Here is a 121,609-nt window from a genome sequence, read left to right on the forward strand (position 1 = left end):
TTACTCATTGACCAGGAAGTTTAGATGGAGCAATGCAGCAAGTAACAAACATCCTGGTGTGTAATCACTATCGTGTGCTGCTGATACATGTGATGGTCACTAGACCTGTCTTCCTGTTGACAACAGGTAGGTTGAAGAAAATGTCTCCTTGGGGATTTTCTTGAGTCTTTAAATTGTATCAGAATGAACTTACTTAGAGTTCAGGAAGCTTGAAGCACAGGTTGAATTTTAGTCTTTGGCAGATCTAGGTTAGAGTAACGGGCCTATCCTTTGTCCTTGTAGCCTCAGGTCACCCTTGGGAAAACATCATGATGCCACTACTGATTTTGAACTTGATGGAGAGTGGGTTGCTAACCCCTGTGTCTAGGGAGAAAAAGAGACATTAATGCCAAGAGTTATGAAATGAGTGGGACTGACATCTGCTTATTATGGGAGGTAGGGGTTTAAGATATAAGAACTTAGGACTTGACAGCCATATTCGTTCATGGGGCTTGAAAAAACCCTGTCCAGTGACCTTTAGGCAATGTGAAAACTGATGAACGCAAATTTGAAACCAGTGTTATTTCACGATCATCCAGATCGATTGGTAGAGCTCTCTTACTTGTAAATGAAATATCACACCTCAGAGGTATTGTAATAATCCAACACAGCACAATTCAGCTCATGTCTATTCTTCCAGAAGTGCCTGAAATACCCAAAATCCTACAAATTAATATTGCATATGGCGAGAGTGCTTGTCTTTTTTAAGCTATAGATTTCATGTTTATAAGAGCTACGGGTAGGGCCAGTTTTATGGGGTTTTAAAAATTTATTTATTTTTGGCTGCGTTGGGTCTTCACTGTTGCACGGGGGCTTTCTCTAGTTGTGACGAGCGGGGGCTACTCTTCGTTGTAGTGCGCAGGCTTCTCATTGTGGTGGTTTCTCTTGTTTTGGAGCCCGGGCTCTAGGTGCACGGGCTTCAGTAGCTGTGACACGCGGGCTCAGTAGTTGTGGCTCGCGGGCTCTAGAGCACAGGCTCAGTAGTTGTGGCGCATGGGCTTAGTTGCTCCGTGGCATGTGGGATCTTCCTGGACCAGGGCTCGAACCCGTGTCCTCTGCCTTGGCAGGCAGATTCTTAACCACTGCGCCACCAGGGAAGTCCAGGGCCAGTTTTAACACAGATCATGGCAAGTTTATTTTTCAAAATGCAATTTTGATATTTTACTATTACTGTTGGGTAGTGGAGGCATTATTGATGTATAGGGCTTTACAAACTGTTTGCACCATCCCATAAAAAGCCCACTCGCTCTTAATGGACAAGGTGTTTCAAATGTTGGAATAAAGTCTTTTAAAACTTGCTGAATAAGTATTTGAATGTGAACTGCTTCTACCCATCCTGAAAAGATACTAGAGCATATATCTATAAGGATAACATTTTATTTACTAGAACATATATCTATAAGGATAGCATTTTATTTGAATAGATTGTCTGAATAGTTACAAATATCCTTCCAGGAGAAGGATGAGCTGCCTTCTTTGTCTTTAAGGTTTTTCTCTTACTGTGAGCTTGAAAAATAGGGCAGTTCTGACGGTCCCGGTGAGCTCCACCGGCAAAACTGTAGAGCATGTTACTCACACCTAATTATTCACAGCGTCCCTTCTTTGTTCCTGTGTGCCAAGCTGTGAGTTAAATGAGTGGGAGATGGAAGTAATTTTTTGGCAGTACCAAGTGGCCATCGAGGGAGTGCCAAAGATAATTTGGGTACAAAGTCCCCCTAACAGATTCCTAAGTATTTTCCCCCACTGAATTTAGTGTTGTCAGAGAAGACTGGTCATTTTTTTAAAATCCAGGGTCCAATCTGGGGACAAGGAATAGCAATGACTTGTGTTAGCGACCTAGCAATGTAATCATCACAGAGGTGGTCATAGAAGGGCCATTTGGACATCTCACCTCCTGTGCAAGGGAGACACCCTTATGGTTTTATAACCATCATTACCTCAAAGCATAGCCAGTGCCCTTGAAAATGTTAACAGGTTTTTTTTTTTTTTTAAGAGGAAACAGTACTCACTTGAGGAAGAAGAGGTTCTGCTGCCTGGGTGCCCTTGGTGTTCAGCTGGGTGTAGAGCGAGGTTGTTTCCTGTCGTGTGGGCTTGAGCGGGCTGGTTATTGTCTAAAAGTTTTCTGTCTTCCTAGGCTGCCCCTCTCTTTGGAAGCTTTTTTTTTCTGGTTTGCACCCACTGCCCTTTCTGTGTTGCCAGCTTCTCTGTTCTTCAATCCAGGCTGCATGAGACAATAAGAAACTCAGGGAACTCACTGCCACATCACCCCCTGGGTTCTGAGGTCACTTCCCCGTCTTCCTCCTCCTCTCCCCTTTCAGAGTTTTCTATATTTGCTTTATAACATCCAGGCTTTCTAGCAGAAGGAATAAGAAGAGTGAATTGACTCCACCTTGGTCTCTACAGTATTTTTATATCAGTTAAATAGGAATTCCGTTGGAATTGAGACACAGCATAAATTTCAGAGGTCCCTAGGGATACACGGGGTGATCTTCATCAGAGTTTTCTCCAGTAGGAACCCTGCACCTGGGTCACTTTTTAAAAATCAACTTTTGGGAATTCCCTGGTGGTCCAGTGGTTAAGATTCCTCACTTTCACTGCTGAAGGAGCAGGTTTGATCCCTGGTCAGGGATCTAAGATCCCACAAGCTGCATGGCGCAGCCAAAAAAAAAAAAAAAATCAACTTTTGGTTGGTTTAATATTTATATAATAATGAATATTTTATATACAACTGAGTGCACTTAAGACTGCACTTTGATGTGTTTTGACAAATACATACACCCACGTAGGCATCACCACCATCAAGATATCGAATATTCCCATTACCTCCTAAAATCTTCCTTCTGCCCTTTTGCAGTTTCTAGAGTCCTAATCTGTTCCCCAGGCAAGCACTAATATGATTTTTCTCACTGAGAGCTTGGTTTTTTGCCGGTTCTCATCCCTTATTTAAATGGAATCTTATAGTATGTACTCTTGTCTGGCTTCTTTCACTCAGCAAGATGCCTCTAAGATTCAACCATGTTGTGTATATTGGTAGTTTGTTACTTTTTTACTGGTGATGACTATTCCATGCTACAACTATACCTCAGTTTGTGTATGCATTCACCTCTTGATGGACATTTGTGTTGTTTCCATTTTGGGCCCTTATGAATAAAGGTGCTATGAACATTCACATACAAGTCTTTTGGTGGACACGCATCTCTATTTCTCTTGAATAAACACCTAGAAGTAGAATGAGCGGCTCATATAATAAGTGTATATTTAACTTTTAAGAAAGTGCCAAACTGATTTCACAAGTGGCTGTCCAAGTTTGCATTACCAACAGCGGAGTATGAGAATCTGATTACTTCACATCACATCCTTGGGCTCTGGCCGGGGTCCCCGCCTCCAACATTGATGAGGGTCCCTCCAAAGCCAGTATGGTTTCGGTGCAACGCTCAGCCGATGGCACTTCTTAGTAAAGCTAGTCCGTGCCCTCTCCCCACGGCCCCCCATCTTGGCTCTTTCAATTCCCTTCACTGGAGTGCTGGGTTAGGACAGATTCTGGGATCTTCTCTTGCACAGACCCAGAACCACTCTTCCCATTTGACTTTGGACTCCGAGAGGTCTTTCTCAAATCTAACCCCACATTTTTTTCAGCACAGGGGAATCCTTTCTTTTTTTTAAAAAAACATCTTTATTGGAGTATAATTGCTTTACAGTGGTGTGTTAGTTTCTGCTTTATAACAAAGTGAATCAGCTATACGTATACATGTATCCCCATATCTCCTCCCTCTTGCGTCTCCCTCCCACCCTCCCTATCCCACCCGGGGAATCCTTCTTTAAGGGAAAACTAATACTGCCAGGTGTTGTTAAGAAGCTCAGCCTGCAAGAGATGTAAAAATCTTTTGGAGGGGTACTAGAGACTGGTAAACCAATCAGGTTTCAGTGATCTGGATAGGAGGTAATGAACAAGATAACTTTGTAGCTGTTTTAATCCCAATAGACCTGGAGCCTACTAATATTAATACAAAATTTTTTTCATTGAAAATGAGGGAAAAAAGACTTTATGCAAAAGAAATATTCCTCAATTAATTCCAATAATTCAGTTTCAATTAATTTGAAAATAACTTTTACCATCTCTTTCTCTTTATAGTGGTAGTCATCAGGACATTAAATTTTATTTGGAAAATCTGGCTAGTATTTTTTCCATTTTCTGGTGGTCACCTACTCATTAGACCACCTACTAGGAATCCTACTCAATTGGTACGTCTCTCCTTAAACAGCAGGGACATTTTGGTCATGACATCACTGCAAGAGGCCCAGAGCAGGGGGCCAGGTGAATTTAGTCCTGTATGGGACTCAGTTTCCCCATATTTAGATTGAGAGTATTTTAAAAAGTAGATCTCAGGCCACGTGACCTGAATTCTTGTGAACGTACATTACAGCCTCAAGAAGTCTGCAGAACAGAATGGAAGGTGCCTGAGATGGTACGAGATGCTTCCTCCAGGGTAAAACATTTCCCAAAAGGACAATTTTCTTTCAGGGTGCGGTATCCGGAAATTTTTTGCTGTAATTCTGTAGAATACGTTAATCTAGCAAGAAGAAAAATCACCTGGTGAACTTCCAGCTGAATCGAAGCTGATTCATAAGTTGTCTACCAAGTGTTACTCACCTCCGTGCTCAGCCCTCAGCCCTCACTTGGAGCTGGGCATGACCAGGCAGGCACAGTGGGTAGAATTCTCAGATGCCCCCCCAATTCCTGCCCCCTGGTGTCCATGCCCTGTAAGATTCTCGCCCCTTGAGTGCAGGCAAGACCTGGGAATATGGTGGGATTTCACTCCTGTCATAGGTTAGGTTACGGGGCAGAAGTGAAGGGAGTTTGCAGAGGTAACTGTCTCCAACTGGTTGCCTGTGAATAATCAGAAGGGAGGTGATCCTGGCGGAGCCTGACCTGAGCAAGTGAACACCTCAAAAGGGGGCCTGGGCCTTCTCTGGAGGGAGGAAATATTTGAAGTGAGAGATCCTCCTGCTGGCCTAAAAGCAAACAGCATGTCAGGAACCGCCTGTAAAGGGGCCCTCGAGGCGAGGACCCAAGGGTGGCTCGTCGTTGCTGAGGGTGATGTCCGGCTGCCAGTCAGCAAGAAAACAGCCATAGGGAACTGAGTTCTACCAATAACTTTAATGAGCCTGGAAATGGTTTCTTCCTGAGTCAAACCTCCAGATGAGAACACAGCCCACTGGCACCTTGATTTCAGCTTGGTTGGCCCCTGACCTGAGAACCTAGCTCCACTGCGCCTGGACTCCAGACAACAGAAACTGTGCAAGAATAAACGTGTTGTTTTAAGATGCTGAGTGTGTGTAAGTGGTTTTGCATCAGTAGAAAATGAAAGCAGCAGAGACCAATCCATATTCACATTCTTGCAGCTTTCTGCAGAAGCTGCTTGCACCTCAAATTCACAACACTAGCACAGCTGCCTTGCACGTACATACGTGCAGTGAATCCAACCTATTATGAGCTCTAGGAATCCGAGGGAAGCTGTGGACGATCCCTTAGGAAATACATGAGCCTTGATGTAGGACAGAACTGATTGCTTGTGAAGTCCTAAGCTCTGAGCTTTATATGCATCCTCTCTAATCTTCCCAACCACACTGCAGGGATGATGTTATGGTTGTAATTATTTTATGAATAAGAAAACTGAGGTTCACGGAGGTGAACGAAAATGCCCAAGGTCATGTAGTAAACGAGCAGACATCAGCCTTCATGACTGGATCCTGCTGATCCCAAAGCCGGTGAACTTTCAATGTCACAACGCTCCTTCCTGTTTCTCACCTCCACTTTCTTTTTGAGTTCCTAAAAGCCACATCATCATTTGGCTTCCCAATTGCCCAACTCTGTGGCACGCTCACGCAGTTACTCCTTGCTTGGAGCGATGCTTGGAGCCCAAACTCTCCTTGTTGGTCTTCTTGCTCATGTATGTTTGCTGCTACCCACACACAACACCATGGACAGATGCTCCCGACTTCATTCCGTCAGCTATAGGAGCTGCTGCTGCTTTGCTTTCTGGATCCTAAGGTAACAGATGGGTGAAAGAAGAATGGAGTTGCATAGAAAATCGAAAAGGAAAGTAAAAAAGAAAATTATGGTGTTTTAAATGCATTGCCAAGAGACTTCGAAATTTTTTAGTTAAGAAAACCAGTGTGTACATCACAGGATAGGGGTCTGCCCATCTGCAACCAAATTTGACTCCAACTCTGTAGTGTTCCAGCTCTATCCTGAGGCTTGTTTACCCTCCTTTAAGGTGGCTTCTTTAAGTGATGCACTAAAGTATAGTTGTGGGTCATCTTGAGGGCAGGTTCTGGAAAGGTGAGTCTCTGCCATTTGTTCACATTGTTTATAACCATCTGGGAGCTTGTACTCTTCTGCTCTCTCCTCCAGCTACTCCCCCCACCCCCCAACCAAGAAAAGATCCTTTCTGATCGTCTATCACTTTGACCAACTCTCCATACACGTGCTGATGCAGTATCTCACAAGGACAAAGCTCTAAGGATCAGGTGTGAGGTGTTTTCCCAATCTGTTGTGCAGACACACGCTGTCTTCTAGATTCCAGGTGCATGCTTTGGCTTGTGTTTTTCATTTGGTGTCCGTTAAAGAAGTGAGTAATCGGGGGATTGTAGAAAGAGCAAGGGCTTGGGAAGCAGAAGTACCTGGATTCCTGTTCAGGCACCACCAACCACAGGCTGTGTGACCTTAGGCCAGTCGTTTAACCTCTGAGCTTTCAATTCCAAAATTTCAACCTCAGTTAGCAAATTGAGATGATAATGCTACTTCCTAAGATTCTTGTGAGAATTATGGGAGATAACTGTTTGTGAAGAGCTTGGCACAGAGAAATTGCGTAAGGGTAGCTGCTGTCATAAGCACATGTGGCAAAATCTGCATCCTCACGTCCTTTCACCCTGTCACAACCTCCCGTTCCCGCACTGTCGATTTGGCTGTGAGACACAAGGCCTTCATGGCCCCAAGGAGACTTGTCGCATTAAGCTCTTGTGTTTTGATGTTTAACAGCTGAAGGCTAGGTGTGACACAGACAGAGAAGGCTGATCTGCCTCTCCCCTCTCTGTCCTCCCACCACCAGGTGAAAATCCTCCAAGCTGGGGAAGGGAGGAGACCTGGTGAGGCAAGAGCCGGGGTGAGTCAATGCCGAGGGCCTCACAGAAGGAGCCCTGCTGTGCAGCCCCTTAGATTTGGGGTTCTGCAACTTAGAACAGACTAGCACCCCATTTCCTGCTTGGATCCCTGAAGGAGAAGCTCCCGCCGTGCCCGCCCCATCATGGTAGCTGTAGAACAAGGCATAAGCTGTAGAAAGGGCTTAAGTAGGTGGGCTGGGGGCAGCCTCCCAGACACCCTGCTTGTCCCGCCAGGCCTCAAGAAACAGCTCAGTGACCTTCCCCTGTGGTCTGAGATGCAGCTGACTTTGATGGGTGAAGGACAGCAACAGAATGTGCCGCCCTAAAAAATACCTTTGGCACAGGATTCGTTTGAGGAACTACAGACACACGAGAAGCTCTGAAAACAAAGGAGAAGTTACCCTTTTGCAAGAGAAATGTACATTTACAAAGGAAATTTCCACTTGTGGGGTTATCTCCCTCTCCGTACCAGGAAGATAAGGAAAACCCTTAATCACAAGGGACCTATCAACTACCAGGAAGGGAAGGAAAACCCTTAATCACAAGGGACCTATCAACAGAGGAGGTACACACTGAAATCTGTGTAACAAGCCTTACCCTTGTTTACCTTGCTCTTCCTGGTAACAGTCCCCATAACTGAGCTCCCCTCTCTTTTCTTTCGTCTTTAGTGAAGAGGTTACTCAAGCCAGTGGCTTAGGTCATGTTGGGGAGTTTCTCAGTTTTGCTGGGTGTCTTCCATGTACACACAGGTTCATGAACTTCTGTTCGTTTATTGTCTTGTGAATCTGTCTCTTATTACAGGGACCTCAGCCAAGAACTCAGAAGGGTAGAGGGAAAATTATTTTTCCTCCCCAACAAGGGCCTCGTGACTGGGAATGAGAGGACGCAGAGTAGCCGCAGAGTACACGGTGAGAGCGGAAACCCCATGGGCACGCAGGTGTCCTGATGGATGCCGGGGGGGGGGGAGGGGAGGAGGACAGCCAAGCAGAATGACATTCATCTCAGCAGGACCCACGGGGCACCTGTGACAGTGGAAGACCAGATACCTCCAACCTCCTCCTCCCTGCATGTCATGATGCTTCACAAACTCCCAGGCAGGGAGTGAGCCCCAAGTTGGATGGTTTTAACTCTGAGTGGATTGGGTTTGCCCTAAACCGATGAGTTCTCCACTACCAAGCAGAATTGAGGTTCAAGTAACTTGACATATTAACAGAGTGATAAAGACAGTTCGGGGCTTCCCTGGTGGCGCAGTGGTTGGGAGTCCGCCTGCTGATGCAGGGGACGCGGGTTCGTGCCCCGGTCCGGGAGGATCCCACGTGCCGCGGAGCGGCTGGGCCCGTGAGCTATGGCCGCTGGGCCTGCGCGTCCGGAGCCTGTGCTCCGCAGCAGAAGAGGCCGCGACAGTGAGGCCCGCGTACTAAAAAAAAAAAAAAAAAAAAGACTTCGTGTATCCAGTGACCCCACCCATGTCACAGATCTAAGCCTAAATCAGCCTGCTTTTACCAGAAACTCCTGCCAAGGAAACCTGACATACACCACTCACAATCCTCCAACTCAGCTTTAGCTAGTTTACCTTACCCTAGAAAACAGGACCTGCTAGTTTTGTAAGGAAATCCCCACCCTCCTACCCAGTCGCGCTGTTTCCACGTGGCCTCTTCTCTCTGTAAACCTCCTTCTTGCCCGAAATCCCTCCGGAAGTGGGTTCCACTGCTTGTGAGACGCTGTGCTCCCCAAATCCTTGAATAAGGGACTTCAAACTCATTACTAACTCATTTTCGTTTTGTCATTAAATGAGAAAATTGTGAGGGGAAACAGAATATGCCACCCCAAAATAGCCATTTTGACATGTGGATGTTTTGACCTTAAGGCATGAAGACCCAGCAGTTTCTGGAAAAGCTTTTTGCCTCTCCCTTAACTGCCTAAAGGAATTTAGATAAAGGGCTTGTTGCAGGAAAAGAGCTATTACTAGAGATAGCTTTTACATCAGAAAGACTTATCTGCAAGGCAAGGCAAACATTTGTTTACCAGACATCTTTTTCTTCTCCTCTCCCTGTGATTTGTCTACCCCCTTCTTGGCTCAGGGTGGTATGTAAGCCTCACTTAGAATAGAAGGGGCACAAAGTTGAGAGCTATAAGTACAGATAAGTCAAGAAGGTCGTTTCCCTAGTTCTACTGGCATTTCCAACAACAGCAAACTGATGGATACGTAGAATAACCTGCCATGGTTCTCTAGAGCTTTAATCTGTCAAGACAACTTTTCCATCGTTATCTTTTAAAAAATTCTCATGTCACTACTACTGGAAGGAAGATATTATTGCCCCCATTTTAGAGAAAGAGAAACTGGAGTTCAGACTGGGGAAGAAGCAGCTAGTGAGCGGATTCCAGAGCTGGTACTACCCAAACTACACGAAACCAACCCAGTGCAGGAAGTGGGCACGTGGGAGGTGAAGCAGGGCGGGGGGAATTCTGAGCTGAAATGAACTGTGACTGTATTTCGTGAAAAACATTTCTTAGTCATAGTTTACCTGTAAGCTTCACATGCCGAAAAAAATGGGTTGCCCCAAAACATAAGACCTTCAAAGACAGTGCAGGTGTCAACTGGGAATTTCCCAGAATTTACTTGATGTGATTCAAAATTATGCTCCCGTCTAACGAAGCAAGTTGATAGCAGTGCAGTGGTTGGAAGGGACTTTTACATCAGGGCTTGAACACAGAGTAGATGCCCTTAAGGCTCATAGATAAACTTTCACAATAAGCTTCCATCGGTGACTTGATGACTTTCAAGAAGAAAACTGTAAAGAGAATCCCTAACACTTTTAGTGGTTAGCTTTAAGGATGTGAATGTATTATAGTGGCTCTGAGGCTAGCCTATCTTTTTTATGTTTTCCTTGGGTAAACCAAACCACTGTTTTGGTTCAACTATTTCAATCTATTAATTCTGCTTTATGCTTGAGGGCATGTGAGGAGATGAGGAGAGAACACGGGGGTAAATCAGGTTCTAATTTTGTCCCATTTTGTACTTACATGAGAAATTCAAATGAAATATAAAGGATATTTGATTGCTTTGAATATCAGAGAGATATACCCAGAAAGTTCAAATTAAATTTCTCACATTAAAGGTTTTTTGAAAAAAACTTGTTTAGAAGGTGGTACCAAGGGTACCTTCAACAGCGATTAACTGAAACGAAAATAGCCAAATGGAATCTGTCCTTAATGGACAGACTTTTAATATTTAGATCATTTCATCTTGTATCAGCCTGGGTTGGGTCAAGGTTGTGATGATAAATCAGACCAGAGTTGATACACACAAGCCAGACAAATCTGATTTGTTTGTCAGTGCAAGGTCCAAGCTCATAGCTGGGGACGGAGAGCCACGAGGAGGGCAAGCAGGAGATGGGGAGAGAAGGGTGAGGCGTGGGTGCAGAACAAGATTTTGGTACCCAGGCTGCCTCCATCACTTACCCCCGCAGGAGTTCAACTCATTCTCACAGATTTACAAATGATTGAAACTCTCAACAGACACCACTTGCAAATTTTGTTGCTCAGTCTCTTACCTCTGAATTTGCATCAGCAACAGTAGCTCTGGAAGCAAATGTTCAAAACAGAGACCCAGCAGCATTGGCTGGAAACAGGCAACTACGATTTCTACCTGGTGCTTTTCTCTATTTTATGTTCCAATTACAAATTGGAAACAAAAATATATATATTTTAAAGTTTTGAGCAGAATTATCGGTTATTTTTTCTAAGCTTTAAAAATGAGCAGGGACCTTGGAAAATGTGAGATTATGTCCCTCCTTATTTTGGGAGTGAGGAGGAAATGAAGGAGGTGGGAGTTAAAATGCCCTTTCTTTTATGAATGGTGATAACAGGTGGTAGTTTTAAACAGTGTTAATTGGCAGAAACAGAAGGTGTTTTTTTAAAAGTTCCCTAAAAGCAAAGGTTTATAAACAAAACTACATTTTATCACATTATCTTATACTATACTCCTGCACATGGAATCTCATTTCAGCAAATCAGTGCCCATAGGGAGGAGGACACATCCAGCATTCTCACCCCTTAGTTCCATGACCTCAGCTCCAAAATGGTCTTTCATACTACTTCACTCTTCAATTTCATCAGTCACATCTTTTTCATGATTGAATTTGCCCCACCTCCCATCCATTCTCTGACTACAATCTGCAATCCTTTTAGTCTTATTGTTCCACTACTTGTACAATGAGGGTTCTTCAAATTCATCAGGACCATCAGGCCACGGACCACTCTTCTTATTCCCTAAAATTACCCCCCTTCCGTGTTCATTGCCGTCTCTCCAGCTTAGCTTCCATGGTCCATCAGTTAGTTGAGTAGTAACTCATTTTGCAGTCTCCTGAAGTCCATGGCTCCTCTTTTTTTTTTTTTTTTTTTTACAAATGTGGGCAAATACCCAAAGTTGGATGAAGCCAATACATACCAAGCAGCTGAATGTTCCTAGATAAAACCCGACAGCAGGGCAGGCTGGTACCCCTGTGATTCACCATCGCTGGTTTCAACTGGGTCCTAAACACTGCCCAGCGATCTCACTAAACTTCTCCAGTCAACTCACTCTCCAGCTCTTGACAGTGATGGTTTCAAAGCTTCCTTATTCTTCTAACCCTTTGAACAGTTAACTTTGAGCAGAGTCATCGTCTTCTACTTCTTAAAAAATACAGAGTGTTATAACCTCCTGCTACAAAAGTTACAAGCCTAGCTTTATTCACACCCAGCTTCTCATATTTCCTCCCATTAAAAACACACAAAACCACCTCCTTTCTGCATCCTCACAATCAGCTCAGATTTAACCCCTTCTCATTTCTGAGGAACCCTACACTGTCAGTTACTTTTCCCTCCAGTATTTTCAGTCTTTTTCCTGACTGGATTCTCGCCATCAGCATTTAAACATGCTCAAATCTCTCACACAACACAACATTTCAACTCACTTCCCCCTCTAGCTACTTCTTCCCCCCCAATCCCGCCCTTCCTTCGAAGCCAATTTCTCAAGTTTTCTATACTTTCAATTTCCGTTTCCTCACTTGGCACTCATTTAGCAGTCCTCTCTAAGCTGGCTTCTGCCTCAATGTTTGCACAGAATCCCCTTTGTCAAGATCACCTATAACCTCCTGTCACAAATCCAATGCATATTTCAAATGTTCATTTTCTCTGAATTTTCAGTAGATTGTCCCAGCAGACCACTTCCTTGGGAAGCAGTTTCTTCCCTCGGCTTTCTCACCCTATACTCTCCTGTTTTCCCACCTTCAGCCCTGGCCGTCCTTTTCGGTCTCCTTTCCTGGGTCCCTAGATGTCGGAGCCTCTTCCTGTTGCACTAGTACTCTGTCCCGAGGTGGGATCTGTAGGTAGAGCATCCTCAAGGCCCCGCTCTGCAGCATCCCCCCATCAGCCTCACCTGCTCTCCTTCTGCTGACTCCCCTCCACCCACAGTGGCCTCCTCAATGCTCCTTAAACCTGCCAGGCAGAAATGAGTCTTTGGAAATATTTCAGTAAGATCAGTGAATTAGCTTTCAATACATTGGCCAAACATGCTTGCCTCTTGGGAAACTGTATATGAGGCTGTTAGGTCCCTGAGCTGACATTTAAGTCACCTAAAACCAAAGCATAAGGTGTAGATCAGACATTGGCCTCTTAGCTCAAACATGCTACTTAATTGCTTTTGCACCAACTTTAAATCTGGAAAAACATTTTCCTGAAAGGGAGATGCTTGCTTTTTCTGAACATCCCTATGCATGTCAGTTCCTCAGTTCTTTCAATTATCAACGTAGCAGACGGTAGAGATTCTGTGCACAAAAATTCTTTGATGGATATTTCTTGGTCTGCCTCATGATGTGATAATTTATTACAATCATATTGCAAAGGATAAGGATGGAACAACTAGAGAGTGAATTAAGAAACAAATGTGAATAGTCTAGTTTGCTCCTTGAGCTATAAAAAGCTGATGCTGAGTATTACTTTAGGCTCAAGTTCTAATATCAAGCATGTTACGATTTCTCAACTAATACCTACAGAGGTTGAAGCAAAGAGGAAAATAAACAAGCTAAACAAAATCCTGCAACATGGCTATGGACAGCTGTGGCATCCCTTCCAGCCCTACCCCCGTATGGATCCACGTTCTCATTCCTGAAAGTTTTGTGCCATCCCTATCCCCCCTTGATTTGATTCCATTTTTGAAGCCAGGTAATACACTGACACGGTTCCAAAAAGTCAAAACGATATAGAAAAGTCAACACAAAAGAAATTTCACTTCCATCCCTGTCCCCATCCACCATCTACATTTGTATTAGTGTCCTTTATCCTCCTGGTGTTACTTTATGCATATTCTTATACTCTCCCCGCCGCCTAGTCCTTTTTTACACAAATTACAGCATACTGTCTATAGCATTCTGTGTTTCATCCTTTCCCACCTGATCATACACACTGGAGATCTTATCAGTTAAAGAGGGTCCTCCTCATTTGTTTTACAGCAAGTTGTGTTCCACTGTGTGGATGTATCAGTGTATCTAACCTATCTTTTTTATAGCTGCGTTGCTGTATTAAAAAACAATGCTGAGGTGAATAATTGCATATATACTTTTGTACATGTACGGGTGTTTGCGCTCCAAGACCTGAGATTGCTACTTCAAGAGTAAATAATTGGATAGGTATTGCCGGATTCTCCTCCACACGCCGTTGTGCGGTCCCACCAACGGGGGATACATTTCCCCACAGCTTAGCCAACAGAATGTTGTCAAACGAGGTCTTTTGTCCGTCTGCTAGATGACAGATGATACCTTAGTTTAATCTGCATTTCTCTTGTGATGATTAAGATTTTCATCTGAGGTGTAAGGGACATTTGGTGTTTTTCTGTGAACTGTCTGTTCATGGCCCTTAGTCCATTTTTCTATTGGGTTCTTGGCCTTGGTATTTTTCTTTTTAATATTGAAGACTTCTTTATTTAGCAGAGATTAGAATGGCCTCTACTGTCAACGTACTACAGAACTATAGCTTTAAAAGAGTCTTAAAGGAGTTATTCATGTCACCCTGTACTCCTTGGAAACAGGAATCCCCTAGTCCCAATTAGAGAATTTTATTAGTTTTCTGACTTAAAATGTACATTCACTATAGAAATACTGGAAGAAATGTAAACCACTCATGTTTGCACTTTCTCATATTTCTTTTCTAAGTACATAAAACACAAAGGGGACTTCTTCCCCTGTCACAGCTCCTCTCCCAGAGCTGACCATCTGGGGACATCACAGGTTTTTTCCCATCCCCCCCCCCCCAGTTCTTCCCCCCACCCTCTATTCGCCCTACTAAAAATTTATGGGTTGAAATGATTCATTTCAGTAATATCCTTTACACTCTGCTACTCCCCATTTCTCAAAGCAAGGAAACAAACAAAAATATGGTCATATTTAGGGGCTGTGATCTCTGCAAACTTAGTATCCTTCCTGGCATCATGGTAACTTTAGAAATGGCCTTCTGGGAGGGACCTGGGAGAAAAGGAAGGCGGTTTATCCTATTCGGTAATTTGCCACTATCTCAAAGTATTTGATTAAAGCGTCCTGTTGCATCTTCTCTGGCCCTTCCAAATCAAGCACTTGGTTAAAAATATTTTAATTTCAGTGAGTAGCACGTCAGAAACAACAACAACAAAAACTCGAATGTGATGGTAATTTTAAGTTAAAATTTATATTTGGAAATAAAAATTCATAATAACAAATTTTTTATAAAATTGTCACACAGGGGCTTCCCTGGTGGCGCAGTGGTTGAGAGTCCGCCTGCTGATGCAGGGGACACGGGTTTGTGCCCCAGTCCGGAGGATCCCACATGCTGCGGAGCGGCTGGGCCCGTGAGCCATGGCAGCTGAGCCTGCGCGTCCGGAGCCTGTGCTCCGCAACGGGAGAGGCCACAGCAGTGAGAGGCCCACGTACCGCGAAAAAAAAAAAAAATTGTCACACAGGAACACACTTTAAGATATTTCATTGACTTAGAAAAAGTTACAGACATAGCCAAAACAAATAGCTTTCATTTATAAACATGAGTTCCTTTCTTTTAGCAAAAGAAGGCTCACAGGAAATGTCAGACTGAAAACCAGCGGGATACAGCGATGCAGGGACAGCTCAACATCCCCTGAGCTAGGAGGCTCCTAGCCTGCTCTCCCCGGCTCGGGGCCATGCTGCTTCTCCTCTCTGGCCTTCAGTTTCCCTGGGCACCAAAGGAGGGAAGACTGAATAACTGCTAACATCCTGCATGCCACGGTCCTTTCATTTCAGAGAACCGTATATGATCATAACAGTATCATTCTCCTTTGATTATAAATGTCAACAAAATACAACTTAACATGCTCAAAAATTTTACTACAAAGAGTGCTATGATTTTTCCCATCCTTGGTAAAGGATGGTTAAGGGCCCACATTATTAGGCCACACTCACCGCTTATATTGGAAAATGAGGAAATGCTAATGAAATTGCTTTTATGGGCTGACATTCATGGGTGGCAGAAAGGGACATTTCAGAAGGAGTGCAGGATTTGCCCTTCGGGAGTACTTCAGCTCCCAAAGCTTGGTGGCCAAGTGCACACGTGGCCACACCCATGTCTGCGTGCAGTCTGTCAAGGTCGCTGAGCACTTGTTATCGGTGAAGCGGAATGAGAGACCTCAGGCTTTTCCCCCAACAACACTCCGAGCGTCTTGTAAATCATATTCATATTCATACACTTAAGCATTAATTTACATACTTGATTTCTGACAGGCCTCCCCCTCGGTGTAAAGTGAGAAGTGAATTGTTATTCAGTGTATCCAGTACAGTGGTAATGGTGCTAGCTGTATTTTATATAATGTGCTATCTGCAGAAAGGCAGATAAGAATTTAACATCCAATTAAAAGCTGTCATTGAAAAAACTGAAAAAAAAAAGTGCCACCATTTTTATTATGACTCTCACCATCTTTTGAAAATTTCCATTTCAGAAGTTTGATTTGTTTCACTTTCTTGGAGCTTCTTGCCTTGGGTGCATCCTCCACATACACCAGTACCTATGAAGAAACTAGCCAGCATTCCTTTTCCTGAAGCCCTAGCCTATGGCTCTGCTTTCATCCCATAGGCTGCGCTGTGTCCCTGTTCAGGCTCAAGCCATCTTCTAATTACAAGTGCCCAGCTGATTGATTTACTGTTTCTTCCTCACACCTCACTGTGATTCTGTAAGTTGTATTTTAGTATGTTCCTATAGAATTTCTTCAATTCATGCTGCTATCAGTGTGATCAAAGTTTGAGGTTTTGCATAAGAGCCCTTCAGGTATTCTGTGGGAATGCGAGGCCCAGCAGCTGGTGGGAAGAGTTGCATTTCAGCACCTTATAGTCCTAACTGTCTCCCTCTATTAATGTTGTATTTAACCTGAGAGTCAACTTAGTTTTCTTGCATATTCTCAAGTAAAACATTTAGTTCCTTTTTCAATACTAAACATGATTTTTTCTTTTTTTTTTTAAACAACAAGGACATGCTCGGGACAGACATCACAACACCGTGTGCTCAGATGAGTGATGTAAAAATACCATTGTCTTGTCTCCAAATGCTAATTCTAAGATCAAGGTCTTCAAGCATTTGACCATGCACATGGACCACCAAGTTCGAGGATACATTATTCCACATCGTCATGTCTATAGTTTGACAAAAACCAGAACATGTTCTCTGAAACAAGAGCATTGTCAATATCACTGAAACACATTACAGCAATGTTAAATTCTTCCATAATTCCTTGAAAATCTGTAGCATAGCATAATCACTAAAACTTGCTAATTATGAGAGCTGTTAATTTACAGTCATTTCCTCTCATAATGACTGTACCATTATCCATTTTTATTTATTCTTCATTAAGTTCAATTTCAGCTACCTGATTATGTTTGAGGTAGCTTCACAGTAGTTTTATTGCTATGAAAGTGGCATGTTTCCATGTATTACCTGGGGGATTAGATTAGATTTAAATGAGAGAGGAAAATATAGTTTATCAGTCACACCATTTCCTCACTTGGCATACAGATTAAAAAAAAATCATCCATTTCTTCAGTGATTAAAAATACAGTTCTTTTGTGAGCATAGACACAATACAAGGAATCTGTTTCTTTGCATGAAAAGTAGAATCAGTGGAAAAGGACTCGAATTCTATTGCTACCTTTCGGTTAACCCGAGTGAGGATGTGCATAAGCTCAAGCTTGTGAGCATACTGTTTCATCATTGCACAAAGTGACTGGATGAACCAGGATCCGTCCTTTGAATTTCGCCAGGAATAGTAACCTACAAGGCAAAATGTAACCAAAATATCATGGATATCCAATGTTAGCTGATGTAATAAATTACGACATAATCATGAAGGTAAAAACAAGCATAAACATCCATAGGTATTATTAGCCATAAAAATAAATAAATAAATGACACCTTTGATTCCAGGGGAAAACAAAACAAAAACCAAATGGGTGCTTTATGTATACCTCTGCTTTGACAAGGAAAACAGTTGTGGACTAACTTCACCACTGAGTTACTGAGAATTTTACTTCCTGGGCTTCCCTTCCAATAGGCAAGAACAGGGTAATGCGCAGAAGATGCAAAAGCAAAGAAATAAAAAGGATCATTATAAGTAGCATCGTGTTGCAGTCAGATTATTGGCTTATCCAAGAAATAACCTGCTTTACATATGCACACACATTTCAGTGTCCTAAATTTGTCTAGAGGGCATCTGAATAGAGTATAATAAACACATTATAGTATATTCAAAAGTCCAAAAAGGGTAAATAGTGTATTTATTGTTCTTTTCCCAGATTAACTATTGGATCCATTCCTTTTTTTCAGCTGTGCTGCACGGCTTGTGGGACCTTAGTTCCCCGACCAGGGATAGTACCCGGGCCCGTGGCAGTGAAAGCACTGAGTCCTAACCACTGGACCACCGGGGAATTCCCTGGATCCATTGCTTCTAATTTGAAAGTACTTTATCTGGAAAGATGCCTGGAGGTTAAAAGAAATCACATTGACTATATTTAAAAACGTAATACTGTTTAAAAATACATTTGCCCTATATTTCCAAACTTTGTGACACCCTTAGTTATATAAGTAAACAACTGTATGATCAATAAATATTTATTTATATGATGACACGTATAATACAACCACAAAAAAATGGAGGTTGATAACCTATTCATAAATCCTTTTTAACTTTGTTTTCCCTCATTCCATTTCTACCTGCGCATATGCTATTCAGGCTTATCCTTTCAATTTCCTATCTTCCAAAGGATTCCTAGAAAACACAGTTCTCTCCTATTCCAGGAAGTGGGCAAAGCTCTGACTTGTCCTATGTTTTAATACAGTTTCCATGTGGTATCAAGTTCATGAATGACACTATGTAAGTATGCTTTCTTATAGATGCATATTTTCTAGCCCAACTTTGCTAAAGACAACTTTTTGAGACTTGTCTGTGGTTAAGGTACCCTAAAATACAGACAAGTTGGCTTTTTTTTTTTTTTTTTAAATGTATTTATTTTGGCTGAGTTGGGTCTTCGTTGCTACGTGCAGGCTTTCTCTAGTTGCAGTGAGCAGGGGCCACTCTTCGCCGCGGTGTGCAGGCTTCTCACTTTGGTGGCCTCTCCTGCCGCAGCGCACAGGCTCTAGGCATGTGGGCTTCAATAGTTGTGGCACGTGGGCTCAGTAGTTATGGCTCGCGGGCTCTAGAGCGCAGGCTCAGCAGTTGTCGTGCACAGGCCTAGTTGCTCCGTGGCATGTGGGATCTTCCCGGACCAGGGCTTGAACCCGTGTCCCCTGCATTGGCAGGCGGACTCCCAACCACTGCGCCACCAGGGAAGCCCCAAGTTGGCTTTTTATGGATATCAAAATCATGACAGCCTTTGGAACACACTCTTCATTGTTTAAAATCTACACATAACATTCAGTATTAGTAAGTTTCTTACCAGGTGCTGTAGAATATGCATACAAGAAGTCCGCCTCAACCGGTATTTTCTGACAGGCCATGTCATCCTCAACACCACTGTCTGTCTCGATACCACAGTCCAGTTCTGTGCCTCGGCAAGCCTAGAGGTTAGAAAATAAACATTTATTTAAAAAGTTAAAAAAAAAAGAAAAAGAAACTAAACATTTATTTTAAAAAATATGTGTGTACATGTACAACTGTTGTTTCTAAGAAATGCAAAGGCTCTGTAAAAATTGATGTAAATTATGCAGAATCCTTTTGCTAGAAGTCTAAAATTAAAATTTATTTTCTATCTCCTAAGTGGTAGTTTAAATAAACAAAAAACTAACAATAGTTCAGTAGCTTCAGGGAAAAAAATAAATTTTTTTGATAATCCACAATTAAGTAAATTAATCCCTAATGAATCCTCAATAACCAAGTTGCTCAGTTATATATTACCTGAATAATGAAAAGTTTAGGTTTTCCAGTCAGACTTATACAACAATCCCCTCTGAAGAAACCTGTTAATTTTTTCAGATCGACAGGTCCATTTGTTCCAAAAATTTTTCCTTCCTCGCCATGGCTTAGAAGCACACAAATAAAACTGCTCCTTTTGCTATGATCTTCTTTAGAAACTGGGAAAACATTTACAAACAAGAAAAACAAACAGAAAACCAATGCAATTTTATTCAACCATTTCATAGGCACTGTATGGGAATAAGATGAAGAAACCTGAGAACAGAACTAAGAGATCGTGTAAACCCAACTTGGGGCAGAGCCACACACCTCAAAGCACTCTAGTGAGTTGGTATGAATAACTTGTTTTACTTACATACAATATATAGAGTAGGATCGTGTACAGTTTAGTTCCACAGTTCTCATGCTTTACTTTTATATGTGTATAATTACAGCTAGATTGTAACATAAATTGGACGACGAAGGTCATTCTTTTCATTATTTCTTACCACTGTACATTAATTCCAAAATTTCTTCACATGTAAGATCATTTTTATTCCTAACTTCATATTTCAAGTTCGTGAAGGTTTCCCAGAGGTTTGCTGCATCTACATCTGTACCAGACCGACATGCCATCCCTTGAACAGAAAAAGTTACTTTTAGTTGCATTAAAAAAAAAAAAATTTGACTTAACCTGGTGGCGCAGTGGTTAAGAATCCGCCTACCAATGCAGGGGATATGGGTTCGAGCCCTGGTCCGGGAAGATCCCACATGCCATGGAGCAACTAAGTCTGTGCACCATAACTACTGAGCCTGCGTTCTAGAGACTGCGAGCCACAACTACTGAGCCCACATGCTGCAACTACTGAAGTCCGCGCGCCTAGAGCCCGTGCTCCTCAACATGAGAAGCCACCGCAATGAGAAGCCTGCGCACCACAACTAGAGTAAGCTCGTGTGCAGCAACGAAGACCCAGCGCAGCCAAAAATAAAAAATATATAAAAATAAATTTTAAAAAGACCCATAAACTGCTTTGAAATGAACTATTCAGTGATTCACACAATCTACAGTAAACTCTTCCTTGCAAATGCTAAGAAAATTCAATATTCTGATCGTGGTGACACAAAGTCTCTTTCATTTCTTAGCATATAAGACATTTCATAACATAAGCTGTTATAGTGTTACAGTCACAAAGACGTCTTTCACAGCTGCTTAGATAGTGAAAAACAAAAATGCCTAACAAGAGAGGTTTGGTTAAATAAATTAGAAGTCATTTATATAATGGGATACTATATTGCCACTGAAATTTTGTAGACAAAATTTTGCCATGGGAAAATGGTCACTTAAAAAAAAAGAATAGGATCCTACTTTAAAGAAAAAATTATAAGTATATATATATATGTATATAAACATACACACCCACATACATATTGTACATACACAAACACACACATACCACCACACACACATATGTATCAATATACACCTCACAAACTCAGAGGAACTACTTCTTTGATTTCAAGTTCCCAACAATTCTAAGATACATTAGTACTTTCATAACACCTTTTCAGGAAAAACCCCACAAACCACTAGCCACTTTAGCACTGTTCATCAGGCATTCTGCTCTGTGTGGTTTCCATTAAGCCTTCTAACCACCATGAGACCGTTATCATCGCTGGCTTCATTTGCACAGATGTGGGAGCACAGAGGAGTCCAGGAACTTGGACAAAGTACTGAAGCTGGTGTGCGGCCTGTACCCAGGAGTCCTGGGCTTTCCTCATGCCTTTACAAGCCTTCCACATACACGTACGGATTGACTGAACAGTGAATTCAGATTTAAAAATGCTAAAGTGCTGCTGGGGGAGGGCACACATTGAGTAAACTTAACACATATGCATAGAAAAAAGACTAGGTGTTTCTAGCTCCAAATTATTGTTGATTATCTGAGTAGTGTGATTAGGAGTGATTTCAATTTTTCTTTTGCTAATCTGTAATTTCTGAAATGTATATTATGGCCATGTATTATTTTTATAAAATTAAAGTAAGCTCATCAAGGTTTTGACATTGGAAAGGCTGAGGACACCATGCAGCTGTGTGACAAGGTGACTGAATTCTGGTCCTGGTTTGTGAGCCACTTAGTAGTTGAACAAAAAATACCAGGCTGTCAGAGGCGGTTGTAAAACCTGACCTTCAAATTTCAAAGCAGAAAAGGGGCTCACTCTAAGGCTAAAGCCAGACTACAGGCCTAAGTATTTTTTGGGGGAGAGTAGAACAATTTTCCCCCTCCCCCTTTAAAGATAAGTAAGTGGGCTTCCCTGGTGGCGCAGTGGTTGAGAGTCTGCCTACCGATGCAGGGGACGTGGGTTCGTGCCCCGGTCCGGGAAGATCCCACGTGCCACGGAGTGGCTGGGCCCATGAGCCGTGGCCGCTGAGCCTGCACGTCCAGAGCCTGTGCTCCGCAACGAGAGAAGCTACAACAGTGAGAGGCCCACGTACCGCAAAAAAAAAAAAAAAAAAAAAAAAAAAAAAAAAAAAAAAAAAGTAAGTACTCGGGATGTACTAGAGATACAACATACAATGTGATAAACATAGTTAACACTGTTGTATGTTATATATGAAAGTTTAAGAGAGGAAATCCTAAGAGTTCTCATCACAAGGAAAAAAGCTTTTTTCTAGTTTTTTAATGTTGTATCTATTGGAGTTGATGGACGTTCACTAAACTTATTGTGATAATCATTTCATGATCTATGGAATCGAATCATTAAGCTGTACACCTTAAACTTATAAGTGCTCTGTGAAATTATATCTCAATAAAACTGGAAGGAAAAAAACCGTACAGTAAGTTCAACAATGGAAAATTCTATGGGACAAGGGCATTATAACTAGTAACGTGAGGCAGAATACCTAATGGTTGAAGGTGGTATCTCAACTTAGAGCCGAAAGCAATACAAATGGTGCCATTCCGGTTGAGACACTCATTTTCAACTACTTTTTCCTCACTCCTTATTATGAATCTAACATCAAATCTGGCTTATCTTTCCAGTGTAATCTGGCTTCTTTCCCTTTTCACCAGCACTCTGGTAGATAGCCTCCTAAACTGAATCAGCAGATTCTAGTTTCTTTAACTAAAATTAATTCTAATACGATTAATATGCAAATTCAAAGAATTATCACAGCACCAATTTAAAAATGAAAAATGAAGAAACAGCCAAAGTGTTCATTCATATGGTAAATTATGCAAGTCAAGTGAACACTAAATTTAGGGAATGGGATATTATATAATCATTAAAATAACAGATATGAAAATTATACAGCAACACAAAAAATGCTTATATTACATTAAATGGAACAAGCAAAATACAATATTGCTTACTATTATGGATAAAATTAAGCTTTGAAAGATACTGTCAAGGAAAAAATATCAAGTAATACAGTAAGATGTTAAATAGCTTTTTAGGATCGTGAGGGATTTTATTTTTTACATTCTCTTAAAAAAAACCTCTGGGGCTTCCCTGGTGGCGCAGTGGTTGAGAGTCCGCCTACTGATGCAGGGGACATGGGTTCGTGCCCCGGTCCGGGAAGATCCCACATGCTGCGGAGCGGCTGGGCCCGTGAGCCATGGCCGCTGAGCCTGCACGTCCGGAGCCTGTGTTCCGCCACGGGAGAGGCCACAACAGTGAGAGGCCCGCGTACCGCAAAAAAAACAAAACAAAACAAAACAAACCCTCTGAAAGTATTATTCAATTCAAGCCATACATAGTATAGAGACTGAGAACGGGATCTGGTGATCAGGCTATGGTGAACCTAACAGCAACTTCTACAGAGCGGTTGAGGTAGAAACAGAGAAAACAGGATCAAAGGGATGGAAGGAAGTGAAGATGGCAAGTTTCAAGTACGTGTTTTTAAGATTTAGGGAAGGAGACAAAAATCAGATCAAAGCTTAAGAGGCATCAGGGTAAAAGAAAGGTCTCTTTAAGGGTGGGGAGTCTGCTTTTCAGGGGAAGAAGAGAAAGTCAACAGAATGAATGAAGGCACAGGTGAAGTGGCACAGAAAGTGGATTCAGAGCACCAACGCTGAGTCCCAGTTCTGCTACTAAATCATCTGTGGGACTCTGTGCAAGGATTTTTAACCTTTCGGCACCTAATGGTGGTTAGTTTTCAGGGTTGCTCTAAGAATTAAATAAGACAATTTCTGTGAGGTGCCTTGCACAGTTCCTGGAATGGAAAAATACTTCTACTTACTATTTGTTGAGATCCTTCCATTAACATGAAAGAGGGAGCAGGAAGATAAAGAAGCAAGGGTTACACAGAAGTCAGGGCAGAAGAGATAAACATACAGATAGAAGAGGGAGAGATTTTGATGATGGGTAGAAGATTAAGAGTTCATGTTGAATTGTAGGATCCATAGGGTCCTGCTGTATCTCTACTTCATGGCTATTCTGTGTCGTTAGATAAACTAATAACATCAATTCTGTTTTTTATACTACACCAAATATAAATGGTACAAATATTTGTAAAGGATTAAAAACTATCTTATGATACATACCAGTACTTTCATGAAAGTTCTTATTATTAATTATTATACATAAACCCATTTCAGGATAATCCATTTTGTAACTATAGTCCAAGGATATTCCAGAGTCCATTGATTTGCTTCCATGTAAGATCTTTCTGTTTGGAAATCAAACAACAGTTTACAAAGAGAGAAATGACCAATGCTGCTGTTCACATTGACACAACTTCTCTAACACATAGGAACAGTTAACATTTATTGAATATAATATGCCAGGTTGTGTGCAACAGGCTTTCCCTCACTAAAATTTCACAAAAACCCATTTCACAAATGAGGAAGTGACCACTATGAGGCTGATGGTTATGCAGATACAGTGTCAGACCCAAGGCTGAAAGCATCTGTTGAACTTCAGAGTTCAGACTTTTAATCTCTATATTTTGCTTTCCTCTAAATTTTATTAAAATTTCATCAAATTCATTTTATTCTTAAATTTTTTTAAACTTTCTAAAATATTTTATCCTTTAAGGTAAGAGTGAAATCATAAGAATTACCCTGAAATGATAGGGAAATCAAAAAAGGCAACTATGACTCAAAACACAATATTTATCACAATTCCTAAATTGTTCCTTAAACCCTGTGCGCTGAACAAACTAATAATTTATTGCTACATAGAATCACTGTTGTAAATAATTGAAAATACTTGTCTAAAGGTCACTTATTCAAAAACCTCTGTTATCTAGACCAGGGTCAATAAACTTTTTCTCAAAGCGCCAAATATTAAGTATTTTAGGCTGGCTGGCTGCCTGTACAGACTCTGCTGCAGCCCACTCCATCCAACTGGTGGAAGTCGCCCAGGACAATATTTAAACGAATGGGTGTGGCTATGCTTCAATAAAACTTGACCAAAACAGTCTGCAAACCTGACCCTTGAGCTGGACCAGGAATCAGGAAACAACAGCCAAACACTGATACCTAACGTCCATGTACCCACACACTCAACCTGGGGGTATTTCACGTTATATGCAATTCTAAAAATATTGTTGGAAAAGGATAGTAAATTACTATCTTTTAAATTAGTAAATTATGTTCTGTATGATAGGAAAAGGTAGGAAAATGTGTAAATCAGTTTAAAAGGGTTTAAAAAAAGGCAAGAAACCTCTAAAATGAGACTGCCTTTCAAAAGGTTAATTTCTAGGCAAATTCCTTTGCTTAACAAATACTGCAAAAATCTTTATCGGTAACCTGTTAATAGCTCTGCTGTAACAGTATTGTTTAGTACTAAAATTAGTTTATAATTCCCTGGGTGGTCCAGAATAATAATACTGGACCCCAGAAATAAACTTTTAGAATTAAATGTACCACAAGAGATCCCAAATGGATAATAACAGACATGAATCAAGAGTGTTTGAGCTCTATCTTTTCCCTTTCTCCATTTGCTGGTTATTGGAAGCATTAATGAGCAGAATATTCCAAAAAGGAAGACTGAGACAAAGAGTAAAAGATAATCTATAACCAGGCAATTCTTCCCCAGACTGAGAACTGGCATTTTATTTTAGCCTTAAAACTCACAAATAAACAGGAGGCCAGGGGCTTCCCTGGTGGCGCAGTGGTTGAGAGTCCGCCTGCTGATGCAGGGGACACGGGTTCATGCCCCGGTCCGGGAAGAACCCACATGCCGCGGAGCGGCTGGGCCCGTGAGCCGTGGCCGCTGAACCTGTGCGTCCGGAGCCTGTGCTCCACAACGGGAGAGGCCGCAACAGTAAGAGGCCCGCGTAACGCAAAACAAAACAAAAAAAAAAACAGAAAAAAAAAAAACAGGAGGCCAAAAAACTCCCCCAAACACAAAACCTCTCATCCTGCACAGAGATTCGGAGGGTGCATCTGCTTCTCCTGGGTCATCCTTCTGCTACTAGGGTAGGGTTTCTGACTACACGTCAGGCACCCTCCAACCTCCCCGCAGTTCCGTGAAAGTTTTATTTTAAGGAGGAGATTCAGAGAGGATAATGTATAGCCATGCAAATGTCACACAAGGTAGGAAGTCGCCTGGGCCTCTCTGGCTTGAAAGCCCATATTCTTTCTGCTTCCTCAAAATTTGCTGTATTACATACACCCATCTTTCTCTGCTTGTATGAGATTCCATTTAAATACTCACGTCTGTGAAGTTTTAATGGATTTCGAATCCACTGAATTTTCATTGTTCTCCATGGATACTTTTATTAACTAGAATATAAAGAAAACAGATGTTAATCAAAATCAGTCATTATAAGATCACTGCATTAATTATTCCAATGATTATTTCTCTAAATAAACACAGTATATGGATATTTTCATATTAGCAGTACCATCACTCTCCCAGCTTCACCTCTACTGTTCAAGGCTTCTGTGAGTCAAACCTGAGAACAATCCTTTGTAAAGGTATGTGTAAGGTCACCCATTTCTGTCTCTTTCGTTTTTAATTGAGCTATGAAGTACACAGTGCACAGACAGGAAGTGTGCAGCCTGATATATTTTTACATTTGGATACCCCACCAGATCAAGATACATACTGCAACTTGTTTCTATTACAACAGATCTGGTCATTGGTAAGAACTCTGCCTTCCAACTCAACACAGTTAAAACAAAAACCAAAAACGGTCTACCTCACATAACACTATTCTACAATGCTTAGATTCCCAAGAGATTCAGCACCAGGAAGTTCCAAACCTCCACATAATCTTTACTCTTAAACTAGACGTGAAAATCCCACTTTCTCATTTAAGGTGGTGGACCGGCTTTAGGAAACCTGAAAGTAAAAACTAAAGTTCCTGCTTTCATTCTTCTGTCAGACAATTCTGTTTACCGCCCACAGTGAGTGAGTCCTTCTAATCAAAGCAGCTCTCACTTACGGAGCATTTATTATACAGCGGGTACTGTGCTAGGCATCTTATCTTTTATTTTCCCAACAACCTGAAAAGTCAGGAAACCCAGCTCCTAGTGATTACGTGACTTTGTCCACAGATGCAAAGCTCCGTGATGGAGGCCCTCTTCTCCCAACTCTCCTCCACTGCCTCCTAAGAAGCCAGTTCCTTACTACCTGTCTGGAGTTCCACCACGTCTTCTCTAGCTTCCCCAAAGCAAAGGTACGTCTATGGCAATCTGCCTCCCTAAATAAAGAGTACAGAAAAACAAGGACAAGACATTTTCCTCCAGCCTCTAGAAGTCCTACCTATCTCAAAAATTCCAATCAAAATAGAACTTTTAACCTAACTCCCATGCTAAAATCAGAAATCTTAAAAGAATACACACCCCAGGGCCTCCCTGGTGGCGCAAGTGGTTGAGAGTCCGCCTGCCGATGCAGGGGATACGGGTTCGTGCCCCGGTCTGGGAGGATCCCATATGCCGCGGAGCGGCTGGGCCCGTGAGCCATGGCCGCTGAGCCTGCGCGTCCGGAGCCTGTGCTCCGCAACGGGAGAGGCCACAACAGTAAGAGGCCCGCATACCACAAAAAAAAAAAAAAAAAAAAAAAAAGAATACACACCCCATCAACAGGACTCACTCAACCACAAAAGCCTTTACAGAAAGTCCTAGGCTCCCTCCCCCTTTTTAAATTTAAATTTTTAAAATTATGATAAAATATACAAAAAATCTATCATTTTTTTTTTTTTTTTGCGGTATGCGGGCCTCTCACTGTTGGGGCCTCTCCCGTTGCGGAGCACAGGCTCCGGACGCGCAGGCTCAGCGGCCATGGCTCACGGGCCCAGCCGCTCCGCGGCATGTGGGATCTTCCCGGACCGGGGCACGAACCCATGTCCCCTGCATTGGCAGGCAGACACTCAACCACTGCGCCACCAGGGAAGCCCAGAAATCTGAATTTTTTAAGACTAGTATTTAAAACAGTTTCTATCTGATAAGGATTTCTCAGGAACAAATACTATGACATATTTTGTTCCCTTTGTTTTTTTTTAAAACCAATGATGACGGCTTTATGAAGTCATGTGGCAGGGTCAACAAACAAACTCACACTTTTACATAAACAAGAAATAAACCCCTTCCTTTAAAGTCTTTCACAGAATCGTACCTGATCCACCATACCAGAATTAATCTCTTCCACCTATATATTTACTTAGCACGTAATTAGAACCCTTCTTGTATTTTCATTTTATCCTGTTTTGGATTTTTTTAATTAATTAATTTTTGGCTGCACTGGGTCTTCGTTGCTGTGCACGGGCTTTCTCTAGTTGCAGTGAGCAGGGACTACTCTTCATTGCAGTGCATGGGCTTCTCATTGTGGTGGCTTCTCTTCTTGCGGAGCACGGGCTCTAGGCCCTTGGACTTCAGTAGTTGTGGAGCACGGGCCTAGTTGCTCCGTGACATGTGGGATCTTCCTGGACCAGGGCTCGAATCCATGTCCCTTGCACTGGCAGGCGGGTTCTTAACCACTGTGCCACCAGGGAAGTTCTGGATTGCTTTTTATGTGTGTGTATTTGTTACTCTCATAACACCATGACATAGTGATGGTTTTTCCTCTCTCAATTCCACCAATAAGCAACAAGCATGCTATATGCTGGTCCCACTGGATTCTTTGAACGGTTTAAAAATAATTTTCTCTCAGGGTCTTCACACTTGCTATTCCCACTACCTGGAATACTAGTCTCACTGATATATTATGTTATATAATATTATATAAGATAATATGACTTATTTTGCTCAGGTCTCTATTGAAAGGTCACCTCTCCCAGATGTCTTCCCTCATCCTATTTCACTTTCTTTCTTTTTCTTTTTTTTTTTTTTTTTGCAGTGCGCAGGCCTCTCACTGTTGTGGCCTCTCCCGTTGTGGAGCCCAGGCTCCGGACGCGCAGTCTCAGCGGCCATGGCTCACGGGGCCAGCCGCTCCATGGCACGTGGGATCTTCCCGGACTGGGGCATGAACCCATGTCCCCTGTATTGGCAGGCGGACTCCCAACCACTGCGCCACCAGGGAAGCCCTATTTCACTTTCTTTACTCTGCTGATATGCAATCAACAAGGATCCTGGAACAGAAATCTTGAGGAATTGCTGAGACAGAAAGTAGGAAATATCAGGGAAAGATTCCTGAGGTGATGGGAATGATTTTGGGAAATTGAGCTGAGAGAACATTAGAAGTGGAACAGAAGTGGGTAGAAGTGGAAGGAAGGAGAATTTTAGGGTCATCTCTTGGTGAGCTGCCTTTGGAGCAGTTGAGGGATTGTCCCTTTCTTTTCTTATGGTTGGCTGAATAGTGAGTAGTCAGAGTATTTCCCCGCAGGTTTTAAGGAATAAAAGTGTACATTGAAACCTGGTAAACAGAGTACCCACATTAGGAAATAACACAAACTGGAGTTTGGCACCCAACTTGTTTGCCAAACCCAACTGATTTGGCACAACTCCGAATATAAGTCCAGCCATCCCAGTGTCCCATCACAAGCAACAGAGGCAGACAGAAAAAGGGAATAACCAAGAAATCACTGACTATTCAAGAAAAACTGGCACCATGAAAGAGACACCAAACTCAACAAAAATATTAAAACAAACAGAAAAAGAAGTAATTATGAGTTTTTCTGAGCCTACTGTGTGTAATTTAAAAACTAGAAACACCGGAAATCAGCGAGAAGGCAGATAATGACTAGAACAAAAAAGTCATTGCTCAATTTTGGGTTTCAAAAGAGATTTAAATTCCAAGACAGACAATAGTTTGAAAGCCAAACATATTTGACTTTAGTTGAAAGAAAAGGTTGTCTGCTGCCAGTGTCCTTGTCCTCACAGTGAGACACAGCCGCCCCCGGCCCCACCCCGCCTCTGCAGGAGACCCTCCACCACTAGCAGGTAGGTCTGGCTCAGTCTTCTATGGGGTCACTGCTCCTTCCCCTGGGTCCCGATGCGCACACTACTTTGTGTGTGCCCTTCAAGAGTGGAGTCTCTGTTTCACCCAGTCCTGTCAGCTGACCTTTATATACTACTGAAAATTTATATGATGATAAATAAAATCCTCACTGCATCAGACTTGCGCACATTTGCTTTCTGCTTGTCACCATCTGCTTTTCCCACGTGAAAGCACCAAATCCACACGCTTGGGCGCAGAGCTTTGGTTCCTGCAGAACTTACTTAAGAGTTAACTCAGCATTACCTCACCTCCATTAGCTAATGCCTGGCTGAATATAAGTTATTCTGGACACGGTGATCTCATCTCAGAGGATAAAAAAAACTGTCCCCCAAGGGGAAAAAATGCCCTATATGATGACGAGAGTTTAAGGTCTTAGAACACTTTCATTTGACAAAACACAAATAGGAAAATATACAATAGGGCTTAAAAATATATATATATATTGTGTGTGTGTGTATATATATACTACTCAGCCAGAAAAGAGAATGAAATTTTGAATAAATCCATAAACAGAAAATAAATTAGTGGTTGCCTAAGTTTAGGGGTTTGGATAGAAATTGGGGATGACTGCTGATGGTTATGAGGTTTCTTTTGGGGTGATAAAAATGTTCTAAAATTGACTGTAGTGATGGATACATTACTCTGTGAATATACTAAAAACCACTGAATTCTATAGTTTAAATTGATAAACTGTATAGTATGTGAATTATGTCTCAATAAAGCTATTTAGAAAGTAAAAAAAAAATAATAAAAATAACAAATATATTGTAGCACAGCAGTGGACTGAACACTAATTGCTTCTTAGTGTACTGAGTATGTAATTCTTTCCATCAGTTCAGGATGCTGATGATAATAAATTTCTAAACATATATTGGGTCCCAGAGAAGTTCTAAGTAGATCAATTGACATTAGATGGCAACCTGGAACCTGGGTCTTAGAATCAGGTCTCTGAGTTCCTAGATCCCTTTAATACTCGCCACTGAAGCTACGACAGTCAGATTTTTCAAAAGTTAAAAAATGTTGTCAGTAGAAATTTACTGTCACTCTAAAATACATAAGCCTTTCAGGCTGTGTTTTCCTGAAGTGAAAAGTTGCAATGATTTCCCAATTTTTTATTGTGGTTAGCCAACTAAAGGGACCGTTGCATAATGCCACAATGAAGTTAAGCAGAATAAATTATCTACAGAGTTCAAAGAGAGAAATAAAAATTGATTTCTAAAACTGAAATTTCTATATGAAGTTACAAAGTATCAACATTTTAGGAAAAATAACCAACAACAACCTGTTATTAAAAATGGCTTGAGGGGGGCTTCCCTGGTGGCGCAGTGGTTGAGAGTCCGCCTGCCGATGCGGGGGACACGGGTTCGTGCCCCGGTCTGGGAAGATCCCACGTGCCGTGGAGCGGCTGGGCCCGTGAGCCATGGCCGCTGAGACTGCGCGTCCGGAGCCTGTGCTCCGCAACGGGAGAGGCCACAGTAGTGAGAAGCCCACGTACTGCACAAAAAAAAAAGGGCGGGCGGGCGACGCAAGAGGGAAGAGATATGGGAACATATATATATATATGTATAACTGATTCACTTTCTTATAAAGCAGACACACCATCGTAAAGCAATTATACTCCAATAAAGATGTTTAAAAAAAAAAAAAAAAAAGGCTTGAGGACTTCCCTGATGGTGCAGTGGTTAAGTCTGCCTGCCAATGCAGGGGACAGAGAGAGGTTCGAGCCCTGGTCTGGGAAGATCCCACATGCCGCGGAGCAACTAAGCCCACGAGCCACAACTACTGAAGCCCGCACACCTAGAGCCTGTGCTCCACAACAAGAGAAGCCACCGCAGTGAGAAGCCCGCGCACCGCAATGAAGAGTAGCCCCACTCGCCGCAACTAGGGAAAGCCTGTACGCAGCAACAAAGACCCAATGCGGCCACAAATAAATAAATACATAAATTTATTTTTTTTAAAAAATGGCTTGAAAGTTGTGCCTATGGTAGAGATTTCAAAATGAGATATTACGTTAGGATAACCAGTTTAAGTTATTCCTACTTAGTTAACCTGTCACCCATCAGTGGGTTTTTCTTGGTGCCTGTCCTATGAGGAAACTGCAGTAAGGTCTAAAACCTGGCCTTTGCCCTACCAAACGAGTTTTAAATCTCAAGATGAGACATAAGAACCAACATCACTTACTTCTGAATCATCTCCACAAATACGAGTATCTTCAAAAAAAATTATAAGTAAAAATTTACCAAAACAGGTAGCCAAAGAAAAGCCCAAAGAATCGTAACACAATATGTGATTTGAGTGTTGTGTAATAACAGGTCCTCTTACTGTTGGCTAATAGGGGCTAGACTCTGAGCTAAAAGGTACATTTATCTATGCATGTGTTCATTATTTATGTATTTCTAGTTAGTCCTTCCAACGATGCTTTGAGGCATAATGAGATTTCCATTTTATAGTTCAGTTGACTGAGGCTGAAAGCAGTTAAGTAACTTTTAAGTGGCAGAGCCTGGATTCAAACTCAGATCTGTCAGCTTCCCACACTTCTACATGGCTTAGTTCTACAAAGGAGGGGTAATGCTATCAATAATTTCAAGCAAGGAAACAAAAATCCACAACCTAGAAACACTAAGATGAGAGAGGAAGCATACATAAACATGATAGAAACTGACTGCAAGGACAGTGAAATAGGATAAAGTGCACTCATTCCAACGCACGAAGAAACCAGGAATGATGTTTATGGTGTTTTGGGTGCCCCTGGGTAACTTACTTCTAAAAGTAAGATTACTCTATTAAGCATTTAGGATGTCATTCAGACACTTTTTCTATGTCTCTATTTGCCTCTAAAGGAGAGGTGAAGCCTTTTCACCATGACTTGTGGGGAGATTAGTCAGTCCTCTCTCAGTATCCATAGAAGATTGGTTCTAGGACACACCCCCTTCCTCCTCCTTCCAGGGATACCAAAATCTGCAGATGCTCAAGTCCTTTATGTACAATGGTGTAGGAGAAGTGGCCCTCCAGATCTGGTTAAGAACCTACAGACAAGGAGGGTGGCCCATCCTTTGGCCAAAGAACTTGAAAAACATCGGGATTCTATTTATTACCAATTAGAGTGGACAAAGTCTCAAAAGCAGTCATGTTTCCAGATTTGGTAAGTGAAACAGAAAGAAGAAAATACTTTTTACACAACAGTTTGGATAAGAGGAGATTTCTGCTGTGACGTACTAGAGGTTTTATTGAAATCGTTTCCCATCTGGTCCCTGCATTTCTTTGGGAAGAGTCACCAAACCGGATATTGTCATTGGGCCTGGTAAAAGTCAGACTTTTAATATTTATTTTGTAATAAAGGAGGAATCTCACACATGGCAAGTAAAATTAAATACAGGAGAAACTTAAATAAGCTCAGTTGTGCCACACAAACAAAACCATTCTTTCTTTTTCTCTGGCAAGGACCACACCACCAGGAAGACACAGACAGGAGGGCTTCCCCACCACTCAAAAGCCACAAGCCAGAAAGGACACAATGCTTACTAAGTGCAAGGGGCCTGTTTCCCTCACCTGAAGTCTTGTCCTAAGATGGTATCTCTGGAGGGGCAGGAGAAATGGGAAAGTCCTTGCAGACCTAAACATTGTGTTAGGAAATAAATGTAGAATGAAGGATCTTGGATGCCCTTTATAAAAATTATAGATAACCCGTAAGGCCTCCTCCCTCCCACTGAGAATCACTCCTCTGTAGAAGAGATTCAGTTTTACAACCACCTGCCAGAGAAGGTCTGAACTGCGAAAAGCCAGGGTCAGTAGTATTTATTTATTGGTCACTTGTACCATAACAATTGACTGAACACCAACTGTGTGCAGAGTCGTAAACCCTGACTGTTTGAAGTAGTGGAGACCAAGATCCAACCCCTATGTGTGACTCGCACCAGAGCTCACTGTATTCAAAAGTGGCTCAACAAGACAGGTGCCAGTGTTCAGGACAAAACAGATAACTTTATTTTACTCTTCCCTAATGCAGAAACTGTAAGCAACTTGAAGATCAAAATAGGGAGAGAATTAACATTACTTAGAGATTTACAAGGCACTGTCACAGACATTATCTCATTTTATCCCTATAATAACCCTGCGAGGTATGTATATTACTCCTGCCTAATTGATGGATGAAATAGGAAGTGTTGCCCTTGGGATGTGGCCTCGGGTCCTATGACAGCATAACTATCCCATTACATTTGTATTTGTTAAATGTGTACACGACAGGGCTTCCCTGGTGGCGCAGTGGTTGAGAGTCCGCCTGCCGATGCAGGGGACGCGGGTTCGTGCCCCGGTCCGGGAGGGTCCCGCGTGCCGCGGAGCGGCTGGGCCCGTGAGCCGGGGCCCTGGGCCTGCGCGTTCGGAGCCTGTGCTCCGCGATGGGAGAGGCCACAGCAGTGAGAGGCCCGTGTACCGCAAAAAAAAAAAAAAAAATGTGTACACGACAGTATCTAACAGTCTAAGGATTCCACATCTTTTTTTAGATCCAACACCAGCGCTTCCCATCTTCGAGGCAGAGACTAAAGAACTATCTGATACCAGGCACCAGAACTGACCTAACACCATTCATGAAACTGAAGACTGCTTTCCAGCATCAGAAGGGGGATGAACCAATAGGAGATGGTGTTAAATTGGATTTGAAAGCAAAACAGAAAAGAAGCATTATAATTGCCTCTATCAGATGTCAGTCTCTTAAAATCACAGGAGGTAAGACTTTTTTTTTTCAGGATAGCAAAAGCAAATCTGATGTAATTGGATACAATGTTTCACTTCTTTCTTACTGGGAACAGGTTTTATTGCTACACTCCAATAAACTGTTCATTCCTTCATTCATTAAAACACATTCTAACTTTCAAAAGCCTTCATTGCAAAAGAGCAAAGCAAAACCATCAGGTTGGGATAGGGATGATTTAAGCTTTGTATTTCATTCTTAGAGATCACGTAACTACCATACATTCAAAGTGGCTGAGCGCATTTTGACACAGGCTGGTCTACGCAGCTTGCTGAGCACCTCCTAATACGAACCTGCATAAACACATTGTTACAGCAACTCTGCATTTCAACTCTACCATTCCTTTCTAGTCCGCATCATTTAATTATAATTTGCTAAGCAACCTTAAAATAGGATTTTTTTTCTACATAGGGCATAATTATTAAAAAGCATAATACTGTAGTATTGGCATTCATTTGTGCCAGGCCCCAAATATGGGGAAAGACAATACGGAACAAGATAACAAGAAAAACACAGTTCCTTGTGGAATTTGCTTAGGAGCTAATAGGGGAGAGTGTAAAAATAAGCAACTGCAAAGGATATGACACTTTCCTCTTAGGATGAGACAGATGCCAAAGGAACACATAATAGCTAGACTTAACCTTGAAATGTTTAATGAGAACAGAAACATAAATAGGAGTTCCTCAAGCAAGCGTGTGGTGATGGGAAGAGAGAGAGAATGCAAGACTGTTCCAGGCAGAGAACAGTTAGTGTTAAGATCAGCATGGCTCTGCAGAAAGTGAAACGGTGCCATATGAAAGATTAGGCAGGGGAAGGGGACCAAGGAGCCAACCTATGCTTGGCTTTGTTAACCGTGTTAAGGGACTAGGTTATCCTATGACCAAAGGAACAGCTTTCTGGATTTTTATTCTGTAAAGATCCCTCAGCCTGTGCTACAAAGAATGGACTGGAGAGGGGCCAGAGGGGCCTCCTGTAGCCAGGTGAGAGCTTAGGGTGGCTTAAATCTGAGATGGAGAGAAGGGGCCAGATCCAGTGGATATTTAGGAGGGCCGGGAGGCTTGGCGGCTAACTGGAGGAGCCGGGAGAGGAAGCTGATAAGGTTGGTTCCCAGTTTCTTGGCTTGGGAGCCACTTATTGAGAACTGGGAAAGAGGCAGCTGCCTTGGGAAGTAAGGCTTGAGAGCACACCCACTGAAAACAAGAGTGACTAAGGCACTCTTATTCAGCATGGGCTGAGGGGATTTCAAAGCCTAAGGGATTTGGGCTATGGATACACAGTCACCCGCAGGAGCTAGAAGGATGCATGGAGGCCTTCAGTGAATAGGAGTTTAATACTTGAAACTACCTCTTTGGAAAGCGGAGTCACCCGTCAACCTGATAATACCTAGACAAAGAAGGCAGCAGAGACCAAATCCTCACCAGCAATGGGAGGATAAGCCCTGAGGGCCAGAGCCCTTAGGACAGCACCAGCCCGCCTCCTGCCCTCAGGTCATCTTTTCTCCACGCTCAGCCTCCTCACCACCTTCCCGATTAAAATTTCAGCCTTCGATCCCCTCTGCCTCCCGCTCCCGGGTCCGACCTCCTACCCCCCGGCCTCAGCGCCTCCGCCTGGGCCTCCCGCGCCTCTCCTCCCCAGGTTCAGCGACCCGTGTCAAGCCTCCTGCTACCAGGCTTCAGCGACCCGACCCGGGTCTCCCGACACCCCCCATTCTCGGCCCGGCCACCTGTCCCCCGGGCTCGGCGTCTCCGGCTGGGTCTCCGCTCCCCAGCCTCCCGCTATCCGCCCTCCACATCCCACGCGGATCTCCCACCACCCCCGGCCCAGCCTCTCGATCCTCGGTCCGGCCTCCCGTCCCCCAGGCTCGGCATCTCCAGCTGGATCTCCGCTTCGCAGCTCAGCCTCCCGTCCCCGGGCCGGGTCTCTCGATCTGCGGGCTTCAGGGCTCGTCCTCGCCCCCGTGGTCGCGCCAAAACAAAGGATCCGCCGCCCGGACCAGGCACGTCTCCTCCGTCTCCCCGGGGCAGTTGCAGGCCGGTGCAGGCCCCCGGGGCAGGCGCTGAGCTTGGGAGAGTGGAAGGAACCAGCCCAGGGCCTATGGCGCCAAAGCGAGAAGCGTCGAGGGCATATCTCACCTCTCAGCCCCCACGCCACAGGAACCAACTCGCTCTGCTGGGCTCGGTTCCTGCTCTGCTTCCGCCGCAGCCGCGCTCAGAGGTAGGAGCCCGAGCAGCCCCGCCCCCCTCTGGCCCCACCCCGGTCCCGCCCCTCAGCTCCGCGAGCTCCGCGCCGCGCCGACACGTCCTTCGGCCCCGGCTCCCTCCGCCCGAGAACACCGCCCCCTCACAGGCCCCGCCCCGCCCGAGAACACCGCTCCGCCCGAGAACACCGCCCCTTCACGGGTCCCGCCCCGCTTGAGAACGCCGCTCAGCACGAGAACACAGCCCGAGAACACAGCTCACTCACGGGTCCCGGCTTCCAGGCACGCTTCCAGGCCATTTTAGGCCCTTCCCGGCCTCCGCTCCCTTTCAGTCCCCGTCCTGCCCCAGAACGCTGTCGTCTCTCGGGCCCGCGCTCTCCCCACTTCCCGCCCCAGCCCCGCCCCCGCGCCAGGTTTGAAGACTCGGTCCCGCCACAGAGGGCGGGTCGCGTGTCCTGCCAGCTGCAGAGGACCCACGGCTTCCCGCCCACAGGGAGCGTCTCTGGAGGTAAACGGAGGGAAACCCGAAGGCCTCGCCGGGCCCCGGGGGCAGGGAGAAGGGAGTCACGGGCGGGCCCTGCGGGAGGACGGTGAGCGGGTCGCGGCCTGCCGGTAGTCCCCGCTTCCCCTCGGGCGACCGGAGGCCTTCCCTTACGTCACCCCGAATTCCCTGTCCCGAAACCAAAAGCTTTAACCGCCCTGCTGGGCCTCCTCCTGTCTTGGGTCACGAACCCTTTTCAGACTCGAGTCATTTTCGCAAAAGAATGTACCAACCCAATTGAGCACGAAATTCTCCATCAAATTTCAAGAGGTTCAGGACATTCTGACAAGTCAGGGGCCCCAGGTGAAGAACTCGCCCACTTCCAGCACTTTTGTTTACTTGGGTATAAGTGAGGGCGCTGGTTTGTTCACAGATACACATCGTTCTGAGTATGGCTACCGTTCCTTGAGTGCTTATGTGTGTTCTCACATTGTGGCAATGCATTTTCTTTTTCTTTCAGCAACCCCTGCAGGTAGTAATTCCAGTTTCCACCCGGGCTTAATTAAAAATGCTAAGGAGTTTGCTCTTGTTAAGGGCTACACGAGTGAAACTCAGATCCTAGGAATAAAACCTAGGCCTTTATCCCTGCCACGTTGAGAGAGGACCAGTGTTTGGTAGTCCTTTTTCTGCTGCAGTAAAACTGAAGAATAGGACCCACTCCCAACCTGCACGGTGGTTGGCATGCAGTTATTTGTAAGGCAGGCACTAGTGTACTAGTTTTTTTAAACTAGTCCTATTACCCCGTAGTGATGCTCAAATCCCTTCCTGTGCTAAACTTTCTTACCAAAATTATGCTCTAGTTAAAGCAGCGGCAGCAGCAGCGGTTTTCTGGTTTTTGTGTAAATTACACTTATTAGCTTGGAGAAACTTTAATTATAGTAAAGTAGCTGGCTAGAAGCAATGTGGGAAGTTTCTTTCTACAGAGGTGTCTCAGAGACACCTGAACCTGATCTGGGCCTGGGAGGGGAAGACTTCTGGAACGGTGAGCGGGGCATTCCAGGGGAGGGAAACATGCAGGAGGGCTCTTGGAGTGGGCCAGGTGCAGGCAATGGTCATCATCATTCATTTGGTGAGCAGGCTGAACAAGAAGAAGTCGAATGGGTAAGTGGTTGAGGGCCAGATTCTGGAGAGTTTGGACTTCTTGAGGTAAGCTTTAGCGTGCCTTAAGTGATGCTCTGAATCATTAATGAGTGTCCCTAGGAAAAACTATGAAAATGGTCTTTTTAAAATTTATTGGCGTATAGTTGGTTTACAGTGTTAATGAGCTCGTTTCAGGTGTAGAGCAGTGATTCAGTTACGCATATATTCATTCGTTTTCAGATTCTCATATAGGTTATCACAGAGTATTGAGTAGGGGTCCCTGTGCTGTACGGTAGGCCCTTGTTGGTTATCCGTCTCGCAGATAGTAGTGTGTGTGTGTTCATCCCAAGCTCCTGATTTACAACACCCCCCCCGCCCCCCGTTTCCTCTTTGGTAACCATGAGTTTGTTTTCAATATCTGGAAGTCTGTTTCTGTTTTGTAAATAAGTTCATTTGTATCATTTTTAAAAGAAATTAGATTCCACATATGAGTGATATCATATGATATGTCTTTCTCTGCCTTTAGGTAGTATGATAATCTCTAGGTCCAGCCATGTTGCTGCAAATGGAATTATTTTCTTTTTTATGGCTGAGTAATATTCCACTGTATATGTGTACCACATGTCTTCATCCATTCCTCTGTCGATGGACATTTAGGTTGCTTCCATGTCTTCGCTGTTGAAAATGGTCTTAAGGGTGATTAGTCTGGCAGAATTAGGCTCTTTGGATGGGAGATCCTGTGGGGATGGTAGAAAGGTGGAACTGGATAAAACAGTGTACCACTGGATGTTTTCTTCCTTATAGGAGACTTCTGGGAAATTTAAATATGAGTTACTCTGTTCGAGCATAGACAGGCAAGGTGACTGAAGTAGGAAAAAAAGAAAAAGTCAATTAGTATATTTAATAATTTTGTAAGGTGTTATTCATCTGGGAAGTAAACTATTATTGCTGTAAATGAAGTTTAATCACATACTTCATTGTGAATACTTTAGCAGTGGGAGAAATAGTATAAATGTATTACAAGAGGCCATAAAGGTGGGCTTCCCTGGTGGCACAGTGGTTGAGAGTCCGCCTGCCGATGCGGGGAACGCAGGTTCGTGCCCCGGTCCGGGAAGATCCCACATGCCGTGGAGCGGCTGGGCCCGTGAGCCATGGCCGCTGAGCCTGCGCGTCCGGAGCCTGTGCTCCGCAACGGGAGAGGCCACAGCAGTGAGAGGCCTGCGCACCGCAAAAAAAAAAAAAAAAAAAAGAGGCCATAAAGGGAATTATATTAAGAAAACATTGCCAGATACCAGAACATTACTAAATATTAGAACTGGAACATATATGCAGAAAACACAAGATACTGCTCAATCTATTCTCAGGGCAGAGGGAGAAGTTCGAGTTGGGGAATAGGAACTGACTTGTGATTAGACAAGAAAAGAAACTAGGAGAACTGGGCTGGAGAGAGCCATGTGAGGCAGGCTTCAGCTGTCCCTAGAAACCAGTAGTCGTGAACCATGGGCCTCATGGTCCAGCTGCTCCTGGGGACCAGGCCGTCAAGTGTCACCGATGAAAAAGTCTAGGCATAAACCTCTGGAAACCAGGGCTGCTTAGGTCGGCTGAGTCATCGCTTCACCCTCACTCTCACTGTCCCTTCTCCCACTATAGTTACTCTAGAAAGACTAAGCCAACCTTTTTTCTAGCCTGACCACCTTTAGTTGTGAAACTGGTATCAAAAATGGTTAAACAGTCATTCCCGTGCGATGCTAAGAAATAAATAATAAAGCTCTTAAGCCTGCTATTTTAAAATACAACAAATATTTTTCTTTGGGTCTTGGAAACTGTTACAAACGTAGTTATGGTCCCTGTGTGAAAAGGGGTTTTCATGTGTAATTATATGTATATAAAAAAAGACAGCACTATTTCCCCACCAGCATTTCTGAAATGGTGATATGTTCTCCCAGGGGGTAGGGCTGAGGAATATGATAGTCCAAAACCAGAATGCCAAATGCCTTCCTGTTCTCCATTTCCTTTGCTTTTAATATTCAAGCCTGCTGCTTGAATAGTCTAAGCCCCAGTTGTCTTTCAGCCCAGCTGTTAAAATTTTAAAACTGTGCAAAGAACAGGGGGGCATAACATATTTTGAGCTTCTCTCTTTTTTTCTGTTGACATGCGTGGTTTCTTCAGTCCAGTAAGTGTTAAACTGGTTTTCCATTGTGACTGTGACTTTCATATATGATATACTCCCATGGTCATACCAATATTTTTACAAAACCAGAAAAAATTTTCCCGATGTCATTGTAACTAAGTGTGAACATCCACATGGTTATTTCTAGTCAGTTATTTGCTAGATACTCGAGTCATAATTCACCTCTGATCACATTATGTGTTTATTTTCTTCGTTAAGTAATTGGTGGGCTTTATTAAAAGTTAGTTTCTTAGAAGAAAGTTTCTCAGTTAGGTTGTCTAAATGGAGGGAATTTTTATCTGTGTGTGAAGCAGATTAAATAAACTAATACTCAGAGTCTATCTAGCAATAAGGAGCCCTGTCACATATATTGAAAAATTAACACAGTTGTATTAAAAATTGCCCCATCTCTTCAGTCCAAAGAAATTGTATTCCTTTCCTAGACATATCTGTTATGAAATTTATGTTGATAGCTTTAGAATTTTATTTCTGTTTCTTGGTTTATAATTTATAATATCCATGTGGATTAAGTGTAATTCTGAGAGTATAATCTTAAGTCTGTTATGGTTGAAGTCAGATTTGAAATCTATGGATAATATGCCTTTTTTTCTAACAATGCATGAGGATATTCCTACCCTCTTAATCTTTTTATCTTTTTGGGTGACTCTATTTTTCTTTCCAGGGAATATTTCATTTGCCAGGGAGTTTATGTTGCAAAGTTTTCTGCTAAAATTCAAGAGCATATTTATCAATGCAAGTACTAGATAGGCATTGACAAAGGTAAATAGGGATTTTACCTTCAAATGCTTTAGTGTATGATATTATGTCACTTAAAACCGAATATATCTGTTTTCTACATACATAAATTACAACATAGATGATATTAGTGAAGAAGGGAACTTAGTTATTTCTATTTCTGTGTAAAACCCAGGCCAAAACTTGCTGGCTTTAAAAACAACAAATTAATTTTTTCTTAGAGTTCTGTGGGTTGCTTGGGCAGTTTGCTGGATCTCTCACCTGAACTCACTCAGGCTTACTCAAGCATTGAATTCAGATGATGGCTGGATGATCCAAAATGGCTTAACTCACGTATCTGGTAGTTGGTGCTTGCTATCAGCTGGGGTATCTTGGTTCTTCTCCAGGTGGCCTTTTATCCTCTGTGAGGCTAGAGTTATAGCATGATGATCTCAGAGCAGGACTCCATGATAGCCAAATCTAATGCAAAAGCACTTATTAAACCTCTGCTTGCTTCACATTTGTCGATGTGACATTGGCAAGTCACATGGCCAAGAGTCTGTAGGGGAGTGGGCTTAGATGGCATCTCTTGATGGCAGGAATGCCGGAGAATTTGTCCCCATTTGTTCTCTATACTGGAAGCTTTTCCCCCCTCTTCTAAAAACCTTTTTCCTTTGTAAGTAAACCGGAATCCCAAATTGGAAAGGTATTGCCTGGTCCCCTTACTTTGGCATGGCTAACATGGAAGCATTATATGCAAACAAAAACATATCATTAGGAAACAAGGGTTAAAATGTAAACATTTCAATTGACTAATCACAAAAGTAGTCATTAAGTTAACAGATTAACATTTATTCTTTTTTTTAACTCATGCTTATGATTACCATACATCCCAAACCCAAACTAGCCAGTATCGTAATTCCCACTCATACACTGGTTATCCTCCCAACTAATAGTTGTTTGAGTAGAAAAGAAGAGCAGTGGGCAGGAAAAAGAGGAAAAGAGCTAAGAACTAGACAGTGGTGCCTAGAAATGAATTCTACACTAAGAAATAATAGCACTGGAATGATGCCCACCATCTGGGTGAGGTACATGGCACTTGATGCAACAAAATGATTATAATGAAAACCATAGTGATGCAAAAAACTCTTATATTTACACGAGGCATTGGAACTTGCAAAACATTTTCATGTCTTATGACATGTATCCTCAAGATAACTACATAAAGATGTTGATTCCTATTTTGCAGCTGATTACAATTTAGGGAGCTTCATTAACCTGTTAAAACTGTAGCACTATTAGATGGAAGAGCCAGGATCTAAAGATTTCTGATAACCAGCCCTGTCCTTGTTTCACAACAAAACTTCACGCAAAACATAAACTATAAAGCAAAGAAATAAGCAGAAATGAGCTTTGAAGTTTTACCAAACAAAATACATTTTAAACAAAGAAACTGACGTCCATGTTTGTTTGTTTTAGTAGTAATTGACAAGAGATCCTACCTGGGATAGGATTTAGTCTCCCCATACTTCTGAACCAATGAAGAGAAAATGGGAAGCAAGACTGAAGCAAATTGAAGAACGAGCATCCCATTATGAGAAGGAACCATTGCCCTTGGAGTACAGACCAAGGTTGTCTAAGCCAGAAGAACCACCATCCATTTGGAAACTATTTCATCGGCAAACTCAAGCTTTTAACTTTGTTAAAAGTTGTAAAGAGGTAATTTTTCTCATCTTTTTTTTAGGGCTACTATACCTTAAGATTTCCAAAAAAAAATCTGTTGTTTGTCTTCATTTCAGTCCACATATTTTACCAGAAGAATTTAATTGCTATCTTTTTGTACTATTTAGGAAAGATATCCATGAATCATTAACCATTTACTTTATATTAATAATGAAAAAAATGACATATCTAGTGCCAAGTTTAAAAAATTTGTAATGACATAGAAATGAAGCTATGCTTAGAGGAGAAGTGACTGTATTCATGGACTGAAAAATAATAGAATGAATGTAAGAGTTAAACTAAAATAATACCCACAGAAATATCAGGAAATAAGTAGAGTGTGAGATTTTTTTTTTTTTTGGTCTGCGTTGGGTGTTTGTTGCTGCGCATGGGCTTTCTCTAGTTGTGGCGAGCGGGGGCTCCTCTTCATTGTGGTGCGAGGGCTTCTTATTGCGGAGCACAGGCTCTAGGCGTGCGGGCTTCAGTAGTTGTGGCTCTCAGGCTCTAGAGCACAGGCTCAATAGTTGTGGCGCACGGGCTTAGTTGCTCTGCGGCATGTGGGATCTTCCTGGACCAGGGCTTGAACCTGTGTCCCCTGCATTGGCAGGCAGATTCTTAACCACTGCGCCACCAGGGAAGCCCAGAGTGTGAGATTTTAAGGGTGAAATTAGGGATTGGAGATTTGAATTTAAATAGTTGCAAATGAAAATGTCTCAGATGTCATAGCTTAGAGTTAATAAGCCCTAAAACTTAAATCATAGTACCAAAGCACACATGTTTTTTATCTTTCTACTGTCCCTTTTGTGCTTTGGAGTAGTAGAGTGGATTTATCATAGTTTCCAACACATTAGGAAAATGGGAGGAAGGAAGTGCTTGCTACATGCTAGCCTCACAAAGGGAATGGTTCTCAAAAATAAACAAGCAGGTGTGTATTGCACATCTTTTTTTGTTGGGCACTGTGGGGAATATAAAGAAATATAACGAAAAGATACATCTTTCCAACATAAATCCATAAATATATTGTGATTCTGAAAATTGATTATATATAAAAACTCAAAATGCTAAAAGTTTTTAAGGAGGAGGACCTTCTTTCCCTGGTAAACAGAAGCTCACTCATATCTCATCAGAATAGTTTAGGAAATAGAAGAAAAGCCTTTTGTGTGCATTTTGTGTAACCCTAATTCAGGTATCAGAAATTAAAATACAGATTCGCTTAATCTTGACTTAAAAAAAAATAGCTGTATGATTGCTGGATTTACCAATCATCAGTTTATAAAATTTATCTCAAGAAGATTTTTAATAGGGTCGGGTAACTTAGTCTTTTTATGATTTCTCTCATGAAAATGGAAGTTTAGTTCCTTTATAGGCTCAACAGCTACCTTTAGCTAAGTGGAAACAAAAGAACTTGTGTATTCCTTTTCTATGAGAAAGAATAATTCTGCATTTTAGAATGTTCTGCATTTTAAAACTTTCCTTAAGCTTTTAAGATTTACATACAAATATATTTTTTAAAATGGTTCTTATGTATTTTTATATACTCTAGGAAATTTATTAACTTTAGTCCAAATTATTTACAGTAATGTTCAGGTAGTTTTAAAAAATAAGTTCTTTTTCATAAACGGGCAGATAAAACTGTAATAGGAAGTCAAACGAGTGACTAAAAAATGATTTTTCTTTCTTTTTTTAGTTTTAGTCTGGATGTTCTAATTGTTTCTGCCTTGAACATGTATTATTACCTGAGTGACTAAATATAAATAAATACAAATAACTAGATTTTGATTGGCATAGATTTAGTGATTAATTTTCTTGTTTTCAATAATACAAATGTTCCAGTTTTTGAAAATTTGAATGATAAAATCTTTATGAACATTTAATAGCTACAGTTGATTTTAAATTTGCATTTTACTAATTTTTTGAATATTATTTTTGGTTGTATAAAGGACGTTCATGTATTTGCTTTGGAATACAAAGTGGGCGATGGACAACGTATTTACCTCGTAACAACGTATGCTCAACTTTGGTTTTACTATGAATCCCGGTAAGTAGCTTTTAAAGCACAACACATTAAATTACATTTCCTTCATCTGGAAATGCTTGTGAAATTAAATTAGGCTGCCTTGGCTTTCATAGTTCTCAGTCACGCAGTTAGTTACTACTTTACTATTAGAATTGAATTCTGGAGTTTCCTTGTGATAGCAACACTGAATTATCTCACCAGGTGCTAGGAGAGAGAAATTGCGTGTGTTTTGGACTCTTGTACCATGTGATGACACAATTCCCACCATCACTTTTCTTTGTTCAAATTACTGTAAACCTTTTATTTGTATATGATGCCACTAAGCAGTTTATCATTTACTAATCAAGTCAGCATTTCTTCTTAATAACCCACCTTAAAGTCATACCTCTTGATTCCAGTGAGAATGAAACTGCACATGTGAGCATTGAAAGCTCATAGAAGTCAGGTGATTCAGAATGTATGTAACCAGTTTTTAAAATATTCCTAATGAAAATATGGAACTTAAAAATTCTCATTAGGGCCTCCCTGGTGGCGCAAGTGGTTGAGAGTCCGCCTGCCGATGCAGGGGATACGGGTTCGTGCCCCGGTCTGGGAGGATCCCATATGCCGCGGAGCGGCTGGGCCCGTGAGCCATGGCCGCTGAGCCTGCGCGTCCGGAGCCTGTGCTCCGCAACGGGGGAGGCCACAACAGTGAGAGGCCCGCATACCGCAAAAAAAAAAAAAAAAAAAAAAAAAAAAAAAAAAAATTCTCATTAAAAAATTCATGGAATCCCAAGAATATGTGATTGTGGGATCGCAGTTTGAGAAAGTTCTTAAACAAAATTTGCTTCATGGTGATACCAAAAACATGTAGAAGTGTTACCTGATATCAAAATTATCTGAATAAATAACAGTATGAAGTTGACTATATTTTCCAGTTAAATAATGTTACAGAAAATGATTGTTAGATCTTGTTTGATGGAAACTCTTGATACTGTGTTCCGTCAACCTGTGGTAAGCAGTTGTTCACTTTATCTTGTCTTCATTGTGTCATAGTTATCTGTCATTACATCACAGTTAATATACTATCTTGAGATACAAGAGCAACTTCTGTGATTTAAAAGGTATGAGATATAAACCTAACAATCTTGAATTATTCAATTCAGAAGAAATCTCTTACACTGCTATGAAGTTATTCCTGAAAATGCTGTGTGCAAGCTTTATTTTGATTTGGAATTTAACAGACTCGCCAATCCAGGAGCTGATGGGAAAAAGATGGTTGCATTACTCATTGAGGTAAATTACAGACTCAGGTTTTTCTCCTTATATCTACCTGTGTATCTTTTCATTCACTCATTCATTCGTTAAATGAATCCAACCTATGTAATATATAGGTTCTGTGTTTCTCCTTTTTCTTGTTACTCTTCCTTTTGACCTCGTTTCTTAATGCCACTTCTCTGAGTAAACTTCTGAAAAGGAGGAAGGTTCAGTTTAAGTCCATATATTTCGTAATATTGCTGTATCAAAAAAAACTGAGAGGACTTCCTGGTGGCGAAGTGGTTAAGAATCCGCCTGCTAATGCAGGGGACATGGGTTCAATCCCTGGTCCGGGAAGATCCCACATGCCGCAGAGCAACTAAGCCTGTGCGCCACAGCTACTGAGCCTGTGCTCTAGAGCCCATGCGCTGCAAGTACTGAAGCCCGTGTGCCTAGAGCCCGTGCTCCGCAACAAGAGAAGCCACTGCCGTGAGAAGCCCGTGCACTGCAACAAAGAGTAGCCCCGCTCGCCGCAACTAGAGAAAGCCCACGCACAGCAACGTAGACCCAATGCAGCCAAAAATAAATACATTAAAAAAAACCCCAAAAAACTGAGAAAGGTGGCAGTTTGGGAATTTTCTGTTTCTTAATTATATATTCTTTTGCATTACAAATAGTTGACTCTGGTGAAGATTAGGTGAAGTAATTTTTACTGAAAAATTGAGTACTAAGATAAACTTCAAGAAAATTTTGATAAAAATAGTATCAGAAGTTTCGAGCTGGCAGAAATTTTGGAAACTATTCTGTCTTACATCATCATAAATGAGGAAGCTAAAGCCTAGAGAGACTTAATTCCAACTCCAGGTCCAACAACTAGTTACTGGCAAAACCTGGTCTAGAACTACAATTATCATTTCTCTTTGTTTTTCACAAAGAGAAAAAGTATAGTTCTAGTATATATTTTTGATTTAGCAGTGTCAACCAGGAAGTTAGTAATAAAAGGAATATGGGCTTGTGCAACTAAGCTCTATTAGGTTCGTTTATAAAATCTTTTAAGATTGTATTAAGGTGTACTAAAATTATATTGACTATTATTTGGACTCAGTAGGTATTAACATTAACTATTTTTTATTCTAGACGTTAACTGTAGATGACTCATTTTATAATGTTAAAAATACATCCAAATTAAAATGTTTTTGATTAAAAATATCTGTTGATTTTGTCGGATCTCTACATGTTTTATTTTAAATTTATTTGAAAAATGTATGCAAATACTGTTTTTTAAAAAAATCATAATGTCAGCTTTCTCCTGACTTTGAAGCAAAAGAAATATACATAAGTTCCCCCCAGCCCTCCCAAAAAACAACAGAAAAGTTATGTTTTTCTTAAGATAGCCATTGGACCCTAAAAAATAAATTTAAATGTTTTATTTCATTATAGTTGGTAAGTTGTATTTAATTTTTAACCTTAATTACATTTTTAATAATCCATAGATATTGACTCTTTTCTAGTGTATGACACAATTCTACAGTCTAGGGTAGGATTTGTTATGTGGGCTCTGTGTGGCCAACAAGGAATTAAGATTCAGAGATTTTCACTGTCACTTTAATACGGTGATACTGTTAAAAAAGAAGTATTAGTACTTCATTGTATTAGAAACTGGAAACTTATCCCTAATGGAATCAACACTAGTGCAAATCCCATTTATAACAAGAATAAACACTGGTATGGGAAAGATCATGTAGGTGTTTAAATTTTTTTCCTCCTAATTCTTTATACAATCTTATCCAAATTAGTCTTGAACAACTAATCTTTAACATCAACAAAAGTTGGAAAAAGTAGAAGTCTGAGTTTAAAATTATACAGCATTTTTATTTAACATGATCATGTTGGTAGAAAAGTTATTAGGATTATTTTACTTAATATAACCTTTACAAATGATTATATTGAAATTAATTTCATTTACTGGTTACTTTGTATGTTAACAAGTGTATAATACAATAAGTACTTTTCCTTTAGCGTCTCTGTGTGAGGAGGCATAGGTTAGCTGTTATCATAACAGATGGTTAATAAATAACTGGCTAATAGTAACTAGTGATAATATGTAATGCCCTTTGATACTGACAATTTTTTTTTTTACATCTTTATTGGAGTATAATTGCTTAACAGTGGTGTGTTAGTTTCTGCTTTATAACAAAATTAATCAGTTATACATATACATATGTTCCCATATCCCCTCCCTCTTGCGTCTCCCTCCCACCCTCCCTATCCCACCCCTTCAGGCGGTCACAAAGCACTGAGCTGATCTCCCTGTGCTCTGCGGCTGCTTCCCACTATCTATCTACCTTACATTTGGTAGTGTATATATGTCCATGCCTCTCTTTCGCTTTGTCACAGCTTACCCTTCCCCCTCCCCATATCCTCAAGTCCATTCTCTAGTAGGTCTGTGTCTTTATTCCCGTCTTACCCCTAGGTTCTTCATGACATTTTTTTTCTTCCTAAATTACATATATATGTGTTAGCATACGGTATTTGTCTTTCTCTTTCTGACTTACTTCACTCTGTATGACAGACTCTAGGTCTATCCACCTCATTACAAATAGCTCAATTTCGTTTCTTTTTATGGCTGAGTAATATTCCATTGTGATACTGACAATTTTTAACTGACAGTTCCAGTAAGCCACTTCTGCCAGATGGAATGACTTCTGGTGCTAACGCATTTTATAAAACTATGTTGACAGGTAACATTGCTCAAATAATCATATATTTTTAACTTCTGGATTTTACAACTTAAATACTTAAATAAAAAACTTTTAAAGTTGAGGTATAATTGATTTACGATATATTAGTTTCAGGTGTACAACAGTGATTCAAAATTTTTACAGACTACATTTATAGTTATTATAAAATATTGGCTATATTCCCTGTAACTTAAATTTTTATTTAAAATTTAACTTGGGAAAAGGAACTTAAGGGGACTATGATTACTTTTATTATCTACAGTTTTTACATTTACTCTGTATAGCTCCAAAGTACATAACTAGACTTTATTCATTTATCAAAATTTTTTCAGCCTCTTAGTGTCAGTGTGCCTAGGCATTAACAATACAATGGCTAGCCCAAAGAGACATGATTTCTGCCTTCACAGAATTTATCATGTAATGGAGGATAATAAGTTAGGATAGATTTAGCTGCCATAATAAAGACCTAAAATTAAAGGGGCATAAACAAGATAGAAAGTTATTTCTCTCATGTAACATCTGGATGTGACTCCATTGTATTAGGGGACTAGGCCTGTTGCTTTGCTCTTCCTAAGATGCCATTATTTACATTGTCCAAGATGGCTCAGCACCGCTGTGTCTACATTTTAGACAGTAGAAAATGGGGAAGGGGTGAGCATGCCCCTTTCCTTTAAGATTATAATGTAGAAATGGAATATTTTCCTTCTGCTCACATCCTCTTGGCCAGAACTTAATCACATGGCCACACCTTACTGCAAGGGAGTCTGGGGAACATGGTCTTTATTCTCGATGACCTCATATCTACCTAATAATCAGGGTTCTATTTCTACAGAAGCAGGAGAGAACAGATCCTGAGGGATATTCTCTATGATATAGAGGAAACCTATCAAAATAATCACAAAAATTGCAGCTGTTATAAGTACTACAAATAGAGGTAGAATATATATGGGGCAATTTGATGTAGATAACGAAATTGAGGAAGGCTTCTCTGAGAAAGAATTTACTGAGGAAGAGTAGGATCAGAGAGCATGATGGGAGGTGGTATGCTATAATACCAAAATAACATTAATAAACACAATTTACTGCATAACTATTTGGTATCTAAGTGTTTGGCAGTTTACAGACATTTTTGCTAATCCCAAGATAACCCTGTGTGGTGTTTATTTATTTATTTATTTTTTCAACATCTTTATTGGAGTATAATTGCTTTACAATGGTGTGTTAGTTTCTGCTTTATAACAGAGTGAATCAGTTATACATATACATATGTCCCCATATGTTTTCCTTCTTGCATCTCCCTCCCTCCCACCCTCCCTATCCCACCCCTCTAGGTGGTCATAAAGCACCGAGCTGATTTTCCTGTGCTATGTGGCTGCTTCCCACTAGCTATCTATTTTACATTTGGTAGTGTATATATGTCCATGCCACTCTCTCACTTTGTCCCAGCTTACCCTTCCCACTCCCCATATCCTCAAGTCCATTCTCTAGTAGGTCTGCATCTTTATTGCCATCTTGCCCCTAGGTTCTTCATCACCTTTTTTTTTTTAATATTCCATATATATGTGTTAGCATACGGTATTTATTTTTCTCTTTCTGACTTACTTCACTCTGTATGACAGACTCTAGGTCCACCCACCTCACTGCAAATAACTCAATTTCGTTTCTTTTTATGGCTGAGTAATATCCCGCTGTATGTATGTGCCACATCTTTTTTATCCATTCATCTGTCGATGGACATTTAGGTTGCTTCCATGTCCTGGCTATTGTAAATAGAGCTTCAGTGAACATTGTGGTACATGACTCTTTGAATTATGGTTTTCTCAGGGTATATGCCCAGTAGTGGGATTGCTGGGTGGTATGGTAGTTCTATTTTTAGTTTTTTAAGGAACCTCCATACTGTTCTCCATAGTGGCTGTATCAGTTTACATTCCCACCAACAGTGCAAGAGGGTTCCCTTTTCTCCACACCCTCTCCAGCGTTTATTGTTAGTAGATTTTTTGATGATGGCCATTCTGACCGGTGTGAGATGATATCTCATTGTAGTTTTGATTTACGTTTCTCTAATGATTAATGATGTTGAGCATTCTTTCATGTGTTTGTTGGCAATCTGTAAATCTTCTTTGGAGAAATGTCTGTTTAAGTCTTCTGCCCGCTTTTGGACTGGGTGGTTTGTTTTTTTGATATTGAGCTGCATGAGCTGCTTGTAAATTTTGGAGATGAATCCTTTGCCAGTTGCTTCATTTGCAAATATTTTCTCTCATTCTGAGGGTTGTTTTTTCGTCTTGTTTATGGTTTCCTTTGCTGTGCAAAAGCTTTTAAGTTTCATTAGGTTCCTTTTGCTTATTTTTGTTTTTATTTCCATTTCTCTAGGAGGTGGGTCAAAAGGGATCTTGCTGTGATTTATGTCATAGAGTTTTCTGCCTATGTTTTCTTCTAAGAGTTCGATAGTGGCTGGCCTTACATTTAGGTCTTTAATCCATTTGGAGTTTATTTTTGTGTATGGTGTTAGGGAGTGTTCTAATTTCATTCTTTTACATGTACCTGTGCAGTTTTCCCAGCACCACTTACTGAAGAGGCTGTCTTTTCCCCACTGTATATTCTTGCCTCCTTTATCAAAGATAAGGTGACCATATGTGCGTGGGTTTATCTCTGGGCTTTCTGTCCTGTTCCATTGATCTATATTTCTGTTTTTGTGCCAGTACCATACGTGTGTGGTGTTTCTTAGTACCTTCGTTTTGCAAAAGAGAAGACTGAGGCTTCAGAAGTGACTCGTCTTGTGGCTGCACGGCTGATGCTTTTAAGCAGTTAACGTGTGCCAGCATTGGGCCATCTCTTTTTTTTTTTTTTTCTTTTTGCGGTATGCGGGCCTCTCACTGTTGTGGCCTCCCCCGTTGCGGAGCACAGGCTCCGGATGCGCAGGCCCAGCGGCCATGGCTCACGGGCCCAGCCGCTCCGCGGCATATGGGATCCTCCCAGACCGGGGCACGAACCCGTATCCCCTGCATCGGCAGGCGGACTCTCAACCACTGCGCCACCAGGGAGGCCCTGGGCCATCTCTTTACTCCCATTTTCTCTTTGCTCCCTACAACAACCTGAAATGTTAGGTTCTATTATTATCCCATTTTGCAGTTGAGGAATGTTAGGTTTGGACTTGACTAAAGCGACAGAGCTGGTAAGTGGCAAAGCCAGAACTCAAACCTTTCTGACTCCTAATCGTGTGCTCCTAACCCTGCGCTCGCTACCTTCCTATAACGCGTAACTGCTTTCATTACTAGCATCACCTACCCCTGGAGGCCACATTTTAACTCATAGATAATATTTAAAGAGATGCTTAGGACTTCCCTGGTGGCACAGTGGAGAAGACTCTGTTGCTCCCAATGAAGCGGGCCTGGATTCGATCCCTGCTCAGGGAACTAGATGCCACATGCATGCCGCAGCTAAGGAGCCCACCTCCTGCAACTAAGACCTGGTGCAACTAAACAACAAATAAACAAATAAATAAATACATACATTAAATTTATAAAAAGAAGTGCTTAAAAAATATTTTTATTGTGATTTTAGAGATAAATGTATAAGATAAATTGAATTCTGAGAGGACTTTAACCCTGAGAGCCTATGCATTTTTAACATAAACTGTATAATAATTTAAATATGTATATTTCAGTAAAATTGTTATGTAATAATCTGATATCAAAATAAAAAACAGATTAGACTTGTACCAAGATATTTGAATTTTGCTCATGGAAAAATTTTAAAACAAAAAACACTAATTATTGATGTTTTACTTGTGTTTTCAGCATGTTTGTAAAGCACTTCAACAGTTTTACAGGGTTAGTTGTTCAGCTGAAGATGTTCTCAACTTGGATTCTAGCACCAATGAAAAATTTAGCCGCCATTTAATATTTCAACTCCACGATGTGGCATTTAAAGATAATATTCATGTTGGTAAGTGTACTGTTTTTTTAAAAAAGTCACAATTATATTAAAAACTTATGTTTTCCTTTCCTCTTAAAGTTTTGTATTTGTCAGGTTTTATGGTCATTAACCTGTCCTAAAAAAATGAATCATGATTTTTCATGTTTTCAGGATTGGCCTTTAGTTCTAGATCTCTTACTATTCTAGATACATTTTAGTCACATTAATGTACTCAGGATATCCTTGGCATTCGTGCCTCTTGCTGTAGATACTGGGATGGCCATGCATGCCCTGGTCCTGGTTTCTGTTCCAACAGGAGTCATTTCAGAAGTTTTCTGGGTAATGCAGGAGAGGCCTAGTTCAAGTCTTATCTGTGATGCCTCAGATCTGGATTTCTGACCTTCACTTTAGCCTTGCCTTAGCTTTTAGTACATGAGAACTGGGCTTGGGTTCCAGGCCACACTCACAAAACCTTGTTTATTGTTCCAGGCCAAACCTTAGGGTTGGAGAGAAGTGTAGATGTGTAAGCCTGAAAGTGTAACCAGAGGATTAATTCCAGAACTGGCCATTTAGAGATATAGGCCCAGGTATAAAATGAAGTCGGTCCAAAGGGGAACAAATAGGCAGAAAGGGAACACTGAAAACCAAGATCTGAATAAAAGCCAAAATCCTGAGTGTATATCAGAGCAGGGGTAGGACAAGCAGATGATTGACTGAAGTTCACGTAACAGGTAATCCATTTCAGGGCAAGTGTCTGACAGTTTCCAGGGTACCAAGGGCAAAAGGCATGAACATAGTCACTAAAAGACTGGCATAAAAGTCAACGTCTAATTGCTAGATTGGGGTAACACTAGGTCACAGGGGCCTAGTGTGCCGTATACCTAGGACTCCTTATTATCTCCCCATTTTCTGTTAGCTTAGTTGGACATTTCTTCTTTGTCTCTTTCTTTCATCCCTTGGATGTTAGTAATTGTTGAATCTGTCCTTGTCTCTTTGTTCACTCCGTCTGTAACCTTAATGATCATCCACTGTCATGGCTTCAGTTCCCATCTGTGTGTTGATGACTCTCAAGTCTTTATCTGCAGCCAAGACAGTTCTCCCATTAAACATCCCCACACAGACACTTGATACTCATCTTTTCTCCCAAACTTGCTCTTTCTCCTGTGAGGTGTATATCCGAGTGGTATGACCTTTCACCCAGTTACCCAAGTGGAAATGCTGTGTCTTGCTTACTTCTTTAGTCAGCTAGCTAGATTGATCTGATCATACTACTGTGTGCCTCAAACCCTTCCAGGATTATTCCTTGCCTTCAGGGAAGAGTCCAGGTGTCTTAGTTTGCATGATGAGGCCTGTTGTGCATCTCTCACCACTTGGCACTTCTAACTCTGTCCTTCACTTAGCTCCCACGGGGGCCACATTTTCTGTAGTCCTTAGGCCTCTGAACTTTTTTTTTTTTTTTTTTCCTGGTACGCGGGCCTGTCACTATTGTGGTCTCTCCCGTTGAGGAGCACAGGCTCCGGACGTGCAGGCCCAGTGGCCATGGCTCACGGGCCCAGCCACTCCGCGGCATGTGGGATCTTCCCGGACCGAGGCACGAACCCGTGTCCCCTGCATCAGCAGGCAGACTCCCAACCACTGCGCCACCAGGGAAGCCCCAACCTCTGCGCTTTTTGACGCTGCTGTCTGGCCATATCACCTGGTCTGTTAAGACTCAGTGTAGGTATTGTCATCTGAGAAGGCTTTTCTGTCACATCCCAAACCCTAAGACTTAGGTTCGTGTTCCCTCTGGGTTGCAGAGCGTGCCCAGTGCCTATCATGTCAAAGCGTTCACCACTTCCTGGGGTAATTTCTTGTTTTGTCTTCTCTATTCTACTTAATGTTTCTTTAGGGCATGGATTGTTTCTTATTCACTATTGTATTTCCAGAGCTTATCAGATAGTAATGTCTTTATCAGTAATAATAATATAACAGTAGCAGCAGCAGCTACCATAAATACAAGAAGTCACTTAATAATTGCTGAATGAATGACTGAACGTTAGGTGGCTCTGCTGTCTGGTGAGGGGGGTAGAGTCCTAAGCAGGTATTTCTTTGATTCCTATTTACTCCTCGTGGTCTGCTCTGGCTCCTAGCCACGAGGCTAAGCACGGAGATTTGCTGCTAGTCGGAAGAGGAGAGTGGAAATTTGACCGGTAATTAGCAGTGTCTCCAACAGATAGCTTCTGAGGGCAGCTGACGTTGAAGCTGGGCTTTAAATCAAATTCCATCAGGCAAAGATAAGAAAGGCTTTACTGTCAGAACAGTGTAGGCAAAAGTATAGAGGTAAGAGTTCGTGACTAATTTGGGGAGCAGTGGGAGTCTAGTGTGGCTGGAGTGAGAGGCACGGTCAGACCTGGTAAACGGGATGCCATCTGCGGCTTCGATCCCCCAGAATTATGAACTGTCAGAACCAGAGATGCAGAGATTATGAAGTAGTCCAGATTCACCACTTTGGTTCCCCCTCCCTCAATGTATCTCTTGGTGACATTCCTACGTCCTTTTGTCAGCCTTTCAGAAAGAGGAATTAGGAAGTGTAAGATCATAGGATGTTAGCAAGATGTACAAATTTGATCTCCTTGAAATACTTTCCTACCAGCCTGCCATAGAACCTGAAATTTCTATGATCGATACGTTCTTTTGAGTTATTCCCAGCCAATAAAATTGTCCCTGTATTAATGATGAGGGAGGGTGATACTATTGAGGAAGAGCAGCAGAAAGCAGCGTCGTTTGCTGGAGCCGGTGTTAGTATTAAGGTGGTTGCGCCGTCCGTCGTTCTAGCCCGGCCTCCTAAGCGTGGTCTTGGCAACTGGTTCGGCAGCCACGCCTTCTTGGTGCCAAGTAGGTGTAATTTTACATTTCCAGGAAAATTTACTTTATCAATTTGTGTTTGGGCCGCTTTATTGTCCTTTGATATATCATGATTTCTTTTTGCTCAGTATTTACCTTATTTCCCTCATTCCAGAGATAATCATGTCTGTATATGATTGCAAGGATCAAATTCTTTTGCCTTCATTTTGATTTTTAGTTTTAGAAGATAGTGGATTTGTTTCTTTGAGGAGGGAAGTAATTAAGACTAATTTGGAGAAAGAGAATTTTGAACTTAGAGCATGTGTATCTTATGATTTAAGGGTTCAGGCTGTCTGGTAAATAAAGTGACAAACCCAGACTATACCAATTTTAAAGACTAAAATTAAGTTTTTCTTATAGTAGTGCATTTCTCCGGTATTGTTCTGTGTGAAGCAACTTAACCAGATTATTATTTGATTTTATGATACAAATGATGAGAGTTTAAAGAAGCTCTGGATTGTCATACCATCTTTTCTATGTAAAGATAGTGCTACTCATCTTTAGAGCTCTTCGAATAAATGTTGAAATACAATAGATGTATTTACTTGCTTTAGTTCTGGACTTTAGTTATTGAGCCACAACCCCGCTCATGACCAGTTATCGGGAGAGGCAGGAGGAGCAAGAACCTTAAACTGATGGCTGTGAATGTCCAGGTTCTTGGGGCGTGTCATGCGAGTGAAGGAGAGAAGATACGTCCTGAGACATTTGCTGATGTCCTGACATAGGGGGAGTGTGGCAGCGCTGTCTGCTTGTGTAAACCTTGCATTCTCTAATCATTGATTGTGAATGTAAATTCTACTCCATTTGTATTCGTTAAAGTGGCGCTTTGTGTGGTGACAGAGCATGTGGCCCAGGCCCAGACGAGCAACACGGACAAACGGTCTCACGTTAACCTTCCCTTCTAAGATGATTTGTTTACAAGTGACACCAAACTCCCCTGTCAAAGGGAATTTAAAGAGTAAAAGATTACACAAGAGGAAGGAAGTATAGGAGAGGTGTGTTACAGTTTATATTAACAACTCAGTTGGGTTTTTTTTTTTTTTTTTTTTGTGGTACGCGGGCCTCTCGCTGCTGTGGCCTCTCCCGTTGCGGAGCACAGGCTCTGGACGTGCAGGCTCAGGGGCCATGGCTCACGGCCTAGCCGCTCTGTGGCATGTAGGATCTTCCCAGACCGGGGCATGAACCCGTGTCCTCTGCATTGGCAGGCAGACTCTCAACCACTGCGCCACCAGGGGAGCCCAACAACTCAGTTTTAAAACCAGAAATCGAAAGTAGAAGCCTTACTGTGTAAAATTGTCCTGTGTAGATTTGTGCCTAGATCTTATTATAGTTTGCAGAAAAGAATTAGATTAACCTTTTTATTTTTCCTTTAGGTAATTTTGTGAGAAAAATTTTAGAGCCTGTTTTTCACTTAATTGCTACTGAAGATAATGATATGACTCCAGAGACAGTGGGCCATGAATTTTCCCATTTTTCTGAAACACCAGTTAAACAAGGAATTTCCTTTAGCAAAAAGTCCACAGATAAGGATATAGGAGAGAGCTGGACAACGAATTCAAAGAAACTGGAGATGCTGGGGTCAGCTAAGCAAAGCAGTCCTGATCTTTCATTTTTAATTGTGAAGAATAACATAGGAGAAAAGCATCTTTTTGTAGATATAGGTAAGTAGAATTGACAGCTGTCTGTTGGACTGTCCTTGTGTACTTCTGTGAGAGACCAGTCAGTGCCCACTTGTCACTTGGCTTAGGATTCTTACTGCCACCACTGCTCCACAGCGACTGGGGTCACTAGCAGAATGTGATCAGTGAGCTCAGGTGCAGGAAATCTAGTAGGTTTCTGTTAGGAGATCTTAAAGGGGTCCTGTGGGACATAAGTAGCAGGCTGGCCTGAGCTCCAGAAGAGAATGGTTGTGGCTGGCTCCTGCTCTGAAATGTTCACAGGATTCATGACAGGGGACAGTTGGATAGCAGTCTCCAATGCTGCTGACAGGTTTAATTAGATGAAATAAATTGTAAAAATAGGTACACTGTAAAAATGGAGCTATTAGGTGGCAAAGTAAGCCTGGCGTTTTCTGCACTGAAGAGCTTTGCAGGGGTTATTTCATCAACTTCCTACCATGATAAAACTGGTGGCTTCTTCAGCTGTTCTCTCTTCTGCCCTGCTTGCTTCTGGTCTCTGAATCTGAGGATATATGAAGCACTGGCACAAGACCTCAGCCTGTTGAGGTAACAGGCCAATCAGGACCCCTAATTCAGCTGAGCTCCAATTTGGTGAACTAAACCTCATTTTTATGTTGAGTTCTAGCTTGTGATTTGAAAAGCCATAAGAGCAGCATTTTTGCCATTGATGGTTAGAGCAACTCAGAGAGCTTCAGTGTCTACAAGTTGAAGAAAAGTAGGTTTAAGCTATAAGCAAGATTACCAGGCCAATCAGGCTGAGAATAGGAAGTGTTCCTGCTGTATTGCATATCTTTCTAGCACCCCTGACAACCAAGTATAAGAATTTGGAAATAAAACAGGCATTCCTTGTTTTATGACACTTTACAGATATTGTGTTTTTTACAAATTAAAGGTTTGTGACAGCCCTGAGTCAACCACTGATATCGCAGTTTTTCCAACAGCATTTGCTCACTTTGTATCTCTGTTTCACATTTGGTAATTCTTGCAATATTTTATACTTTTTCATTATTATTTGTTTTGATGATCTATGATTAGTGATCTTTGATGTTACTACGATGACTCGCTGAAGGCTCAGATGGTGGTTAGCATTTTTTTAGTTATAAAATTTCTTAAGGTATGTATATTTTTAAAGACTGCTGTTACACCCTTAATAGACTATAATGTAATATAAACATAACTTTTATAAGCACTGGGAAGCGAAAAAATTCGTGTGACTTTATTCTGATACTTGCTTTTATTGTGGTGGTCTGGAACTGAACCCACAGTAGCTCTGAAGTATGCCTGTAGCTTTCAGTGTACAGGTCTTTCACCTCTTTGGTTAAATTTATTCCTAGATACTTTATTCTTTTTGATGCAATTGTAAGTGGGATTGTTTTCTTATTTTCTCTTTTGATAGTTTGTTATTAGTGTATAGAAACACCACAGATTTCTGTATATTGATTTTGTATCCTGCAGCTTTACTGAATTCATTTATTCTAACATTTTTTTGGTAGAGTCTTTAGGGTTTTCTACATATAGATGATCCCTGACTTAATGATGGTTTGACCTACCACTTTTTTTTTTCCCACTTAAAATTTTTTGACTTTACAGTGGTGTAAAAGTAATGTATTCAGTGGGAACCGTACTTTGAATTTTCAGTTTTGATCTCTTCCTGGTCTAGTGATATGTGGTATAATACCCTCTTGTGATGATGGGCAGTGACAGTGAGCTGCAGCTCACAGTCAGCCATGCAGTCAGGAGATAGATCAGTCACAATCATTTTGTATCCAGACAACCATTCTGTTCTTTTTACTTTCAATATACTATTCAATAAATTACATGAGGTATTCAGTGCTTTATTACAGAATAGGCTTTGTGTTAGATGATTTTGCCCAACTGTAGGCTAATGTAAGTGTTCTGAGCACATTTAATGTTGGCTAGGCTAAGCTATGATATGCAGTAGGTTAGGTGTATTAAATGCGTTTTCAACTTATTGGGATGTAACCAGCTGTTAGTTGAGGCAGACCTGTATAATATCAGGTATACAAGTATACAATATATCTGCAAACAATGACAGTTTTACTTCTTCCTTTACAATTTGGATGCCTTTTTTCTTTCTTTTCTTGCCTAAGTGCTGTGGCTAGGACTTCCAATACTACATTGAATAAAAATGACGAGAGTGTACATCCTTGTCTTGTTCCTGATCTTAGAGGAAAAGCTTTCAGTTTTTCACTGCTGAGTATTTCTAATTGTGGACTTGTCATATGTGGCCTTTATGTTGAGGTGTGTTTCCTCTGTATCCACTTTATTGAAAGTTTTTATCATAAGCAGATGTCGAATTTTGTCAAATACTTTTTCTGCATCTGTCGAGATGATCATATGATTTTTATCCTTCATTTGTTAATGTGTTGTGACATCACATTGATTGATTTGTGGATGTTGGACTGTCCTTGCATCCCTGGAATAAATCCCACTTGATCATGGTGTATGATCCTTTTAATGTAGTGTTCAAGTTGGTTTGCTAATATTTTGTTGAGGATTTTTAGATCTATGTTCATCAGTGATACCGGCCTGTAATTTTCTTTTCTTGTGGTATCCTTGTCTAGTTTTGCTCTCGGGGAATTTTGTTCTTGTAAAGTAAGTTTGGACATGTTCCCTCTTCTGTTTTTTGAAAGAGTTTGAGAAGGATTGGTATTCTTTGAATCTTTGATAGAATTCACATCTGAAGTCATCTGGTCCTAGACTTTGCTTTCTTGGGAGGTTTTTGTTTACTGATTCAGTGTCCTTATTAGTACTTGGTCCATTCAGATTTTTGATTTCTTCATGATTCAGTCTTGGCAGGTTGTATGCTTCTAGGAATTTATTCATTTACTCTAGGTTGTCCTATTTGTTGGCATATAATTATTCATGGTAGTCTCTTATGATCCTTTGTGTCAGTTGTAACATCTCCTCTTTCATTTCTGATTTTATTTATATGAGTCCGCTCTTTTTCTTGGTGAATCTACCTAAGGTTTATCAATTTTGTTTATCTTTTCAAAGAACCAGCTCTTGGTTTCATTGATCTTTTTGTTTTTTGTTTTTTTAGTCTCTATTTCATTTGTTTCTGCTCTGATCTTTTATTTCTTTCTGTCTGCCAACTTTGGGCTTCATTTGGTTTTATTTTTCTAGTTCCTTGATGTATAATTTTAGATTGTTTATTTGAGATTTTTCTTGTTTCTTGAGGTAGGCCTATATCACTGTTAACTTCCCTCTTAGAACTGCTTTTTTTGCATCCTGTACATTTTGGTATGTTGTGTTTCCATTTTCTTTTATCTCAAGGTATTTTTTTATTTCTCCTTTAATTTCTTTGTTGACCCATTGTTTACTCATTAGCATGTTATTTAATCTCCACATACAAGTGAATTTTCCAGTTTTCTTCTTATAATTAATTTTTAGTTTCACACCATTGTGGTCAGAAAAGATGCTTGATGTGATTTCAGTCTTCTTAAATTTGTTAAGACTTGCTTTGTGGCCTAACATATTATCTGTCCTGGAGACGGTTCCATGTGCATTTCAGAAGAATGTGTATTCTGTTGCTTTTGAATGGAATGTTCTGTAAAGTCCATCTGATCTAATGTGTCCCTTAAGGCTAATATTTCCTTACTGATTTTCTTTCTGGATTCTCTATCCATTGATGTAAGTGGGGTATTAAGTTTTTCTACTATTATTGTATTGCTATTTCTCCCTTTAGGTTTGTTAATATTTGCTTTATATATTTAGATGCTCCTATGTTGGAGCATATTTGTATATAAGTATTTACAAATGTCCTTTTCTTGTATTGACCCCTTTATCAGTTATCGTTACATAATGCCCTTCTTTGTCTCTTATTACAGTCTTTGTTTTAAGTCTGTTTTGTCTGATACAAATATAGCTATTCCAGCTTTCTTTTTGCTTCCATTTGTTCGGAATATCTTTTTTTACCTCTTCACTTTCAGCCTGTGTGTATCCTTATGTCTGAAGTGCATCTCTTGTAGGCAGCATATAGATAGGTCTTGTTTTTTTGTTTGTTTGTTTGTTTTTTAAAGGAAAGCCAACATTGGGGGAAGATGTGGAATCTTTTTTTTTTTTAATTTATTTTTATTTTTGGCTGTGTTGGGTCTTTGTTTCTGTGCGAGGGCTTTCTCTAGTTGCGGCAGGCGGGGGCCGCTCTTCATCGCAGTGCGCGGGCCCCTCACTATTGTGGCCTCTCGTTGTGGAGCACAGGCTCCAGACGCACAGGCTCAGTAATTGTGGCTGGCGGGCTTGGTTGCTCCGCGGCATGTGGGATCTTCCCAGACCAGGGCTCGAACCTGTTTCCCTTGCATTGGCAGGCAGATTCTCAACCACTGAGCCACCAGGGAAGCCCGGTCTTGTTTTTTCATTCATTTAGTCACTCTGAATTTTTTGATTGGAGAATTTAGTCCATTTACACTTAATTATTGATAGGTATGTACTTATTGCCGTATTGTTAATAGTTTCCTGCTGTTTTGTATTTCCTCTTTTCCCTTCTACTTTTCTTGCTCTCTCCCTTTGTGGTTTGATGACTTTTCTAGTGGTATGCTTAGTTTCCTTTTGTCATTTTGTGTATTATCTACTATAGGTTTTTACTTTGTGGTTACCATGAGGCTTGCATATAACAACTTATAGCAGTCTATTTTAAGTTGATAACAATTATTTAATTTTTTGGGCTGCGTTGGGTCTTCGTTGCTGCGCGCGGGCTTTCTCTAGTTGTGGTGAGTGGGGGCTACTCTTTGTTGTGGTGCGTGGGCTTCTCATTGCGGTGGCTTCTCTTGTTGTGGAGCATGGGCTCTAGGCGCGTGGGCTTCAGCAGTTGTGGCATGTGGGCTCAGTAGTTGTGGCTGACGGGCTCTAGAGTGCAGGCTCAGTAGTTGTGGTGCGTGGGCTTAGTTGCTCTGTGGCATGTGGGATCTTCCCAGACCAGGGCTTGAACCCATGTCCCCTGCATTGGCAGGTGGATTCTTAACCACTGTGCCACCAGGGAAGTCCCTAGTTTTATAAGTCTTAATCCACTACCTTTACTATATATTTACCTTTACCAGTGAGATTTATACTTTCATTTTTAAAAAAGACTTATTTATTTATTTTTGGCGTGTCAGGTCTTAGTTGTGGCATGTGGGATCTTTGATTGTGGTGCGTGGGCTTCTCTCTAGTTGTGGCGTGTGGGTTTTCTCTCTCTAGTTGTGGTGTGCAGGCTCCAGGGCACATGGGCTCTGTAGTTCTGGCGCTCGGGTTCCAGAGCGCGTAGGCTCTATAGTTTGCGGTATGCAGGCTCTCTAGTTGAGGTGCGTGAGCTCAGAAGTTGTGGCACACATGGGCTTAGTTGCCCTGCGGCATGTGGGATCTTAGTTCCCTGACCAGAGATCGAACCTGCGTCCCCGGCATTGGAAGGTGGATTCTTTACCACTGGACCACCAGGGAAGTCCCCATGTGTTTTCTTGTTACTAATTAACACCCCTTTTATTTTTTCAGTGTAAGGAAGTCCCTTTAATATTTTTACAAGGCTGGTTTAGTGGTGTGGTGATGAACTCCTTTAGCCTTTATTTGTCTGGAAAACTCTTTCTCTGTCCTTCAATTATAAATGATAACTTCAGGTAGAGTATTCTTGGTTGGAAATCTTTTTTTATGTCAGCCAGATTGAATATATCATACCACTCCCTTCTGGGGTAATAGTCTTATGGGGGTTCCCTTGTATGTAACAAGTTTTTTTTCTTGCTACTTTAAGATTCTCTCCCTTTAACTTTTGGCATTTTAATTAGAATGTGTCTTGGTATGGGTCTCTTTGGATTGATCTTATTTGGAACTCTCTGGGCTTCCTGTATCTGTATGTCTGTTTCATTCTCCAGGTTAGGGATGTTTTCAGCCATTATTTCTTCAAATAAGTTTTCTGTTCCTTTCTGTCTCTCTCTGTCTCTTTTTTTTCCTCTAGGACTCCTTTAATGTGAATGTTAGTCTGCTTGATGTTGTCCCATAAATCCCTTAAGCAGTCTTCACTTTTTTTTTCCATTCTTTTCTTTTTTTGCTGCTCTGATTAGGTGAGTTCCTCTGCCCTGTGTTCGAGTTCACTGATCCTCTCTTTTCCTTCATCTAGTCTGCTGTAGAACCCCTCTAGTGTATTTTTCAGTTCACTTATGGTATTCTTCAGTTCTTTGATTTATGTTTGGTACTTTTTTATATTTTTCTTTTTGTTGAAGTTCTCATCGTTTTCCTCCATTCTTTCCTGAGTTCGGCAGGCATCGTTATGACCATTATTTTGAACTCTTTATCAGGTGAGTTACTTTTCTCCATTTCATTAAGATTTTTTTCCCTGAGGTTTTATCTTGTTCTTTCATTTAGAATATATTCCTCTGTTTCTTCATTCTGCTTGACTCTCTGTGTTGGTTTTTACCCATTAGATGAAACAGCCACTTCTCCCAGTCTTGAAGGGTTGGCCTTGTGTAGAAGATGAACTTTATCATTCAGTCCTGTCTTAGCTCGTGTTGTCACAAACCTCTGTGCTTGTCCAAGCAGCCTATTTTATATATATATATATATATATAATTTTTTTTTTTTTTGCGGTACACGGGCCTCTCACTGCTGTGGCCTCTCCCGTTGCGGAGCACAGACTCCGGACGCGCAGGCTCAGTGGCCATGGCTCATGGGCCTAGCCACTCCACGGCATGTGGGATCCTCCCGGACCGGGGCACGAACCCATGTCCCCTGCATCGGCAGGCGGACTCTCAACCACTGTGCCACCAGGGAAGCCCCCCCCCCATTATATATTTAATAGCTCCTAGTAACTGAGTGTGTGCCAAGACCAGTCAGTGCCCCAAAGGGGAGGATCTCAGACAGCAGCTAGATTCAAGCTGATTGGAAGCCAGACCTTCAGGCAGCAGCTTTTAAAGAATGCAAGTATATACACTCCTGTGGGATCATAAGCTTAAGCCCTGCTAGTCACCAGAGCCAGGCAGTCTGGTTGGGCAGGAGTCACAAAAATTGGGGCTCCAGATGAGTGTATAAGCTCCTTTCTGAGAGACACTGGTGAGCTGTAGTGAGGTGGAGGGAGAGTGCCAAGATGGTGTCCACTGACCTCCATTCCCTAGGAGCCCCTAAGCTCCAGGACAAGCAAATAGGCCTCTTTGTTAGAAAGACTGGGGGTGTGTTTAAGTCTGCTGTCTGTGCAGTACTCTGGGAGTGGTAGTCTACCAAGAGCTGTCTCTCTGATTGTTACAGCTCCATGGGACCCAGGATCACAAGCTTCCCTAACCTCTAGAGCCAGGAGATCAAGGGGTATCTGGATGGTAGCCACAGAAACTGTCACCAGCTGTGAAAACCAGGGCAGCAGATATGTGTAGAAGCTCCCCTCTGGGAGCTACTGGCAGTCTGGATCATGGCAGAGGGAGAGCACAAAGATGGCACCCACTGCTGGAGCAAGGCAGAGGGGTGGTGTGAAGACGGTACCTGCTGATAAAGTAAAAAAGAAAGATGAAAGAAGGATGGCTCCCTCCAGCTTTAGCAAGGCAGAAGGAGAGCAGGAAGGGGGTGCCCACCAGCCTCCATCCTTAGAGAATATCCCAACAGGACCTTGCCCCTCAGACCAGTGCTTTAAAATTAGTAAATGAGTCTCTTTCACATAACGAATGGGCGCTTTTCGATGGGCTGCTTCTGCACTTGACCCTGGGGCAGGTGAGTCTTCATGTGAGCCCTTTAAGAGCCGTTTTCAGTTTTCATGGCCCTGTGGGTCTCGTGGGTGTGAGCCAAGTTGGTCTTCAAATCCAGGTGTTTGGAGGGCTCATCTCTCAGGTGCTGGTCTTAAAAGTTGGGGTGCCTGATAGGGGTATGAACCCTGTACGCCTTGGGGAGAAGTTCTGGGTTTGCGTTCCCTTCTGACTGTGTGCTGCCGTGCCTGGGGTGGGGTTTGTGGTGAGAGTGCCTGTCAGCCTTTCCTATCTGCTTCCATGTGAGTTCCCTCTCGTTTGCCTGATGTGAAGGGGCCATTCCGGTTTTCAGATTTTTTTCCACAGGAAATTGTTCCATGTATAGCTGTAGATTCAGTGTGTCCCTGGGAGAAGGTGAGTTCAGGATCTTCCTATGTCACCATTTTGAACCACAACAAGCAGGTGTTTTTTCTAATAATACTATACAGAATTAACTTAATATTTGCTGACTATAAAAACAAATCACTGAAAACATGCATTCATATTTTATTAATTTTTGATATAGGAGTTTATACAAGAAATAGAAACTTCCGACTGTATAAATCATCAAAAATAGGAAAGTATGTGCCTTTGGAGGTTGCTGAAGATAACAAATTTTATCCTATACAATCGAAGAATATTTCCAAAGAAAATCAATATTTCCTCTCTGCTTTGGTCAGCAATGTCAGGTATACAGGACCAGAATTAAATCATTGTGTGTTCATGAATATTTGTTAAGCAGTGAATGGCACTGTATATTACTAAAATGTGAATTGTATAAATTTTTTATATCTTGAGTAAAAGAAAGTCATTTCTTAAAATTCTAGGTTAACTGTTCTTTTTTGTCCATTAACTAAATAATAATAGTAAAAGTTATTTTTTAACCATTTTTCTCTTTATATCCTTTTATGATTATATTTGATATATTTTCCAGTTTTTTAAAATGATTATTCTATAAAAATGAAAAATGACTTGTATTGCATCTGGAAATATAATTACTGTTAACATTTAATTTTCTTTTTATATATGCACATACAGAAATATAATTTACATAGCCCCTTCATTTAAAACATTTCTTTTTTTTTTTTTTTTTTGCGGTACACGGGCCTCTCACCGTTATGGCCTCTTGCGCTGCGGAGCACAGGCTCCGGACACGCAGGCTCAGCGGCCATGGCTCAGGGGCCCAGCCACTCCACGGCATGTGGGATCCTCCCGGACCAGGGCATGAACCCATGTCCCCTGCATCGGCAGGCAGACTCTCAGCCACCAGGGAAGCCCTTGAAACATATTTCTTGAGATCATTATTTATATTGTTATGTCACCTGTTTTATCCACTCAACATTATGTCATGAATATTTGTCAAGTTAATAATTACCACCAATAAATAAAATTGTTGATGTCTGTATAATTTTCCATTACACTGATATACTCTATTGTCAGTTCTGTTACTGAACATTTAAATTCCCATGTTTTGGTCATTTTTAAAAAGTGTGAAAGACATCTCTCAACAGAAATATATGCCTTTATTCCCCTTCACTCTGGGCTGGCAATTTTGTTAGTGTAGGACATGTGGTTAAAGATCAGACTAAATTGCCTTGCTGAATTAACTTGTTCTGATTCTTCTCCTTTTTGCCTTTCCTACATATAATTTGAAAGAGAAATTTCATAGAGATAAATTTTAATAAAAATACTTAAAATACACTGCCATAGGGCAAGTTGTGTCCAAATGTCGACTTGATAGCGGTTACTCAGGAGAGTGGGAAGATGTGTTGTTTTTCTCTATATATTTATGGACTATTTAAGTTTTCATAACAAATCTTAGAAGTAACATCAAAGTCTTAGTTTCCTACCTTTAAAATGGAAATAATATTAACATCTATTTCATGGAGTTGTGAGGATTAAATAAGAGCTGTATGTGTGTGCTTACAACAGCACCTGGTACATGGTCTCTGCTCAATAAATGTTAATTATTCGTCCTATCTGAGATTCTAGAGGTAGTGTGGTCGTAAAAATTACATGATTCTTCTCCCCACTGTTGTTGGCACCAGAATAAGGTCACATTCTGTCATGTATGGGAAAAGCAACACAGTCTCTAATAACAGCCTGAAAGTACGGGTAATCTCTTGATTACCTAATCTCATTTCTTTTGTAGTTTCAATATTAATTTTACAGAAGTGGAGAGTTCTTTTACTGAGTAGAGTTATCTTAATTGTCATTTGTGTATCCAACTAAATATCAGGTATTTTTCTTCCTGAAATAAAGGCTAAATTCTTTATGGTTATGAATGTATTTTTGCTTTCAGTTAATTTTAATCTATTTTCCCTTTGCTTTCATCCCACTTTTTTTCTTCCTATTATCCAGACTTTTAAAATTTTGTTAACATAAATTTCAAAGGCTCTGTATGTTTGGGGAATAGTTCATTCTGCAGCTTCAGCAGTCCTAGAGTCTTCTGATTCACTCTGTAGTAGAGGAAAGCATCAGTTTTAAATGATCACCAAACTACTCTTTTTTTATATGGGTTGGATTGGTGCTTTTGTAGGCAAATGTGGCATAAATATCCTAGAACAGTTAGTTATCTGTTGAAAAAAGGATTTTATTATGAAACTATTTGAAATTGTGTCCTTTCTGTAGTCACGTCTCTTTAATTCTAATGTTACTTTTTGTTGTACATATTTTCTTCTTCAGATTCTCAGATACTTTACGAATTCTGACATGTGACATATCTCAAAATAAACAAAAACGAGTTGAGGATTTTAACCATACCAGTACTTCAGGTAATTTTAAGAAAACAATTTCCTATGAAAATTTAAGGATGCAAAATTTATTTTGCTTATAAATCTTAAATCTTAAGTATTCATATGTAGTGATCCTTCAGAACAACTGGGTTTCTATCCAAAATGGAAAAAGTATAATAATTGATGTATTTTAAAACTTCTTTACTAATCTTCATTTTATGGTGTTTTGGGGAAAAATATGAAAATGTAGATTGTTTATATAAAATAAACGCATATTAAAATGAAAAAACAAAGTTCTCTTCACCCCTCTGTCCACAATCAAAGATGGGTAACCACTGTTAATAACTGCCTATTTAACCCAGCAGAGCTTTTCCTATATTTCCTGTACATGGAGAGCTTCTGCATTCTTTTAATGGCCATATAATTTTTCACAAAATCTATGTGTTCTTCATTCCTATACTGAAGAAAATATAGATCTTTTTCTAAGATATATATCAACTCTCCAGTAAATATTTTTATACACATATTTTGGGCTATCATTACTTATAATAGTGAAACTGAAAATTTAAATGTACAACAAAATGGGATTGGTTACATACTGTAAAATACTCTGTAGCCATTTGATTTAAATTTATAAAGCCTATATAATATGAAAAATGCCCAATTATGATATTAAGACTCAAAATTATATGTGAGGTATGATCACAGGTTTATTTAAAAAATATGGATAACATTTTCTTATGTTTATTTTCCTCTGGTTGTTTAACAGTTATTTCTAGACATTCCTCTCACTTCTGCTGTAATATATTTTCCAAAATTTCTTAAATGTGTACTATTTTTGTAGGTGAAATCGGGCTTTATTTTTTTTATTTTTTATTTTTTTGCGGTATGCGGGCCTCTCACTGTTGTGGCCTCCCCCGTTGCGGAGCACAGGCTCCGGACGCGCAGGCTCCGGACGCGCAGGCTCAGCGGCCATGGCTCACGGGCCCAGCCGCCCCGCGGCACATGGGATCCTCCCAGACCGGGGCACGAACCCGTATCCCCTGCATCGGCAGGCGGACTCTCAACCACTTGCGCCACCAGGGAGGCCCGGGCTTTATTTTAAGAAGAGTATTCTGTCTTTAAATTTAAGTAAGATTTTTTTTTTTTTTTTTTTTTTTTTTTGCGGTATGCGGGCCTCTCACTGTTGTGGCCTCCCCCGTTGCGGAGCACAGGCTCCGGACGCGCAGGCTCCGGACGCGCAGGCTCAGCGGCCATGGCTCACGGGCCCAGCCGCTCCGCGGCATATGGGATCCTCCCAGACCGGGGCACGAACCCGTATCCCCTGCATCGGCAGGCGGACTCTCAACCACTTGCACCACCAGGGAGGCCCTTAAGTAAGATTTTAAATAAATTATTTTTAATTATTCCATTAGTCTTAGATAGAAAATATGATGAATGTCAGTGCTGTACAGGTAAAGAGCACCGGAGAACACACCTGTGATAAGCCGAGTTGATTACTGGTCACCACGGTGGAGAATGCACACCATAGGAAACTGGGGGCATCTCAGTAAAAGGGGGTTAGAAAGGACTTCTTATAGGATTCAGGCTTGAGTTAGATGCTTTTGAAGTCTCCAAGGAAGTGTGTTTGTTTTGAATTGGGTGCTGTCAGTGACAATTTTATGATGAAATACCTTGATAAATCTTATCAAGAAGGAGCAGCTCCTTACATTAGACAAGATAGGTGGGCGCTTGGTCATTTTTGTGGTTTGGAAAATGTTCATGTTTTGTCTGTGTTCACACATGATTACAGAGTGGTGTTCATTTTTGTCTTGAATCATCATGGCCACAGAGTGACCTTATCTGATGTTGAAGTTCTGTGAAATAGTTCATGATTAATAGGAGAACACCAGGGCTGAGCTGTGAGTCCCCAGCCAGCTTGTAGCAACACCAAGGCCTCAATGATACTAGGACAGCTCCTGGATGCAAGGGGCTGCTTTTCTCTTTATCAGAATGAAGCAAGCAACTGAAGTGATACTAAATGCTTTTTATGCAAATTAGCTAAAATTTGATTTGAGAGGTCTGAATTTTACCTGCTTCCTTGTAAGAGTCCATGACTGACTAAAAGACAAATTGCAGAGAAGGCCAAAAAAAAACCAAAACAAACTGGCAGGAGCAGGTTGCAAAACCCATAGTTGTACTAAACAACTTAAAATTTAACTCCTCATCTTTTAGCCGTTACAATTTATAATTAATTTTTCTTTCTGTTGCAGTAGAAACCATTGAAGGTTTTCAGTGTTCACCTTACCCTGAAATTGATCAATTTGTTCTCTCGTTGGTGAATAAAAATGGCATTAAAGGAGGTAAACAGTCTTATTCCTAATTAACTGTTATATGATACAATAATAATATCTTTAGAAACATTATTTGTGGTTCAGGAATTCGGCGCTGGAACTACTTTTTCCCAGAAGAATTATTGGTTTATGATATTTGTAAATACCGCTGGTGTGAAAACATTGGAAGACCCCACAAGAGTAATAATATCATGTAAGTAATATTGTTTAATGAGTTCTGTGTTTAACCAGTATTTTATTTTTTTATTTCTCTTTGCGGTACGTGGGCCTCTCACTGCTGTGGCCTCTCCCGTTGCGGAGCACAGGCTCCGGATGTGCAGGCTCAGCAGCCATGGCTCACGGGCCCAGCCGCTCCGCAGCATGTGGGATCTTCCCAGACCGAGGCACGAACCCATGTCCCCTGCATCGGCAGGCGGCCTCTCAACCACTGCGCCACCAGGGAAGCCCTAGAGTTTTCTTTTAAATGCCCCTGGCAAAAGGAGAGGAAGTAATAGAAGAAGTAAACCCATAAGAATTTTAAATCTTATAAGGAAATATTTAGAATAGGGATAAAATAGGAACCCAGTAGTTATCATTTATGATGTGAGAAATTTTGCTGTTTTAATGTCAAAGCTCAGACTTCGATATATCAAGCTTTTATAGCACATGGGCCAGATGTGATAAAATGATCATGAAGCTTTTGTTAGAAAGCTGGAAAACAGATATTATTATTCAGTGCTATATTATATATGTAGATTAATTCAGTAAAGAAAAAAAACCCTATATGCTCAGTGCAGAAAGCTGTAACAGAAAAACACAAAAGAAAAGACCACCCATAGTCCCAGAACCAGTAATAACTATGGTTAAGATTTTGGTGTATCTTTCTAGTCTTCTTTCTATGCATGAAAGTTTGCCAGAAAATCATTATCATACAGTGATCATCTTTTAACTTCTTGAGATATTCAGGTTGCTATATATTTCTTTCTGAAGAATTACCAGGTTGTATTATGTATCCACAGTGTATTCTTTCTCTTAACTGTGAGATACATCATATATATAAAAGTGTGTATATAATGTATTGATATATGTACATTTTAAGAACTAATACTAAAACGATAACTTGCCATATCTGTCACTCACCATAAGAAACAAAATTTATTCAAACCTCAGAAGTACATTGTGGGCCCAGCCCCAGTTTGTTTAGAGATTATAGCTATTATCCTGGATTTTGTGTTAATCTTTCCCTTGCTTCTCTTTATGGTTCTTCCATATATATTTGTATCTCCAAACAGTATATTATTTCATTTTACATTTTTTGAATCTTAGGTAAATTGCATCCTTTGACTTGCTTTTTTGGTCAGTACTGTATTTGTGAGGTTCATTCATACTATACTGCAGCATGTAGCTGTTGCTTATTCTTGTTTTCATCATTGTGTATGATGTCATTATACAAATATAAATATACCAGGTTATCTGTTGTCCTACTGTGGACATTTGGCTTGCTGCTATAAACAGTGAAGCTACAAACAGTCTTGTATGTATCACTTAGTGCACATATGCAAGTTTTTCAAAATATTTCTTAAAACTAGAATTGCTGTGTCATAGAATATGCACATATTCAATTTTATTAGATAATAAATTATTTTCCCAAATGGTCACGCTACTTTACACTCCCACCAGCAGTGTTTTCAGATTTTGTACTGATCCATATTCTTACCAAAACTTTATTATTGTTAGATTTAAAAAATTTGTTTTGCTAATCTGGTGAGTTTAAAATGGTATTGTGGTTTTCATCTGAATTTCCCTGATTGCTAACAAATTTGAGGATTGGATTGTCAAACCTCACTCATACGAATCACAGATCTTACCCAATGATAAGCTTTACTAGTAGCTTTAAAGATATAAGGAAGCAAAGGCACAGGTGAAGCAGAATGAGGCCTGGGACATCTGGCACGGTGACCCGGGTCCTTCCTGCACTGGATGCTTTTCTCTAACTTAGGTTGAAAGCTGAGGCAGAAGTGAGCAGTCACTGTACACAGCAGGGAGCATTGATGTTAGGAAACATCTGTGTTTTATATTCATAGTTACATAGCATGTGTGACATGTCCAGGGAACCATGCCTCATAAATCCATAGACTCTAGGTTTGTTTACCATATGCAGAAACATCCTGCGAAGACCATTCTACATAGACAAGGACTCTCAACTTAGCAAATTGCCATTGGTCCCCAGACTTTCTCAGTTATGTTGCCCTTAGTATCGTAATAATTTTTTCACATTGCTCCAAGGACAAAAGAAATACCTAACAGTTTATTAATCAGTTTCAAGCAACTTAGTATTTGTCCTAATAATTTAGTACCTCTTTGAAAAAAAAGTTTATCAATTGAAAGAAAATATTTGTATTTATTTAAATTGAGGTATAATTGACATAACATTACATTAGCTTCAAGTGTACATGATTGCAAAATGATCTCCACAGTTAGTCTAGTTAACGTCCATCACCATGCGTAGATGCAGTTACAATTTTGTTTTTTTTGTGATGAGAACTTAAGATTTACTCTTACCAATTTCCAAATATGTAATACAGTAGTATTAACTATAGTCACCATGTGTACATTATATCCCAGTGAGTGACTGATTTATACCTGGAAGTTTGGACCTTTTGAACCTCCTTAAATATAATTATTAATGGGATGTGTGTCCTTTTGAGCATTGCATCAACTCCTAAACCTTGGAATTAGGCTGGACACTGCCACCCTCACTGTCACATCTCAGTCCACATTTATGGTACTTTTCATCACAGCCACCACCAAAACACCCAGCTCTACAAAGATAGGACATCACTGAAAGGAGTGAAGAAAGGTGACATATTGAAGCTGTGAATTACAAGCACGTACTTTGCCGGGTGCTTGACAGATGTGTTATCACCGTTTCCCTAGAAAGATAAATACCCTACATCACTCTGGGGCACTTTGGTGTACAATTTGGGAACTGTAGCATTAGTCTGTTTATTAGGAAGTCTATTATTGGAATGTTTATGGGGCCATGAGATTGGGTTGTCAGCATTTTTCTCTCCTTGGTAAATGTCCCAATACCATATAGACTGTTAACCATTTTATGTTTCCTTTTCTGTGAAATGTGGGAAGATTTTAAACTACTTAATCAAATTTAAAAAAAATTTTAGTGGTTATAGGATTGTTTGGGTTTTCTGTAACTTTAAGTTTGCTTGGTTTGGTATATTCTTATCTAGTACTTTGTCTCTTCTACCAAAATTTTCAACATTACTGGAAAAAGTTCATAATAGTACATTTTTAGTATATTTTGCATTTGTAGTTGTATCTCGATTTCTAATAACATTTATGTCTTTACCTTTTTTTTGTTTAATCTTGAAAGAATTTTATTAGTTTTCACATTTTGTCCTTGTTGATTTTTCTAAATTTTTGCTCTTTATTACTTCCTGCCTTTTAATTTATTAAGGTTTATTGTTACTTCTCTAAGTAAGTTGCGTTTAGCCATTTTTTTTGTACATAAGGTTTTAGGATTCTAAATTTCTTTCTAAAGATCACTTTGGCTGTTTCACGTATTTTATTTTTTATTTATTTTGGTGGGGGGAGGGTGCCCACCACACGTCTTGTGGGATCGTAGTTCCCTGACCAGGGATTGAACCTGGGTCCTCAGCAGTGACCGTGGAATCCTAACCACTGGACCGCCAGGGAATTCCCTTCATATTTTAATATGTAATTTCAGTTCCATTCAGTTCTAAGCATATTCTAATTTCCATCATGGTTTTTCCTTGAGTCACATGGTTATTAAGAAAAATGTTTTAGGGCTTCCTTGGTGGCACAGTGGTTGAGAGTCCGCCTGCCGATGCAGGGGACACAGGTTAGTGCCCCGGTCCGGGAGGATTCCACATGCCACAGCGTGAGAGGCCACAACAGTGAGAGGCCCACGTACTGCAAAAAAAAAAAAAAAAAGAAAAGAGAAAAGAAGAAAAAAAGGAAAATGTTTTAAATTTCTAAGTTATGAGTTTTAGTTAGCTATCTTTTTGTTGCTTATTTCTAAATTGCTTTGTGGTCAGAGAATGTGTTGTGTGAATGAATACTTTTAAATGTGATGATTTATGTTGTACCTAGCATAGTCAATTTTTAGAATTGTTTTAAATTTTTGATATCCTGACTTTTGGGGAGTTGTTTGGTATCAATTATCAAAAGAATTTTTTTTTTAAATCTTGATTTATGGTTGAAGATTTGTTTACCCTTGAAGTTGTCAGTTTTGCTCATATATTTTGAGGCTCTCTTATTTGGTGGATAGAAGTTGGGAATTGTATATTCCTGGGAGGAACTTTTGTCAGTATGTAATTTTTGCCCTGAAGTTCATTTTGTGTGATACTTTTGGCAACCACGGTTTGCCAAGTAAGGGTCTATTTTTATCCTTTTACTTTTCTCCATCTCTTAAGTCTTAGGCATGTCTCTTGTAAATGGCATGTAGCTGAATTTTGTTTTCTATGAAGTCTAGATAGTAAATAATTTTTTCTTCTTTTTTTAATGTAAAGGATTTTGGTTGACCTGAAAAATGAAGTTTGGTATCAAAAATGTCATGACCCTATATGTAAAGCAGAAAACTTCAAATCTGACTGTGAGTTACTAATTTTTACATTTACCACAAAGTAAAAATTAGATATTTATATATAATAGTTCTACTGTTTTTCTGATTCAGGTTTCCCGTTACCTGCTGAAGCACGTCTTCTGTTTCTTCTCAAAGAGGTAAGTGCAGTTTTTAGTTTCCTTCTCATTACTAACTAGTTCTTGGTACAATGGTGAATGAGCTAATGATATCCAGGTGTGTCCAGATACTGTTTAAACACCCTGTTCTGTACCTTGTTTTCACGAACATGTTGTAGTGATTGTCTCAGCACAAATCTGATAATATGAACCTCATTTTTTCCCACTGCTGCATAAGAAATTAATGTAGCTAGCTATTTAACCAGTTTCAGACATTTAATAAATTTCTCATTTTTTGCTTTACAAAGTGTACCAAAATATATTGTTTCTTTAAACTATAAGAAGAATTTCTGGAAGCAGAATTGTGTCTAAGGGTATATGCATTTTAAATTGTGGTAGATATTACTAGATTGCCAAACCAATTTTTCTTTTTACAACTTTTATTTACCCAAGTAATTCACATTCATTGTAGACAAACATTAGAAAATACATAAAGCACAAAAGGAAAAAAGCATCGTCACTTATAATTTGACCACGCAGATAACTGATGTAAATGTTGTGGTATCTTCCAGAATTTGTTACCTGTCTGTGTACCCTCATGTTTTTTTAGTCATAGTGTATGTACTATATTGTAGGCTTTTTTTCCTACTTAAACTATCACAGATATTTTCCATACATACTACCAATTGCTCTCCAAAAAATGATAGGGAATTAGATTTCAGTTTATGGGAGTACCTATTACCCTACACTTGCCAACATTGCTTGTTTTTGCCTTTTGATCTCTACCAACCTGGTAGGCATAAAGTGGTATTTCGGGTGTTTTAATTTACACTTATTAATGCAGTTTAACTTTCATCAGATTTACTATGTGTTTCTATTATGGATTGCCTATAACTGCCCTCTACTTTTATATGGGGTCTTATTAATATTTTACAAGAACTTTTCATTGAGCACGCTTATGTTATTTTCTAGACTTTAGTGTTTTTTTCCTCACATCTATCAGCCTTTTTGTTTACAGTGTTACGGTTAGAATGAAAGTTACTTGCTACAAGCTGAATTAGTGTTTGAGTTTACAATTTGATTGGTACCTATTAAATTTGATTTTTAAAAGTCTCCTGAAAAAATTCATTCTGAAATGGTAGAAATCTCATTCTTGATCTGTAGGAGCTGGATATAAAATAGCTGATAGCCAGATTCTCTGGTGAACTAAAGAGATAACCAAGAAAAAAGATTTAAATTGTGCCTCTAAGGAAGAATATTTTATCCTTTTTCATTTGGAGTGTTATTTTGATGCATGTTTGTGGTTTCAGTGGGTTTCTAAAACTGATTTATTTTCCTGCCTATCCAGTAATACCTCAGAAATGCCAAGGTGAAAGTATTTTTGGTGTACAGTATTACCACTGCTTGGATTTAATTTATTTTGTCTTTTTATTTAAAATAAGAACAGTATAAACCTATCACTTAGTTTTAACAGTTAATATTTTGTCATTTCTGCTTCATCTGGTTTTAAAAGAAGGTTCAACCTACAAAAATGTTGCAGCAGAACAAGGAACCATCCTGTATGCCCTTCCTCTAGACTTGTTAAACATTGGGCCACACTTTTTTCTCCCTCTACTGTACACATTACGCATCATCATTTTTGATGAATCTTGTCTAGGCATTTCAGGCTGCTATAACAGAGTACCTTAGACTGAGTGACTTAAAAACAACAAATTTCTCTCATTTCTGGAGGCTGGTCAGTCCAAGATCAAGGTGCTGGCAGACTCAAGTCAGCTTCTGGGTCATTGAGAGCTGTCTTCTCACTGTCCTTCCCTGGTAGAAGGGGTCACAGAGCACTGTGGTCTTTTATAAGGAGGCACTAATCCCATTCATGAGGGTTCTGCCCTCATGATCTAATCACCTGCCAAAGACCTCACCTCCTAATACCATCACATTGAGGGTTAGGATTTCAGCCTCATGAATTTGGGGATGGGGGTACATAAACATTCAGTTCGTAACAAATCTCTTCAGAATAAGTTGCAGACATCAAAATCCTTCTTATTCTCCAGCTACATACAAGAGAGAAAGAACATTCTTATATACCTATAGTGAAATTATTAAATTCAGGAAATTTCATGTTGATACAATATTATTTAATATACAAATCCACATCATACTTTGACAGTTGTCTCAAAACTGTTCTTCATAACTTTTTTCAATCCATGTTAATTTTTTTTTTTTTTGGGTTACGCGGGCCTCTCACTGTTGTGGCCTCTCCCGTTGCAGAGCGCAGGCTCAGCGGCCATGGCTCACGGGCCCAGCCGCTCCGCGGCATGTGGGATCTTCCCAGACCGGGGCACGAACCCGTGTCCCCTGCATTGGCAAGCGGACTCTCAACCACTGCGCCACCAGGGAAGCCCCATGTTAATTTTTAAAATACTTTAAAGATAGAGAAATATGTTAAGATAGCAGATACATTTTAAAACCAGTTTCTTCAGCTAGACTATCCTCTTTTTAAAAAAATCAGTCTTACCTTTGCTGTAGCCCCATCTGTGTACATTGAAAAGAATGTACCACAGGAACTGCAGGTATTGTGCCACAAAGGCAGCAGTAGTGAGCCCATTCCCATGGTGACTGTATTGGAGACCGTATCATCCAGTGTTTTCATTTTAATATCTGTTGAACTGAATACTTTAATTCAGTAGAGATGAACTATCGGGTGAAATCATACATTCTGTCTGAATAAGCAGGATTTTCTTCCTCTACTCTCCCTCCCCTTTGGAACTAAAGGAAGAGGAGTTTACAACGGATCAAACAAGGAACAATGAAACCAAGAATCCTCATGAACCATCATGTAGTGCATCGTCAAAAGGTACATTTTGTGATGCTGACTGGGATAATGGCATTGATGATGCTTATATTTTGGAGGCTACAGAAGATGCTGAATTGGCAGAAGCTGCAGAGAACAGTCTTCTCGGTTATAATGGAATTGATGAAATTCCTGATGAACTAATTATAGATGTATTACAAGAGTAGCTAATTATGGACACTTACCTAACTAGGCTGTAATTTGCTTGAAAACAGATTTAATAACAAACTAGTAACTTATAAAGCCTGTTGTATCAGCTAAGTTTTATTACTTTGCTTCCAAATCTTATTTATTGAACTAAACCATAGTAACTTATAAAGCCTGTTGTATCAGCTAAGTTTTATTACTTTGCTTCCAAATCTTATTTATTGAAGTAAACCAGTTTTATTGAAAATTAGCTCCAATGTGCTTAAATTCAGTATAAGTCTCCTTATTTGATTAACCAAAGTTATTAGTCTTTGTTCGTATCGGCTTAACTTTGCATGTTTATTTTTACAGTAAAACTTTTGTATGTCTAAGTCTGATTAGGTGTCAACATTTTAAAACATTTTGAAACTCACTACTTGACATTAATCAGAAAAATTAACTATGGCCTCTAAAACTACTATACCTTGCCATTTAATTTTAATGACAAAGTAATATTAAATTCTGATGACAAGACCATACAACCAGCCTGAACAATTAGACAAGTTTACTTTTTTTAAATGTACCTGAGAATGTTGCTATAACATAACAAAAGAAATATTCAATTCAAATTAATAGTAATAAAGTTTGGGGTTTTTTCCCCCTTCTCCTTTGTGGAAAAATACATACAGTTTCAGAAGGTAACAGGCAGTAGTAGCATGAGACTAATCTTTATACGTGCACACTTTAGTAGACTGGCCTCATTTCTGGTCAAGGAGCTTCTCTAATTGACAGTTGATATTTTGCAGATGGTTTTCAGCTCCCAAAAGGGGTCTTGCTTTGAATAGCAGAGCTGGAAGGCTGGATGAATCATACTGTTGAGGGAAAATATTCAGAATAACAAATATCAAAAACTTTTAGAGCCCTATCCATTTTACATAGCTCAATGTTATGACCAAATGCCAACATTAATAGAGGTTTCTATGAATCACTCTCCTCTCATTTTTTTGATAAAATTGGTTTTAATTCATTGCCTTAGGACAATTGATAAGTAAGGTTGCAAGGGAACTGCTCTGCAAAGCTTGAGCTAATCATCCCGGGAGATAAATTGGCTCAAAGAACTGTGGCATCTGAATTATTTAAAACAAAATCATCCCTGGGACAGGGTAAGACCTGGTTTGGGCAAGTCAGCTAGAGCTCTGTGGGGTCGGCTTGATCTCATGCTATTTTAAACACAGGAAACCATATGGAAGATTTACTTTTACTATAAGAACTGATGGAATGAGAACAGCAGGTCCCTAAAATTCATCATCTGGAAAAATTACTTACTGGGAAGATCAATAAAGTGTCTTAAAAGTTGCCAATCCAAACTGTCCTTAATGATTAAAGACAAAATTAAATGCAAACCCAACGTAAAATAGAAAACAAAACTCATGATTTTGAAATAATTAACAAAGCCAAATATCATGGTGCAATTTGTATCTAAAGGGTGAGTGACTAAAATCACCCGACAGCTGTATCATACTTACGATAGTTTGTTATGTTTTCAAGGTGATTTTCTTAGAAGTGAAATTAAGCAGAAAAGCTGTCAGACTGACTACCACCCAATAATAATGGAATTTTTTCTAGAATATCAGTTACCATATTACTAGGCAATTCAGTTTAACAAGTATTTGAGAGCCTAATGTGTTCAAGCTGCCATGGGGCACCTGCTCTCAGGGAGGGTGGGCAAGGGGAAGAACTAACATTTGGTGCTAGATTCTTAGTTTAGGAGAAGAGGTAAGACATAAACCCCAGTATCTACACTCTGAAAGCATAACGCACAGCTGCTACAACGAAAGTCCAGAACCCCTGAAGGCTTGCACAGAAGATGTTAGTAAGAGTCATGTATTCCAAACAAGGCAGTCACTAAGTCTCAGTTCTCATCAAAGTTATAATGTTCAAATTCAACCAATGCCATTGTTAATTTCTTGTACTAACCAAAATCCCCAACTCCAAATAAGCTTTAGACCAGTTGGGTACTGTCAAAAAAAATTAAAAACATTCTATTTCCAGATCTCTAATATACTGATTATAAACAAATCTTTATTTTCCTGAGCCTAACTTTTAGATCAGTATCAAAACTTTGAAGCTGAATTTGGAAGTGAAGAATAAGATATATGTATACATTATATATTTGTATATCATAATTTTATATAAAATATACAAATTTTTCCTATAATTTAAATATTTCTATTAATCTGAGTTGGTTATCATAAAGTCTGCAGCAAAAATCAGAACCAACTACAAAGTTTACTAAAACTGAACCAAGCAAGAAACAGGAAATATAAACAGACCAATTACTAGTTACTGAAATTGAATCAGTAATTTAAAATCCCCCAACAACCAAAAGTCCAGGACCAGATGGCTTCACAGGTGAATTTTACCAAACATTTAGAGATAAGCTAATACCTATCCTTCTGAAACTATTTGCAGAGGAAGGAATACTTCCGAACTCATTCTATGAGGCCACCATCACCCTGATACCAAAACCAAAGATATCTCAAAAAAGTATCACTGATGAACACAGATGCAAAAATCCTCAATAAAATCTAGCAAACCAAATCCAACAATACATTATTAAAAGAATCACACACTATGATCAAGTGGGACTCATTTCAGGGATATAAGGATTTTTCAATATCTACAAATTAATGTGATATACCTCACTAACAAACTGAAGAATAAAAATATCAGTAGATGCAAAAGAGCTTTTGATAAAATGCAACATCCATTTTTGATAAAAACTCTCCAGAAAGTGGGCATAGAGGGAACATGCCTCAACATAATAGAGGTCATATATGACAAACCCAAATCTAACACCATACTTAATGGTGAAAAGCTGAAAGCATTCCCTCTAAGATCAAAAACAAGACAAGGATGCCCACGCTTGCCACTTTTATTCAACGTAGTTTTGGAAGTCCTAGTTACAGCAATCAGAAGAAAAAAGAAAACGAATCCAAACTGGAACAGAAGTAAAACTGTCACTGTTTGCAAATGACATGATACTACACATAGAAAATCCTAAAGACGCTACCAGGAAACTACTAGAGCTCATCAATGAATTTGGTAAAGTTGCAGGATACAAAATTAATATACAGAAATCTGTTGCATTTCTGTACACTGTGAAATATAAAGAGAAATTAAGGAAACAATCCCATTTATCATCACATCAAGAAGAATAAAATACCTAGGAATAAACCTACCTAAGGAGGCAAAAGACCTGTACTCTGAAAACTAAGATGCTGATAAAAGAAACTGAAGAGGACACAGATGGAAAGATATACCTGGTTCTATACCGGATACTATAAAACTCTTTATAGTACAGTATTTATAGAGGATAACATAGGCAGAACACTTTGACATAAATTGCAGTGACATCTTTTTGAATCCACCTCCTAGAGTAATGAAAATTTAAAAAATAAATGGGATGTAATTAAACTGAAAAGGTTTTGCACAACAAAGGAAATCATGAACAAAATGAAAAGACAACCCACAGAATGGGAGAAAATATTTGCAAACAAAGCAACCAACAAGGTATTAATTTCCAAAATATACAAGCAGCTTAATATCAAAAAAACAACCCAATCAAAAAACGGGCATAAGATCTAAATAGACATTTCTCCGAAGATGACATACAGATGGTCAAAAAGCACATGCAAAGATGCTCAACATTGCTAATTATAGAAATGCAAATTAAAACTACAATGAGGTGTCCCCTCACACCGGTCAGAATGCATCATCAAATAGTCTACAAACAACAAATGCTGGAGAGGGTGTGGACAAAAGGGAACCTTCCTACATGGTTGGTGGGAATGTAAATTGGTACAGCCACTATGGAGAACAGTACGGAGGTTCCTTCAAAAACTAAAAATAGAACTACCAAGTTATCCAGCAATTTCACTCCTGGGCATATATCTGAAGAAAACCATAGGGCTTCCCTGGTGGCACAGTGGTTAAGAATCCGCCTGCCAATGCAGAGGACACGGGTTCGAGCCCTGGTCTGGGAAGATCCCACATGCTGCAGAGCAACTAAGCCCGTGCGCCACAACTGCTGAGCCTGCATGCCACAACTACTGAAGCCCGCACACCTAGAGCCCGTGCTCCACAACGAGAAGCCACAGCAATGAGAAGCCCGCACACTGCAACTAGAGAAAGCCCGTGTGCTGCAGTGAAGACCCAGTGCAGCCAAAAATTAATTTTAAAAAAATACCATAATTTGAAAAGATACCCTAGTGTTCACTGCAGCACTATTTACAATAGCCAAGACATGGAAGCAACCTAAATGTCCATTTACAGAGGAATGGATAAAGACGTGGTATATATGGAATATATAGACCTGTCCAAAGGAATATTACTCAGCCATAAAAAATGAATGCCATTTGCAGCAACATGGATGGACCCAGAGATGATCATACTAAGCGAAGTAAGTCAGAGAAAGACAAATGTCATATAATATCACTTACATGTGGAATCTAGAAAAATTATACAAATGAACTTATTAACAAAACAGACTCACAGACTTCAAAAACAAACTTACGGTTATGAAAGGGGAAAGATGTGGTGGGAAGGGATAATTAGGAGTTTGGGATTAACATATACATACTATATATAAACAACAAGGAGCTACTATATAGCACAGGGAACTATATTCAATGTTTTGTAATAACATATAATAGAAAAAGAATCTGAAAAAGATTCTTATATACATATATGTGTATAACTGAATCATTTTGCTGTACACCTGAATCATTGTAAATCAACTATACTTCAATAAAAAAAATTTGCCACATTTTCCCCTACTACATGCCTTTTTAATATTTCTCAACTTCTAAAATTACACCTACCATTTATATGGGATAATGGCTAGTTTTTCAGATACAAAAGATACTAAAAGTATGGGCTGAACAAAGAACAAGAGGTTGGTCTTTATAACATGTATGAGTGGTCTTACGTTGATGACAATTACAGTAATAAAGCATAGCTGTTCACTTGAGATGTGTACACAGAGGATACACTTCCCTTAAAGAAATTCAGTTCTCTGAAGCTTAAGTACAACACCTTAGTAAAATCAATGTTTCTGGATTTTTCTTTACTCCTCTGGCCTAAATTAATTAGCAAGAAATGGTGATAAGAAATTTTCACCAATTTATAGTGATGCTTTTTGGGTAGACACCAACGCTGCCTCTCCATAGCTCTTGTACTGCAGCATGCAAATGCCCTGTATCTTCTGAAGCATAGTGAAAAGTGAAAACTGAAGTTACCGTTTCCTTTACATTTGGTTCTTTCTCTTGAATATCTGAATAATCTTGATGAAGCTGTTTTAAATCAGACAAGAAATATGCTGCATTCATAAGGGAAGCTCTTCTCTCCTTAAGTTCATCATACTTCACTTGTAGTTGTCTCAGCTCTGGCTCTAACCTAAAACAAACAAAAAAATTTTCCCGAAAATGAATGACATAAAGTATAACAACAGCCTAATAAGGTAGATGAGATGGAGTATGTCAGGGTGCTGAGTGAAGCTTTAAAAAAGCAGGGAAGGTGGCCTAGGTGGTCCAAGGTATCTTTGGCTCTGAAATTACAAACGTGAACGACTCTGGACTCAACACACAGAAAAGACTCTGAGACGTGATGCACAACGAGTGCTCAGCAAAGAAGCCCACCCACGAGGATGCCTGTTAGGTCCTAAAATTCATCGAGTCGTTTGTAAAGTCTTGAGAACTACTGAATTAAAACATATACTTGGGTAAAGTTTTTAGCGCCCCAGGCGGCAGTAGACAGGCAGTGCAGTTTAGCAGTAAAAGTGGACAAAAAGCCTTCCCTATGCCCCTTCCTCTTGCTGAAATTTTGTCCATTTCCAAGGTCTAAGAAAACCAGTGGAAAAACTCTATCAGTGCCTGGATGAAATGTGTGACCTTGAGCAACCTGCTCTCTCTCTCAGTAGCTTATTAGTTTCTTAACCTATAAAATAAAAAGGGATAACTTGGATTTTCTGGACCAATTTATAAAAGAATGGGGAGAGGCTACCATCTTTTATTCTCACAAATGAAGATATAAAAAAACAACTATGCTCTGATATCCTTTTACAAAAGAAAAGTCCTCATAACAGTTCCGTACACTGAACAAGTGCTGCATTCTGGAAAACTCATTGTGCCATCTGGGTTGTGGGCAGGAGTGCTTGATTTGGAGCCAGTTGGCAGACACCAGGCGGGTGGCTGAGGGTCAGTTACTGCCCTGTGCCTTAGGTCTTTCACATGTAAAGTTACAATAATGACATACATTTTTCTCTTTCTGTGCCTTTTCAAAATACTATACTTCTCAACTTCTAAAATTCTATCTAGAAAAGGAACAGTAGATCTCAAAGACAGATGAGTCTTCTGTAGTTGTCTTATATGGCCAAATAACCTACCTCACAGGGTTACAGCGATGAGTTAGTATGTAAAGCATTTATAGGACAGTGCCCAGCACACACAGCTAACACCTTAAAAAGCTTCCTCTCATTATCCTTCTTATTTTGGCCTGGGCCAATGAAAGCTTTAGCATGGGCCAGCAGCACCTGTCCATACACCAGATTTGGAAACCAAAAGCCTAGACAACCAATTTTTACCACTTCTAAACTTCTGTGGCCGTCTCATCTTTAAAACTTAGTACTTAATTATAGGCTGTCTTTTCTGATAAGACCACTTTTTCTAGCTATTTTAAACTCCTTAAGAGCAGAGAGCATATCTGACACTGCTTATTCTTCTGCTGCTTTACTACCAACCCTCCAGTTCACAGAGCAGCCCTGTCTGTATGGAAGACCACCAAAAAATACTAGTTGGTTGACCAGCTCACGGATTGTGCTCCAGTCTTCCTAACCAGACCATGGAGACGGCCCTGGTGGAAAGTGTCCTGGCCCAACACTTGGGAATGGACTCACACGAGTGCCATGCCAAGCTATACCTTTCAACAAGATTCACAAAAACTGTTAACACTTAATACAAAACTTACGGTATCCCAGTCTCCGTGAGGCACTTTCTGTATATTTATTCATTTAAATCTCACAACACCCTGTGAGGTATAGTTATCATTGTGCTCATCTACAAATGAGGGAACTGAGGCACTGAGAGGTTAAGTAACCTGCCCAAGGTTGCACAGCCAGTAAGTGGCAGAGCCTAGACTCAAAGCCAGGCAGTCTGGTTCTAGATGGAGTCTGTGCATGCACTAAGTCTCTAATTCGGCTGCCTCTCGGGCCAGAACTGAGAGCTCTCATGGGGGTACGGGCCACTGCTGAATTCCCCTCCGCTCACAGCTTCTCCACTTGGCAGCAAAGCCTGCCTTCACTGAGCTTCCAAGCTCAGAGAAACCTGGGGTTTAAACGCAGCACAGCAGCAAGTTTTACAACAAAGCTTCGCATGGCATATCGTGATTAAATCCTTGTTAAGTTCTCAAAGAGGATTTTGATATTATCTTACCGAAGCAGTTCATCCTGGACTTCAATCAGATGTTGCCTTTTCTTTTCGATATCTGAGATCATCTAAGTAATACAACAGTTAGTTAAATTAATTTTGTAAATATTTGAGCACTGCCTTGTACACTGTATTGGAAATATAGTGGGAAACAAGAAAAACCCCATTCTTACCATCATGGAACTTTGGTCTAATAGGGAAGATAGATATTACATACAAACAGGATGTAATTACAACATGTGATACATGCTATGAAGGGAAAGAACAGGGAACTCTGAAAAAGAACAGGGGTATCCAGTTGAGGACTAATTAAAGAGGAACTGGGGTCAGATCTTTACTACCCTGTGAGCTATAAAGTAAGGAGTTTCCATTTTATCTAGGTACACTAGAAAAATACTGAAGCAGGGGAGTGTCATGACACAATTTTTATTTTAAACAGGACATTTCAGTATAATACACTGTATTATCTCAACTGTCACTTTTAGTGACTACCTCATATTCCACTGCTGGACATTGAGACGACTACTGCTTGCTTATAAGAAATGCAGAATTGAGCAACAGGAGATTAAAACTGAAAAACGACAAAGGCTTATAATCACCAGAAGGAAAAATGTATACATTTCAAATCCATTTCTGTTATAAATGTAGAGGGGGAGCTGTGCTTCTACACGTAGGTTCATGCAAGTTTGGAGCTAGAACATCGGATGTCAGGTGGTCCAACTACAAACAGACGGGCAAGGAGGGCCTCGTGTTTCCTTTTGCAAACCTAGTGGCACACAGTGCATTGAGGGAGCAGAACCAGGACGAGAAAGGAGGCCTCCTGACCCTTAACCCAGGATTCTCCCCAGGCTGCCCTTTTACCTGAGACCTAAGACAGTTCTTTAGTCTAAAAGGTTTTTGACATACACAGCAGTGACAAATATACATTACTTAATACTTATCCATATAAGTGGCCATTTTGGGCTTGAGAGCCATTTTTAGGCTAACAAGGATCCCCAGTTCCTCAGCTTGCAGGATACTCATCTGATCGATCACCAGATCAACCAAAGAAAAGCCTGACTAAAGAGATAAAAGATCTTATACAAACTCTCAAGGCCGTAAAACCCAGAGTCAGGTCTTTACTTAACTCTACATATGTGCATGTTCTACAGAACTGTGTTTCTAATCACATAAGTAAGTTACCTTAGTGTTCTTCCTTCTCAGAGTTTTCAACATCTGGACTTCTTTAAGCTACACAAAACAAAAAATAAATATTCGCCTGCATTTTCCACAGTTAACTGTTTTATCAGTTTACAATATAACCACATCTAGTTTAAAAACAACATGTGAAATATGTATAGTTCTAATGAGTTCTTTACCACATTGCCAGCAAATGCAAGCTTTTCAAAGATAACAGTATGCTGCTCAGGATTAATAAAAAATATCCAGACCAACAAATTTATGTCAGTGAACTTACCATTTTGATGAGTTCTTCTTTCAAATTAGAATGAAATTTGTTGATGGCTTCCTTACAAATTCTAGAGTCTGTTTTTTGTCTATAGCAGGATAAAGAAAGTTAAACTTAGGTATTACATAAAGGATTTTGAAAGGTGTGTTGCATTTGTTTAGCACACCCATAGACACACACACTGTTTGGTACATGCCCTTTTGAATATCTAAGATGGCATGGTCAGCTTGCAGCCCTTTCTCAGATTAAAAAAAATACTGGAAACATCTCAACAAACAAAAGAAAAAGAAGAGGAAATATTTCCCCCAAACCCTCATGTATGTGGTCAGCACTCCCTGACACTGGCCACATCCACAGGTGACACTAAGCCATGTAGAAAGCAATGTTTACAGCCAATCTCTGTCTTTTTCTGCTGCCTGATCCAGTGACCAGCAGACTTTAGCGCCTTCCTTCCTCCCTCCCTGCTATAACTGGAGAAATAATTGTATAACACATCTGGACTAACCAATGAGTAAGTAGCCAGAAGCCTGCCATTCAGTTCTGCAAAAACTATAAAGCTGACCCAAAACTGGCTCAGGTCCCTGTCATCAGGGACAAAAGAGCCCAGTCTCCCGTCTGGCTCACTCTGGCTGGACACAGACCCACAGCGACTGTGCAGGAGCAGCGCACACACTGCCAGGGCGGCAGCCAGCCCACTCTGCCTCGGCACGGTGCACCACTATGAAGTGTGCTTTTAATAGAAAATAAATCTCGTGTGACAGTTTATCTTATAGTTATTTTTATCTTGGGGCAAATCCATGAGGAAAAGTCACCCAGCATAAGGGGACTAAGCCCACGGCCTAATTCTTCAGAAGCTAAGCATCACATAAGAGAAGGCCTACACATCTGAATACAGATTTTTGAAGTTTTCATCAAAAAAATGGAGTATTTCTAGTGACATCAGAAGATGGTGGAATAGGAAACCCCACAGGGAAACCAACTTAACAACTACCTACAGCCCAAAAAGCCTTTATGAGAACTCCAGAAACCAGTTGAGAAGTTGCAGTACCCTGGCAAGTTCAAAGTCAAGAAATGTTCAATCTAAAAGAGCAATTTTAGGGCTTCCCTGGTGGCGCAGTGGTTAAGAATCCGCCTGCCAATGCAGGGGACACGGGTTCGAGCCCTGGTCCAGAAAGATCCCACGTGCCGTGGAGCAACTAAGCCTGTGCGCCACAACTACTGAGCCTGCGCTCTAGAACCCGCGAGCCACAACTACTGAGCCCACGTGCCACAACTACTGAAGCCCGTGTGCCTAGAGCCCACGCACCGCAACGAAGAGTAGCCCCTGCTTGCCGCAACCAGAGAAAGCCTGCGCACAGCAACAAAGACCCAACACAGCCAAAAATAAAATAAATAAATAAAAGCAATTTTAAACATGATGTCTTAATAAAATAATCTCTCTATATAAATAGCATAAATTGATAGAAGTACCAGGAAAAACGTGAGTAATACTGATTCTAATAATAGATCCAATAATTAGAGATTCTACATAGAACCACTAATTAGAGCTTTCCCACAGATTATGTGCCAGGCCATAAAGGAAGCCTCAGTATTTCAAAAATAGCTATCACCAATCCATGAAATTTGACCATAACTATGTAAGATGGAAGGTTAATAAAAAATATAAATTAAAAAGTCATATTTGGACATACAAAAACATACTACTTAATAATTCACAGGCTTGAAAAAAAATCATAATGGAAGTTTAAAAATATGTAAAACAGTGATAATGAAAATTCTACATATCAGAAGCTGTGGAGTGAGTAGAAGTGCTATTTCAAGGGAAAGTTATTAGGTACATATATCACAATATCAAAAGACTTACGTATACTCTAGGAGGATGTTCTCAAATGCAGACAAAACGACATCTAACTCCATGATGTCACTGGTTTTCTTTTCTTTTAAACACCAAATAGGTACACAGTCGGAAGTATCTAAAACATTAGGATAAGTCAATTTAAAATACTGATTATCAACAGTTTAGCTCTAGGTCCAGGGTTCTGAAAGCCTACAATGAAAGTAGTTCCACCAAATTGCTAAAAATAGCGAGAGCTTTTGAAGCACATGGGAGGAGACATGCTCACTTCTTCCTCTCCCGGTCAGTCTCACAAACCCGTCTGTACCTCACCCTCCAACTGCCGTCTGCTTGGTTCTCCCCTTTCTGCTGAAGTGGCCTAAAGCGCTGCTGCCTTTTCATTACCTTGCTGAGTCCTTACTTAACAGTCTGCTCTTATCTAACACTACTGGTGACTGAGATCTTCTCTATTAACTACATTTTCATAGTTTTAATCTACCTGAGAGGCCACTTCTAGGACACATAAAGGTTACTGAGTGTATTGATTCAGATAGCTGTAGGAATATAATAAGAGATTAACTAAACTATGGTACATTTGTGAGCAAAATATTATACATTCAGTAAAATGGTATTGTAGAATATTTAATGACAAGGACTTGAGCCCACTTAGTGTGAGAAAAGCTCAGTAAAAGAATTGAAGAGTAAAGACCAAAAAACATGGTAGTTATTTTGGGGTGATGGAATTTTAGGTGATTTTATCTTTCTTTCCATACCTTTGAAATTTTCCAAAATAAGCATTTTTATAATAAGAAAAATATAAAACTTATCTTTTAAAAGAACTGAAGGAAAGAGAAAATGCTTTATTTTCCTCCCATTTGCCAATAAACTGTCAATAAAAAATGATGCAAAATAACATGGATGAATCTCAAAGTTATGCTGAGTGAAAGAAGCCTTCTATAATAGAGTACATACTATGTTGTATGAAAAGAGTATATACTATGTTATGAAAAATTAAAATAGATTAATGAATAGGTGCTAAAGCAAGTATAATAAATTTTGACAGTAAAATCTAGGTAGTGGGTATATGAATATATATTGTAAAATTCTTTCTCCTTTGTCGTATGTTGAAAATTTTCATGATAGATGTTGGGAAAATCAGTTATTCCAAAGTCACATATTTTTAACTTTTTAAAGTAACAGTTTTATATACTTAAATTTACTACTTTATCAAATTAAGAAAAATATTTTTAAAAAAGAAATTCTTGAATGATTGACTATGTATAAAACACTATTGTATACCCAAGTCTGTGGCTTCACTTCTTGGTTTCTTCCTTTTGCCACGAAACATCTTCTTTTTCTGAGCTTTCTTAAAAAACAAAAAAAACCACAGCAAAGATTTTTATTTAAGAGGAGTCTCTCTTAAAACAAGAATTAAGACAGTATTATCAGACACTGTCAATATTTTAGCTACAATTCTCATTTTGTTCTAAGTTAATGGTTAATTATATAAATTATCTAAATTAATATAAGGAAATGCTGAAAAAAATTAAACCACCTCAAAATAAAAAGTAATTAAAACTTTCAGTTGGCTTGTAACAGTGGGTGCCTTGGAGGAAACTGAACTTTTATTATTTAAGATAATAATGTGTGGGGCTTCCCTGGTGGCGCAGTGGTTGGGAGTCCGCCTGCCGATGCAGGGGACACGGGTTCGTGCCCCGGTCCGGGAGGATCCCACATGCTGCGAAGCGGCTGGGCCCGTGAGCCATGGCCGCTGAGCCTGCGCGTCCAGAGCCTGTGCTCCACAACGGGAGAGGCCACAACAGTGAGAGGCCCGCGTACCACAAAAAAGAGAAAAAAAAAAAAAAAAAGATAATAATGTGTGGAATCAGCTCAATTTCTGCTCCAAGCTAAGAGGAAGTAACAGCTTCTGAACTAGCTGTCTTGCCATAAACAGCCATAAAGTGGGGAGACGGGTGGCACCTTCATTCAGGCACTGGACAACAGGCAAAACAAGCCTGAGAGACTCAGAAGGTGGACTCTGGCTGCCCGCCTTCCCGCACGCCTGGGGACAGCTGAGACCGCAGCACAGCAGGCCCAGTCCCAGCAGAGTGGTAACCCTCGTCCGCGGGAGGCAGAGGCCTGCAGTAAGCTGCTCAGGGAGAAAGAGCCCAGGTCTTGGGTGCGGGTCCCCGACAGCCCCTGACCGCCTACTCCACATGCGCATGAGGCTGCAGAGAGTATACTGGGACGTGGCTGTCGTGGGATTAAGAAGGTAACAGGTAATAACAGACAGGAAATTCTGGGGGAGATCAGTTGGAGAAAATGCAGAGACCTCATTAACAACTAGTTAACAGATGTCTATCCAGCTGAGCTTGGGGAGAGACCACAAGTTAGGGGTAAGAACGGTACCCTAGATCGTGCAATATCAAACAGGGTGAAACTGTTCCCAAGGGGGCAGGCCAGAAACCCTCAGATAGTACAATGGTTTGTGACCATACACAGTATATTTATGATATTACAATTTAACTGCGGGGGATGGTTAGGAGGAAAAATGTCTAAAAAGGCTTCTTAGGGAGGACAGCAATGGAAGAGGGTTGAGAAGCACTGCTCTAGAGAAAGGCCTACCCTAGACTCACCCTAACAAAGCCTAAAACCAGTCTCTGGCCAGATTCACCAGGGAGACAGAGACGGGAGGGTGTGGTAAGCAAGATCCCCAATGACTTGGACAATTCCCTCCCCTTGAGTGTGGGTGGCTCCTGTGAATATGATGGGATGGTCACTCCCTTGATTAGGTTACGTTTCATAAGAGGCCACTGCAGCAGACTGGAGAGATTCTCTGGCTAGCTCTGAAGATGTCAGCTGCCATGCTGTGAGAGGGCCATGTGACCAGGACCTAAGGGCAGAGAGTGACCCGGCTTTAACCAGAGAGAAAACAAGAACCTCAGGCCTACAACGGCAAGGATCAGAATTCTACCAACAGCTTGCATGATCTTAGATGGGGACCCTGGGCCTTGGATGAGATTTCAGTCCTGGCTGGCACCTTGACTCCAGCCTCTGAGACCCCGAGCAGGGAATCCAGCTAAGGTGAGCCTGGACTTCTGACCTATAGAAACTGTGAGGTATAAATGTATGTTGTTTGAAGTCACAAAATTTGTGGTACTTTGTTATGCAGCTACTGAAAACTATTACAGAGGTTGAGTCCCACTGAGTTACAGAGGCTTGGAAGACACCTTAGGCTTTCCACAGATTGACTCTAACGAAGGATAAACCACACTACAGAAGTTCAGGATGATCAGCCAATAATTAAGATGCCTATTAGAATGGAAGGCAGCATTCAGAAGAAAACACAACTCAAAGTCTCAACAACCTATCAACAATGTGCAATACACAAAAAGTACCAGGTTAAAAATGTTATACAAAAAATGTAACCTATAGGGGCTTCCCTGGTGGTGCAGTGGTTGAGAGTCTGCCTGCTAATGCAGGGGACACGGGTTCGAGCCCTGGTCTGGGAGGATCCCACATGCTGCGGAGCAACTGGGCCCGTGAGCCACAACTACTGAGCCTGCGCATCTGGAGCCTGTGCTCCGCGACAAGAGGCCGCGATGGTGAGAGGCCCGCGCACCGCGATGAGGAGTGGCCCCCGCTTGCCACAACTAGAGAAAGCCCTCACACAGAGATGAAGACGCAACACAGCAAAAATAAATTAATTAAAAAAAAAATGTAACCTATAGTCAAGACAGACAAAGTACTCAATAGAAGCTGACCCTGAGACAGCCCAGATAGTCATCCCTCAATATCCAAGGAAGATGGTTCCCAGATCCCCCATGGATACCCAAATCTGCTGATGTTCAAAGTCCCTTTTATAAAATGGTGTAGTATTTGCATGTAACCTATATACATCCTCCTATAAACTTTAAATCATCTCTAGATTACTTACAATACCTAATATATAAATACTGTGAAAATAGTTGCTGGTGCCTGGCAAATTCAACTTTTGCATTTTTGGAATTTTATGGAATTTTTTGTCGAATTTTTCCTATCAGCGGTTGGTTGAATCTATGGATGTGGAACCTGCAGATACAGAGGGCTGACTCTACCTGACTGAGAAAACAAAGACCTTAGAGCAGCTGTTATAAATATGTCCAAAGAAGGAAATGATGGTCTTAATGATTATGCAGATAGGGAATCTCAGCCAAGAAGTAGAAACTATGGGAAAAAAAAAAAAAAAAGGAAATTCTAGAACCCAAAAGCACGCTACTAAAAAGGAAAAGTCACTGGGTGATGTTTTATTTCCTGTGGCTGCTATAATAAACGACCACAGCTTCGTGGCTTAAAACAACAGAAATGTCTTCTCCCACAGTTCTGGAGTTCAGAAGCCTGAAATCCATTTCAGTGGGCCAAAATGAAGGTGCCGGCATATTATGACATATTAAAAGCTTGACTAAAAGATATTATATATTGATATGTCAAGAATCTTAAAATAGGGATTTCCCTGGTGGCACAGTGGTTGAGGGTCTGCCTGCCGGTGCAGGGGACACAGGTTCAAGCCCTGGTCTGGGAGGGTCCCATGTGCCGCAGAGCAGCTGAGCCCATGTGCCACGACTGCTGGACCTGCGCCCTGGAGCCCGCGAGCCACAACTGCTGGGCCTGCGCTCCATAACTATTGAGACCCGTGTGCCTGGAGCCTGTGCTCTGCAACGGGAGAGGCCGCCACAGTGATAAGCCCGAGCACTGCAACAAAAAGTAGCCCCTGCTCACCGCAACTGGAGAAAGCCCGCGCGCAGCAACGAAGACCCAATGCACCCAGTAAATAAATAAACTTATTTAAAAAAAAAAAAAAGAATCTTAAGATTTCATATGACCCAGAAATCTTATCATAGCAATTTCTTCTAAGGAAACGATCAAGGATGTGCACAGAGATTTAGCTAGAAAAGAAAATCATCAAAGCACTTACATTTTAAAAATTACAGTTGCTCAGTAGTAAGAGATTAAACTATGGCACGTTCATGAATGAAATGTCATGCATTTATTAAAATGGTATGTAGAATACTTAATGAGAAGGATATGGTTCCACTTAGGGTGAGAAAAGCTCAATAAAGAAGAGTATAGACCAAAAAATGTGGTGGTTATTTTATTTTTGGGGTGATGGAATTATAGGTGATTTTATCTGCTTTTCCATACCTTCCAAGTTTTCTAAATAAACTTATTTTTATAATAAGAAAAGTGTAAAACTTATCTTTTAAAAGAAGTGAAGGAAAAAGAGAAAATGCTTTGTTTTCCTCCTAGACATTTTCTATCAACGTTTTTTCTCTCCAAGGGGATAGCAGACACTCTCCTACCAGCTGACTTTCTGTTTCCAGGGTCTCTTCTTCAACAGAGGGCTTGGCACCAAGGGGTCCCACCTTTTTAAGCGTGACCAATTCAGCTGGTTTCTCTGAAGGTTCTGAAGATGCTGTAGCTGAAACAGCTTCATGTTGTGTACTTATGTTCTCTGCTGGTTTAACTTTTCTCGTTACATCACTTTCTTCAGTGCTTTCAGATTCATCACTAATGGGCTTGAGTTTTCTTCCTGGCTATGTCAAGAAAACAGCATTACTGTTTTGAAAGTACAGATGCTTACCATTCCTATTGTATTAGATAACCATGAAGCCCACATTTCTTATCTCTAAACTTCAAGACTGAACATAATAGGAAGATGGCAACACGATTTAGCGGATAGGACGGGAAACCTTGACTAAAGGGCTCCAAGCAGGCACTCCCAGCAAACCACTCTGCCTTTGTAAACCACCATCTAAACACATTACACGAACACGATGAAAACTGACAAGGTACACAGAGAGTTGAGATCTCTGTAATGAAAAACACTTCAGATATAAAAATATTTCATTTTTATTAAAAAAATCTTGTAAAACATTATATACTCTATGAAAAATGTTGCTACAGAACATTTTCTCTATTTGCATCCAACTTGACTGGATATGAAATATCTTACAATTTAAGATAGGAGAACACGCCTACATACCTTTTTTGCACTAATTTTTACAGACTCATTTTCACTTGCTTCAACGTCAGAAGTGTCCGAACTGTATCAAAGAACAAACCGTCAATATCTTGCACACATTTCATTTTTATTGACATATGTCTTCTAAAAGTTGCTCCCCCAACACAAAAACGAGCTCAATTTATAAGGAGATTTCCCACCTGTCACGGGTGGGCCTGCCACCTTCCCAGATTTACTGGTCATCTCCCACACCTTCCCACACCCAGGCCACATCAGTTTAGTGCTGGCAGGCAAGTAAGTGTCCCATAACTGCAGTACCTCATGGCCCTGTCTGAGAACCGCTCTTTTCTCCCCGTCACCACTCCCAGGTGTACGGGCCATCATCTGTACTAATCCACAGACACTAGGCCCATGCTCAGGGGACAGAAAAGAGAATACCTTCTTTCATCCTTTGAAAAGGAAAAAATAACCCTAAACTTCTGATGAGAGTTCTTTCATTTTTTTCATTCAATTCAACAAACATTTATTTAACACCAACCTCAAAATGCAAGTACAAGGAATAAAATGACTTGAAAAATGAGGAGGCTTCCTTTAATGGGTTCACTGACTAGCAGGAAGGCCAAAGACAGTGAGTGCAGAGGAGATGTGGAGAAATGGCTGGGGAATCAGGAAACACATCATGGTTATGAGACTTGAGATGACTTTTGAAAACACTTTTCCAGGCAAAGAAACAAAGGGAATGGGATTTAAGGAAGAAGGAAAAGTAAACATAAAAGCACCGTTCGACGTACGGGAAATCAGAGTACAGAGCGAATGTCTTGCTAAAGAGAAGCTAACACTATGGAAGAAGCCAAAGGCTAGGACCGGGGAGGCACCGAGGCGGCCAGAGGCGTCCTGCTCAGACCTGCCTTGCTTGGGTGCTGCGCCAGGGCGACCCTCGCGTGGCGGCCACTGCTGCCCGGCCTTCCCTTCAGAGCTGCCCACCACCTGGGGTCGGCCAGAGCTGTGAGAGCTGCGCTGCAGTCTGAGGCCATCTCTGCTCAATCCGGATTCTTCCACCTGTAACTTTCCCTGATGTTGCTAATAAATCTCTTCAATTCTCTCACTGCCTCAGGTCTACTTACCCGAGGAGCCAGACAGACACAGGGGGCCCCCGTACCACGCCTACAGGTTGGGGGTGAGGGAGCTAAGGCCTCCGTGCTAGACACACACACTGGAAGCGGGGGTGGTGGGGGTGGTGATCGCACAGACAAAGCGACCAGCAGCAGGGGCCTGAGCCGTGGCCACAGGGAGGCGGAGGGTGTACGCAGAGAAGAAAAGCAGGTTCTCAAGGGAGTCACAGGCCAGAACAAAGGAGACCGGTCAGAGAACAGAAGGTACCAGGAACGGTTCCCAGACAGCTTTGTGGGGTGACTGGGTGACATCAGGACCCTCAAGCTAGAGGACACCAAAGGAGCTTGTTGACACCAGACGAGGGAGGAATGACGGAGCCTGGTTTCGGCTGTGTTGAGCCCGAGGTGCCTATAGGCATCTAGGGAAACGTGGCCAAGGTGCAGGACAGCCGGGGCCTCGGGAGGGGCTGGGCGAGAGGGAGACCTGGGGTCAGCGGCTTATGGGTCGTTAAAGCCACGAGAGGAATACGGGGGAGGGTGGAGAGGAGAGGGTGAGCGCAGACTCGCAGACACAGAAAGAGAGGAGAGGAGAGCTGGGAACAAAGAACCCGACAGCCCTGGGGGCCTGGCAGCTGATGCCGCCTGAGTCCTGGGGAACGCTGACGTGTGCGCCTCCCCGTGCATCCCTTCTGCCCAGACTTCCTTCTGTATCCATATATAAGCCCGGTCTAACCTACCCAAATAAAGTTTTTTGTCTGGACGTATCGCACCACCAAAACCAAGATTACCAAGGACATCCACACTGTTAAACCAACCCCTGTGCTCAGCCTTTCCCCAACTGGCGTTTGGTCCTCCTGAGGACACACACCTACTCGCCCCCCTCCCGCCTCTCCCGAGCACAAGCCCTCTCCTGGCTTCCTTCTTTCCCCTCTGGCCACTGGTCCTCTCTCTGCTTTGCAAGCTCCTCCTCCACCTGGACAGATGCCAGGCTTTCCCGCAGGGTGGCCCCAGGTCCCCGCCTCCTCTCGGCCCACCGTCTCTCCCTGGGAGTGCTCACCCGTGCCTACACCTCCTGTACCAAACCACTTCAGTCTGAACTCCGGCTCAGCCCCTCCTGGGAGCGCCAGGCCCAAGTACACAGCAGTCTCTCTAACATCTTCACACCAAGTTCATGACCGCCTCAGGATGACAGGAGTACTCTATCTCCTAGGTAGCCCCATCCTACTCCATGGCACAATCTCAATCCACTTACACGACAGAAAGGCAGGAGTTGTCAATGACAAATAGGATTAACTGCACCCAGGTTTAGATGAAGTCACAGAAGTCAAGGAGAAAATGACCAACACTAGAAGAATGGAAAAAGGATACAAAGAGTGTGCAGAAAGAAATTCAAGGACTTGTAAAACATATAAGAGACGCTATTTAACTCAGTCATGAGAAAAATACAAACTAGAACTAGACAGACAGCATATCACACTGGCAAAACTCCAAGTCTGATACCATGCTGGTGGGAACGTGGCAGTAACTGAAAACTGCTAACATATTTCATTTGACTGAGGATGTCCCTTACGAACACATCCCACAGAAATATTGGCACATATGTGAAAAATACAGGCACGTGTGTGAAACGGCCTATGTGCCAGGTTACTGACTACAGCACTGCTGGTGACAGCAGAAGACTGGAAACAACCCAACTGCCTGTCGATCCAGGACTGGGGAAACAAACTACGGAAGATCCAAACTGTGGAAAACCTGCGACTGTGAACAGAAGAACGAGGAAGCTCCATATGCACTGATACGGAAAGACCTCCAAGATACAGAGTGGAAAAGCCAGGTAGCAAGGTATCCTGCCTTTTCGAAAAAGGTTAAAACTCTGTATTCTTACTCTGATGTGCACAAAGAAACTGTGAAAAGACATATAAGAAATTAATAGTGGGGGAGAGGGAAAAAGTGGATGCAGGAGCTGGATGATGGTGGAGAGGACATAAAGACTATTGTTAACCTTTTTATATTTTTAAACCATGTGAATGTGTCACCTATTCAAAAATTCTTCTTGAAAAATTACATTCACCACCATTTAAAATGGACTGTGTGGTTTTCCAAATATTTGGCTTTTGTTACCAATTTCCAATAACATCTCATAGAAAAACTGGAGTCTCCCAAATAGCCAAGGACCATAAGTTTTCCCCAGTGCAGAGAACCTCAGAAAGATGTCCTCATCTAGATTTCTGCCCAAGTGGGATATTTGTTTTAAAAATACAGTTTTGTTACTTTCAAAATATAGTCAGTAACTAGAACTGACCTATTACCTAACAGAGGTCCTTAAGTCAAGGATTTGCTCTAGCTAATAATTTTTAGTTAGTACTACAGCTGCTGAAGAGTTCTTCATTATATGTGCTCTCGAGTTGCCCCTGGTGCCATTTTTACAGATTTTCCTGACTCAGGCCTCCACATAAATCTGAAAACTCAAACCAATGCAGCTTAGGGACCACACAGCTGAAACGTACAACAGACTGCGTTTCCTTTGGGATTACCAGCTTCTCTTCCCTATTCCCACCCTGAACTAGAAAACATATCTTTTGTGACAATTAAGCATATTTGTAAATTAAAGGGACCTCTGAAAATCATCTAAAATTCTATGCTCCTAAAACCTTTCCCCTCCCTTCTTTGTTTTACCTCAAAGCTAAACCACCTTCACTGGTAAGTTTTCTAGGATAATCAGGTGTCAGTTACAGTTCTTATAAGTAATGTCAATTACTGAAAAACTGCCTTTTCATGTCCCAGTCTTCTTGAGGGAAAACATAAGTTGGCTCAAAAGACCTTTAAAAAGTTTTGGTTTTATAAGCTTCTGTCTTAAAGAACGTCTCAAAAGGGAGGGGATATGGGAACATATGTATATGTATAACTGATTAAATTTGTAAAATAAAAAAAAAAAATAAAAAAATAAAGAGAGACAGGATTGAGAGCTGGATCTAACAAAAGTAAATGGTATACAGGAGGCACTCAAGATCTATTTATTCAATAAATGACTAATACAAAGCGAGAGGAAAAGCCCATCTGGAAAAAAAGTAGGCAAGGCCTTCAGTGGAACACTTCTAACATTCCCTAGCTTAAAGCCGAGGGGCTCAGTGCGTGTGGGAGGTCATGGGGCCGCTGGAGGAGATGCACAGACCTGGGAGTTTCACAAGGTGTCAGGATCCCCCTAAGCTCTAAGGCTACTGCAGTGTTGAATCTTTTATATTTCTGCTACTGCCTTCTAAGGGGCACAGTGGTGCTGATGATAAAACAGAATAAATACTGCTCCCATAAGAGGAAAAAAGGAAAAAATACTAATCACAACAATCGTTAGACTTCTATCCACGTCTCCTCCAAATGTAGCTTTGTAAACTCCCTTAATAAGTTATGGACCATTTAAAGTGGCCAGGTAAAACAATGGAAATCCAAGAACAGTTATTCTCATTTCATTAAGACTATAGCATTTTTTAAGAGATCCATTGATCTCTAATTGCACCCACCCCCAACTTACTATTATAAACAAATATAAACTCTTTTCTCCCACTTTTCTAGAAGGAAAAGATAAACCACACTTAGTATTTATGAAAATACTAAAAGACTGAGTAATTCAAAATCATCAAATTATCCAAGGAATCAAATAAACACCCTCCTTTTGGAAAACACACAAAGCACAACTGTCACCGGCAAAACCCATTAACAATTCTAAGGGGACTGGGTAATACAATAAAGTCTAACCTTTTTTTTTTTTCCTTTTCCTGGGTGTAAAAAAAAAAAAAAAAAAAAAAAAAAAGAACGTCTCAGAAATCCCATTAACCAGGAGTAAACAGTTGCTTGAGATCCACCCATACCTTCTTTTTGCTTCCTTTCCTTGAGGAGTTGAGGGGAGAGATGACCCGCAGTGCTCGGAGAATTCTTCCTCATCAGCATATATAGCAGTGCTGTGTAAAGGAGGGTCTACAAAAGATTTTTTTAAAAAGGGCATTCAGAAGTCTGGCTGGCTGAGCAGTATTCAAGTTTGTTCCTTTACATTGGAGTATAAAGCAACCTGTGTTTAAATGGCTAACAAAATCAAAACCAATTACATATGCTACTTATGATCTCACACCTCAACAAGAAAAAATGTAAACCATTTCACCAATAAATACATGGATAGTTAAGCTATAACCTTACTGTCCTTATATATTACATGGAAACTTTTAAATGAGCTAAAAGATAAACAGGAGGTCTGACATTCTTTCCTCACCTGATGGAGCATCACACATCCACCTGGGAGACACAGCATGAACAATAAACTCAGAGGTGTGGAGGGCTTGCCCGACTCCTGCAACTCCATTACCCCACGGAGTGCCTGGCGCAGGGTGGGCACTCGACAGCTGTGGACGACGAGCCCTATGGGGAGGGACCCCAGTCCTTCCGCACTTCCCCATCTCTCTCCTTTACTCTAGAGCCTTGAGCTAAGCATAAAAAGTTAACTGGAGGGCTTCCCTGGTGGCGCAGTGGTCGAGAGTCCGCCTGCCGATGCAGGGGACACAAGTTTGTGCCCTGGTCCGGGAGGATCCCACATGCCGCGGAGCGGCTGAGCCCGTGAGCCATGGCCGCTGAGCCTGCGCGTCCGGAGCCTGTGCTCCGCAACGGGAGAGGCCACAACAGTGAGAGGCCCAAGTACCGCCAAAAAAAAAAAAAAAAAAAAAAAAAAGTTAACTGGAATGGAGACTTGCCTGGTGGCGCAGTGGTTAAGAATCCGCCTGCTGATGCAGGGGACACAGGTTCAAGCCCTGATTCAGGAAGTTCCCCCATGCCGCGGAGCAACTAAGCCCGTGCACCACAACTACTGAGCCTGCGCCCTAGAGCCCGCGAGCCACAACTACTGAAGCCCGTGCGCCTAGAGCCCGTGCTCCACAACAAGAGAAGCCACTGCACCACAACAAAGAGTAGCACCAACTAGAGAAAGCCTGAGCAGCAACGAAGACCCAACGCAGCCAAAACTAAAAAAAAAAAAAAAGTTAACTGGAATGAAGATAAAGGAGATAATGAGATAATGAAGATAATGGAGAAACGGAGAGGAGACCACAGGGCCTTGGTGGGAGGATGCTCCTACCTGCTGAGGAAGAGGGGGGTCACAGGAGAGGCCTCGGCACCCTGGCCTGGGCTTGTGGCGGGGGAAGGAGGAGGCCAACAGCGTGGAGCCAATGGCTGCAGGGGCGCCTGGTAAGGGCCAAGCACCCATCTCTTCACGCTCAGGCTTTAGCGTGCTGCACACACTTAAACGTTCTCACATTTAAACGTTTCAGCTGCTTATATAATGAACATAGCAACTGCACAATTTTAAAGTTAGTAATATACTTTGTATTGGCCTCAACTAGGCAAAGGGGTTTATTTACTTTACTACTGGGAATAACAAGGGAGAAAAAGAAAACTAGACCAATTTTTAATCTCCATATGTAACCAGTCACACAAGCTGTACTCTTACTACTCAACAATAAAAAGATAAATAACCTGATTTCAACCCAAGTAAAGGATGTGAACAGACACCTCTTCGAAGAAGATAAAGGCGTACCTCGTTTTATTGCACTTTGCTTTATTGCACTTCGCAGACACTGCATGTTTTACAAATTGAAGGCTTGTGGCAACCCTGCATTGTCAGATGATGATTAGCAATAAAGTACTTCTTAATTAAGGAATGTATATTGTTTTGTTACACATAATGCTATTGCACACTTAACAGATTACAGTGTAGTGTAAACATAACTTTTATACGCACTGGAAACCAAAGAATTCGTGACTCACTTTATTGCAATATTTGCTTTACTGCAGTGGTCTGGAACCGAACCCGCAGTATCTCCAAGGTGTGCCTGCATACAAATGGCCAATAAGTGCACCGAAAAGATGCTCAACATTAGTCATTAGGGGAATCCAACTCAAGACCACATTGAGATACTACCGCACATCCATGTGAATAGCTATTATCAAAAAAAACAGAGAACAAGTAATGGTGAGGATGTGGAGAAACTGGAATCCTTGTGCATTGCTAGTGGTGCAACTGCAATTCCTCAAAAAAATTAAACCCAGAATTATCATATGATCCAGCAATTCCAGTTCCGGGCACATACACAAAAGAAGGGAAAGCCAGACTGGGACAGATATCTGTACACCTATGTTCACAGCTGCATTATTCAAAATAGTCAAAAGGTAGAAGCAACCCAAGTGTCCACTGACAGGTGACTGGATAAACAAAATGTGGTCTATACGTAAAATGTATACACTACACTGTTAAAAAGGAAGTTCTGAGACATGCTACAACATGGATGAACTTTAAAGACATAATGCTACATGAGAAAAAGGATACAAAAGTACAAATATTGTATGATTCCTCTCACACGAGTGGGCAAATTCATAGAAACAGAAAGCTAGAAAGAGGGGGCGGGGCGAGGTGCCATCGGCTGTTGGGCAGAGAGTTTCACTCAGGGGAGAGAAAGGACAAAGTCCTGGGGACGGATGGGGTGATGGCTGCACACGATGCACACACTTCACGCCACAGAACCAGACACTTCAAAATGATTAAAAGGGTTAATTTTATGTTATGTATATTTTACCACACAAACACAATGAGACACCATTTCATACCCATTAGGATGGCTAGAATCGAAAAGTCAGATAATAACAAGAGTTGATGAAGACGTGGAGAAACTGGAACCCTCATACATAGCCGGTGGGAATGCAAAGTGGTACAGCTGCCGTGTCAACATTTCCTCAAAACGCTGAAGTGGAATCACCACGTGACTGAGGTGTACAGGCGGCCCTCCATATCTGTGGGTTCTGCATCCACAGAGTCAACCGACCATGGACTGAAAATATTTGGGGAAAACAAATTCCAGAGAGTTCCAAAAAGCAAAACTTGAATTTGCTGCACACAGGCAACTACTTACATAGCATTTCTATCGTACTAGGTATTATAAGTAACCCAGAGATGACGGATAGCAAACGGAAGGATGTGCACAGGTTACACGCAAACACTATGTCATCTTCTGTTTGTATTTTGTTGATTTCCTGGCCACACCTCGCACCATATGGGATCTCACCTCCCTGACCAGGGATTGAATCCGCACCTCCTGCATCGGCAGTGTGGAGTCTTAACCACTGGACCACCGGGGAAGCCTCCACTATGCCATTTTATATAAGGAACTTTAGCATCCTCGGACTACGGTATCCACGGGGGGTCCTGGAACCAATCTCACATGGATACTGAGGGATGACTACATTCCCAAGAGACATGAAAACACATGTCCATACAAAAAACTGGTACACGAATGTTCCCAGCAGGATAACTCGTAACGGCCACAAAGTGGAAACAACGCAAGTGTACATCAACTGATGAATGGATAAAAAAATGAGGTCTATCCACACAATGGATTATTGAACTCTAAAAATTTTTAGGAATGAAGTACTTACACTACCACATAGATGAACCCTGCAAATACTACACGAAATGGAAGAAGCAAGTCACATATGACCACATACACAGTGTATGATTCTATTTAAATGAAACGTCCAGGATAGGCAGAGCCATAGAGACAGGAAGTAGATTTATGGTTGCCAAGGGCTGAGAAGAAGAATAGGGAGTGATTACTTCTGGGCACGGAGTTTCTTTCTGGGGTGATTAAAACGTTCTGGAATAGAAAATGGTGATGGTTGTACAATTCTGTGACTATACTAAAAGTGAATTGAATTGTACACTTTAAAAGGGTGAATTTTATGGCAAGTGAATTACATCTCAATTTTTTTAATTATGATTTCTTTTAGATGAGTAGTTAAAACATTTTGATCAAGTCATAATAAAAGGGGTTTTCTGGTAATGACTACTTTTCACCTTACAAAATGTACAATATTTTCTTTTATTAACAAAAATTAGACTAGAAATATTAGATGCCAAATTAAAAATACGTGAAGTTGTATGTTTTCAAAATTCCCTTAAAACTTATTCTGGCAAAACATGTCTGATTACTGCTGTTCTAGATGTGGGCACACATGGCACTCTGTATCATTTCTGGCCTCCAGAGTGGCCAGTGACACACCGACAGAAGCCGTCCCACCTGGACAACTCACACACCCCTGGTCAGACAGGCACCAGTCCCGTCTTCCTAACACTCCAGGGAACACAGGGGAAGCTCCCCCGAAGCATCCTCTGCCTCAGTGTGTGCACGAAAAGGAAACATTATCCCTCTGCTCCTACCTAAACCAAAGCCCCTTACCGAATGACTGCTGGACGTATGAAGTAAGAAAGAAATTTTATATTCCTCTTGTTATAAAGGTCTACAACAGGTGTCCTAATGTGGCTGGCTTGTTGACAAATGCTACTAGGAGAGCTCCACTTTGACAACACTTAATAGAGTTCTTAGTTCCAACGTACCTAGAAGTGAGAAAAATTAATTCAAATTATCAAATACTCCCCAGAACATTGTATTCATGTGCAGACAACCTCGCTTTTGTATTTGAAGACATTTCTATATTTTTATTAGTAACTAGCCTAAATGCTGTTGCTTGAACCACTTTAAAGACTTTAGGATAAAGATTTAAAATACTAACCAAAGGTTTCATAGGGTTCTTCATCTTTCTCATTTTCACCCAGCCTGCCGATGCTTGAGATCCCAGAATTATCAGGAAAATCAAATACATCGGTAGGCTTGTGCTTTTGGCCAGCTTCCTGGAAGTGAATAAAGTTCAAAGTCACTGAATTGGCCCTCCCAAAAAGAACATTACAAAGCTGATTTACGTGGCAAGGATCCTCCCGCTATCACCGCGGCCTAAGAAGTGAGCCTTCACACTCTTGGGGGTCAGAGGCTCTTCTGGTCCTCCGAGGCAGGGGTTGGGAAGCTTTTCTATGAAGGACCAGGGGGTAAGCACAGCTGACCACTGAACAACGCAGGGCTCAGCGGCGCCCACCCTCCGCGCAGCCGAAACCCCCGTGTGACTTCGCGGTCGGCCCTCCCGATCCGGGTTCAACATATGCGGTTTCAACTGCGGATAGCCGGATAGCGTAGAACCTACTATTGAAAATAATCCGGGTAGAAGTGGACCCTCCCAGTTCAAGGGTCATCTGTATATTAGACTTTGCGGGCCCTGGGGACTGGTGCCACTACGCAGCACAGCCGTCGCAGTGTGAAAGCAGACAGTGGCAACGCAGAAGGAAGCACGGCTGGGCTGCAATCAAGCTTTGTGTGTGGATACTGAAATTTGACTTTCATATTTTCACATGGCATGAGACACTCTTGATTTTACTTCAGTCATTGCAAAATATAAAAACCACCCTTAGCTCGCAGGGCTTTACAAAACCAGCAGGCGGGCTAGATCCGGCCCACAGGCCACTGCCTGCCAACTCCTGAGCCCGTGTGGGCCTCTCCCCAGAAGCATGCCCATGAAAGTTCCTAAACACAGAGGCTAAAAACTCCTGATTGCAGGAGAGAGACGAGGGTTTACAGTCCAATATACTAATAAGCCCCAGGAAGACTGCCCCTCAAATCCCAATGAAAGACAACATACAGAAAGTGAGAAAAACATCCACAGTAGCTCTGGAAAATGTGGAGGGCTGCCATTAACAGACAGGAAAATATGAAGGAATCCTGGAAGATATACAGGAGATGGAATAAAAGTGAGAGACAAAACAGAAACTACCACTTACAGACCCTCAGGGAAAAATCTTTCACGGATCGTGTGTGGGGAGAACGGATGCCAAAGACGAGCTGACATCCTGCATCCTCCCCAAGCAAGTGGACCTGTGTAAGGCAGCTCCCTTCCCGAGGAGGGAGGGGGACCGGAGAGCTGAAGAAACCCTTCCAGAGAGGAAAAGGGCCCCCTCCAAACGGGGAGGGGGTCAGGGGAGCAGAGAGGAGACACCCTGCAAAAGGGAAAACCAGGGGAAGGGCACAGAGCAGGGAGAACTCCCGACGCCCGGGCATCCCCAAGCAGGCACTGTCAGAAGTTGTTCATGTGAATTTCCAAGGCCAACTGGACAGGCCGCTGGAAAATACTCTGAAGTGAGCTAGCCGGAGGGTTAAACAAACGCACCTGCCTTTCACAGACATTTACTTCTAAGACTCCACCCTGAAGTAAAAATACCATGCGAATGTGAAACTGAATGGAATATTATGAAATCATAAACCGTGGAAAACTATAACAACATGGAGAAATAGCTATAAGTGACAAAAGCAAAATACAGAACGTTGTACAACTGTTCAACGATGTCAATTGTCCAAATGAAAATGAAACCAGCCGAGGCCCAGAAAAAAAGATTCAAAACGTTAACAATGGCCATTTTCTCCATTATACTGGAAGGAGCAGGAGGAAAAGGAATATGCTTTTTCACTGCAAGAAAACACTAAGCTCACCAAGTCTACGAAACTCTGAGTCTCCTATAAAACGCTATTTTGTTTTGTCAATTACGAGAAAAATTATATTAAAATATAAAAAAGATAACTTACATCTTTCGTGGAATGTGTTCTTCCTACAGTGTTCTTTGAATATCTCGTACTAGGAAACAGCAAAAACACACACAAGAGTTAGGAAATACTTAAAAATAACTTGGGGAAACACCAGAATTACACCTCAGCCAAGCATTTTCTTTCCAAATTACATTCCTTGTTAGTTGCACTAACAATGTGCACATGACGAAATTCAGGTAATGGCAAAATCCTTTTAGAAAGCAGAACCCATATCTCACACACTGAATTAAATTTTTTATAGGCCAACTCATAACACCTACGTATAAATAGCACAACTCTGCCCTCAGGGACACAGAAAACTCCTAACGCTGCTGTCATCCTTGTCCCTGAAGTCGCAGTCAACAGCAACGGCTGGCGTTCCGCAGAAATGAGCAAGAGGTACCTCTCTTTCTCAAGCACTGGACCCCCGTTCCCTCTGTGCCTGGCTCTCTTACACACACTTTCTCATTTAGCTCTGAAACAGTCCTCAAGGTAGAAGTGAATCCCATGTTCCAGATGTGTATCTGCCCAAAGCCACACGCGGCCAGGAAGGAGGGAAGCCTGCGTTAACATCTGCACCAGTTCAATCCCAGAGCTGCCTGCTTTCCGCCCTTCAGGCTCCCTCCACTGGGCATTAGGATAAAAGGATAAAGTTGCGTACATAGTGACCAGAAGAAAAAGTGGAAATATGAGAGGCAGGAAATAATCCCGCCAGGGACTATGCTTTGAGTATCCTCTGTGGTCCAGGCATGGTGCCAGGGCGGGGGGGATGCCCTACACCACACACGCAGGCCCTGACTTTCAAAAGTGCCCTGCAGACACCGGTTAGGGACGGCAAAGTCCGTTTAGTGTCTGAACGAGTATTTCTTTGTGGAACAAGTATTTCTTTATTTGATATAATTTCAAACTTAGAGAAAAGTTGAGAATGCTCTAAGAACCTTCTGTATACCCTTTACCTGCTTCACCAACTGTTTACATTTTGTCTCACCTGCTTCCTGTGTGTCTGTGTATGGTAAACTGGGGACACTGCAGTGTGTCTTTCCTAAGAGGGCGTTACCTTGTGTAGTCACAGTACAACTTCCAAATCAGGAAATTTACCACTGACATCATTGTCTAATCTACAGTCCATATCCAAGTTTCAACTGCCCCATCATGTCCTTTAAGGTTTTCCCCCAGCATTAAAAAAAAATAAATACAGGGGCTTCCCTGGTGGCGCAGTGGTTGGGAGTCCGCCTGCCGATGCGGGGGACACGGGTTCGTGCCCCGGTCCGGGAGGATCCCACGTGCCGCGGGGCGGCTGGGCCCGTGAGCCATGGCCACTGAGCCTGCGCGTCCGGAGCCTGTGCTCCGCAACGGGAGAGGCCACAACAGTGAGAGGCCCGCGTACCGCAAAAAAAATAAAAAATAATAAATAAATACAAAAGAATATAAAATATAAGATTTCTTAAACCTTCGGTTTTATTATGTGTGCGTACGTGCACGTTTGTGTACCCACTGTGATGTAAAACATCATTACTGTGAATTACAGTAAAAAAAAAGTTGGAAAACTGTTAGAGCAGTGATTCTCAATCCTCAGGTATCAGAATTACCTGGAGGGCTGGTTAAAACAAGACTGCTTGGCCCCAACTCCAGAGCTGCTGATTCAGGAAACCTGGGGTGGCCACTGAGAGTCTGCATGTCTAACAAGTTCCCGGTGGAACCACATTTGAAAACCACTGCTCTATTTGATTCTCAGACCCAAAAAAGCAGGTAGAGCAGATACTAGTGTTACGGCCTTTATGATTCTGGGGTTCAGAAAAGTTAAGTGACATCAGTGGTCACACAGCCAAGTGATAGGACGAGAAACCAGATCACATAACTCCTTAACCCACTCATTCCACCCTTTCTTGCCTTGTCTGTGTTCAAAAAAGTGGTCAAGTTTCCCCCTCACCTTAGGTTAGGAGCAAGGTGAGGCTCCCAAAAGATGGAAACCTCGGTGATAACATACGTAAAAAATTTTGGTGTATGCGCATTAGTACGTTTTAGGGGGAGGGATAAACAGATTTCAGGAGTCCCAAAGGCAAAAATGTTGTATGTACGTGTATACGTGTGTGTGGGGAGGACGGAGGGAGGGAGAGAGAAAACCCCCCACTGGCCTATCAGATAACGTTTCACTCTTGTCGGCTGAGGTTCAGGCCTCTTATTCATTCCCAACCCTCCTCCCCACTGGCCACGGGAGCCCAGTCTCGGTTTACTCAACTGCCCTGCTTCGTCCTGCTCCAGCCTGTCCCCTACTCTGTTTGGCTGCCTGCACCCTCACCCGCCTCTACAAATGCACCTTCTCCAGACCGCCTTCCCACGGCCCAGGTGGAACTCCTAAGGCCTTGAGTACCAGCCGGGGCGCGAAGCACGCCGAGGCCCCTCCAGCCAGGACCACACAGGGCCTTGGATGCACTCCAGACACCGCCAGCGAGACACGGGCCCATGAGTCCATGAAGAATAACATTTTAGAGAGCAGTTTTGTAACCTATTTTAAAATGCAAGCCCTTTTTGATTAAAAAAAAAAAAGCTTGACTCATCCCGGCTGGAGGCCCTCTTTAAGAATAACAAGCGGCAGCTGGGGCCCCCGCGGCGGGAGATTTAGTTCAGCTCTACAGTCTGTGGTTTGTGTTACAAAAACAAACAGGGTCTTTAAAATAAGAATACTGACTACCAGCCAGAGTGTAAGCGTCACTAGAACGTAATGTCTGGCAAGTAGTAGGCACTCATTAAGTTATTTGTTGGATAGTTTGTTTCAAAACATTTGGAGTCTACTTTAGGCTACACTCACCCACACAAAGTAATGCTGACACTAGCCAACGTTCTCCCCTCCCCGCCGGCCACGGTTTTAAACTCCTTTAAACCTCACCGTAATCCTTCCAAGGTGGGAATATTATTATTCCCATTTTACCGACGGGGAAACCAAGGCCCTGAGAGGTTAGTCACTAGGACAAGTTGCACAGTGGCAGAGCCAGGGAGCACGAGCAGCTCCGAGAGGCCGAAGCCCGGCGGAGAAGGAACATAAAGCGAACCCCCTAACCCGGCGCTCCGAGAGGCCGCAGCACTTACCCCGAGCGCCGCACTCGCCGCGGCGGGGCCATCTCAGCACACCGCTCACCGCGCCGGCGCAGCTCCCTAAGTTCCCGCCAAACCCCGCGCTGCTCCCAGCGGCCAATCCGGGCCGAGCACGCGGGCACGCCGCCCCCCCCGAGCTTGCTTCCTACAGGGCCAGGGCTCCTCCCCGCCCTAGAGCGCGAGAGAAAACTCGGCCTGGTACGGCGCGAAAGCGGAGCTGGAGTTTACGCCTTACAAGCAGTTCCTGACGGGTCCAGGAGACGCCAAAGATTTCCCGGGTTTTCCCTCACCCCACGTCCGCCGCGCACGTTTTCCGCGCTCCTGAGCCGCGAGGGCCCGCCCCAGGGGGCGAGGAAGGGGAGGAGCCAGTGCCGGAAAGTCGGAGAGCGCTCTCCCGTGAGGCGGCGATCCAAACGCAGGGCGGGGCGCGCTGGGTGCTTAGGCGCCTGCGCAGTTGTCTAGTATAGGCCTTGACTTTTACCCCGCTGCTTCCCTGAAGCAGTGGGGTGAGCTTGGCTTATTATTTCTACCCCAGTTTCTTCATTCGTAAATGGGGAGGGCCCCTTTTAATATCCTCTGATTCTTTGCTTTGTGTTTAAAAATGTACTATCCTGCAAAAGAATGATGTTGGACCTTTATCACACCATAAATAAAAATGAACTTAAAATGGATCAAAGACCTAATTGTAAGAGCTAAAACTCTTAGAAGAAAACATAGGGCAAAAGCTTCACGACATTGGACTTGGCAATGATTTCTTGGATGTGACAGCCAAAAGCACAGTTTGGGATGATGAAAAAGTTCTAGGTGGTTAATGGTGGATGGTTGCACAGCAGTGTGAATTACGTAAGTAACTGTACACTAGGTTGTACAGTTAAAAATGGTTAAAATGCTGAACTTTGTCATGTACAGTTACCACAATAAAAATTATTATATTTCATGCGTACTAAAGAATATAACATATAACGTAAAGATAAAAGGGAGCACCTATGTGCTCACCACTGGGTTAAGAAAGTAATAACGGTCATTCCTTCCACGGATAACCACTCTTCTGATTTTGTGTTTCTCATTCCCATGTTTTTCTACCTTGATATATCCCTAAATGATGTATTAATTATTGGTTTTTTGTTTTTTGTTTTGCGGTACACGGGCCTCTCACTATTGCGGCCTCTCCCGTTGCGGAGCACAGGCTCCGGACACGCAGGCTCAGCGGCCATGGCTCACGGGCCCAGCCGCTCCACGGCATGTTAGGATCTTCCCGGATCGGGGCACGAACCTGTGTCCCCTGCATCGGCAGGCGGACTCTCAACCATTGCGCCACCAGGGAAGCCCTATTGTATGTTTTTAAACTTTATCTAAATGATATTTGATATGTATTTCGGAAGTGCTGTTTCTTCCTCAAAGCCATGATTTTTAGGTTTTATCCACATTGATGCATGTAGCTGTCATTCATTCATTCTCACTGTCTTTGGAATGCATTAAGTAAATACACCACATTTTATTACTCCATTCTCCCGCGTATGGAAACATCCGTTGTTTTCAGTCATTTTGCTGTTACCGGCAATGCCAGGCTAAACACTCCTGTAAGCGCCTTGCAGGGCACGTATCTAAGAGACAAGGAGAGACTCAGTAGTACGATGACTGCCTCATGGGATCAAGACATTTTCAGCTTTATATGAGAATGCCAAGTTATACACGCCGCTTTATAGACGGTACAATTTATAGCCCCATCAGCAGTGTATAAAACCCCTCTTGGTTCCATATACTTGTCAATACTTAGAATTTTCAAGACTGAAATATTTTTCCCTGACTAGCAAGTTGAAATGGTATCCTATTGTGTTTTTGATTTGCATTTCCCTTAAGTTGATCATCTCTTCCTTGTTTATAGGTCCTTCCTGATTCCTCTTCAGTGAAATACCTGTTCACCCCATCCAGGAATCATTTGGGCAATTGCCACAGAAGAGTAAATCACCTGTGAGGATTTGAAGGTAGTTCTCCACTGATGCATAGAAATAGCGTTCCTGGAATCACTGAAAGTTGTCACCGGTAGGAGTGTGGAAATATAGCTCCATTTCCCAGGAAAGGGGTTACAGTGAATCCTTTTGTGCTTGTGCTTCTTGTCTTTCTGTTAAGACAAGAAGAGGTTCAGCACTCTGGATGGAAATAAAATCTCAACCCGAGTAGGTTTAAATGATAAAGGAATTTATGAGCTCGTGTCACTGCAAAGTCCAGCGGTAGGATGACTGTCAAGCTCAATTGGATCTAGAGGTTGGAGAAGCCATCAGGGCTCTGAATCCATTTCCTTGCTCTTCTTGGACCTCAGCTTTTTCCTCAGCCTGGGTCCTGCCATCATCATCCCCATCCCCATCATCATTGCCTGGACTTACTGAGCATTTACCATGATCCAGGCATCGTTCCAAGTGTTTAGTATAATGAAACCATTTAACCCTCTCAATAACCTTCTGTGGTAGGCGCCAGAATCCCACTTCGCCTATGGGGAAACTCAGGAGCAGCCCCACAGGAAGTAAGTGACTGTGGCTGCACAAGATCTAAGGATTCTGGCTCAGAGCCTGCACCTGGCACTCTTCCAAGACTCCCGTTGGAATTCCACCCTTCAGAGAAAGAGAGCAGCTGTGTCCCAGCACTCCTCCTCCAGAAAAAGGCCCGAGATTTACTCTAACTGGACCAGCTTTCGTGACATGCCTACCTGTATTAGTCAGGGTCCCAGAGAGCTAGAACTAATAGGACGTGCCACTGGGGTTGTGAAGAAGTAGGGACAGTGCTCAGGATGGGGCGGATGGGGGCAGAAAACACAGGAGTGGAGCCAGCGGGTCTGGAGCCTCGGGGGAACCCAGAGCAGCGCGGGGAAGCTCAGAGGGACTGCAGGACCTACGAGGCGGGTCGTTAAGTTATGGAATATACTTTCATGTTTGGGAAATGAAAAAAAAAAACTACTGCTTTTATAATACAAGTACAGAAAATAAAGAACTACAAGACATCCTGGATCCTTGGGGTAAACTGAGTGGTTGGGTATGGACACTTCCCTGCGAAAATATATCTTCCCTGTGGAGTAGGTTGATCTATATATTAGTTCTGTATTTTGGAATGATTAGCTTGATGTTTAATGAAAATATAAATGAGAATATTATTTATCTTATAGGATTACCATGAAGATAAGAGATAAAGAATCTGGAGGTCCCTAGACAGATAGAAGGGCTTATCATTTCTTTCTGTGCCTCTTTGCTTTTTTTTCTAGCGAGCTCCTTCTGTTACATGTTCTGTTCAGCGCTGTGTCCACTAGGGGGCAGAGGAAGAATGGGCTGGAGATTGGAAAACGTAACCAGAGACCAGAGCTACTTACCCATGTTCAGACATTGTCAATAATGTTTACCGTCAGTTCAAAGTGGGTTCAAGATTAATAAGACTAGACATCTTAACTGCCTTTGCTCAACTCATTTTCCCCTTCATGTGCATGATCCTCTTCCATAATTTATCAAATCCATTCCTAAGTTTCCCTTAAGGCAAAGAGTGTAATTTTCTATCGTGGGAAAGAAAATCATTTATTTCTCTGACTTTCTTTTGTAACTTCTTACAGCACCTGTGAATTATTGGGTACACAGTTATAGCCCACTAAACTTGGCAGTTCTCATTGGGAAGAAACTAAAGTCGTTATCTGTTTCAAACAGACCAACGGCTTGACATCTACAACTACGACACTGCAAAACAAACTTGAAACATCCCAGGAGGGCTAGTGGGGGGGGCAGGAGGAAAGAGACCTTCCCTTGGATGCCCCCCTTTAAGAAAAAGGGGAAATAAAAATTCAGAAAGGAAGTACTATTCGGTGTCCTTTAAGTTGGAGGGCAGAAAGATTTTTCCATCGGAGCAAAACTGCAATGACATTAGCTCCCTCCCCAGGTCATGTGCTTTCCAACACTGCCCTGGCTCTGATACCCGGCTACTAAACTTGTTTGCTCTGTAACTAATGTTCTACTTTTTCCAGACCTAATTGGCACTTCTCCTACCCAAGTTGAGATCACATGGCTAAGTAGGTCAACTCACTACATCCTGACGATGCTGTGTCTCATGTTTCAAATTCCGTTCCCAGCTCCCTGCAGGACTCAGAGAGTCTGGTGCAGGAACCCTGGCAGGAACATTCTAGCAAAATCCAGGATTTCACTCGCCAAAAAAACCCGACTTCCAATCTGTGAAGGGGATAACTTTATAACTTGTACAAGGATCAAAGGAGCACATAAGCGGAGAAAGAGAAAAGAAAATGGAAGAACACCTCAAAGAAAAAGATTTTCTTAAGGACAAAAGGGACATAAAATTTCTACAGTAGGAACTTGTCTCCATGATTCACTTTCCAGCTCTGGTCAAAAAAGAACTTTCTGGAAAAAGTTTTCATCCTTGTGATGACCTTGCTCACTCGGACATGACTTTCGGGTGGCCTGGGGACACACACAGTTGTGAGGCTGTGACCTTGTTCAGAACGTTCCGGGCAAGCAGGGTCCTTTCCTCAGGGATCCTTTCTGCTCAGCGAGCAGGCAGGAGGGGGTAGTGGAAGAGCCAGGGACACTTCAGACAAGCTCAGGTCAGACAGGCTTCCCTCTAACCCCAGGTGACACAAAAACCTTCTTCCTAGAACCTTCTATAGGAGGAAACGGCTGTCCCTGCCCTCTGGCTGCCACCCTGTACCTCATGATCTAGCTCACTCACCCCGTTGACCTTGTGCCCTAGCATCAAAAGATTGTTATCACCCTACCCCTCCACCTCACACCACTGCCAGGCCACAAACATGCTCCACAATTTGTTTCCTGGGCTTGGAGAATCGGAGAAGGCTTCCTAGAAGAAGTGATAACCTATAATCTCACTGAAATAAAGGACAGGAGTCAGCCAGGGGGGCAGTAAGAGAGTGCTCGAGGCAGGGTACATGTGCAAAGGCCCGGGGGCCAGTGAGAGCATCATGCATTCTGGGAGCTAGAATAAGCCCCGAATGGTTGGACGAGTCGGGGAGGTGGCCAGAGATGAGGCTGGGGAGACGGGCAGGGGCCCTCCAGTTCCTTGCCCCTCACAGGCCAGCAGCACTGGCTTCAGCTGGGAGCTTGTTAGAAATGCAGACTTTCAGGCCTGATTCTAGATTTCCTCTCCCCCAGGGCATCTGATGCGCAACCACATTTGCCAAGCCTTCCTCTAAGTACATTCAGCAGTTCAGGCTTGAGAGCAACAGGCAACATCAGCATGATTAAGCAGGTGAATCACGTGATTAAGACACATGACTCAGAGAAATCATTCTTGCTGCAAAGTAGAGGGAAAGTGGGTGAGTTAGTAGAGACCAAAATCGAAGGCAAGGAGGCGGAGTAAGAGGCTGGTGCGGTGGGTGGGAGGACTAAGGGGTGCAGGGAGCTGGGTGGGTTTGATGCACAGCAGGGGACACAGCAGCAGGGGCAGCGGCCGAGCTGCCTGGGACAGCCCTGGAGTTTCTCCCAAACGCAGGGCCTGGTGACAGCTCCGCCCGGGCAGGGCCGGGCAGCCGGCAGGAGCCCACGGGGTAGGGGCAGCAGTATCGTGGGTGCGGGGAAGCAAGAGACTCGAAAACAAGAGTCCCTCTGTGTCTGCGCACGTGGCCCGACGCAGCACGTGAGCCAACTGGTTCCGCACCCGCACCAGGAGTGTCGCAGACGAGCAGGGACTCCAGCGCCCCTGAGCAGCACTCCTGTCGCGCCCGTGATTCACCCTCCAGTTCAGTAAGCCCCGTGGAAAGCAAGAAGCCTGCTCAAGGTTCTCGGGGGAAAATCCAGCAGCCTTCATATTTAGCAAGGACGATTTGTGTTAGAGAAATGTGACAGCCCAAACCGTCCCCTCCCTAAAAACCTCAGCAAAAGAAAGTGGCAAAGAATTTACATGCAAAATATATTTGTGGAAAAAACCCCTGCTTCCAGGCAAGAGCAGAATCTCTCTGTACCTGAAGAACGGTGCCAAGAAGCAGAATTCACCCAGCAAGACTGCCACCCTTTGAGCAAATCAATAGCAAAGGAGTTAAAAGTCAAAAGGAAAATTCTCGATTTCTTTTTATGCCAAATGTATGGATAATAAGTAAGGTGGGTCCGTCTTCCAGTTCCTCTTGCTGGGTGAAGGGGTGAGATCAAGATGAACACAGGTCTGAGCACCCACTGTGGGATACAGGAGTGAAAGGCGGCTGGGTGAGGGGGTGGGTGGAGGCGGGCTCACTCTGCTCAGAGAAGACACAGGAGATCCTCCTCAGTGCTGTGAGCCACAGGAGAGTCCCCTTCGGTCACACGCACAGCCATAGCCATGGCCACCGTCCGTAATAACCGCGGAGGGCGTGGAGGCTGGAGGACGGGAGGGATGCTCGGGGCCTGACTGGCTAACAGATCCATGGCCTCACCTCTCACGGTGCTGCCAGAGCCTTCTGCCCTCTGTCCACCTGCTCTGCCCAGCAGCTGGGGACAGACGGGCAGCTTCTCTTCTGCTGCCGTGAAAAGCAACAATCGCTGGGAATATGGATGAAACACAAAAAGGAAAGTCCAGGGTCCCTGGCATTCACCCTGCCCCTCCTCATAGCCTGACTCAAAGTGCACGGGAGACTGTAACTGCGCCCGAGGCGCTAATTAAGAAAACTCACAGGGAGATCAGCTCGGTGCTTTGTGACGGCCTGGAGGGGTGGGATAGGGAGGGTGCGAGGGAGGGAGACACAAGAGGAAAGGGATATGGGAACAGATGTATATGTATAACTGATTCACTTTGTTATAAAGCAGAAACTAATACACCATTGTGAAGCAATTATACTCCAATAAAGTTGTAAAAAAAGAAAACTCATCTAACATGACGACCGGGCCCCTGAGACGCTCAGGACAGTGGGCATCACGCCACGCAGGTGGAGGGCCAGGAGGGAGGTGGCCCAGACACAGAGAGGCCCTGGAGTCAGAAAATCCAGCTCAGCCACTTACTAGGACAAGTTAGCCGATCTCTCCAAGCTTCAGTTTTCTCATCCATAACAAGGAGGTGATACTTCAATGAAAAAAAAAAAGAAGAAGAAGAAGAGGAAATACTCAGGTAGGAGCTCCCTAATTGTTCTGCGTCAGTCACCTTGGATCTACCTGTATCTACCCCCGCATTCCCTAGCCCCCTTCCTGTTGCAATGCAAGAATCATCCTATGGAAATATCCCACCGATGGCCGATCTCTGCACTTGACTGTGGGCTCTAACCCCTCCCGCTCTCAGGACAGCCTTGTTCTCCCCTAGTTTCTGCATCATCATTTTCTGTGATGATAGGTCATCATCATCACATCACATCATAACGCTCTGTATCTCTCATCTTCAAAGCCACCACCAGCAGCAAAGAAGAGCCAACCTCTGCACCTCCCTTCTTCTCCAGTTACCATCCATCCACCCATCTGACTTCCTTCACGTAAAAACTTCAAGACAGAGCTGTCCATCCTTCTTCCTGGCTCCCACCCCAGCAGGCTGCTGGCTTCCCCACTCTGCGGGCCACTCATTGCCAAGGTGGAAGCCACCCCCTGCTACAGCAGCACACCACGTAACTGGCCCGCCCCTCCCTCCCTTTCTGAAATGCTTCTCCCTCTGGGCTTCAGGGATGCCACGCGCTAGGTTCCCACCTTCCTCATGGCAGGTGACTCTCAACCCCCGTTGCTGGCTCTTTTGTCAACGCCCCACTGTGGAGGTCCCCAGGGCTCTGTGTGGGGCCGCCTCGATTTCCTATCCAGGTTTCCCAGTCCCCAGGTTGCCTGATAAAGCCCCTCAGCCTGAAATACCTCTTCTGTGCTGCGGACTTTGCAACCTGTTGTCTCCTGACTCGTCTTCTGAGGCAGTGGCCCCCAACCTTTTTGGCACCAGGGACCGGTGTCCTGGAAGCCGATTTTTCCATGGACGGGGGAGGGGAGGGGATGGTTCAGGCTATAACGTGAGCGATGGGGCGTGGCAGATGGAGCTCCGCTCCTCTCCTGCTGTGCGGCCCCGCCCCTAACGGGCTGCGGACTGGTGCCGGGGCTTGGGAACCCCTATTCCGAGGTACAGACTCGTATCTATCTTTACGTGGTTGTCCAGCAGGAACCTCAGATGCAAACTGCCCAAACCCAACCTCTTGATTCCCTTCCCAAAACCAACGCCCTGGGGTCTTCCCGTCTCGGTAAGTAGGGCTCCACCGTCCACCCAACGGTGCTCACCCCCGAACCCTCCCTTTTCCTGATTCCCCACGTGATGGGCCCCACCTCCAGCTGCTTTCGACTGTCTTCTATCTCCACTGCCACCAACCTGGTTCAGGCTGCCTTACACAGGTAAGCCTGTCCTGACCGGGTTTCCGTGCTTCTCCTCTGACCCCTCTGCAGCCACCAGGAGGGGTTCATTCAGGGAGTGAACTCCTTGTCTCAAAACCCTTCACTGGTTTCCCCCCGAGAAACATCCAGGTTCCATTCTGGGCTGCAAGGCCTGGTAACCGGCCCTCCTCCTTCTCTAACTGCTTTCAGTTCCACTCTCCCGTGCTTACGAGGCCACAGCCACACTGGCTTCCTTTCAGGGCCTGGACCAGAGTGAGCTCCTTCTCACCTCAGGGCCTTTGCACTCACTGCTTCTGCTACTGGAAACCTCTTTCTCCAGAGCTTTGCAAGGCTGGTTCCTTCTCATTCTTCAGGTCATCACCTCAAGCGTCACCTTCTCAAAGAGACCTTCTCTGACCCCAACACTTAAAACAGACCCTTGTGGCCCCTCGCCGAGACTTCACGCGTTGTTTTCAAGGCACCCATTGCGATCTGAAGTTGTTCATTTGCTTTCCTGTTTACTGTCCATCTCTCTCGGCTAGAAAGTTAGCTGCCCCAGGGCAAGGATCTTGTCTGCTGTGCTCATTGCTGCGTCCCCATAGCACAGAACTGTGTCTGGCACTTAGCTGATGTTAGACACGGAATTATGGGTGGATCACCCACCTAACAGGGGTTTTGTGAGCATTAAATGAGAACATAAGTCAGAGTCCAGAAGGCTAAGCATCACACCATGTAACCCCTCTGAGAATTTAAGAGTGCAGCATAGCTCACCACCCAGAGCGAGCCCACAGCCCCTTACAGCTGTTACTACCTCCGGAGCTGATTCCTAGGACGTCCCCGGGACCTCAGGAACATGCCACAGGTCTGGGACCCAGCTCTACACTTACTTTCCTCCTGAAATAGAGCAGCAGGTTCTACCTCACTTTTGGTCCTTGATGGATTCGGGGTTTCCAGCATCACAGAGGGCAACCATATTTAATTTTTGATGACCCATGAACCAGAATAAAACTGGGAAGTGGTACTAGCCTCTGCTATGACAAAGAGCAATCATTAGGTAGGAATCAAAACCGTTTGGACCAAAGCTTAGAGGCATAACTGCTGGCACCAAGAAACAATCCAGTGACACGTTTGGTCAGGAGGTTACTGGTGCAGGCTGACAAGAAACCTCCACGGCGTGAAGTTGGAAGCTCAGTGTCCAGAGGCAGACTGCCCAGCTCCAACTCTGTTCAGTGTACGACCCTGACCCACGTCGTGTGCTTCAATTTCCTCACTGTATGATGGGGACACCAGGAGCATTTGGATCAGAGGGTTGCAAACATGAAAAGGTCACCTGTGTAAGATGCTCAGAAGAGTGCCGGGCACGTGGCAACACTCAACACATTTTAGTTCTTCTTCTTCTTCTTATTCCGAGTAATCTAAAAAGCAGAAATGAGGCAAAAATACTTTAACTACCAAATGCCAAATATACTTAAAAACAAACTGTTCTTCTGAGTTTAGACACAGAGTGAGGGTGTGTCAGAGCTGGACCTGTGGGGAGGGCAAGGTGAACTCTCAGGGCAGCAGGGTCACTGCCGCCGGATTGAGACAGAGACCCCTGGGCTTGACGTGTGGTTTTGATTTGGGGGATGGAGTGCCATTGTACACAGTGCACCATGAAAGTTAAGAACTGGAAACAGTGTTTAGGGGTTAATACCCAGAATATATTAAGAACTACTACTGCTCGATAACAAAAACCAATTTTTTAAAATGGGCAAAGGACACTTCTCCAAGGAAGATACACAAGTGACCAATAAGCACACGAAAGGATGCTCGATCTCATCAGCATTAGGGAAATGCAAATCAAAACCACAATGGGATACCACTTCACACCCATTAGGATGGGCGTTATCAAAAAAAGAAAGAAGAAAACAGAAAGTAAAGTGAGGATGTGGAGCAACAAAGGCCCAATGCAGCCAAAATTAATTAATTAATTAATTAATTTTTTTTAAAAAAGAGAGACTTCACCTTCCAATGCAGGGGGTGCGGGTTCGATCCCTGGTCGGGGAGCTAAGATCCCACATGCCTTGTGGCCAAAACCGAAACATAAAAACAGAAGCACTATTGTAACAAATTCAATAAAGACTTTAAAAATGGTCCACATCAAAAAAAAATCTAAAAAAACAAAACAGGGTCTTCCCTGGTGACGCAGTGGTTAAGAATCCACCTGCCAATGCAGGGGACGCAGGTTCAAGCCCTGGTCTGGGAAGATCCCACAGGCCGTGGAGCAACTAAGCCCGTGTGCCACAACTACTGAGCCTGTGCTCTAGAGCCCGTGAGCCACAACTACTGAGCCCGCGCGCCTAGAGCTCGTGCTCTGCAACAAGAGAAGCCACCGCAATGAGAAGCCTGCACACGGCAACAAAGAGTAGCACCCGCTCGCCGCAACTAGAGAAAGACCGCGCGCAGCAACAAAGACCCAACGCAGCCAAAAATAAAAAGATAAATAAACAAATTTATTAAAAAGACCAAAAAACAAATGAATAAACAAAATGTGGTGTAATTATACAAATATTATTCAGCTATAAAAAGTGAGAGACAACACGAATGGACCTCGAGGGCATTAAGTGAAATAAGTGAAATAAGCCAGACACAGAAGGACAAACACTGTATGATTCACTCATACGAGGCACCTAAAGTAGATTCAGAGACAGCAGACTGGTGGTGGCCAGGGGCTGGGGCGAGGAGGGAATGGGAGTTATTACTTAATGGGCAGAGAGCTTCAGTTTTGCAACATGAAAAGTTCTGGAGGTGGATGGCGGTGACGGTTGCACAACAGTGTGAATGCACTTAATGACACTGAACTGTATGCTTAATAATGATGAAGATGATAAATCTTATGTGTATTTTACCAGAATTGTTTTTAAAAAGAAAACAAAACAAAACAGTGTTTCTATCAACCTCATTACAGAAGCTTGGTTCAAAATTTCAAATATTTGTCCAAATGAGAGTAATTTAACCAACACCCACCAGTTCCTAAGTCCTGTGCTGGGAGCCCAGGGAGGAGACAGAAAGGTCACAGTTCCCGTGATGGGACGAGAGCAAGAGGGCGCAGGGCAGAAAAAGACGACACGAGGAACTTAGTAACCTAACGAAAAAGGCAGACTGGACAAGGAGGCTTTCTTTTTTTTTTTTTTTAAGATTTTTTTGATGTCGACCATTTTTTTAAAAGTCTTTATTGAATTCGTTACAATATTGTTTCCGTTTTTTTTTTAAACTTATTTATTTTTGGCTGTGTTGGGTCTTCGTTGCTGCATGTGGGCTTTCTCTGCTTGCGGCGAGTGGGGGCTACTCTTCATTGCGGTGCGCGGGCTTCTCACTGTGGTGGCTTCTCTTGTTGCGGAGCACAGGCTCTAGAGTGCAGGCTCAGTATTTGTGGCAAGCGGGCTTCAGTAGTTATGGCTCAGGGGCTCTAGAGCACAGGCTCAGTAGTTGTGGTGCACGGGCTTAGTTGCTCCACGGCATGTGGGATCTTCCCGGACCACGGCTCGAACCCGTGTCCCCTGCGTTGGCAGGCAGATTCTTAACCACTGCACCACCAGGGAAGCCCTGCTCCTGTTTTATGTTTTGGTTTTTTGGCCCTGAGGCACGTAGGATCTCAGCTCCCCGACTGGGGCTTGAACCCAAACCCCCTGCACTGGAAGGTGGACTGCCAGGGAAATCCCTTGGATGAGGAGTCTTACCAGAGAGGGGTGCACAGGGCTTGAGCTTTAGAGGAAG

General features: G+C 42.0%; 3 protein-coding genes across 15 annotated transcripts; 1 reads left to right on the top strand and 2 right to left on the bottom strand.

The window, feature by feature from the left end:
• Positions 1–14,885: 14,885 nt before the first annotated feature.
• Positions 14,886–36,980, bottom strand: CASP3 (caspase 3). 2 transcript variants are annotated; one of them, XM_060086032.1, is made up of 7 exons: positions 36,887–36,980; positions 26,279–26,346; positions 24,160–24,284; positions 20,125–20,253; positions 19,619–19,794; positions 19,161–19,281; positions 14,886–17,499 (listed from the first exon to the last, which is right to left on the bottom strand). In XM_060086032.1, the coding sequence occupies exons 2-7, from the start codon at positions 26,329–26,331 to the stop codon at positions 17,276–17,278; spliced, it is 828 nt and encodes a 275-aa protein (XP_059942015.1). In that variant the 5' UTR covers positions 26,332–26,346; positions 36,887–36,980; the 3' UTR covers positions 14,886–17,275. The 2 variants fall into 2 exon arrangements, with proteins under 2 accessions (XP_059942015.1, XP_059942016.1); XM_060086033.1 differs by lacking the exon at positions 36,887–36,980 and adding an exon at positions 33,554–33,617.
• Positions 36,981–37,185: 205 nt separating this feature from the next.
• Positions 37,186–95,969, top strand: PRIMPOL (primase and DNA directed polymerase). 10 transcript variants are annotated; one of them, XM_060086156.1, is made up of 14 exons: positions 37,186–37,459; positions 42,957–43,196; positions 45,140–45,237; positions 46,362–46,491; positions 52,991–53,138; positions 57,365–57,652; positions 65,888–66,050; positions 68,047–68,135; positions 70,349–70,438; positions 70,514–70,622; positions 74,959–75,041; positions 75,123–75,169; positions 77,897–77,978; positions 95,590–95,969. In XM_060086156.1, exons 2-14 carry the CDS (start codon positions 43,017–43,019, stop codon positions 95,874–95,876), a joined length of 1,794 nt encoding a protein of 597 aa, XP_059942139.1. In that variant the 5' UTR covers positions 37,186–37,459; positions 42,957–43,016; the 3' UTR covers positions 95,877–95,969. The 10 variants fall into 10 exon arrangements, with proteins under 10 accessions (XP_059942139.1, XP_059942141.1, XP_059942142.1 ...); XM_060086158.1 differs by having other exon boundaries at positions 70,352–70,438; XM_060086159.1 differs by having other exon boundaries at positions 46,365–46,491.
• On the bottom strand, positions 75,582–109,637 carry CENPU (centromere protein U). 3 transcript variants are annotated; one of them, XR_009530810.1, is made up of 14 exons: positions 109,557–109,637; positions 106,470–106,518; positions 104,578–104,695; positions 99,843–99,948; positions 94,889–94,949; positions 94,206–94,439; positions 90,166–90,232; positions 88,897–89,005; positions 87,042–87,120; positions 86,768–86,815; positions 85,592–85,653; positions 83,402–83,558; positions 77,640–78,973; positions 75,582–77,175 (listed from the first exon to the last, which is right to left on the bottom strand). XR_009530810.1 is itself a non-coding variant. In XM_060086168.1 (13 exons), the coding sequence occupies exons 1-13, from the start codon at positions 109,586–109,588 to the stop codon at positions 78,860–78,862; spliced, it is 1,173 nt and encodes a 390-aa protein (XP_059942151.1). In that variant the 5' UTR covers positions 109,589–109,637; the 3' UTR covers positions 75,582–78,859. The 3 variants fall into 3 exon arrangements, 2 of the variants coding, with proteins under 2 accessions (XP_059942151.1, XP_059942150.1); XM_060086168.1 differs by having other exon boundaries at positions 75,582–78,973; positions 94,269–94,439; XM_060086167.1 differs by having other exon boundaries at positions 75,582–78,973.
• Positions 109,638–121,609: the final 11,972 nt, after the last annotated feature.

The sequence above is a fragment of the Mesoplodon densirostris genome, chromosome 20 (genome assembly GCF_025265405.1).
Source record: "Mesoplodon densirostris isolate mMesDen1 chromosome 20, mMesDen1 primary haplotype, whole genome shotgun sequence".
Lineage (NCBI taxonomy): Eukaryota > Metazoa > Chordata > Mammalia > Artiodactyla > Ziphiidae > Mesoplodon > Mesoplodon densirostris.

What these genes read in the sequence shown, in the direction of transcription:
- CASP3 (XM_060086032.1), bottom strand. Translation starts at nt 26,331, where the DNA reads ATGGAGAACAATGAAAATTCAGTGGATTCGAAATCCATTAAAACTTCA. An exon ending in GAACTTTCATGAAAGTACTG is followed by an intron (nt 20,254 to 24,159) that starts GTATGTATCATA and finishes TTTCTGTTCAAG; the next exon opens with GGATGGCATGTCGGTCTGGT. An exon ending in TGCATATTCTACAGCACCTG is followed by an intron (nt 17,500 to 19,160) that starts GTAAGAAACTTA and finishes TTTGCCTTGTAG; the next exon opens with GTTACTATTCCTGGCGAAAT.
- PRIMPOL (XM_060086156.1), top strand. Translation starts at nt 43,017, where the DNA reads ATGAAGAGAAAATGGGAAGCAAGACTGAAGCAAATTGAAGAACGAGCA. An exon ending in TGGTTTTACTATGAATCCCG is followed by an intron (nt 45,238 to 46,361) that starts GTAAGTAGCTTT and finishes TATTCAATTCAG; the next exon opens with AAGAAATCTCTTACACTGCT. An exon ending in TAACCATACCAGTACTTCAG is followed by an intron (nt 68,136 to 70,348) that starts GTAATTTTAAGA and finishes TTTCTGTTGCAG; the next exon opens with TAGAAACCATTGAAGGTTTT.
- CENPU (XM_060086167.1), bottom strand. Translation starts at nt 109,588, where the DNA reads ATGGCCCCGCCGCGGCGAGTGCGGCGCTCGGG. An exon ending in AGAACCCTATGAAACCTTTG is followed by an intron (nt 99,949 to 104,577) that starts GTTAGTATTTTA and finishes AATCTTTTGTAG; the next exon opens with ACCCTCCTTTACACAGCACT. An exon ending in TAAAAATTAGTGCAAAAAAG is followed by an intron (nt 94,440 to 94,888) that starts GTATGTAGGCGT and finishes TTCTTGACATAG; the next exon opens with CCAGGAAGAAAACTCAAGCC.